Raw genomic sequence first — 144,179 nt, 5'->3', positions numbered from 1 at the left:
CACTTACAGTATTTAACTCCCTAAGCTCCCACTGTCTTTTTAATGATGCTCCTGGCACTAGTAGTATATCTCAAAACACCCTGGAGGTCCTGGACTTGAGCCTCTCTCCTACTTCCCTAAAATCATTTTAAGGACATTCCATCTCCCTCTGACTTTGTCATTGATACCAGTGTGCACTATGACAGCTGGGTCTTGCCCAGTCCAACCTAGCAATCTGTCCCCTAAAAGAGTCCCCTATTACCAGCATTTGTCAGGTCACTACCACCTGGAGTAGTCCCGGTGTGACAGCTGACTCACAGAGGTCATAGACACCAGAATCAGGCAAAACTAGTAGTCAGCAACATGCAGGCAGAGTTTGTGTGAACCCAAGAAACAGTTCAGTGGTCAGGCAGCACATGGTCAGTATGAAGATCAGGCACAGGTCAGGTCTTGTGGCAGAGGGTCAGAAACCAGGAATCAGGCCGAAGTCTTTCACGGGCAGACAAGCAGATTATAGCAGCCTATGCAGGATCTAGCAAGCTAGTGAACCTACTGATCATTAAGATGGGTAATAAAGACATATACAGAAAAGACATGTACAGATCACATACAGCATAAGATACAAAATAGTCGCTTAAACAGCACACAATTCTCGGAAAGCTCATCCCTGGCTGGAGCCCAAGATGGTGAATACAAAAGATAAAGTAGTAGCTCTCACACAAACATCTTCCCTGGAGCTTAAACTCTTGGCTATCCTCTATACATAGCCCAGTGCCCCTCCTCCACAGAATGTCCAGTTTGCAGTACTCATGTATAGTGACCTCAGCCCTTAGGAATGTTGCCTTGTGCAAGGTACAGAACCAGTCCTTAGAACAATAGGGTCCTGTATCTGCCCACTACACTACTAATAATTAAAGGGAAAGAACCACTAAAATTAAACTTTTCAACACAATGTGTGTGTATAAATATACACCCTGTACAGAATTATTAGGCAAATGAGTATTTTGACCACATCATCCTCTTTATGCATGTTGTCTTACTCCAAGCTGTATAGGCTCGAAAGCCTACTACCAATTAAGCATATTAGGTGATGTGCATCTCTGTAATGAGAAGGGGTGTGGTCTAATGACATCAACACCCTATATTAGGTGTGCATAATTATTAGGCAACTTCCTTTCCTTTGGCAAAATGGGTCAAAAGAAGGACTTGACAGGCTCAGAAAAGTCAAAAATAGTGAGATATCTTGCAGAGGGATGCAGCACTCTTAAAATTGCAAAGCTTCTGAAGCATGATCATCGAACAATCAAGCGTTTCATTCAAAATAGTCAACAGGGTCGCAAGAAGCGTGTGGAAAAACCAAGGCGCAAAATAACTGCCCATGAACTGAGAAAAGTCTAGCGTGCAGCTGCCAAGATGCCACTTGCCACCAGTTTGGCCATATTTCAGAGCTGCAACATCACTGGAGTGCCCAAAAGCACAAGGTGTGCAATACTCAGAGACATGGCCAAGGTAAGAAAGGCTGAAAGATGACCACCACTGAACAAGACACACAAGCTGAAACGTCAAGACTGGGCCAAGAAATATCTCAAGACTGATTTTTCTAAGGTTTTATGGACTGATGAAATGAGAGTGAGTCTTGATGGGCCCATGGCTGGATTGGTAAAGGGCAGAGAGCTCCAGTCCGACTCAGACGCCAGCAAGGTGGAGGTGGAGTACTGGTTTGGGCTGGTATCATCAAAGATGAGCTTGTGGGGCCTTTTCGGGTTGAGGATGGAGTCAAGCTCAACTCCCAGTCCTACTGCCAGTTTCTGGAAGACACCTTCTTCAAGCAGTGGTACAGGAAGAAGTCTGCATCCTTCAAGAAAAACATGATTTTCATGCAGGACAATGCTCCATCACACGCGTCCAAGTACTCCACAGCGTGGCTGGCAGGAAAGGGTATAAAAGAAGAAAATCTAATGACATGGCCTCCTTATTCACCTGATCTGAACCCCATTGAGAACCTGTGGTCCATCATCAAATGTGAGATTTACAAGGAAGGAAAACAGTACACCTCTCTGAACAATGTCTGGGAGGCTGTGGTTGCTGCTGCACGCAATGTTGATGGTGAACAGATCAAAACACTGACAGAATCCATGGATGGCAGGCTTTTGAGTGTCCTTGCAAAGAAAGGTGGCTATATTGGTCACTGATTTGTTTTTGTTTTGTTTTTGAATGTCAGAAATGTATATTTGTGAATGTTGAGATGTTATATTGGTTTCACTGGTAAAAATAAATAATTGAAATGGGTATATATTCGTTTTTTGTTAAGTTGCCTAATAATTATGCACAGTAATAGTCACCTGCACACACAGATATCCCCCTAAAATAGCTAAAACTAAAAACAAACTAAAAACTACTTCCAAAAATATTCAGCTTTGATATTAATGAGTTTTTTGGGTTCATTTAGAGCATGGTTCTTGTTCAATAATAAAATTAATCCTCAAAAATACAACTTGCGTAATAATTCTGCACTCCCTGTATACAGTCCTGATCAAAAGTTTAAGACCACTTGAAAAATGGCAAAAAATCATATTTTACATTGTTGGATCTTAACAAGGTTCCAAGTAGAGCTTCAACATGCAACAAGAAGAAATGAGAGTGAGACAAAACATTTTTTGAGCATTCAATTAATTGAAAATAACGATTAAACTGAAACAGCCTGTTTTTCAGCTGATCCAAATGTTAGGACCACATGCCTTTAAAAGGCCAAATCTGTGCAAAGATGTGGATTCATTGTCATTTTCTGTCAGGTAGTCACACGTTGTGATGGCAAAGGCAAAAAAACTCTCCCTTTTTGAACGTGGTCGGGTTGTTGAACTGCATAAGCAGGGTCTCTCACAGCGCGCCATCGCTGCTGAGGTGGGACGCAGTAAGACAGTCATTTGGAATTTCTTAAATGATCCTGAGGGTTATGGAACAAAAAAGTCAAGTGGAAGACCCAAATTTTTTTATCAGCACTGAGCCGGAGGATCCAATTGGCTGTCCGTCAAGACACTGGACAATCCTCGACCCAAATTAAGGCCCTTACTGGTGCTGACTGCAGCCCCATAACCATCAGACAGCATCTGAGACTGAAGGGCTTCAAAAACAAAAAACGTCTTCAAAGACCTCGTCTCCTTGAACGCCACAGAACTGCTTGTTTGGACTCGTGGAAGAAAGTTTTATTCTCTGATGAGAAAAAATGTAACCTTGATGGTCTTGATGCTTTCCAACGTTACTGGCATGACAAGCAGATCCCACCTGAGATGTTTTCTACGCGCCAAAGTGGAGGGGGCGCCATAATGGTCTGGGGTGCTTTTTCCTTCAGTGGAACAATGGAGCTTCAGGAAGTGCAGGGGTGTCAAACGGCCGCTGGCTATGTCCAGATGTTGCAGAAAGCATTCCTCATGACTGAGGGCCCTCGTCTGTGTGGTAACGACTGGGTTTTTCAACAGGACAACGCTACAGTACACAATGCCCGCAGGACAAGGGACTTCTTCCAGGAGAATAACATCACTCTTTTGGCCCATCCTGCGTGTTCCCCTGATCTAAATCCAATTGAGAACCTTTGGGGATGGATGGCAAGGGAACTTTACAAAAATGTAAAGTTCCAGACAGTAGATGGCCTTCGTGCGGCCGTCTTCACTACTTGGGGAAATGTTCCCACTCACCTCATGGAAACACTTGCATCAAGCATGCCAAAACAAATTTTGGAAGTGATAAACAATAACGGCGGAGCTACTCATTACTGAGTTCATGTTTGGAAGTTGGATTTCTGTTTTGGGGGGGGTTTCGTTTTTTTTTTGGAGGTGTGGTCCTAAACTTTTGATTAGCTGAAAAACAGCCTGTTTCAGTTTATTCGTTGTTTTCATTAAATTGAATACTCAAAAAATGTTTTGTCTCACTCCCATTTCTTCTTGTTGCATGTTGAAGCTCTACTTGGAACCTTGTTAAGATCCAGCCATGCTAAATATGATTTGTTGCCATTTTTCTAGTGGTCTTAAACTTTTGATCAGGACTGTATATATATATTAATACCGCATAGATACAGCAGAGAAAATGTGCAGATTTTCATTCTTCAAATGATGGCTAACCTGTGCCACCTGAGACTATGACTAGGGGTCCAGTTTGAGGCCTGGAACACATCATACACACAAAAGTTCTTCAAATAAACTCTAATTTTATGATACGTTGGAGTGCTGGGAAATTTTTGGACTATCTCTAGATCGGCGCACCTTACACCTTCTGTGACACTCAACTCTAATCCAGGTGAGCTACTGTAGGACAGCAGCTGGTCATTTTCCTTTCCATAATGTGCCACTTGACTGCTTTGAAAAATGATGGTGAACATTTCCATGAGTCTAATTATGATTCTCCATAAAACCTGTCACTCCACTAATGATGTTTCTTAAACAGAGGTGGTAAAATTCTGGCTCCACAAGCAGATGAGCCTGTTAGACAACAGTCTCCACCTCTGTAAGAGCGAACAAACCAAGACTAGATCTCCAGGCTTCCATGTCGTCAGGAAAAGCAATGTGCTCAGTAAATGTCAACAAAAGTTACGTGACTGATCTGAATGGCAACCAATTTACAGTAACCACAACATTTTAAATATTTCCCCAGTTTTATTGCACTGTATCAGTAGATTAAGATATTTCAGTTACCTTAAAGGGACAATAATCCGACATGTTGACAGGATTTGGCGCTAAAAGAGCACCAACTGCTGTATTTCCAGATTATTAATCTCATGGAGACGTCCAGCCAGTAGATTTTATTTTTCTGGTTAAAAAAGGGTCCCAAATTTTTTTTTATTGAAGTCATACCTCACCACTCCAGTTCTGATGCTACTCTGGTCCCAGCTGACCTCTACTTCCTGGTCCATCTCAACACACAGGAAATGACCGCTCAGCCAATCACTGACAACAATAGTGACCTGCATCAGCCAGTGATTGGCTAAGCAGTCGTTTTCCTGTGTGTCGACAGGTACCAGGCAGTAGAGACCAGCGGGGACTTAGGAAGTGTCAGAATAGAAGTGGTGGTGAGATGAGAATCATACATTTTTTTTTATGCAGTTCTGAACCTTTTTAAAGGAAATCTACAGGGCAGACAACCCCCCTTAGAGGGGTTATCCAGGTAAATTATATTGATGACCTATCCAGACGATAGGTCATCAATATCACATTGGAGGGGATCTAAGTCCCGGCAGTACAGACCCACTCCAGTCTATCAGCTATTTCGGGAAGCTGCGGCGCCTAGCCTCTTCTAATAGCTGATCAGCGGGGGTCCCAGGTGTCGGTCCCCTGCCGTTTTTATATATTGATGACCTATTCTAGTTAGGTCGTAGGTACTTTGCAGCGCTGGGGTCCTGGGTTCGATTGGGACCAAGGCCAACATCTACATAGAATTTGTATGTTCTCCCCTTGGGTTTCTGCCAGGTATTCTGGTTTCCTCACACACTCCAAAAAACTGATAGGGAATCTAGTCTGTGGGTTCCTCTGGGGACTGCGAGTGATGAGAATGTATGTGGAATATGTTGGCGCTATGTAAGTAAAATAAAAAATAAAAATCTCTCACGGTACGGTATATTATTTTTGCAGTGTATAATGACAATGGTATTGTATAGCATCATTATTTAGATAAGTATATGGAAGTGTTATTTGGCCAATGACACTGTTATACTGCTGATCAGTGTGCCTCAGGACTCAGGCTGCAGTGCACAGTATGCTCTACTGAAATCAATAGAGCGGTGCTATGCCTAGGATAAGCCAACAATTTTTGATCAGAGCATAGTCAACCCCCAGGCCTCATGCCAATCAACACGTTTCATCTTTTGCTCATCTGCACAATATGCTGTGCCTGGTATTGCAGTTTGTTCCACTCACGTGAGCAGGACACTCTATAGTATGTCAACAAGCCGCTTCTGGAACAGCGGATCATGCATCATAACAGCCCATGTTTTCATTGCATAATCTCCTGCATCCTGCCAACATGAAATTCACTGCATGTAATAAAAAGGGTTGTCCCACAAAACAATATTAAACAGTTTTCAAACCAGCACCTGGTTCTGAATATTTTTATAATTGCATGTAATGCATAGCCACTGAGTTATTGAATAAGATGTATCTGTATAGCGCCACCTGCCGTTTCTCCTTTTTCTTAGTCCTGCTCACTGAGAAGGCCGCACATGCTCAGTTTCATACTTCAGCTGGCTCCTGAGCTGTGATAGGGAGAACATGGACACGCCCCCTTATCTGCAGCAGAAAAGACACTCCCCTGAGCTGCCAGCTTGATATAAATCAGGCAGAGCAATTAATGGAGAGATATCTGGATCCCTGTGAGGTACAGGACTGGTTCTAGATTTGTTAGAAAGAGACCGTCATATGCAATATGATGTCCGATTTTCATTTTTTTACAATAATTATGGGATAAACCCTTTAACTGAGTGCTCTCACTTGTGCATTATGAACGGCTATTCATAAAATGTTATTAGGAAATTACTGGTAATGCGGTTTTCTAATGTAATCTTTAAAATTTAAGTTTGACTTTCAATGATACTGTAAAATTATCTGGAATGATCACAAATAAACCCCTGGTAGCACTGCCTAACAGATGTTCTCCTTTCTACAAAGCTTCCATATATCGCAGATGATAAATTGTGACATGCAGCCTCACAGGCAAATCACTTGCAATCTTGAAGGAATGTATTCAAGGCAAATTGAAAAGCTTTGGTCTATGGTCTGAAGTACATAATGCATGCAAGATTAACTTTGTCATTCTGTAGTTCTACAAATTATTTATCATGTCTGTAAAACCAGCAGCCTGAATGATAAAGTTACGGTGTAAAGTATACTCAATATCAAATGTAATACTTCCGTTCCCTACCTGTTCAAAGTAGTCACTTGTGCTTAGGTAGTCTTAAAGGGGTTGTCCCACGAAAAATATTCTACAGTTTTCAAACCAGCACCAGGATATGAATACTTTTGTAATTTCATGTACATAAATATTTAGTACAACTACTAAGTTATTCAATAAAATGTATCTGTATAGCGCCCCCTGCTGTTCTTTTTTTTCTTCTTTCTTTGTCCTGCTCACTGAGATGGCCGCACATGCTCAGTTTCATCCTTCAACTTCCTCCTGAGCTGTGAGAGGCAGAGAGCTCCAGAAGAAAGGCACGCCCCCTGAGAAAGGACACTCCCCTTGAGCTGCCAGCTCAATATAAATCTAGCAGAGCATTTGGAGCAGTGGATGTGGAGATCTCTGGAACCATGTGGGGTACAGGGCTGTCTCTAGCTGTGTTAAACAGAGGTTATCATGTACTATATGATGTCTAATTTAAATTTTTGACATTAATCATGGGATAACCCCTTTAAAAGAAAAAATCTTTAAAAAGATGGAGACTCAATCACATAGGTAGCAATTTATGTTAAAAAAAAAAAAAAGACAACCACCTATGATGAGTTGTCCATGATGGGCCTTTTACTTGAATGACTGGCAAGTAATACTACAGTTACCCTACAGCAGTCACTGGTGTCACCCGTCCATAACAGCTGGATGCCGGGTTTAGAGAAGCCGAAACGACAGAAATCAGCTGATCTCTTCATTGCTATCACTCTAAAAGGGGGTTGTCTTGTTGATACATGCCTTTAAAAGGGGTTGGCCAGTGATATTACATTTTTACATGGCTCATATAGGGTTTAAAATTAAAAAAAGTAGCCAACTCGCCCTCACCGATCCCCTGACGCTGCTGTTACGATGCTGCTCTGATCTCCGCTGCTCTTGGTCCTGGCTCGACACGTAGGAAATGGCCGCCTTCAGACGAGCAGGTGTCATGCAGTTCAAGCCTACCCTACCAGGCATATAGCCTGGTAGGGCTGATGACACAGACAAAAACCATACCTTTATTTCTCATGTAGTAGGTCCGGCATGGCCGAAAAAGCAACTTTTAAAAATATGCAAATGAGGAATTTGAGAACTCGGAGGCGGGCTTATGCCTTCCGAGCACTGCTTCTGCGACGCCCCCGTTCCTTGCTAATGCCGGCCTTCTGCACCTAATCACGCTCCTATGTCCTTTGATTGACAGCACTAGACCCGCCGGTCTAGCACTGATATCCCGCGCCTGGGCACTCGCATCCATGCCGGCGCGTGCGCACTGGATCTTTTCCTTTCTTCCCAGCTTGTGTGTGTGTCCAGTGCGCACGCGCCATCATAGAAGCGAATGCGCCGGTGCGGGATATCATAGCTAGACCGGCGGGTCTAGCGCTGTCAATCAAAGTACATGGGGGCATGATTAAGTGCAAAAGGCCGGCACTTGCAAGGAACGGGGGGCGTCGCAGAAGCAGTGCTCGGAAGGCATAAGCCCGCCTCCGAGTGCTCAATTTCCTCATTTGCATATTTTTAAAAGTTGCTTTTTCGGCCATGCCGGACCTACTACATGAGAAATAAAGGTATGGTTTTTGTCTGTGTCATCAGCCCTATGCCTGGTAGGGTAGGCTTGAACCGGGTGACAGAGCCTCTTAAAAATCCTTGTGAGAAATATATATATATATACTTAACAAATGACGAGGCAGCACTTCCAGCTTTAGGTGGCAGGGTGAAGACCCCAAAACTTTAATCCCAGCAACGTTTCGGCCTACTCAATGAGGCCTTTATCAAGCTACATTGAGTAGGCCGAAACGTTGCTGGGATTAAAGTTTTGGGGTCTTCACCCTGCCACCTAAAGCTGGAAGTGCTGCCTCGTCATTTGTTAAGTATATATCGTGGAGGAGGGGCCGGCCTCTGTGAGGAATTGCACCCAGTGCACAACGTCTGACTGTGCTGCTGCAATATTTGTGATTTTATATATATATATATATATATATATATATATATATATATATATATACCCTTTTTTCCTACTTTCCACCTAGACTCTGAAAGGTATGCTCGGACATTTGGCCTGGCCATCCGGGTACTGCCTGGAAGCAAAATAGCCCAAGGTTTCTCCCAGAGCTGAAAAGCAGCCTGGATTCCATCTCACGGTCTGCGGTCAGAGTCATTGAGTGGTTGGGGCTGTGCCTGCAGCTCGCTTCCTGCCTCTCTGCAGAGGGTTTAGCAGCTCTGATTCATTAGACAGATGATAAGACATTCAAGAAGCACAAAATTCAGTAGCCGGAAATAACACTGCCAGAAAAAGGAAGCAGACTCTGCAGTGCGGGCTGCAATCCGTGACTGAGCTTATGCTATGGAATGTCCTGCAGTACAAATGACTGTGAATGGTGCAAACTGTACTGTCACACTGTCATTCAGACATGTCATAAGATTTTGGGGAGGATCAACTTTGCACATTGATTAAAAATCTCCTGCTGTGTTGTGTCTACAGCTCCTACACCGACGAGTGTAGGCTCTCTCTTTAGGCTACATGCACACAACCGTGCCGTTTTTTGCGGTCCGCAAACCGCAGATCCGTAAAATTTGCAGAACGGAACGGGTGGCCATTGATATAACTGCCTATTCTTGTCCGTTTTGCGGACAAGAATAAGACATGTTATTTTTTTTTTTGCAGGGCCGCGGAACGGAGCAACGGATGCGGACAGCACACAGAGTGCTGTCCGCATCTTTTGCGGCCCCATTGAAGTGAACGGGTCCGCATCCGAGCCGCCAAAACGGCGGCTCGGATGCGGACCCAAACAACGGCCGTGTGCATGAGGCCTTAGGCCATACTTGTAATACGTTGTAATAAGGCACTCACAGACTTCTATGGGGCTCTACTGTACTTCGATAGGCCTCCAGTTCATACGTCAATATGTTTTGTTTCTTTTTTTTATATAAAAATTTAAATCAACCCCTTTCCCCATATTATTAATGAAAATAAATAATGAAAAAAAAAGATAATTTGCACTGCTATGTCCCAAAATGCCTGAACTATTAAAATATAAATGTATTTATCCCATAGTATATGAACCCTGTAACAGAAAAACAAATCAGAATGACCAATTAGAAAAATACGTTCGTGTGCAAGAGGCCTAAAGGCCTATAAAAGCAAAACCCATAAAATTATGGCTGAATTTCTTTTTTTCTTTTTCCAATTCCACCCTATTTGGAATTTTGTTCTAGCTTCCCACTACATCATATGCAATATAATACAGTGCCATTAGAAAGCAATGTCTCCCACAAAAAAGGTAGGGAGTAAAAAACGCAAATGTAAAGAAAGTTAACACACGCCACTTACTGATGTATTGTGATTGTCCATGTTGCCTCCTTTGCTGGCTTGATTCATTTTTCCATCACATTATACACTGCTCGTTTCCATGGTTACGACCACCCTGCAATCCATCACACTATAGGAAAAAGCGCTAGACTATGTGTGGTCCCATGGTCCTGGCCACCAGAGAGGTAGGCGCTTTTATCTATAGTGTGAAAGCATGACCACCACTGATAGATTGCTGGGTGGTCGTAATTATATGGAAACGAGCAGTGAATAATGTGATGGAAAAATGAATCCAGCCAGTAATGGAGGCAATATGAATAATAACAATACGTTAGTAAGTGTCTTGTATTAACTTCCTCTACATAATCAATCTATTTGCTGAAGTTAAATTAACCACTTTAAGGGGTTAAAGGGGTGGTCCAGGTACTGAACCCAGACATATCCATAATTTCACCCAGGCAGCCCCTCCGATGCTCTCTCCCTTCCCTGTGCTGGATTGCGCAGGGCAAGGGCTCTTTATTTACAATAACACACTGCCGGGTGGAGGCTTCTGCCCAGCAGTGTGTTCGGTGACGTCACCGGCTCTGATGGGCGGGCTTTAGCGCTGACCTAGCCGTTTTACAGGCTAGGGCAGCGCTAAAGCCTGCCCATCAGTGCTGGTGACGTCACCGAACACACTGCTGGGCAGAAGCCTCCACCCGGCAGCCCTATAGAGAACCCGGTTCGTCACCGTAACTCCAGAAAATGCCTTTTCCCTGCGCGATTTAGCCCAGGGTAAAGGAGAGCATCGAAGCATGAACTGTACTGATGCTCAAGTCAGGGGGTCTGCCTGGGTGAAAAAGGGGATATGTCCGGGTTCAGCTCGGAACCCGGACAACCCCTTTAATGATCACACTCTGCTAATGACTATGTTGTTAGGCCTCGTTCACATCTCTGTTTGGAGATCCAGCAGGCTGTTCCGGCCCAGAGCAGCGTGCCGCATCCTCTACTTCACCGCCGGATCCCCATTGACTGCAGTGTTGTCCGGCCAATTTCCGGCATAAATGCCGGACAGACATAAAGTAATGTATGCAATGGTTTTTATCCGGCTGAAACCCGGCATTTATGCCAGAAATGGGATGGTTCACTGCCGGACCCCATTGCAATAAATAGGAATCCAGCTGTTAAGTAGAGGATGAGGCAACGCCAGATCCGTGAAACGGAGATGTGAACGAGGACTTACCTGCACTGGCTGTAGATATGGTTTAGGCTACTTTCACACCAGCGCTTTCCCTTTCAGCTAGTGAGATCCGTCATAGGATCTCAATAGTGGGGGAAAGAAACGCTTCCGTTTTGTCCCCATTCATTGTCAATGGGGACAGAACTGAACAAAACGGAGTGCCCCAGAATGTATTCCATTCCGTTTGGTTGCGTCCCCATCGTGGACAGAATAACGCTGCAATAGACTCTGACACAATAGAAAACGGATCCGTCCCCCCTTGACTTTCAATGGTGTTCATGACGGATCCGTCATTGTTATGTTAGGCTACTTTCACACCTGCGTTAGGTGTGGATCCGTCTTGTATCTGCACAGACGGATCCGCACCGATAATGCAAACGCTTGTATCCGTTCAGAACGGATCCGTTTGCATTACCATGAATAAAAAATAAATAAAAAATAAATAATTTTTTTTTTTTTTTTTTTTGTTCATGATAATGCAAACGGATAAGTTTTGACTTACACTGAAAGTCAATGGGGGACGGATCCGTTTTCAATTGCACCATATTGTGTCAGTGAAAACGGATCTGTCCCCATTGACTTACATTGTAAGTCAGGACGGATCCGTTTGGCTCCGCATCGTCAGGCGGACATAAAAACGCTGCAAGCTGCATTTTGGTGTCCGCCTCCAGAGCGGAATGGAGGCTAAACGGAGGCAAACTGATGCATTCTGAACGGATCCTTATCCATTCAGAATGCATTGGGGCTGAACTGATCCGTTTTGGGCCGTTTGTGAGATCCCTGAAACGGATCTCACAAGCGGACCGAGAAACGCCAGTGTGAAAGTAGCCTTAAAGATAATACAACCGGATCTGTTAATAATGGATGCAGACGGTTGTATTATCAGGAAGCGTTTTTGCTGAGCCCTGCCGGATCCAGCAAAAATACCAGTGTGAAAGTAGCCTTATTTATTTTGACACTTTGGCCAAGAAGGTTGGCTGTATCTAATATCTCAGGAGGAAATGCCTCCAGCTCAGTTTCTTACAAGGAAATCTGTTACAATAGAGAGAAGTGAATTAGGGCTCTTTCACACTTGCGTTGTTCTGTTCCGGCATAGAGTTCCGTCGTCGGGGCTCTATGCCGGAAGAATCCTGATCAGGATTATCCCAATGCATTCTGAATGGAGAGAAATCCGTTCAGGATGCATCAGGATGTCTTCAGTTCCGGACCGGAACGTTTTTTGGCCGGAGAAAATACCGCAGCATGCTGCGCTTTTTGCTCCAGCCAAAAATCCTGAACACTTGCCGCAAGGCAGGATCCGGAATTAATGCCCATTAAAATGCATTAATCCGGATCCGGTCTTAAGCTAAACGTCGTTTCGGCGCATTACCGGATCCGACGTTTAGCTTTTTCTCAATGGTTAACATGGCTGCCAGGACACTAAAGTCCATTTTGCCATGGTAAAGTGTAGTGGGGAGCGGGGGAGCAGTATACTTACCGTCCGTGCGGCTCCCGGGGCGCTTCAGAGTGACGTCAGGGAGCCCCACGCGAATGGATGACGTGTCGTATGGATCACGTCATCCATGCGCATGGGGCGCCCTGACGTCATTCTGGAGCGCCCCGGGAGCCGCACGGACGGTAAGTATACTGCTCCCCACTACTACTATGGCAGCCAGGACTTTAATAGCGTCCTGGCTGCCATAGTAACACTGAACGCATTTTGAAGACGGATCCGTCTTCAAATGCTTTCAGTTCACTTGCGTTGTTACGGATCCGGCGGGCACTTCCGGCAAATGGAGTACACGACGGATCCGGACAACGCAAGTGTGAAAGAGCCCTTAAACAGGGATTCAAACGGGAAGTTAAATGTCCCGATTGGCCATAGGAGGAACACAGACAAGTCAATGAGACAGTGCCCCAAACATGGATGTGCCCTATTAATTTCTAATCTGTTGATTTGTAGCAGATTTTACTATATTACATTTTCATACTAAAAATACACAATATTGTAGACAATCCAACAATGTGAATTTAGGCATCCACATACAAAGGTAACTAGTGTCTGCTGACCCGACTGATATACAGTTCTATACATAGCGTCACTCACTCTACAAGCATGGCGGCACACCCCAGCCTAGAGCCTGTAAAAGGTCTAAAATAGTTACAGCTTTATTGTGCTTGTACTATGACTACCTTCTGTGTGAAGGAGGATTGTTGATGCAGCGTCCGTCTTAAAGAGCACCTGTCAGCAGGATCATCCCCATTAAGGCTGAGTTCACACGAGCGCGTCCGGATAAAGTCCAGATGCATTGCGGCAAACCCACGCAAGTAGGTACCCAATTGCAGTCAGTTTTGACTGCGATTGCGTTCCGTTGTTCAGTTTTTATCGCGGGAGCAATGCGTTTTGCACGCGTGTGATAAAAAACAAACTGACTGTGGTACCCAGACCCGAACTTCTTCACAGAAGTTCAGGTTTGGGTTCGGTGTTGTGTAGATGTTATTATTTTCCCTTATAACATGGTTATAAGGGGAAATAATAGCATTCTTTAAAGGGTTTCTATCACTTCATATGACATAATTAGCTGTCAGACACTAGCGATCTGCTAGTGTCTGCTCTGGCCAACCATCCTACTATAATCGCTTGTGGGGCAGCGGTTTTGCTAAAAAACTAACTTTTATAAATATGCTAATGAGCCTCTAGGTGCTATGTGGGCGTCATTAGCACCTAAAGGCTCCGTCTACCTTCATAAACAGCCGCCGCCCAGCGCGTCCCTCCAGCCCGTCCCTCCAGCCCGCCCATGTCCTGCTGAATGCGATCCTCCGTGTGACGCAGCGGACGAATTCTCGCGCATGCGCTGTGCGCGGCTGTATTCGGCCCATTTGAGATGTCTGAGGTAGCGGACGAATTCTCGCGCATGCGCCTTGCGCGGCTGTATTCGGCGCATTTGAGACGTCTGAGCTGGGAGCAGACATTCAAAGCGCATGCGCCGAATACAGCCGCGCACGGCGCATGCGCGAGAATTCGTCCGCTGCGTCACACGGAGGATCGCATTCAGCAGGACATGGGCGGGCTGGAGGGACGCGCTGGGCGGCGACTGTTTATGAAGGTAGACCGAGCCTCTAGGTGCTAATGACGCCCACATAGCACCTAGAGGCTCATTAGCATATTTATAAAAGTTAGTTTTTTAGCAAAACCGCTGCCCCACAAGCGATTATAGTAGGATGGTTGGCCAGAGCAGACACTAGCAGATCGCTAGTGTCTGACAGCTAATTATGTGATACAAAGTGATAGAAACCCTTTAATACAGAATGCTTAGTAGGTGGTCAATTGAGGGTTAAAAAATAAAAAATAATTAACTCACCTTCTCCTCTTGATCGCGTAGCTGCCGGTCTCTTCTTACTTCTTTAATCATGAGCTGCCGGCTAAAGGACCTGTGATGACGTCAGATCACATGGTCCAATCACATGGTCCATTGCACCCGCGCGGAAATCTCGCCCGTGTGAATTCAGCCTAAGGCCCCTTTCACACGAGCGAGTTTTCCGCGCGGGTGCAATGCGTGACGTGAACACATAGCACCCGCACTGAATCCTGACCCATTCATTTCAATGGGTCTGTGTACATGAGCGGTGATTTTCACGCATCAGTTCTGCGTTGCGTAAAAATCGCAGCATGTTCTATATTCTGTGTTTTTCACGCAGCCCTGGCCCCATAGAAGTGAATGGGGCTGCGTGAAAAACGCATTGCATCCGCAAGCAAGTGCGGGTGCGATGCATTTTTCACTGATGGTTGCTAAGGCCTCTTTCACACGGGCGTTGCGGGAAAAGGTGCGGGTGCATTGCGGGAACATGCGCGATTTTTCCACACGAGTGCAAAATATTGTAATGCCTTTTGCACTCGCGTGAGAAAAATCGCGCATGTTTGGTACCCAAACCCGAACTTCTTCACAGAAGTTCGGGCTTGGGATCGGTGTTCTGTAGATTGTATTATTTTTCCCTTATAACATGGTTATAATGGAAAATAATAGCATTCTTAATACAGAATGCATAGTACAATAGGGCTGGAGGGGTTAAATAAAAAAAAAAAAAAATTAAACTCACCTTAATCAACTTGCTCGCGCAGCCCGGCTTCTCTTCTGTCTTCTTTTTTGCTGTGTGCAGGAAAAGGACCTGTGGTGACGTCACTCCGGTCATCACATGGTCCGTCACATGATCCATCACCACAGGTCCTTTTCCTGCACACAGCAAAGAAGAAGACAGAAGAGAAGCCTGGCTGCGCGAGCAAGTGGATTAAGGTGAGTTTAATTATTATTATTTTTTTTAACCCCTCCAGCACTATTTTACTATGCATTCTGTATTCAGAATACTATTATTTTCCCTTATAACCATGTTATAAGGGAAAATAATAATGATCGGGTCCCCATCCCGATCGTCTCCTAGCAACCGTGCGTGAAAATCGCACCCCATCCGCACTTGCTTGCGGAGGCTTGCGATTTTCACGCAACCCCATTCATTTCTATGGGGCCTGCGTTACGCGAGAAACGCACAAAGAGGAGCATGCTGCGATTTTCACGCAACGCACAAGTGATGCGTGAAAATCGCCGCTTGTGTGCACAGTTCCATAGAAATGAATGGGTCAGGATTCAGTGCGGGTGCAATGCGTTCAACTCACGCATCGCATCCGCGCGGAATACTCGCCCGTGTGAAAGGGGCCTAAGAGATGTTGTTTGTAAACCTTCAGTTTTTTATCACGCGCGTGAAAAACGCATCAAAGCGCAGTGCACCCGCGCGGAAACAACTGAACGCAATCGCAGACAAAACTGACTGAACTTGCTTGCAAAATAGTGCGAGTTTCACTGAACGCACCCTGAACGCATCCGGCCCAAAAACATGACGCCCGTGTGAAAGAGGCCTAAGGCTCCATTCACACGTCTGCAAGTGTGGTCCGCATCCGTTCCGCAATTGTGCGGAACGGGTGCGGACCCATTCATTCTCTATGTGCTTTCCGCATCCGCATTTCTGGAGTGCGGCCCCGATCTTCCGGTCCGCAGCTCCGCAAGAAAATAGAGCATGTCCTATTCTTGTCCGCGGACATGAATAAGCATTTCTATGGGGGTGCCGGCCGGGTGTATTGCGGATCCGAAATTTGCAATGCACTACGGACGTGTGAATGGAGCCTTAGGCCTCTTTCACACGGGCGTTGCGGAAAAATGTGCGGGTGCGTTGCGGGAACACCCGCGATTTTTCCGCGCGAGTGCAAAACATTGTAATGCATTTTGCACTCGCGTGAGAAAAATCGCGCGTGTTTGGTACCCAAACCCGAACTTCTTCACAGAAGTTCGGGCTTGGGATCGGTGTTCTGTGGATTGTATTATTTTCCCTTATAACATGGTTATAAGGGAAAATAATAGCATTCTGAATACAGAATGCTAAGTAAAACAGGGCTGGAGGGGTTAAAAAAAATAAAAAATCATTTAACTCACCTTAATCCACTTGCTCGCGATGCCCGGCATCTCCGTCTGACTCTTTTACTGTATAGGACCTGTGGAGAGCATTAACTATAGTTTAAGGACCTGGGATGACGTCACTCCGGTCATCACATGGTACGTCACATGATCTTTTACCATGGTGAATCACCATAGTAAAAGATCATGTGACGTACCATGTGATGACCGGAGTGACGTCATCCCAGGTCCTTAAACTATAGTTAATGCTCTCCAAAGGTCCTATACAGTAAAAGAGTCAGACGGAGATGCCGGGCATCGCGAGCAAGTGGATTAAGGTGAGTTAAATGATTTTTTATTTTTTTTAACCCCTCCAGCCCTGTTTTACTATGCATTCTGTATTCAGAATGCTATTATTTTCCCTTATAACCATGTTATAAGGGAAAATAATAAGGTTCGGGTCTCCATCCCGATCGTCTCCTAGCAACCGTGCGTGAAAATCGCACCGCATCCGCACTTGCTTGCGGATGCTTGCGATTTTCACGCAACCCCATTCATTTCTATGGGGCCTGCGTTACGTGAAAAACGCACAAAGAGGAGCATGCTGCGATTTTCACGCAACGCAAAAGTGATGCGTGAAAATCACAGCTCGTGTGCACAGCCCCATAGAAATGAATGGGTCAGTATTCAGTGCGGGTGCAATGCGTTCACCTCCCGCATCGCATCCGCGCGGAATACTCGCTCGTGTGAAAGGGGCCTTAACCAGGCATATTGCATGATAGGGTTTATCCTGCCGATTAAACTGATACCAGTCTTGTGAAAATCGGTTGTGGCATGCCCGAGAAAAAAGATCTTATACTTCATGCCCATGAGGGTTTCAGGGCATCGAGGGGCACGGCCAGCACTTGATAAGCCAAGAGCCTATATTTGCATAAAGAATAAAATTATTTTTTCTCGGAAACGCTGCAACAGATTTTCACAAGAAAGGTATCGTTTTAATCAGCAGTATTAACCCTACCAAGCAGTATGCCTTGTTAATAAGGTTGATCCTGCTGACAGTTACTCTTGAAAGCATTGTTACATTGTGGATGCATGCGTAACTCCCAGCATTATAAGGTGTTTCCAATTTTATGAAGAACCTATTCACTTTATAAACAGAAGTTATATAATTTATATTCTTTGCTTGAAGGGCGTCTGTCAGCAGATATATGCCCAGGAGCGGACTGGGAACTTTAAGTGGCCCCAGAAAAAAACTAAAGATGGCTCCATGTTCTAGGAAAATTCATATTGACAGAAGGCTTGGACAACACAAGTAAGCAGGGGCTAGAGCGGCACAAGATACCACAGAAGAACCAAATGCCACAGTGCTGCACCTAATACTGCCACCGCCTCTATAGTATTCAACTGTATCACTGTCCTGAGGACAACCATACAGTTGAAGTATGTAAGTACTGTACCTGATGTTCCTGAGAGCATCACATCTTTATGTACCCAGCCTATGGCTGTGAGGAGGGCTCAGGCAACCCCCTGGGCATTGGCCCACCAAGAAATTTCCCTGTAGGGTCTATGGCCAGTCCGCCCCTGTTTCTGCTTATGACACTGGCTGACCTGTTCCATGCGCGCTTGGCAGCTGAAGGCATCCGTGTTGGTCCCATGTTCATATGTGCCCGCATCGCTGAGAAACATTATATTTTAATATATGCAAATGAGCCTCTAGGAGCAACGGGGGCGTTGCCTTCAGCTGCCAGTTTCATAGGTACAAATCTTCCCACAGATGCCCTTTAGACTACTCACAGCTTTCAAAATCTCTGCTTGCTGTTAGTGAACGGGAACATATTTGCACAGAGGCAAAAAAAAAAAACCTGTCCTGATCATGTCAAGTGGAAGGATCATTCCTTATAAAAGAGAAGAGGCTGCAGTGCCCTGCAGCATTCAGACATTATAACTGGTGACTGTGGAAATCTTCCTCTCTGTCCACTGGTGTCAGTATGGGCTGCTGGTGGATATGAACCCTCACCAGTACCATCAGAGACACATCTGGATCCCCACAGGAGTGCGGAGATCTGCCATTGTCACCTGCTCCCCGCAGCGCCTGCTGCTAAGCAACGGCACGGACGGCTCGGAGTCTGAATGACAGGATGAATCGTTATAATGGAAATCTTCTTATTTTGCAGGAGTTTCTCTTTAATTTCCAGGGTGGTCAGTTAGGGTAGAAAATGGTTGCGTCTCTAACTCTGTAATAGGACTTTCTGATTTGTAGTAAGCTTCCTGCGTTTGTATTTCGGAGAACTAGTCATCCTTAATCCGCATCGATAATTATTATAATGACTGCTGCTGAGACGTTGGGTGTGTAATAGTTTCCTGTTTACACTTTGATCAGGGTCCGAGGCGCGATGCAGGGACTGTGATAAATGATGAGCAGGATGAATTCCGGGGGCGTGAAAGCTGTGGAGGACCTACTGATGTCTACAGGCGCACCAGCTATTACACTACACATAAGGAGTATATATCAGAGGTACCAGTAACCAAAAAATGGCTTATCACATAGAAAAGACTGGTTCCATATGGCTGCAATACAATCGCCTTGTAAAAGGGTCATCCGGTGAAGGCGTAACCTCAGAATAGGCAATCAATGGTACTTTGGCCAAACATGAGATATCTGCCGAATGAACGCCAGCCACCAGCTCTCTCTCCCGAATGCTCCACATGCATGCGCGCTCGGCCAAATGTGCGCGTGTTCTGAATGTGGAATAAGTCCATATTCGGGGCGGCACAGCGGCTCTGTGGTTAGCACTGGTTCCTTGCCACATTGAGGTCCAAGGTTCGAATCCAACCAAGGACAACATCTGCATGGGGTTTGTATGTTCTCCCCGTGTTTGCGTGGGTTTCCTCCCACACTCCAAAAAACATACCGATAGGGAACTTAGATTGTGAGCTCTATTGGGGACAGCGTGATGCTGATGTCTGTAAAGCGCTGCCGAATATAGAGGCGCTATATAAGTGCGTCAAATAAATAAATATTTTGGGGATGGTGTTTTAAAGTTGCACTTTTACTTATGTTTGAATGTTGTACAAGGTGGTACTGGGCCTTGCGTGTATCAGCTGTCCCTGGACAACGTGGACTGGGGACTGTCGGGAAGTCACAATGGCTGCCCAGCAACTACCATGGGGATGCAAGGGTGTTGTATAACCCACACGGACTAGCCAATAAATGGGACTGGGTTGTGACATGTCGTGTGGGTGCGTGAGCCAGACTGTCCCTGCACTGCTGACATGCCTGTGGACAGGAGTCCTCTACACTATGTCAGCAGAGCAGTCCGGACTATGTATTTCACTGCAGCTTTGTGTGCTGACAGTGTGGAACCGGGGGCAGTAGGAAAATAAAATAGTGATCTGGACTCCTGCACGTATATTACTGCATTAAATACTCCAAAATCAGGCTGGGATTTGGCTGCATGCATATTAAATGGAGGAAAACTTGGGACAATAGAACAAGAAAAGGACTTGGGTATTCTGGTTACAAATAAGGCTACTTTCACATATGCGTTTTTGCTGTCCTGTTTTGAGATCCAGCATGGGATCTCAAAAGCACAGCAAAATGCATCTATTTGGATTATACGACCGTCTGCATCTGTTCAGAATGGATCCGCTTGTATTATATCGAACGTAAACATGCCGGAAACTGCACTAAAACCACTGAAAGTCAATGGGCGTTGTGTCTGAAAAAAACGGATCTGGCACCATTGGCTTACATCAGGGATGCTCAACCTGAGGCCCTGCAGCTGTTGTAAAACTACAACTCCCACGATGCCCTTCTGTAGGATGTAGCTGTAGGTTGTTAGGGAATTATGGGAGTTGTAGTTTTGCAACAGCTGGAGGGCCGCAGGTTGTTGTATGTCCGTTTGGCAGCTGAAGACATCTGTGTTGGTCCCATGTTCATATGTGCCTGAATTGCTAAGGTTAATGCCAGGTGTGATGGAAAACCCTTTGAGGTATCACCCAATGTATTAGAAATTAGAAAACTAAAAAAAAAAAAATAATGCAAGGGATTTTAGAAAAATAGCTATAGTAATTTTATTATCCCACAAACACATTAAGGGTTAACAACAAAACAAACCTCAATATTTATTACCCTGATTCTGCAGTTTACAGAAACACCCCACGTGTGATCGTATACCGCTGTTTGGGCACACGACAGGGCACAGAAGGCAAGGAGCGCCATATGGTTTTTGGAGGGCAGATTTTGCTGGAATGGTCTTTGAGCACCATGTTGCATTGAAGAGACCCTGAGGTAACCCCACAGTGAAAACTCCCAAAAAGTGACCACATTTTGTAAACTACACCACCCAAGGAATTTTTAAGGGGTGTAGCGAGCACTTCACTCAACGGGTGTTTCATATAATTTTTAATACTTGGGTGTGAAAATGAAAAATAAAAAAATTTTTTTACAAGAAAATTGTGCTTTAGGCCCAAACTTTCTTTTTCACAAAAGATAACAGGAGAATATCACCCCACAATTTGCTACCCATTTTCTCCTGAAAACAGTAAGACCCCAATTGTGGTCGTAAACTGTTATTTGAGGATATGCCAGGGCTCAGAAGGGAAGAAGCGGCATCTGGATTTTCTAACATGGAATTTTCTGTCATGGTTTTTAAGAGCGATAATTTTTTTAGTTTTTTTGTCGAATGAGCTGTGTGAGGGCTTATTTTGTGCGGGACAAGCTGTAGTTTTTATTGCCACCATTTTGGGGTACATTTGGCTTTCTGGTTGCTTTATATCTCATTTTATGGGAGGTGAAGTCACAAAAAAAGCTGTTTGGTTTAATTTTTTTTTTTTTTTTTTTTACACCGTTCACTTGATGGGGTAAATCATTTGATATTTTTATATATCCGGTCAGTACGGACACAGCGATACCAAATATGTCTATTTATTTTTAATTTAATCTGCAGGAAGCATCTTATAGAGCAGGAGAAGCTGAGCAGATTGATATATAGTTTTGTTTGATTTATACATTTATATCTTTGCTTTTTTTCAGCTCCTGTGAACAGCTATGGGTACAGGTGGAGGTGTTACCAGTGACTGTGGGCACAATGCTGTCAATCACTGATAACTCCTCCCTTCTGTACCGAGAGCGCTTGGCGGTTTCCCGGGATCTAGCTTTGTTCTCGGCGACCCGCATCTATCCGACAATGAGGGCATATCCTAGCGTTGCCTGTGATGGAAATACCCCTTTAAATCATTATATAATGATGTAAATTCTGTTGGGGGTTTGGGGTACAATAAGGAGCTTATCTGGCTTATACCGCCCAGTGATTAAAATTCAGAGCACATATACAGTAACACAAAAGACCGTCCTCCGGGTTCTTAGGTTTTGCTCACATTGTGGACGCACTCAGTCATTTCTTCGTTTCTGAATATGACAGTGAGCGCGGAATTTTATCCTGCTGAATCATCCGACCCTTCAGAACAAGCGTTGACCTCATTCCTTAAATACTTACAGTGACGACCTGTTACTAAAATGAGGCCGCTTCAAATAGATCCTCTTTGTGTTCCTGCGGCATAAAACCCCTGGGATTTCTTTACAAATGCAATGTCTTCTCCTCTGGTTTTACTGTAGCTCGGGCCTACCCTGCACGACACGCTGATCGGAAATCACCGCAAAGGACATCTAATGGAAGAACGTTTTCTAACAATGAATCCTATTGTAGACCTAGGGCCATCGCGTGTCAGTCATACATGACTATGCTAATCATGTGTGTTATTCAAATTTAACCATTTATCTTCTGGATGGCCGGTTGGCGGTCAGTTAGGGTCCCTGATCTCGCAATAGAAATACCGCTGCATGCAGAAGAATGCAGTCAAAGGTCAATGATCAACACAGAGGAACGCCATCACTATGTACGCTGCTGTCCCGATCAATAAATGCTCCATCCAGTACCAGAATTGCAGGTTCTGCCAAGAAGATCCGCTCGTCTCCTCTATAAATGGCGCTACTGTAATATTTAATGAATATATACTATAAAAAATAATATACAAGTTTGGTATTGCCACAATTGTATTGAGCCGCAGAATAAGGACGTCAGGTCATTTTCAGTGCACATCGAACACCGTGATGTCAAAATCCCCAAAACCTTGATGAAATTCTGTTGTTTTTTTTTCAATTTCACACCGCTAACAATTTTTTTTCTCGTTTTCCAATAAAAGACATGATAAGATGGCATTAAAAAAAGCATCTTGTCCCGCAAAAAATAAGCACTCGTATGGCTATGTGAAGCGAAAAATAAAAAAGTTATGGCTATTGGAACGTGGAAAGGAAAAATCCAAAATGCAAAAAATGAAAATAGGCCCGGTCTTTAAGGGGTTAAAAGAGTCCCTTGTCCCCATCCCTCTGTGGTCAGAGTGAATGGTCTGACTGAGAAAGTCAAGCAAAGGCTGTTTGCCAAGCTAATAATCCAAAGAAGGAAGTTAAAGGGCATCTGTTAGCGGATTGCTACCTATGAAACTGGCTGACATGTTCCGCGCGCTTGGTAGCTGAAGTCATCTGCGTTGTTTCCATGTTCATATGTGTCCACATTACTGAGAGAAAAAACAACTTTAATCTATGCAAATGAGCCTGTAGGAGCAACATGGGCGTTGCCATTACAACTAGAGGCTCTGCTCTCTCTGCAACTGCAGCTCCCTCTGCACTTTGATGGACAGGGCCAGGTGTGATGACGTTTTCAATCAAAGTACAGAGGGAGCCGCAGTTGCAGAGAGAGCAGAGGCTTTAGGTGTAATGGTAACGCCCCAGTTGCTCCTAGAGGCTCATTTGCATATATTAAAACGTAATTTTCTCAGCAGTGCGGGCACATATGGACATGGGACCAACACAGATGCCTTCAGCTGCCAAGCGCACATGTAACAGGTCAGCCAGTGTCATAGGTACAAATCTGCTGACAGATGCCCTTTAGAGAGCCAGGACAGGAAGTAAAATACATGGAGGGACTTCAAAAAATGATATCCAGAAAACCATTCAGCCGTTTTTTGTTAATATGTGATACATTTTTTTGGGTAATGTCCCTTTAATCTAGTCCGCTACACCCACACACAGCTTATTTATAACGTGCCCCGTCACTGTGCACAGACAGTATATAGCAGACATACATGTAAGCTGCAGCAGGCTCATTCCGTCTGTATGATAGCACTGACATTCTTTCCATAGTGAACCGCTCATATCAAGAGGCCAGAATAATGACCTGCCATCTACCTGAAAACAAATGACTGTTAGGCCTCTTGCACACGAACGTGTGCGCCCCGCGGCTATGCTGCATCCCGCAAATTGCAGGCTGCAAGGCACGAACACCCACCGTGGGGCAGCAGCAGCAGTGGACCCATTCACTTGAATGGGTCCGCGATCCGGCCGTTTCGCAGAAAGATAGGACATGTTCTGTCTTTTTGCGAAACTGAAGTACGGGACGAAACCCCACGGAAGTACTCCGTAGTGCTTCCGTAGGGTTCCGTTCCGTGCTTCCGTTCCGCACCATTCAGCATCTCCGGATTTGCGGACCCATTGAAGTGAATGGGTCCGCATCCGTGATGCGGAATGCACACGGAACGGTGCCTGTATATTGCGGATCCCCAAATGCGGTCGGCAATACGACCGCGGAGCGCATACGTTCGTGTGCAATAAGCCTTATTAGCTGGATTCTACTGGAAAAGAATGAATGACTACCTGTGAGTCACAATGGAGACGACAGCAGGACAGTCAGGCCTCTTGCACACGACCGTATGCGATCCGCAAAAAATACGGATGACGTCCATGTGCATTCTGTTTTTTGCGGAACGGAACAGCTGGCCCCTGATAGAACAGTACTAATCTTGTCCGTTATGCGGACAATAAGGCTCCATTCACACGTCCGTAATAATGGGTCCGCATCCGTTCCGCAAATTCAGGTTCAGACCCATTCATTCTCTATGGGAACAGAATTGATGCGGAGAGCACACTACGTGCTCTCCGCATCCGCATTTCGGGAGCGCGCTGCCGATCTTCTTGTCTGCGGCTCCGGAAAAAATAGAACATGTCCTATTCTTGTCCACGGACAATAATAGGCGTTTCTATGGGGAAGCCGGCTGAGTGCATTGCGGATCCGCAATGCACTACGGATGTGTGAATGGACCCTAATAGGATATGTTCTATCTTCGAACAGAACGGGAAAACAGAAAGGCATACGGAGTACCTTCCGTTTTTTTTTTTTGCGGATACATTAAAATGAATAGTCCGTATACGGAACTCAAAAAACGTAACGTAAACGGAAAAAAAAAATGTTTGTGTGCAAGAGGCCTAAGGCACGTGGAAGAATACGGAGGGGTTTACAACACCTAAAAGAAACAATCTAAACAGCGAATGTCTTGACTTCTGTAATGAAGCGTCAGTGTCGCCTGGGGACAGCGAGGCTGGAGAGCACAGCATACTGGGATGACGGTAAAATCCCTGATGAACATGACCGCATCATCTTGTTATCAGGCATCCAGTCCGGCGCTCACGTTTGGTCATGTGTCATACCATAGTTGTGGGCAAGAAGGGCACACGCATCACTGCGTTTTTGTTAAAAAGTGGCATAAGAAGGTCAATGTAATGGCAGACAGATATACTATATTACCAGTACATAAAATGACAGTTAAATTTTTTTTTTTTTAAATAGTCCCCTAAAGTGTAACTGCCGTTTCATTTTTATTTTTAGCTAATCTGTAAAGGACAGTGACCGGGAACATTTTTGCAATATACTATATTTAAGGAAAACGTTTATTTTTGGGTCGAAAACTACGGCTGAAATGTCTCTTTGCAGCTCTCTCTCAAATAAGCGTTGCTAAGGGCTATCCGCCTTCTATCGGCATAGGAGAAACGGGCTGTGCGGGAGCTGCGGGCCTCTGCCTGCCCTGCTCCCTCACAGCCTGGCGGGGACAGGAGTCTGATAGGTTTAAATTAAACATACATTCCCCCCTTATTAAATATAGACTTACAGTAAACACCAGCTTTTTGCTCACTGACCAGCATGGCTTTCCCCCTGCACTGCCGGCGTGCTGACTGATGAAGCAGCCGCCAGAAGCGATGTCTGACCGAGCGGTAAGTGCTCCTATATACTGTATAGCAGCTTAGCAACGCTTATTTGAAAGGGACATTTCAGCCCAAGTTTCCCATGCACACAAAAGTTCTGCTTACAGCGGAATAGTATCCAGCATGAGAACGCAACAAACTGGAACGGAATGCATTCTGGTGCACTCTGTTCCGGTTTGTTCAGTTTTGTCCCCATTGACAATGAATAGGGACAAAACTGAAGCTTTTTAGGCTACTTTCACACCTGCGTTCGGGTGTCCGCTCGTGAGCTCCGTTTGAAGGGGCTCACAAGCGGCCCCGAACGCATCCGTCCAGCCCTAATGCATTCTGAGTGGACGCGGATCCGCTCAGAATGCATCAGTCTGGCAGCGTTCAGCCTCCGCTCCACTCAGCAAGCGAACACCTGAACGCTGCTTGCAGCGTTCGGGTGTCCGCCTGGCCGTGCGGAGGCAAGCGGATCCGCCCAGACTTACAATGTAAGTCAATGAGGACGGATCCGTTTGAAGATGACACAATATGGCTCAATCTTCAAACGGATCCGTCCCCCATTGACTTTCAATGTAAAGTCTGGACGGATCCGCTCAGGCTACTTTCACACTTAGAATTTTTTTCAAACTATAATGCAGACGGATCCGTTCTGAACGGATCCAAACGTCTGCATTATAGGAGCGGATCCGTCTGAGCAGACATCAGACGGACCCGCTCTGAACGGCAGTGTGAAAGTAGCCTTACTCCAGTTTAGAGATCCTTATCCCCAAATTATGGAGGGAAAAAGAACCCCCATCTTTCTCAGAATGGTTGAAAGAGATGCATATCTTACACAACTACGAGAAGCTGAGATTAATTAGAGATGATAAAAAGCCCAGGTATCACCAAGTATGGGACCCTTGGACCAAACTTTTAGAAAAAAAATGCCATAACTGAACATCTTTAACTACTTAACTTCCGCGCCTGGACCCTGTAACCATAAGGTTAAATTAAGCCTGATTCCCTCCCCCTCCCTTATATACTCCATGTTAAATTGTTATCCTGTTCTCCCCCCCCCCAAGTTACGGTTCTTCTTGTGATGTAGCTGGGATGACCCGACAAGATTGCCACACGCAGTAACTTAGAAGCTGACTAAAAATCTCACAATACAGGGCAACTGTAGTGATATAGGATCACAACAAATAGCAACTATGCTATCATCTAGTTAAGGGTACTTTCACACTAGCGTTTTTCTTTTCCGGCATAGAGTTCCGTCCTAGGGGCTCAAATCCGGAAAAGAACTGATCAGTTTTATCCCCATGCATTCTGAATGGAGAGTCAGTCCTTCAGGATGCATCAGGATGTCTTCAGTTCAGTCTTTTTGACTGATCAGGCATTTCAGAAAAACGTAGCATGCAGTATTTTTACCTCCGGCCAAAAAGCCTGAACACTTTGACTGAACGCCGGATCAGGCCTTTTTCCCATTGACTTGCATTAACGCCGGATCTGGCGCTGTGTGTTCAGTCAAAACGGATCCGGCTTTTGCATGTTAAACCCGAAAAATGTGAAAAAAAAGTTAAAGTCCATAAATGGCGGATCCGTTTTTTCCAATGCATTTTTTCATTGTGATCAAAATACTGATCAGGATTCAAATGTAATCCGTTTTCACACGTTTTTCCGGATCCGGCGGGCAGTTCCGGTGTCGGAATTGAACGCCGGATTAAAACAACGCTAGTGTGAAAGTAGCCTAATAAAGACTGCGGTCCTAATTTGCTATTTGATTGATTGTCACCCCAGCACTAATAATCAGGGGTTCAATAACTTTAGGAAACTAAATACTCTCATCTCGTTACTTGATTGTCATATATTTTTATTGTAACACATGTCATGACATTAATGATATGTATACCATTCTGATTTATGTTTACGATATTGATTTAAACTATCATTTTATTGTATTACAAATTTGTTCTTTGAACCTGAAAAATTTGAATAAAAAAAAAGAATTTAAACAGTTTAGAGATCCTATGCCGGATCTCAAAACCGGAAAGGAAAATGCAGATGTGAAAGTAGCCTAAGGCTACTTTCACACCAGAGTTTTTGCTGGATCCGTCACGGATCAGCAAAAAAGCTTCCAACATGATAATACAGCCGTCTGCATCCATTATGAACGGATCCGGTTGTATTATCTCTAAAACCATTGTAAGTCAATGGGGGACAAATCAGTTTTCTTTTGTGTCAGAGAAAACGGATCTGTCTCCATTGACTTACATTGTGAGTTATGACGAATCCGTCTTGCACCGCATCCCAGGATGCACACTCAAAAACACTGCTTGCAGTCATTTGTGTGCGTCATGGGAGGCAATGAACAGAACGGACTGCATTTTGGAGCACTCTGATCCCTTTAGTTCAGTTTTGCCCCCATTGACAATGAATGGGGACAAAACTGAAGCGACCCTATGACAGATCTCATTAGCAGAAAGGGAAAACGCTGGTGTGAAAGTAGCCTTAGATAGAACTGACCATTCTGTCTTGTGTCTTCCCCAGAAAGCCTGTTTCTCCACTTCCTGTACAGAAGGAAACTACAAGCAGAGTCTGAAGGAAGATTGTCACCTGCTGCATGTCCATCCTCCAGCAGCTCTTCATCCCTCCCCCCTCCTCCTCCTCCTCCTCCTCCACACCTGCATAGAATCAAGTCACACAGGTTACACTTAGCAGAAAAATGAAAACAACCAACAAATGCACAGATCTATATTGGCTATTCTATAAGCTCCATTTTATATTAGGAAATGAAAACATAATAATTTAATCAAATGAGTGTTTTGATGTTTGGAAGTCTGAAAACAGGAGTCACATGATCAAGTGACATTATAAGGTCCTGTCGGGATGATGAGAATACAGCCTGCCAGGAGAGGGATCAGTGGGTGCCAACATTGTGGAGGAAACGCCCTCCCTCATTGACTCTCTTCCTCTTAGGACCGCAGTATTCTGGGCAAGACTGCAGCAACATGGGAAGGAATTTTGAAAGAGCCGCAGCCATTTTTAATACAGTAGAGAGAAAAGACAGAAAAAGAATGCAGACCAGCACAGGAAAAGCAGGTGAAGCAACAGTAAGGCTGCGTTCACACGGGCGAGATTTCCGCGCGGGTGCAATGCGGTAGGTGAACGCATTGCCCCCGCACTGAATCTGGACCCATTCATTTCAATGGGGCTGTTCAGATGAGCGATGATTTTCACGCATCACTTATGCGTTGCGTGAAAATCGCAGCATGCTCTATATTCTGCGTTTTTCACGCAACGCAGGCCCCATAGAAGTGAATGGGGTTGCGTGAAAATCGCATGCATCCGCAAGCAAGTGCAGGTGCGGTGCGATTTTCACGCACGGTTGCTAGGTGACTGTCTATACACTGTATTATTTTCCCTTATAACATGGTTATAAGGGAAAATAATAGCATTCTGAATACAGAATGCTTAGTAGGTGATCAATTGAGGGTTAAAAAATAAAAAAAATTAACTCACCTTGTCCTCTTGTTCGCGTAGTTCTCCCGGTCTTTAGTTCTTTAAAAAGATGAACTATGGGCTAAAGGACCTTTGGTGACGTCAGATCACATGCTCCAATCACAGGGTCCATCACCGCGGTGATGGACCATGTGATTGGAGCATGTGATCTGACGTCACCAAAGGTCCTTTAGCCCATAGTTCATCTTTTGAGAAGTAAAGAAGAGACCGGGACTTACGCGAACAAACGGAGAAGGTGAGTTAATTTTTTTAATTTTTTTTAACCCTCAACTGATCACTTACTATGCATTCTGTTTTCAGAATGCTATTATTTTCCCTTATAACCATGTTATAAGGGAAAATAATAACATCTACACAACACCTAACCCAAACCTGAACTTCTGTGAAGAAGTTCGGGTCTGGGTACCACAGTCGGATTTTTATCACGCGCGTGCAAAACACATTGCACCCGCGCGATAAAAACTGAACATCGGAACGCAATCGCAGTCAAAACTGACTGCAATTGCATTCCTACTCGCGCGGGTTTGCCGCAACACACCGGGACGCATCCGGAACTAATCCGGACACGCTCGTGTGAACCCAGCCTAAGACCTGTTTTGACATACTTCTAGAGAAATCTTCAGGTTTAGAGAAAAAAACAAAACGATGGGAGTGCTTCTTCAAGCAATAAGGCCTCTTTCACACGGGCGTTGCAGGAAAATGTGCGGGTGCGTTGCGGGAACACCCACGATTTTTCCGCGCGAGTGCAAAACATTGTAATGCGTTTTGCACTCGCGTGAGAAAAATCACGCATGTTTGGCACCCAAACCCGAACTTCTTCACAGAAGTTCGGGCTTGGGCTCGGTGTTCTGTAGATTGTATTATTTTCCCTTATGACATGGTTATAAGGGAAAATAATAGCATTCTGAATACAGAATGCATAGTACAATAGGGCTGGAGGGGTTAAAAAAATAAAAATTTAACTCACCTTAGTCCACTTGATAGCGCAGCCGGCATCTCCTTCTGTATTCTTCCTTTAGGACCTGGATAAAGGACCTTTGATGACGTCATTCCGGTCATCACATGATCCATCACCATGGTAAAAGATCATGTGACGTACCATGTGATGACCGGAGTGACGTCATCAAAGGTCCTTTACCCAGGTCCTAAAGAAAGAAGACAGAAGCGATGCCGGCTGCGCTATCAAGTGGACTAAGGTGAGTTAAATTATTTTACTTTTTTTTTTAACCCCTCCAGCGCTAGTTTACTACGCATTCTGTATTCAGAATGCTATTATTTTCCCTTATAACTATGTTATAAGGGAAAATAATAATAATGATCGGGTCTCCATCCCAATCGTCTCCTAGCAACCGTGCGTGAAAATCGCACCGCATCCGCACTTGCTTGCGGATGCTTGTGATTTTCACGCAACCCCATTCACTTCTATGGGGCCTGCGTTGCGTGAAAATCGCAGAATATAGAGCATGCTGCGATTTTCACGCAACGCACAAGTGATGCGTGAAAATCACCGCTCATGTGAACAGCCCCATAGAAATGAATGGGTCGGTATTCAGTGCGGGTGCAATGCGTTCACCTCACGCATCGCATCTGCGCGGAATACTCGCCCGTGTGAAAGGGGCCTAAATCAGCAAATCCTTTCTTATTTGGATCACCCTGATGGGGAGTCTTATAGCTGGGAATTCATGGAGAAGCTGTTTTTGTTCTGGTTGGAGAAACATAGCACTAAGGCCGAGTTCACACGAACGTGTGTGACCCGTGCCCGTGCTGCGGCCCGCAAATTGCGGGCCGCAATGCACGATCGCCGGCCGTATGTCAGCCGCATCAGATCGCGGACCCATTCACTTTAATGGGTCCGCGATCCGCCCGTTCCGCAAAAACATAGGACATGTTCTATCTTTTTGCGGAACGCAAGTACGGGACGCAACCCCACGGAAGCACTCCGTAGTGCTTCCGAGGGCTCCCGTTCCCTGCGGCCGTTCCGCTATTCCGGATTTGCGGACCCATTGAAGTGAATGGGTCCGCATCCGTGATGCGGAATGCACACGGAACTGTGGCCGTGTATTGCGGTCCGCAATACGGCCACGGATCACACACGTTCGTGTGAACTTAGCCTAAGGCCTCATGCACACGACCATTGTTTTTGTCCACATCCGAGCCGCAGTTTTTGCGGATTGGATGTGGACCCAATCAATTCAATGGGGCCGTCAACTGCGCATGCGCTGGCTCCAACGTCTAAGCCAGTGCCAGTAGTCGGCACGGGCGCAGACTACAGTGTCCACTGCGCCTGGGCTCCAACATATCGTGGGACAACCCATTGGGCTCCTGACAGAGGAAATTTACATATCAATAAGATCGTTTTTTATAAGAATCTAACACACACAGAGCACAAACAGTGGGATCATTGTAAACACTGCATGGAGACTAATGGGCACATATAAATATCGCTATATCGTTAATCCTGGTGACAGAATCCCTTTAATAATTTGATTGGAATCTGGGTGATAAGCTCAAATAGAGGATCCATAAATGTAGATAAGACCAGGTTTAAATCCCAAGGAAGAACAGAGGATATAACCATGAGCTGAAGTATACTATCTCCCTTAACCACTTACCGTCACGCTAACGCCGAAAGGCGTCATTTCTGCGGCGCTCCCAGGTCACACTAACGCCAATAGGCGTCATCTCGCGTGAGCCGAGATTTCCTGTGAACGCGCGCACACAGGCGCGCGCGCTCACAGGAACGGAAGGTAAGAGAGTTGATCTCCAGCCTGCCAGCGGCGATCGTTCGCTGGCAGGCTGGAGATGTGTTTTTTTTAACCCCTAACAGGTATATTAGACGCTGTTTTGATAACAGCGTCTAATATACCTGCTACCTGGTCCTCTGGTGGTCCCCTTTGTTTGGATCGACCACCAGAGGACACAGGTAGCTCAGTAAAGTAGCACCACTACACTACACTACACTACACCCCCCCCCCGTCACTTATTAACCCCTTATTAGCCCCTGATCACCCCATATAGACTCCCTGATCACCCCCCTGTCATTGATTACCCCCCTGTCATTGATTACCCCCCTGTAAAGCTCCATTCAGACGTCCGCATGATTTTTACGGATCCACTGATAGATGGATCGGATCCGCAAAACGCATCCGGACGTCTGAATGAAGCCTTACAGGGGCGTGATCAATGACTGTGGTGATCACCCCATATAGACTCCCTGATCACCCCCCTGTCATTGATTACCCCCCTGTCATTGATCAACCCCCTGTAAAGCTCCATTCAGATGTCCGCATGATTTTTACGGATCCACTGATAGATGGATCGGATCCGCAAAACGCATCCGGACGTCTGAATGAAGCCTTACAGGGGCATGATCAATGACTGTGGTGATCACCCCATATAGACTCCCTGATCACCCCCCTGTAAAGCTCCATTCAGATGTCCGCATGATTTTTACGGATGCACTGATAGATGGATCGGATCTGCAAAACGCATCCGGACGTCTGAATGAAGCCTTACAGGGGCATGATCAATGACTGTGGTGATCACCCCATATAGACTCCCTGATCACCCCCCTGTAAAGCTCCATTCAGATGTCCGCATGATTTTTACGGATGCACTGATAGATGGATCGGATCCGCAAAACGCATCCAGACGTCTGAATGAAGCCTTACAGGGGCATGATCAATGACTGTGGTGATCACCCCATATAGACTCCCTGATCACCCCCCTGTAAAGCTCCATTCAGATGTCCGCATGATTTTTACGGATGCACTGATAGATGGATCGGATCCGCAAAACGCATCCGGACGTCTGAATGAAGCCTTACAGGGGCGTGATCAATGACTGTGGTGATCACCCCATATAGACTCCCTGATCACCCCCCTGTCATTGATCACCCCCCTGTAAGGCTGCATTCAGATGTCCATATGATTTTTACGGATGCACTGATAGATGGATCGGATCCGCAAAACGCATCCGGACGTCTGAATGAAGCCTTACAGGGGCGTGATCAATGACTGTGGTGATCACCCCATATAGACTCCCTGATCACCCCCCTGTCATTGATTACCCCCCTGTAAAGCTCCATTCAGACGTCCGCATGATTTTTACGGATCCACTGATAGATGGATCGGATCCGCAAAACGCATCCGGACGTCTGAATGAAGCCTTACAGGGGCGTGATCAATGACTGTGGTGATCACCCCATATAGACTCCCTGATCACCCCCCTGTCATTGATTACCCCCCTGTAAAGCTCCATTCAGACGTCCGCATGATTTTTACGGATCCACTGATAGATGGATCGGATCCGCAAAACGCATCCGGACGTCTGAATGAAGCCTTACAGGGGCATGATCAATGACTGTGGTGATCACCCCATATAGACTCCCTGATCACCCCCCTGTCATTGATCACCCCCCTGTCATTGATCACCCCCCCTGTCATTGATCACCCCCCTGTCATTGATTACCCCCCTGTAAAGCTCCATTCAGATGTCCGCATGATTTTTACGGATGCACTGATAGATGGATCGGATCCGCAAAACGCATCCGGACGTCTGAATGAAGCCTTACAGGGGCGTGATCAATGACTGTGGTGATCACCCCATATAGACTCCCTGATCACCCCCCTGTCATTGATTACCCCCCTGTAAAGCTCCATTCAGATGTCCGCATGATTTTTACGGATGCACTGATAGATGGATCGGATCCGCAAAACGCATACGGACGTCTGAATGAAGCCTTACACGGGCGTGATCAATGACTGTGGTTATCACCCCATATAGACTCCCTGATCACCCCTCTGTCATTGATCACCCCCCCTGTCATTGATCACCCCCCTGTCATTGATCACCCCCCTGTAAGGCTCCATTCAGACATTTTTTTGGCCCAAGTTAGCGGAATTATTATTTTTTTTTTCTTGCAAAGTCTCATATTCCACTAACTTGTGTCAAAAAATAAAATCTCACATGAACTCACCATACCCCTCACGGAAACCAAATGCGTAAAATTTTTTAGACATTTATATTCCAGACTTCTTCTCACGCTTTAGGGCCCCTAGAATGCCAGGGCAGTATAAATACCCCACATGTGACCCCATTTCGGAAAGAAGACACCCACAGGTATTCCGTGAGGGGCATATTGAGTCCATGAAAGATTGAAATTTTTGTCCCAAGTTAGCGGAACGGGAGACTTTGTGAGAAAAAAAATAAAAATATCAATTTCCGCTAACTTGTGCCAAAAAAAAATAATTTCTATGAACTCGCCATGCCCCTCATTGAATACCTTGGGGTGTCTTCTTTCCAAAATGGGGTCACATGTGGGGTATTTATACTGCCCTGGCATTCTAGGGGCCCCAAAGCGTGAGAAGAAGTCTGGTATCCATATGTCTAAAAATGCCCTCCTAAAAGGAATTTGGGCACCTTTGCGCATCTAGGCTTCAAAAAAGTGTCACACATCTGGTATCGCCGTACTCAGGAGAAGTTGGGGAATGTGTTTTGGGGTGTCATTTTACATATACCCATGCTGGGTGAGAGAAATATCTTGGTCAAATGCCAACTTTGTATAAAAAAATGGGAAAAGTTGTCTTTTGCCAAGATATTTCTCTCACCCAGCAAGGGTATATGTAAAATGACACCCCAAAACACATTCCCCAACTTCTCCTGAATACGGCGATACCACATGTGTGACACTTTTTTGCAGCCTAGGTGGGCAAAGGGGCCCATATTCCAAAGAGCACCTTTAGGATTTCACTGGTCATTTACCTACTTACCACACATTAGGGCCCCTGGAAAATGCCAGGGCAGTATAACTACCCCACAAGTGACCCCATTTTGGAAAGAAGACACCCTAAGGTATTCCGTGAGGGGCATGGCGAGTTCCTAGAATTTTTTATTTTTTGTCCCAAGTTAGTGGAAAATGCTGATTTTTTTTTTTTTTTTTTTTTTTTTCTTACAAAGTCTCATATTCCACTAACTTGTGACAAAAAATAAAAACTTCCATGAACTCAATATGCCCATCAACGAATACCTTGGGGTCTCTTCTTTCCAAAATGGGGTCACTTGTGGGGTAGTTATACTGCCCTGGCATTCTAGGGGCCCAAATGTGTGGTAAGGAGTTTGAAATCAAATTCTGTAAAAAATGACCTGTGAAATCCGAAAGGTGCTCTTTGGAATATGGGCCCCTTTGCCCACCTAGGCTGCAAAAAAGTGTCACACATCTGGTATCCCCGTACTCAGGAGAAGGTGGGGAATGTGTTTTGGGGTGTCATTTTACATATACCCCTGCTGGGTGAGAGAAATATCTTGGCAAAAGACAACTTTTCCCATTTTTTTATACAAAGTTGGCATTTGACCAAGATATTTATCTCACCCAGCATGGGTATATGTAAAAAGACACCCCAAAACACATTCCTCAACTTCTCCTGAGTACGGCGATACCAGATGTGTGACACTTTTTTGCAGCCTAGGTGGGCAAAGAGGCCCATATTCCAAAGAGCACCTTTCGGATTTCACAGGTCATTTTTTACAGAATTTGATTTCAAACTCCTTACCACACATTCGGGCCCCTAGAATGCCAGGGCAGTATAACTACCCCACAAGTGACCCCATTTTGGAAAGAAGAGACCCCAAGGTATTCGCTGATGGGCATAGTGAGTTCATGGAAGTTTTTATTTTTTGTCACAAGTTAGTGGAATATGAGACTTTGTATGAAAAAAATAAAAAATAAAATAATCATCATTTTCCACTAACTTGTGACAAAAAATAAAAAATTCTAGGAACTTGCCATGCCCCTCACGGAATACCTTGGGGTGTCTTCTTTCCAAAATGGGGTCACTTGTGGGGTAGTTATACTGCCCTGGCATTCTAGGGGCCCGAATGTGTGGTAAGGAGTTTGAAATCAAATTCTGTAAAAAATGACCTGTGAAATCCGAAAGGTGCTCTTTGGAATATGGGCCCCTTTGCCCACCTAGGCTGCAAAAAAGTGTCACACATCTGGTATCGCCGTACTCAGGAGAAGTTGGGGAATGTGTTTTGGGGTGTCATTTTACATATACCCATGCTGGGTGAGAGAAATATCTTGGCAAAAGACAACTTTTCCCATTTTTTTTATACAAAGTTGGCATTTGACCAAGATATTTATCTCACCCAGCATGGGTATATGTAAAAAGACACCCCAAAACACATTCCTCAACTTCTCCTGAATACAGAGATACCAGATGTGTGACACTTTTTGCAGCCTAGGTGGGCAAAGGGGCCCATATTCCAAAGAGCACCTTTCGGATTTCACAGTTCATTTTTTACAGAATTTGATTTCAAACTCCTTACCACACATTTGGGCCCCTAGAATGCCAGGGCAGTATAACTACCCCACAAGTGACCCCATTTTGGAAAGAAGAGACCCCAAGGTATTTCGTGATGGGCATAGTGAGTTCATAGAAGTTTTTATTTTTTGTCACAAGTTAGTGGAATATGAGACTTTGTAAGAAAAAAAAAAAAAAAAAAAAATCATCATTTTCCGCTAACTTGTGACAAAAAAGAAAAAGTTCTATGAACTCACTATGCCCATCAGCGAATACCTTAGGGTGTGTACTTTCCGAAATGGGGTCATTTGTGGGGTGTTTGTACTGTCTGGGCATTGTAGAACCTCAGGAAACATGACAGGTGCTCAGAAAGTCAGAGCTGCTTCAAAAAGCGGAAATTCACATTTTTGTACCATAGTTTGTAAACGCTATAACTTTTACCCAAACCATTTTTTTTTTACCCAAACATTTTTTTTTTATCAAAGACATGTAGAACTATAAATTTAGAACAAAATTTCTATATGGATCTCGTTTTTTTTGCAAAATTTTACAACTGAAAGTGAAAAATGTCATTTTTTTGCAAAAAAAATCGTTAAATTTCGATTAATAACAAAAAAAGTAAAAATGTCAGCAGCAATGAAATACCACCAAATGAAAGCTCTATTAGTGAGAAGAAAAGGAGGTAAAATTCATTTGGGTGGTAAGTTGCATGACCGAGCAATAAACGGTGAAAGTAGTGTAGTGCAGAATTATAAAAAAGGGCCTGGTCTTTAGGGGGGTATAAACCTGTGGTCCTTAAGTGGTTAATGAGCCTTTTAACTAATTCTAAATCAGCCAACTTGGACTCCAGAAAGACTGAAATCTGCACCTTAACCCCTTAAGGACGCAGGGCGTATCGGTACGCCCTATTTCCCGAGTCCTTAAGGACTCAGGGCGTACCGGTACGTCCTAACTTGAAATCAGTATTCCGGCGCCCAAGGGGTTAAACGGAACGGGATTTCGGCTGAAATCCTTCAGCCGGCATCCTGTGACAACGCCAGGGGGGGTCATGTGACCCCCCCCGTGTCGGCGATCGCAGCAAACCGCAGGTCAATTCAGACCTGCGGTTTGCTGCGCTTTTTGCAGTTTCTGATGCCCGCGGTCCCTGACCGCGGGGATCAGAAACTTTTGAGTGCCTATAATCTATATTTTTCACCCCCCCCTGCACCCCTGCACGATTTTATGCCGGCGGGTGGTGCGGGGGGGGGGTGTCGCATGCGGTGGGGGCGTTGCGGGAGGCGGGCGGTGCGGCAGGCGGGATCGCGATCCCCCGCCCGCCTCCCCATGAATGATCGTTGGTGTCTAGTGGTTATTCCAGGGTGCCAGCACATTGCTGGCACCCTGGTATAAACGGCTGACATCTGTGCAGATGTCAGCCGTTTAACCCTTTCCATACCGCGGTCCGTACGGACCGCTGTATGGAAAAAGTTAACTGTCGTCGGTCAGGGAGCTCCCTCCCTCTCCATCGGGGGGCTGCTGTGCCTTTGCAGCCCCCCGATGGAGAGGGAGAGAGCCCCCAGAGAGCCCCCCTCAGCCCTGTGCTTACCCTTCCCCGTCTGCGAAGTTCTGAGCAGACGGGGAGGGTTCCCATGGCAACAGGACGCCTGCTCAGGCGTCCTGCTGTCCATGGTGCTGAACAGATCTGTGCTGAAAGCATAGATCTGTTCAGTGTAAGTAAAATACAGTACAGAACAATATATATTGTTCTGTACTGTATTATACAGACATCAGACCCACTGGATCTTCCAGAACCAAGTGGGTCTAGGTCAAAAAAAAAGTGAAAAAAAGTGAAAAAAGTTAAGATAAAAAAAAAAACATTCATCACTGAATAAAAATTAAAAAAATTAAATACACTACACATATTAGGTATCGCCGCGTCCGTAACGACCTGATCTATAAAACGGTCATGTTACTTTCCCCGCACGGTGAACGCCATAAAAATAAAAAAATAAAAACTATGAGAAAATTAAAATTTTGCCCACCTTACTTCCCAAAAAAGGTAATAAAAGTGATCAAAAAAGTCATATGTACGCCAAAATAGTACCAATCAAACCGTCATCTCATCCCGCAAAAATCATACCCTACCCAAGATAATCGCCCAAAAACTGAAAAAACTATGGCTCTCAGACTAAAGAAACACTAAAACATGATTTTTTTTGTTTCAAAAATGAAATCATTGTGTAAAACTTACATAAATAAAAATAAAGTATACATATTAGGTATCGCCGCGTCCGTATCAACCGGCTCTATAAGAATATCACATGATCTAACCCCTCAGGTGACCACCGTAAAAAATAAAAAATAAAAACGGTGTAAAAAAAGCCATTTTTTGTCATCTTACGTCACAAAAAGTGTAATAACAAGCGATCAAAAAGTCATATGCACCCCAAAATAGTGCCAATTAAACCGTCATCTCATCCCGCAAAAAATGAGACCCTACTCAAGATAATCGCCCAAAAACTGAAAAAACTATGGCTCTTAGACTATGGAGACACTAAAACTTTTTTTGGTTTTAAAAAGGAAGTTATTGTATAAAACTTATATAAATAAAAAAAATTGTATACATATTAGGTATCGCCGCGTCCGTGACAACCTGCTCTATGAAATTACCACATGATCTAACCTGTCAGATGAATGTTGTAAATAACAAAAAAAAAAAAAAGTGCCAAAAAAGCTATTTCTTGTTACCTTGCCGCACAAAAAGTGTAATATAGAGCAACCAAAAATCATATGTACCCTAAACTAGTACCAACAAAGCTGCCACCTTATTCCGTACTTTCTAAAATGGGGTCACTTTTTTGGAGTTTCTACTCTAGGGGTGCATCAGGGGGGCTTCAAATGGGACATGGTGTCAAAAAAACCAGTCCAGCAAAACCTGCCTTCCAAAAACCGTATGGCATTCCTTTCCTTCTGCGCCCTGCCGTGTGCCCGTACAGCGGTTTACGAACACATATTAGGTGTTTCTGTAAACTACAGAATCAGGGCCATAAATAATGAGTTTTGTTTGGCTGTTAACCCTTGCTTTGTTACTGGAAAAAAAATATTAAAATGGAAAATCTGCCAAAAAAGTGAAATTTTGAAATTGTATCTCTATTTTCCATTAAATCTTGTGCAACACCTAAAGGGTTAACAAAGTTTGTAAAATCAGTTTTGAATACCTTGAGGGGTGTAGTTTCTTAGATGGGGTCACTTTTATGGAGTTTCTACTCTAGGGGTGCATCAGGGGGGGCTTCAAATGGGACATGGTGTCAAAAAAACAGTCCAGCAAAATCTGGCTTCCAAAAACCAAACGGCGCACCTTTCACTCTACGCCCCGCTGTGTGGCCGTACAGTAGTTTACGGCCACATATGGGGTGTTTCTGTAAACGGCAGAGTCAGGGCAATAAAGATACAGTCTTGTTTGGCTGTTAACCCTTGCTTTGTTAGTGGAAAAAATGGGTTAAAATGGAAAATTAGGCAAAAAAATGAAATTCTCAAATTTCATCCCCATTTGCCAATAACTCTTGTGCAACACCTAAAGGGTTAACAAAGTTTGTAAAATCAGTTTTGAATACCTTGAGGGGTGTAGTTTCTTAGATGGGATCACTTTTATGGAGTTTCTACTCTAGGGGTGCATCAGGGGGCTTCAAATGGGACATGGTGTCAAAAAAACAGTCCAGCAAAATCAGCCCTCCAAAAACCAAACGGCGCACCTTTCCCTCTACGCCCTACTGTGTGCCCGTACAGTAGTTTACGGCCACATATGGGGTGTTTCTGTAAACGGCAGAGTCAGGGCAATAAAGATACAGTCTTGTTTAGCTGTTAACCCTTGCTTTGTTAGTGGAAAAAATGGGTTAAAATGGAAAATTAGGCAAAAAAATGAAATTCTCAAATTTCATCCCCATTTGCCAATAACTCTTGTGCAATACCTAAAGGGTTAACGAAGCTTGTAAAATCAGTTTTGAATACCTTGAGGGGTGTAGTTTATAGAATGGGGTCATTTTTGGGCGGTTTCTATTATGTATGCCTCGCAAAGTGACTTCAGACCTGTAGTGGTCCCTAAAAATTTGTTTTTTGTAAATTTCTGAAAAATTTCAAGATTTGCCTTTAAACTTCTAAGCCTTATAACATCCCCAAAAAATAAAATATCAATCCCAAAATGCTACAAACATGAAGTAGACATATGGGGAATGTAAAGTCATCAAAATTTTTGGGGGTATTACTATGTATTACAGAAGTAGAGAAACTGAAACTTTGAAATTTTGCAAATATTTCAAAATGTTTGGTAAATATGGTATTTTTTTATGCAAAAAAATTTACTTTTTTGACCCAATTTTAGCAGTGTCATGAAGTACAATATGTGACGAAAAAACAATCTCAGAACGGCCTGGATAAGTCAAAGCGTTTTAAAGTTATCAGCACTTAAAGTGACACTGGTCAGATTTGCAAAAAATGGCCAAGTCCTTAAGGTGAAATAGGGCTGAGTCCTTAAGGGGTTAAAGGGAACCTGTCACCGGGATTTTGTGTATAGAGCTGAGGACATGGTTGCTACATGGCCACTAGCACATCCGCAATATCCAGTCCCCATAGCTCTGTGTGCTTTTATTGTGTAGAAAAAACGATTTGATACATATGCAAATTAACATAAAAGAGTCATTTTCAAGTTCTGACTCATCTTAGGTTAATTTGCATATGTATCAAATCGTTTTATTACACAATAAAAGCACACAGAGCTATGGGGACTGGGTATTGTGGATGTGCTAGCGGCCATCTAGCAACCCATGTCCTCAGCTCTATACACAAAATCCTGGTGACAGGTTCCCTTTAACCCCTTAAGGACTCAGCCCTATTTCACCTTAAGGACTTGGCCATTTTTTGCAAATCTGACCAGTGTCACTTAAAGTGCTGATAACTTTAAAACGCTTTGACTTATCCAGGCCATTCTGAGATTGTTTTTTCGTCACATATAGTACTTCATGACACTGGTAAAATGAAGTAAAAAAAAATCATTTTTATTTATAAAAAAATACCAAATTTACCAAAAATTTGTAAAAAATTGCAAATTTCCAAGTTTCAATTTCTCTACTTCTATAATACATAGTAATACCTCCAAAAATAGTTAGTACTTTACATTCCCCATATGTCTACTTCATGTTTGGATCATTTTGGGAATGATATTTTATTTTTTGGGGATGTTGCAAGGCTTAGAAGTTAAACATTTTCAAAAACCCAATTTTTAGGGACCATTTTAGGTCTGAAGTCACTTTGCGAGGCTTACATAATAGAAACCACCCAAAAATGACCCCATTCTACAAACTACACCCCTCGAGGTATTCAAAACTGATTTTACAAACTTTGTTAACCCTTTAGGTGTTGGTTAAAAGCCAAACCATACTCGTCGCAAACTGCTGTACGGGCAAACGGCAGGGCGCAGAAGGAAAGGAATGCCATACGGTTTTTGAAAAGGCAGGTTTTGCTGCACTGGTTTTTTTGACACCATGTCCCATTTGAAGCCCCCCTGATGCACCCCTAGAGTAAAAACTGCATAAAAGTGACCCCATCTAAGAAACTACACCCCTCAAGGTATTCAAAACTGATTTTACAAACGTCATTAACCCTTTAGGTGTTCCACAAGAATTAATGGAAAATAGAGATACAATTTCAAAATTTCAAATTTTTAGCAGATTTTCCATTTTAATATTTTTTTTTCCAGTTACAAAGCAAGGGTTAACAACCAAACCAAACTCAATATTTATGGCCCTGATTCTGTAGTTTACAGAAAAACCCCATATGTGGTCGTAAACTGCTGTACGGGCACACGGCATGGCGCAGAAGGAAAGGATTGCCATACGGTTTTTGGAAGGCAGGTTTTGCTGGACTGTTTTTTTTGACACCATGTCCCATTTGAAGCCCCCCTGATGCACCCCTAGAGCAGAAACTCCAAAAAAGTGACCCCATTTTAGAAACTACGGGATAGGGTCGCAGTATTGTTGGTACTAGTTTAGGATATATATGATTTTTGGTTGCTCTATATTACACTTTTTGTGAGGCAAGGTAACAAGAAATAGCTGTTTTGGCACCGTTTTTATTTTTTGTTATTTACAACATTCATCTGACAGGTTAGATCATGTGATATTTTTATAGACCAGGTTGTCATGGACGCTGCGATACCTAATATGTATACTTTTTATTTATTTATGTAAGTTTTACACAATGATTTCATTTTTGAAGCAAAAAAAAACATGTTTTAGTGTTTCCATAGTCTGAGAGCCATAATTTTTTCAGTTTTTGGGAGATTACCTTGGGTAGGGTATGATTTTTGCGGGATGAGATGACGGTTTTATTGGCACTATTTTGGGGTGCGTGTGACTTTTTGATCGCTTGCTATTACACTTTTTGTGATGTAAGGTGACAAAAAATGGCTTTTTTTTACACCGTTTTTATTTATATTTTTTTACGGTATTCACCTGAGGGGTTAGGTCATGTGATATTTTTATAGAGTAAGTTATTACGGACGCTGCGATACCTAATATGTATACTTTTTATTTATTTATGTAAGTTTTACACAATGATTTCATTTTTGAAGCAAAAAAAAATCATGTTTTAGTGTTTCCATAGTCTGAGAGCCATAATTTTTTTTCAGTTTTTGGGCGATTACCTTGGGTAGGGTATGATTTTTGCGGGATGAGATGACGGTTTTATTGGCACTATTTTGGGGTGCGTGTGACTTTTTGATCGCTTGCTATTACACTTTTTGTGATGTAAGGTGACAAAAAATGGTTTATTTAGCAGAGTTTTTATTTTTTATGGTGTTCATCTGAGGGGTTAGGTCATGTGATATTTTTATAGAGCCGGTCGATACGGACGCGGCGATACCTAATATGTATACTTTTTATTTATTTATGTAAGTTTTACACAATAACAGCTTTTTTAAAACAAAAAAAATCATGTTTTAGTGTCTCCATATTCTGAGCCATAGTTTTTTTAATTTTTTGGGCGATTGTCTCAGGTAGGGGCTCATTTTTTGCGGGATGAGGTGACGGTTAGATTGGTACTATTTTGGTGGGCAAACGCCTTTTTGATCGATTGCTGATTTTATTTTTAACGGTGTTCATCTGAAGGGTTAGGTCATGTGATATGTTTATAGAGCCGGTCGATACGGACACAGCGATTCCTAATATGTATACTCCCCCCCCCCCCCCCCCCCTATTTTTTACCAATTTTTTTAACTTTATTTGGGAAAAATGATGTTTTTGTTTATTCTTACTTGAAACTTTTAATTTTTTGGGGGGAAAACTTTATTTTTTCAACTTTATTTTTCACTTTATTTTTTGTCCCACTTTGGGACTTGAACTTTTGGGGTCTAATCACATGACCATTCCCCCCCGGCGTTGTGACAGGATGCCCGCTGAATGATTTCAGCGGACATCCTGTTCCTATTAACCCGCACCGCAATCTAGTTTTAAAGTTATGACGTACCGGTACGTCATGGGTCCTTAAGGACTCGGGAAACATGCCGTACCGGTACGTCTTAAGTCCTTAGTTTTAGACGCCATATGTAGACCTGTAGGAATTCTAGAATGACTGCCGTATCTATAGGCATATAAGGATCCCACCTATCTTTAGCAAAATCTAAAAAAGCCTTTCCATGATCTAAGATAAATTTTAGAAGTTACTGTTCAGTCTCCAGGTTGTCAGACAGAGCTGTGTGATGTTCGGATGGCAGATCAGGCCCTGTTGTATGAGATCGGGACCTGATGGAAGTGTCCGGAATTTCCCTGCCAACAGTCTTAGGAGAAGCTGAAACCATGACCATTTTGGCCAAAAAGGAGCTATGAGAATCACCTGAGCTCCTTCTTCCATCGTCTTTGTTAATGCCATGGGAATCAGAGAAAATGGAGGAAAGGCAAACAGAATCCCCTCCGGCCAAGGTCGAGAAAAGGTATCCACAAACAGTGGTTGTTCTCTGTAGGATAGGGAACAAAACACTCCTGTCTGTTTACCCTGTCTGCAAACAGGTCTATTACAGGGTGGCTTCGTCTCTCCATTATCTGCTTGAAGATTTTGTGATTCCGGCACCATTCTCCTTCTCTTACGGGGTTTGTGCTCAGGAAGTCTGGTTTTCTTTTACTTTTAGGTGAACTGCTGAAACTGCTGAGGCAAGATTTTTTTCTGGCCAAGAGAATATTTTCGCTGACACATTTGCTATAGTACGACTCCTTGTCCCTCCTTGCTTATTTAAATATGTCATAGTCATGTCACAGATATTGTCTGAGAACACTTTTACGTGTCTTACTTTGATTTCTGGGCAGAGGGCCGTGAAGGCCTCCTAAACTGCTGAAAGTTCTCTTACATTTGATGATGCTTTAATCTTGGAGGAATCCCACTTGCCGTTAGCCATTGTTTGAGGAGAATGAGTGCCCCAACCTTTGTTGCTGGCATCTGTGTTGACCGTGACTAGATTTGACTGTCTCCACTGCACCCCTTGGGTTAGATTCTTTTTCATCAACCACCAAAACAGGGATAACTTTATCCAAGGGGGGGATTTCTTTTTTTCCAAGGATAAAAGATTTTTGTCCCATTTTTTTGTAAAAAGGTGGGTAGGCCTGAGCCCACTTCACTACTGGCATAGTAGAGGTCATGAGCCCTAACACTGCCATCATGTCTCGGATTGAGACCAGCCTGGATTTCTGAATCTTAGAGACATTTTTAACTATCTTTGCTTTTCTTCTGGAAGGCGGTTAGACTGTGAGAGTCTAGGAGAACACCTAAAAAAGGTTTCTTCTTTGGTTGGGAATCTGCTTCTCTCTCTAGGTTTATTAACCAACCTAACTCCCTCAAAGATTGATGAACTATGATTAGTTGGTCTAGTAGTGTTTTCTTTGTGTTTGCTGCTATAAGGAAATCGTCTAAATACAGAATCGGTAGAATTCCTTTTTGATGCAGACGGGCTAACACCTATGCCATTGTATGTAATGGTGCAGAACCCCAAACAACCAGACAGAGTTTAAACAATGGTGGATTTATTAAATGACGGCAGTATAGTCCAGACCCGAAATCATATGCAGGTAATCAATCCAAATAATAACTTGTGCAGGAAAACTCACATGGGACAGCCAGACCAGGCCAAAGTTCATATGCACAGAAATAGTCCGTGTAACGTAGCACCTAGGGACGAGACATTTCCAGGGTCCGATCCGAGGTCCAATACGAGACAAACTGTTCCGCATAAAAGTTTCCCACAGGCAGTCTCTAGAGATGGATTGAGGTAGGCAGAGGTCATGCACAGGTGCAGTGTCCCACTCAAGTAACCGTAGGCCCCGCAAACGTGTTTTTACCATGTATTAATGTCATGTGATATGCCTGTATTTTGTATTTTATCTCCTGTCATATTCTCCATGTCACAATGTGATTTTACATGCAAATATCCTGTACACAGGCCTAGTCAGGGTGCACTACATTTGTTTCTCCACTAGATGGAGCAGTGTCAGTGTGTATTAATAGCTTAGCTCAGACCTATGTTAGGCTGTGTGTGCAGTGCAGTGCAGTCCTGTGCCCTGTGCAGTTGTGTGCTGTGCAGAGCAGTTCAGTTCCTGGTTGAGGTGAATCCAGACCAGTGCAGATGAGCTCAGGTCAATCCAAGTGAGAGTTCAGTTGAATGCAGTTCTCTCATGAGCATCCAAGAAAGCAACAGCCATGTAGCTGAATATCTGGAGGGAGGCCCCTTCTTAGCCTCTCTACTCTGTCCCTGTATGTTCCATAGCCCAGGGTTAAGGCCTGCAAGTATTCTTCCTAGAGGTGAGCAATCCACGACTATAGATCGCTCTTCCAGGGTGACCAATGTCTGAACTATATACAGCCAAGTATTTAAGGAATTATCACGTTTATGTAAGACAAAGGATTAGCAAGATAGTCATTACCTGAGGACTTATTAAGCACCTTTGTAGTAGGTGTAGGAGACAGCATGAAGCATCTACATCTCCAGTCTAAATCCTGAGGACAGTCAGGCCAACTGTCAGAACAGCATTGGAATAGAAGTTTCAGGATTCAGAAAAGCACCTTGAATCAAGGATTAGGATCAGGCCGGAGTTGTTACCAGTGTAAGACTTTCATTATTACAAGCCTAGTCTGAGCAGAAGTTTTCTTATGTATTACAAGCAGGGTGGATAAAAATCTATGATTTTTTTTAAAAAATCTAAAAAATCATATTTTTTGATTTAAATCAGATTTTTTTTTTTATTTAAATCGGATTTTTTTTTTATATAAAATGCTTTTTGAGGAAAATATATTACCATCCAAAGGTTATTCCATCATGAAATAAAGATTAGTTTTTTTTTTTTTTTTTTAAAGCGAAGAAGGTTCTTTATTTTCAACATTTCAAATAAACCAAGTTGCGGCATTGTCAGCTTTGTAATGTTTCTATACTTCAACTGTCTAATGCTATCTGCAGAACCAAGACATGGTGTTCCTGAGCTGACACATGCATGCTTCTATATCCACTCAAGACCAAAAGATGTACCTTAGAAAACCTAGCTTAGGAAAATTAGTGTGGAAATGTTTTACAATGTTGTCTACGGTCTCTTTATTTTTTTTAAATTAATTATCTTTATTACTTGAGATATAAAAACAGATTACAGTACAAAAAAGAGTTTTTTTTTTCATTTTCCTTTCCCCTTATCCCCCCACCCCCCTCCCCATACCTGTGGTGCGTCGAAACAAAAAAGAAAAAAAAAAAAAAGGAAACAATTATACAAACTAGTCAAATCCTCCAACCGCCCCATATCTTAGTCCACTTCTCCTCAGCTTCCCTCTGTTTGTACATAATTTTCTCATAATTTTTTACCTTGTTAATTAGGTTTATCCATGTATTCATCTCTGGAATACATCGAGCAAACCAAGTCCGACTGACCAAAACTCTGGCCAACATCAGTATTCTACCTAGGAAAATCTTTTGATACTTATGGTTATTTATTTTGGAGAAATCATTAAGCACAAACACTTGTGGTTCGAGGGGAATTCGTATTTTTAATTTATAGCGGATAAAATTGTTAATACTATTCCAGTATTTTATAAGTTCTGGACAGGTCCAGATCATGTGAAGATAATCCGCACCTGAGGTATCACATTTAGGGCAATTAGAGGTGTCTCTTAGCCCACATTTATTCATCCATAAAGGGGTAACATATAATCTATGACAAATATTAAAATGTACTAGAACATGGTTAAAGTTCTGGGATAGTGACCCTAAATTCCCAAAAATGTTCTCCCACCCTTCTACTTGTATATTCGGACAATCCATCTCCCACGCTCTTTGTCCTGGTGATTGTGTATCACTAAATCGTGCCTTAAGTAATAACTTATATATATTTGAAATCTTCAATCTAGGCAGTGTCCCCCCTACCCAATCGTTCAAAAAAGATGAACTATCTATATCCAACACCGATTTATCGTCCAAACTGGATAATGCTGAACGCAGTTGAAAATATCTAAACCATGAAACATTTTCTATATTATGTGATATCTCTATAAATGACTTAATCTCTCTATCCTTTACTACCTGTGAAATATACAAGATTTTATTTTTTTGCCAGAATGTGTCAGCTGCAATATCATCTAACCTTTGTAAGTGCAGATTATGCCAAAGAGGCGTGAACGTAAGTGAGCCCTTTACCTTCAACCATGTCCTAGTAGTAGCCCACACTTTCAGGAGTAGTTTTATAGTCTCTCTATAGCCCTCATAGCTCCTCAATAGCCCAGATTCCAGAAGAGTGAATATATTACTATGAGCGTGGCCACCCACTATTTTCCCTAGAAGTGCACTATTTTCTGATTCATAGCACATCAATAACTGAGTAGCAATAAAATAACCTTTGAAGTAAGGGAGATTTAAACCCCCGCACTCCAGTGATTTATACAAATGTTCTAACTTTATTCGCACTCGTTTTCTTCCCCATATTAAATCATTGATTATTCTTTCCATAAGTTTAAAGTATTTGTCTTGTATCCAAATAGGTGTATTCCTAAGCACATAAAGAAGTTGTGGTAGAATCACCATTTTGACCAATGAAACTCGGTCAGCTCTAGACAGGGGAAGTCTCAACCAGATCCCTATTTTGGCTCTGATCCTTGTCACCATGGGAATCAGATTAAGTTGTAAAAAATTTTGAACCCTGGGTGAAATAATCAAACCCAAATACTGAAAAGAATCAACGATATCCAACTGCGTCACAAGAACCTCTTTCTGTGGTAGGGGGTCTATTGGCATCAAACTGGTCTTAGACCAGTTTATAAGAAGACCGGACACCTCACCAAATGACTTAACCATTTGAATAATTCTGGGGAGAGTTGTTTCCGTATGGTCTATAAAAAAAAGAACATCATCCGCGTATAAGGAAATACGGTCCTGCACCCCTAGCGTACCAAATCCCTTAACTTGATCATCCTGCCTAATGGCCAGCGCAAGAGGTTCAATATAAATGTCAAATAACAATGGGGATAATGGGCAGCCCTGACGGGTCCCTCTAAGATTAGTTTTTTAATTATGTAGAATAAGGCTGTACGTGGACTCCCATATTGTTGAATGGATTAGGCAGTGGCTGAGGGACAGACAACAGAGGGTTGTAGTCAATGGGGTATATTCAGACCATGGTCTTGTTACCAGTGGGGTACCTCAGGGATCTGTTCTGGGACCCATATTGTTTAATATCTTTATCAGCGAAATTGCAGAAGGCCTCGATGGTAAGGTGTGTCTTTTTGCTGATGACACAAAGATTTGTAACAGGGTTGATGTTCCCGGAGGGATACACCAAATGGAAAAGGATTTAGGAAAACTAGAGGAATGGTCAAAAATCTGGCAACTAAAATTTAATGTGGATAAGTGCAAGATAATGCACCTGGGGCATAAAAACCCAAGAGCAGAATATAAAATCAGTGATACAGTCCTAACCTCAGTATCTGAGGAAAGGGATTTAGGGGTCATTATTTCAGAAGACTTAAAGGTAGGCAGACAATGTCATAGAGCAGCAGGAAATGCTAGCAGAATGCTTGGGTGTATAGGGAGAGGCATTACCAGTAGAAAGAGGGAGGTGCTCATGCCGCTCTACAGAGCACTAGTGAGACCTCATTTGGAGTATTGTGCTCAGTACTGGAGACCATATCTCCAGAAGGATATTGATACTTTGGAGAGAGTTCAGAGAAGAGCTACTAAACTAGTACATGGATTGCAGGATAAAACTTACCAGGAAAGATTAAAGGACCTTAACATGTATAGCTTGGAAGAAAGACGAGACAGAGGGGATATGATAGAAACTTTTAAATACATAAAGGGAATCAACAAGGTAAAAGAGGAGAGAATATTTAAAAGAAGAAAAACTGCTACAAGAGGACATATTTTTAAATTAGAGGGGCAAAGGTTTAAAAGTAATATCAGGGAGTATTACTTTACTGAGAGAGTAGTGGATGCATGGAATAGCCTTCCTGCAGAAGGGGTAGCTGCAAATACAGTGAAGGAGTTTAAGCATGCATGGGATAGGCATAAGGCCATCCTTCATATAAGATAGGGCCAGGGGCTATCCATAGTACTCAGTATATTGGGCAGACTAGATGGGCCAAATGGTTCTTATCTGCCGACACATTCTATGTTTCTATATGTGTAATTTTTTTGGTAAATAAATTCCATTAATCCATTCACAATGTCATGCTCCTCCAGAGGTTTTTGTAAGATTATTGGGCAGTTTCTCTGCCTACAAGATATTATCACAGATGCTTGGTTTACTTTTGACTTTTGACTCAGCAGAGATCACATGCCTCTTCTTCACAGCAAAAATGTTATAACATGAACAGAGTTGAGAAAAATACCTTAATCCTAACTTCTACAAACCTATGAATGCAGAATCAACCTAATCAAACTAATATGAAAAGTTGTTTAAATCTTCATCTACTTGCATATTATAAGTTATACCAGCAAGAATTAGTCTTTATGTAGAAAACTATGATTTAAATCAAGCCTTACTGACTAGTGATTTAAATCAAATCCACCCTGATTACAAGAGCCTGTACTTCATTGAGGATTTGCATTTCCCTTTCCCCATATACATGGGAGATTGTGCTCAATGCCGGATTGTATCAAGAGACTGTTTAATGCCTATGGATGTATTGTAATCAAGAGTCATCATCAGTAAAGAGCCATTTGGAGTTTCACCCTGCTTGCCTCAGATCAGTTCCTCTATTAACACTATAGTAAATGGTTGTACCTCCATACAAAAGGTACTGGCGTCACGATTACAAAGGACATTGCCACTGGCACATTAATACCCGACCACCAAGGGCACCTCAAACCACCATCTGGCAAGTATCCCTTACACCAGAGCGTGCCCCAGAGAATCCTTGTGCCATTCTCCTTTTCACTTATGCGAGCCTGCCCAGGGACGACAAACCGTGAGTAACCAGAACTGTATTTACCTCGGCCCACCTATTGCTCACACCGTGACCTCACACATAATTCCCCTGCAAGGTCTGGCATACCGCATAGGTAGTCTGGAAGAACGTGAACAGCAACATACACATGGGTTGTCAAAACAACAGTGGGCACTGACCAGCCAGGGAGATCACCTCTTAAACACCTGCTAGCCAATCACAGAGTGCCATATGATTATCCTAATCCCTGAGACTGGTGCTGCCTTGGCTGATCACTTAACCCATGCCTGCCCTCTAATTTACTAGAGTTTATGTACAGGTATCTTCCCCGTCAGCGGCCGGCGTAGCGAATAAGATGCGCGTACATTTGGCCGCGTAACCCTTTGCGAACCACCTCTCAAGCGTGCACGCGGACGCTCAAGCGGCCCAGCATGGATACACGACCGTGTCGGTACGGACGCCGGAAGCGCGTCCGCCCGCAAAGGAGTTGGAACCGAAGATTCCGCAGGCACATGCGTGAACTGTCCCGCTACTCCAATGAGGTCCCCCGCAGACCGAGCCCCACGAGAATTCCTGGGGGCCCCAGGAGAGTGTCTTACATTGTATTTGTAAATATTCTAGGCGCTGTAACTAGCCTGAAAAGGGACAACCTGAAAATGAAAGTGGAAAATATTTCCGTCTATGAAGAGGGCAAACCTCAGGAATTTTTTATGTGACTTTTGAATAGGGATATAGTAGTAGGCGTCGGCGAAGTCCAGTGTTACCGTGTAACAATTGTTGACTTTATTGTCTCCATTTTGAGTTTTTTTGTATTAAACATGCCGGTTTAGGGTTTTTAAATTAATTATTGCCCTGGGTTCTTCACTAAGACTGGTGAGTAAAACCCTAGCCCCCACTCTATTTTTAGGGCAACCTTTATTGCACCTTTCTATTGGAGAAGGAACACCTGATTTTGAAGTGCCTGTTGGTGTCTAACATTTGGCGGTTTGTTTACCATGAACTTTTCTGATGGGGGAGAGGAAAATTCCAGGAGATAACCCGACTTTAAAAAGATCCAGGGCGATAAGTAACCTATGTCTTCAAAGGGAATGGAAGAATTTTTGTAAATTTTAGCTACTGCAATGTCTACTTTTGGGCATTTATCCCATATGACAGAATCCTACTCTGCAAAAGGATATTTTGTTTTAAATATCCTAGAAACCCCTGGCTTTTATTCCAGAACCTGCCATTCTTTAGTAATAAGTTTAGAAATAAAGTGTTTTTTTATAAGAACAGTCCAGGGGTTTCTTGCAAATGGCGCACTTTCTGGATCGTTGAGATCCTTCACTGCCAGGTTTTTAAGACTCCCTTGAATAAAGAAAAGGACCCACTGCCTAAGGCCTCTTGCACATGACTGTATGTATTTTGCGGTCCGCAAAAAATACAGATGACATCGGTGTGCATTCCATATTTTGCGCAACGGAACAGCTGGCCCCTAATAGAACAGTACTATCCTTGTCCGTAAAACAGACAATAATAGGACATGTTCTATATTTTTGCGGAACAGAAATACGGATATACAGAAACGGAATGCACACGGAGTAACTTCCGTTTTTTTGCGGACCCATTGAAGTGAATGGTTCCGCATACGGTCCGCAAAAAAAAAACGGAACGGACACGGAAAGAAAATAGGTTAGTGTGCAAGAGGCCTTTCTGTTTCCGTTCCGTTTTCTTGTGTTCCGCTTGCGGTTCGTATGCGGAACCATTCACTTCAATGGGTCCGCAAAAACAATGGATGGTACTTCGTATGCATTCCGTTTCCGTATTTCCGTTCAAAGATAGAACATGTCCTATTATTGCTCGCAAATCACTTTCCGTGGCTCCATTCAGGTCAATGGTTCCGCAAAAAAACAGAATGCGTACGGAATGCATCCATATGTCTTCCGTATCCGTTCCGTTTTTGCGGAACCATCTATTGAAAATTTTATGCCCAGTCCAATTTTTTTAAGTACTTACTGTTTAAACATTATTGTATGCTTCTGTTTCCGTTCAGCAAAAAACGGATCACAAACAGAAAAACGGAATGTCAAAATGGAACGCAAGCGGAAACACTACTGAAACAAAAAAACTGCTCAGTTTAAAACGGACAGCAAAATACTGAAAAAGCCATACGGTCGTGTGCAAGAGGCCTAAGGGTGATACAGAAAATAAAAAGCATGTATGCTCCAGAGTACTGGGGGCTCTAAGTGGGTCTGCTGGCTTATGCGCCGTCTCTGGCACTGGTCCTGACATCGTGAGAAGGGAAGCAGGAGGAAACCAGCAGAAAAGTCGGCACTTCTCACTGCACGCCACAGTACTTCCGGTCCACCTCTCTTGTCTAGGGGAAGCAGGTGCACCGGAAGTGACGACATAGCTCTGAGATCTTGCGCCCCACGAGCCCTCGCCTGCGTCATCCAAAGGGAGACTCACCCGGTCTTATAGCCGTCGCTGTGTGACCTAGTCCGGGGCAGCCTCCACTGGAGGACTTATGCCCAGAAAGGGAATCGCAGCCCCGCGGCACCCCTTCTCTGCCACAGCCCTCCTGAACCATCAGGGAAACTCTGATGCACTCTCCAGAGGGACAGGAAACAACTGGATCAGGTAAAGCAGAGGGGGCTTTTACGGATTGACTCCTCCTGCTGAGTGCCATTGTGGAGGCGTTTGGAAAACCCTAATAAACCATAACATTCCTTATCAATGTCAGTAAAGCCTCATGCACACGACCGTTGGGTGTTTTGCAGTTTGGAAATTGAGGATCCGCAAAACATGGATACCGGCCGTGTGCGTTGTGAGGAAAAGCTGGCCCTTAATAGAGCTGTCCTATCCTTGCGTAATGCCGACATGTTCTATTTTTATGTGGAACGACCATGTGGTCATGCAGCGTCCCACTAGCTTATGTGGGAACTGCAAAAGCAATTTGTTGTCTTCTGTAAATTTAATGCTGTATTGTGTTATCATGTAAAATCCCTTTTTACCAGGCTGTCAGGTGCACCACATACATCGCACCACTAGATGGGGTAGCACCACAGTATATATAGAGAAGTTCAGGCCTAGTTAGGGAGTTCTCTCAGTTCAGAGTTGGGAGTTGTAAAGGAGAAGAAGATGTGAGTGAGGAGCTAAGGGGGAAGGAGAGGTCCCCTCTCCTCTCAGCTCTCTCTGGAGCTCCACGGCCAAGGAGCCAGCGTAAACCTCAGTATCAAAGCCAGGAAGACAGGCAGAGGAAAGTCTACATTTTACTATTTACTCTTCAGGGGTAACAAGTGAATTTCTGATCAAGTTTATTATTGAAGTCAAGACAAAGGAAGGACAAATTATTCTAGGCTCTAGGCGCCTTTGTAATTAGGTGAAGAACTTATTAGCTTCTGGCAGCCTCACCGTTATTCTTAGGACAGATAAGGATTCTGTTGTATCACTTGTGTAGAAGATCAAGACTGGAACTACCTCAACTGAGACTGAAGCAAGACAAAGAGCTGAACATCAGTGAGTACTTAACTAACTACCCTAGCCTGACACATTACTACCAGCACAGCCTGTTAATGGGATTCTTCACATCCAACTTGCAGAGACTGTTTAATAACTGGATATAAACTGTTATCAAAAACCTGGTTATAGTATAGTTTACAGTTGGATTCAAACCTGCCTCATTCTTCTAAACTCTACACCACTACCCCTCTCAACATTTTGCACCATCAAGGTGCTGGCATCACCACAATACCTAAATCAGGGGCCCAGCCGCACAAGCACTCAGCACCCATTCACCATAAAGGGCACCTCAACCACCACCTGGCCGGTGTCCCCTGTAACCGAGTGTGCCCCGGAGAATCCAGTGCTGTTCTCCCCTTCACTGCACTGCTGGCCCAGGGAGGCGTCTGCTAAACCGCGAGTAACCGATGAACTGTATGTACATTCCGGCCCACCGCGAACCTCACGCGTTCTACCCCTGCGGACCGGCATGCTGCAGTCATACGAACACTAAATGCACACAGAGTCATTTCCGTTTTTCTTGCAGCCCCATTGAAGTTAATGGTTCCAAATACAGGGAACAAAAAAACAACCTGAACGGACACAGGAAAAAAATATGTTTGTGTGCATGAGCCCTAACACTGCTGAGGAGAAGAGATACTACAATTTCTTAGTAAAAAACAAGAAGCAGAGAAGAAATGAAACCTGAACAGGACATTTACTATTACTGTCAGAGCTGGATTTACACAGCAAGAAAAGTATGTAGCCTTTAGCTTTCTTCAACCTATCCCATAACCACACCTTTTATAAAAATATGTTCTAGATGGACTCGTATTACAGAGCAGAGTCTAGGACTACTGTCCTCAACCTCTCGCTCCACCTCAGTTTTAGGCCTCTTGCCCTCCGAGACATACGGTCCGTGAGCGGGCCATATGTCCCAGAGCGGCATTGATCGTGCGCACGGGAGTACACAGCATCATAGATTACAATGATGCTGTGCACGTCGGGCCGCCCGCAGGATCATTGTCCCGCACTAATAAGATCATATGAGTGCGGGACAATAGCCCCGCGGGCAGCCCAACGTGCACAGCATCACTGTAATCTATGATGCTGTGCGCTCCCGTGCGCACGATCAATGCCACTCCGGGACATATGGCCCGCTCACGGACCGTATGTCTCGGAGGGCATACTTTCTTGTGCAAGAGGCCTTAATTTAAAAAAAAAATAACACTTCCATGTGAATGGGGAGATGGGAAACTTCTGGAGGCTGGAAATGGAGGTAAGTAGGAGACACACCCTTCTAATACTGGAAATATCCCTATGAACCTGAGAGGGCACATATACAGTATATTGCTGTAGGGAGATGTATAAGCGTCTTCCAGACATCTCAGCAGAGCTTATTTATATGGTAATATCCAAAATACCAGATCCTGTTAGGCCCTATTCAGATGACTGGGATGTGGGCGCATCTTAGAATCAGTATTAAAGCCGCTAATCCCCAGCCGGACCGCAGGTCTAATGAGCCAAACTAAGGCTACTTTCACATCTGGCCAAACATTATGCATCAGGATGTCTTCCATTCCGTCAGCATTCCGTTTTGTGTCTGGTTATCCAAACTGAACAAACTGGATCTGTCACTAAAAACAACATAAGTCAATAGTGACGGATCTGTTTTTTTAGGATCCTAAAAAACCGGATCAGTCACCCATTGACTTACAATGTATTTAGTGACGGATCCGGTTTGTTCTGTTTCGATTTATTACAACCGCATCCCAATGGAATGGATGCATCCTGATGTGTAAATGAAAACGGAACCGTTCTGGTTTTGAGAACCTCTGACGGATATCAAAACCGGAAACAAAATTGCAGATGTCAAAGTAGCCTAACAGCATCATACTGATCTATTATGCTATTAGTTCAGATTATTAGACCAATGGTCGGACTGGTATTTATGGTTGTAAAACGGACACTTAAATGGAAAAAAAAAAAGCAGTATTGCTCACCATTATGTTAATTATATCAATGCAAAAATTTCTGCTCTCTAGTGTAATTTTTACCCTCTTAGCCTCCTTACTCACCCCTCTGCAACTCGGTCTCTTCACTTTCTAATAACCTACTTCGCCATGAGTGCATTGCAGTCAGCTCTTTCTAACCATAAGTTCACATCAGCATTTTATAATAAAGCAGGCTGTACCAGCAGAGGAGCACCCTGCCGGAGTTCACCATATCCAAATAATGGCGGCAACCACCAGATGCCCATTGACTACAATGGGATACAACATGGATCTGGCTGCTTTCCACCGTAATGACGGCTTCCAGCCAGACAAAAACTTGTACATGCAAGCTCAATGGAGGCCAAAAAGACACTGTTTTGGCCTCTGAATGGATGGATATTACACTATGAATATTCTCCCAGCGCATGCGCTCTGTTCACATTTCTGTCACTAGCTGATTGGTGGAGGACTAATAACGCGCACCCCTGCCATCGCCTGTTCATGTGTAGCTCTGATGCTGGAAGTTAGTGCCAGAACCACACAGCTCAATCAACTCTGCTGTGCTATAGCACTGAAGTCACTGGGGGCAGCACTGCCAAGTTCAGCTCAGTCCACTGCATGGTTGACCCCCACAGATCTGATACTGATGACCTATCCCGGGGATCAAAATCTCAGACAACACCATTAATTTACATATGGGAATGCAAACAGGCATACACCAAAGGTTACTTTTCTCCACTCACGCCGAGTCTAAAAAAGGGGGAGGACCGGCAGGCCCATCTCATTTACCATTTTCTACCCCTGTTTGAGGTGTATAAAATGGTCTAAATCTACGCCAACAAGGGAGTTGGCATAGATTTAGACAGGCGGTGCATATGCCGAAGTTATGTAGAGGCTGGCACCACTACATAAATTCGGCGCATCCTCCACCAGATAAAGAGGTATTAAGACCGATGTCTAAAACACCAGTTGTCAGGATCCCGGACTTAGATTCAGGATGGGATCCTACAGGGTCACACTGGACCAAAATAATCAATCTTAGCTGCCACCACTCGTCATATCAGGCTGACGAGACACCTTGCATTAAATAACACCTAAGTACTCTCTACAGCTGGTAGCATTCACAGGGTTAATAAATCAATCTACGTAATGCTACTTCTAAGGTCATGGAATCGTTAGAACACAAGAAGGCTCTTATTAAAGTAAAGTTTTAATATCAAAAAAGGACAGTGCATACAAACAATGGGGTTATCATAGAAAATATAACATAAAATACACAGACATATACATACGGCGCAAGATAACAGTTTGGAAAATAAAAGGGATAAAAACAGAACTTAACCACCTCCGGACCGCTGTACGCACAGACGCGTCCTGGAGGTGGTTGATTCATTCCTCCTGGACGCGCCGGCGCGTCCTCTCGCGAGACGCGAGATTTCCTGTGAACGCGCGCACACAGGCGCGCGCGCTCACAGGAACGGAAGGTAAGAGAGTTGATCTCCAGCCTGCCAGCGGCGATCGTTCGCTGGCAGGCTGGAGATGTGTTTTTTTTAACCCCTAACAGGTATATTAGACGCTGTTTTGATAACAGCGTCTAATATACCTGCTACCTGGTCCTCTGGTGGTCCCATTTGTTTGGATCGACCACCAGAGGACACAGGTAGCTCAGTAAAGTCCCACCAAGCACCACTACACTACACTACACCCCCCCCCCCCCGTCACTTATTAACCCCTTATTAGCCCCTGATCACCCCTAATCACCCCTGATCACCCCATATAGACTCCCTGATCACCCCCCTGTCATTGATTACCCCCCTGTCATTGATCAACCCCCTGTAAAGCTCCATTCAGATGTCCGCATGATTTTTACGGATCCACTGATAGATGGATCGGATCCGCAAAACGCATCCGGACGTCTGAATGAAGCCTTACAGGGGCGTGATCAATGACTGTGGTTATCACCCCATATAGACTCCCTGATCACCCCCCTGTCATTGATCACCCCCCTGTCATTGATTACCCCCCTGTAAAGCTCCATTCAGACGTCCGCATGATTTTTACGGATCCACTGATAGATGGATCGGATCCGCAAAACGCATCCGGACGTCTGAATGAAGCCTTACAGGGGCATGATCAATGACTGTGGTGATCACCCCATATAGACTCCCTGATCACCCCCCTGTAAAGCTCCATTCAGATGTCCGCATGATTTTTACGGATCCACTGATAGATGGATCGGATCCGCAAAACGCATCCGGACGTCTGAATGAAGCCTTACAGGGGCGTGATCAATGACTGTGGTGATCACCCCATATAGACTCCCTGATCACCCCCCTGTCATTGATCACCCCCCTGTCATTGATTACCCCCCTGTAAAGCTCCATTCAGACGTCCGCATGATTTTTACGGATCCACTGATAGATGGATCGGATCCGCAAAACGCATCCGGACGTCTGAATGAAGCCTTACAGGGGCATGATCAATGACTGTGGTTATCACCCCATATAGACTCCCTGATCACCCCCCTGTCATTGATCACCCCCCTGTAAAGCTCCATTCAGACGTCCGCATGATTTTTACGGATCCACTGATAGATGGATCGGATCCGCAAAACGCATACGGACGTCTGAATGAAGCCTTACAGGGGCATGATCAATGACTGTGGTGATCACCCCATATAGACTCCCTGATCACCCCCCTGTCATTGATTACCCCCCTGTCATTGATCACCCCCCTGTAAAGCTCCATTCAGACGTCCGCATGATTTTTACGGATCCACTGATAGATGGATCGGATCCGCAAAACGCATCCGGACGTCTGAATGAAGCCTTACACGGGCGTGATAAATGACTGTGGTTATCACCCCATATAGACTCCCTGATCACCCCCCTGTCATTGATCACCCCCCCTGTCATTGATCACCCCCCCTGTCATTGATCACCCCCCCTGTCATTGATTACCCCCCTGTCATTGATCACCCCCCTGTCATTGATCACCCCCCTGTCATTGATCAACCCCCCTGTCATTGATCACCCCCTGTAAGGCTCCATTCAGACATTTTTTTGGCCCAAGTTAGCGGAATTATTATTATTTTTTCTTACAAAGTCTCATATTCCACTAACTTGTGACAAAAAATTAAATCTCACATGAACTCACCATACCCCTCACGGAATCCAAATGCGTAAAATTTTTTAGACATTTATATTCCAGACTTCTTCTCACGCTTTAGGGCCCCTAGAATGCCAGGGCAGTATAAATACCCCACATGTGACCCCATTTCGGAAAGAAGACACCCCCAGGTATTCCGTGAGGGGCATATTGAGTCCATGAAAGATTGAAATTTTTGTCCCAAGTTAGCGGAAAGGGAGACTTTGTGAGAAAAAAATAAAAAATATCAATTTCCGCTAACTTGTGCCAAAAAAAAAAAATTTCTATGAACTCGCCATGCCCCTCATTGAATACCTTGGGGTGTCTTCTTTCCAAAATGGGGTCACATGTGGGGTATTTATACTGCCCTGGCATTCTAGGGGCCCCAAAGCGTGAGAAGAAGTCTGGTATCCAAATGTCTAAAAATGCCCTCCTAAAAGGAATTTGGGCCCCTTTGCGCATCTAGGCTGCAAAAAAGTGTCACACATCTGGTATCGCCGTACTCAGGAGAAGTTGGGGAATGTGTTTTGGGGTGTCATTTTACATATACCCATGCTGGGTGAGATAAATATCTTGGTCAAATGCCAACTTTGTATAAAAAAATGGGAAAAGTTGTCTTTTGCCAAGATATTTCTCTCACCCAGCATGGGTATATGTAAAAAGACACCCCAAAACACATTCCCCAACTTCTCCCGAGTACGGAGATACCAGATGTGTGACACTTTTTTGCAGCCTAGGTGGGCAAAGGGGCCCATATTCCAAAGAGCACCTTTCGGATTTCACTGGTCATTTACCTACTTACCACACATTAGGGCCCCTGGAAAATGCCAGGGCAGTATAACTACCCCACAAGTGACCCCATTTTGGAAAGAAGACACCCCAAGGTATTCCGTGAGGGGCATGGCGAGTTCCTAGAATTTTTTATTTTTTGTCACAAGTTAGTGGAAAATGATGATTTTTTTTTTTTTTTTTTTTTCATACAAAGTCTCATATTCCACTAACTTGTGACAAAAAATAAAAACTTCCATGAACTCACTATGCCCATCAGCGAATACCTTGGGGTCTATTCTTTCCAAAATGGGGTCACTTGTGGGGTAGGTATAATGCCCTGGTATTTTAGGGGCCCAAATGTGTGGTAAGGAGTTTGAAATCAAATTCTGTAAAAAATGACGAGTGAAATCCGAAAGGTGCTCTTTGGAATATGGGCCCCTTTGCCCACCTAGGCTGCAAAAAAGTGTCACACATCTGGTATCTCCGTACTCAGGAGAAGGTGGGGAATGTGTTTTGGGGTGTCATTTTACATATACCCATGCTGGGTGAGATAAATATCTTGGTCAAATGCCAACTTTGTATAAAAAAATGGGAAAAGTTGTCTTTTGCCAAGATATTTCTCTCACCCAGCATGGGTATATGTAAAAAGACACCCCAAAACACATTCCCCAACTTCTCCTGAGTACGGAGATACCACATGTGTGGCACTTTTTTGCAGCCTAGGTGGGCAAAGGGGCCCATATTCCAAAGAGCACCTTTTGGATTTCACTGGTCATTTACCTACTTACCACACATTAGGGCCCCTGGAAAATGCCAGGGCAGTATAACTACCCCACAAGTGACCCCATTTTGGAAAGAAGACACCCCAAGGTATTCCGTGAGGGGCATGGCGAGTTCCTAGAATTTTTTATTTTTTGTCACAAGTTAGTGGAAAATGATGATTTTTTTTATATTTTTTTTTTTTTTCATACAAAGTCTCATATTCCACTAACTTGTGACAAAAAATAAAAACTTCCATGAACTCACTATGCCCATCAGCGAATACCTTGGGGTCTCTTCTTTCCAAAATGGGGTCACTTGTGGGGTAGTTATACTGCCCTGGCATTCTAGGGGCCCAAATGTGTGGTAAGGAGTTTGAAATCAAATTCTGTAAAAAATGACGAGTGAAATCCGAAAGGTGCTCTTTGGAATATGGGCCCCTTTGCCCACCTAGGCTGCAAAAAAGTGTCACACATCTGGTATCTCCGTATTCAGGAGAAGTTGGGGAATGTGTTTTGGGGTGTCTTTTTACATATACCCATGCTGGGTGAGAGAAATATCTTGGCAAAAGACAACTTTTCCCATTTTTTTATACAAAGTTGGCATTTGACCAAGATATTTATCTCACCCAGCATGGGTATATGTAAAATGACACCCCAAAACACATTCCCCAACTTCTACTGAATACGGAGATACCAGATGTGTGACACTTTTTTGCAGCCTAGGTGGGCAAAGGGGCCCACATTCCAAAGAGCACCTTTCGGATTTCACTGGTCAGTTTTTACAGAATTTGATTTCAAACTCCTTACCACACATTTGGGCCCCTAGAATGCCAGGGCAGTATAACTACCCCACAAGTGACCCCATTTTGGAAAGAAGAGACCCCAAGGTATTTCGTGATGGGCATAGTGAGTTCATGGAAGTTTTTATTTTTTGTCACAAGTTAGTGGAATATGAGACTTTGTAAGAAAAAAAAAAAAAAAAAAAAAAATCATCATTTTCCGATAACTTGTGACAAAAAATAAAAAGTTCTATGAACTCACTATGCCCATCAGCGAATACCTTAGGGTGTGTACTTTCCGAAATGGGGTCATTTGTGGGGTGTTTGTACTGTCTGGGCATTGTAGAACCTCAGGAAACATGACAGGTGCTCAGAAAGTCAGAGCTGCTTCAAAAAGCGGAAATTCACATTTTTGTACCATAGTTTGTAAACGCTATAACTTTTACCCAAACCATTTTTTTTTTACCCAAACATTTTTTTTTTATCAAAGACATGTAGAACAATAAATTTAGAGCAAAATTTATATATGGATGTCATTTTTTTTGCAAAATTTTACAACTGAAAGTGAAAAATGTCATTTTTTTGCAAAAAAATCGTTAAATTTCGATTAATAACAAAAAAAGTAAAAATGTCAGCAGCAATGAAATACCACCAAATGAAAGCTCTATTAGTGAGAAGAAAAGGAGGTAAAATTCATTTGGGTGGTAAGTTGCATGACCGAGCAATAAACGGTGAAAGTAGTGTAGGTCAGAAGTGTAAAAAGTGGCCTGGTCTTTCAGGGTGTTTAAGCACTGGGGGCTGAGGTGGTTAAAGGGGTTGTCCGAGTTATGAAAAAAAATTATATAGCACTGGAAATCTGATGGGCAGCAATATATAACTAAGCTAAGCAAGTTTTATGCAAAAAAAAATAAATATCTATTTCCTCATTTCCCTGGTTCTTTTCTGGCCCTTTTGTTTACATGCAATAAAAACACTCTCTGCCCCTCCCCCTGCTCTGCTAAGGGAGTGGATACAAGAGCTGCCCTGAGTGACATGTCCTCCTGCTGGGAGACTCTGCAGCATGTTGTATGTGTAGGACTACAAGTCCCAGCTTTATAATAAAACTGCTAAGGGAGTGGATACAAGAGCTGCCCTGAGTGCTGGGAGAATCAACAGCAACTTGTAAGTGTAGAACTACAAGTCCCACCTGTATAATGACACTGCTAATACACACAGGATCTTTCCCCTACCTTCTTGTGCAACGCTCTCTCTAGTCTGTCAGCTCCAGTGCCCAGAATTGTCTCCTCACTGCCTGCTGCAGCTAGCCAGTTTGTGCAGCTGAAGGGGTTAAGAATCCTAGGATAGAGCAGACAGCCGGCAGTGAAGGGGGGCGTGGCCAGCACAGTGATGTCTTGTTTACAGGCTTGTAAACAACCTTTATCAGAGCAGGGAGAGAAGCTGACATCACAGGTCATGTGACCCTCAGTGAAACTGTTCTGCCAAATCTCTATACCTTGCCAAAAGTCTATTCCTGGAAGTGACGCGGCCGCACCGGAAGTGACGAGATCGTCAAGGAATCAGCTGGAGGAGGGTGTGCGCGGCGCTGCGCAAGCGCACATCCACCGGCTTAGCAAATAATTATTGCAGCGCCGCGATAGAAGTACTTCGTACACCATGCGTGCACACTTAGGGGTATAGAGATTTTGCAGCGCAAAATGTATTATCAGATCTCCCTACCCCTGAGTGCGCAGGAGCCCACAAATCATCAGTTGCAGTTCATCTTTACCGCAGAGCTGAGTGCTGGATACCGAGCTCACCACATAGTAGAGCTGAACTGCAACTGATGATTTGTGGGCGCCTGCGCACTCAGGAAGAGGGAGATCTGATGAAACATTTTGCGCTGCAAAATCTCTATACCCCTAAGTGCACACGCGCGGTATACGAAGTACTTCTATCGCGGCGCTGCAATAATTATTTGCTAAGCCGGTGGATGTGCGCTTGCGCAGCGCCGCGCACACCCTCCTCCAGCTGATTCCTTGGCGATCTTGTCACTTCCAGTGCGGCCGCGTCACTTCCAGTATAGACTTTTGGCAAGGTATAGAGATTTGGTAGAACACCGGCACTGCAGATAAAGTGAGTTCATTGGAAAGCTGTTACATTTGCCTAGTTAGGAACATAGAAAGAACAAAAAAATTACTTGGACAACCCCTTTAATACGTTACATGAGCAGAAATATTGGTCAGTCCATCAAGCTAGTGATCCCCAAACAAATGACGGTTTGGTATCCCTCATACATGTGTTAAAATAGGTTACCCCCCCCCACACACACACACACCCGTGATGTTAGAGGAGGGCAGTTTTTACGACCTCTGCTGCTGATCAGGTCTGTCTCAAAATCTTTAATAGTAAAATATATTTTCGGGGATTCTTCCTAGCAATTTCATATTACCTCTAACCACTCAGTCCAAATGTCCCACACGCGTGCGTACCAAACATGGCGGAGGTAATGGCAGGATAGATGGAGTTATCTTATTGCTCCCTGTTACTGAGCTGAGATCGATTTGATTTTGATACCTTGGAAGCATATACATGGCCTGAGTTCTCAGGAGGAAGCACATGGACCAAATATGGATTAGGCCACTTATTTCTTTGATGTATATCGTAAGATAGGGGTTTCATGTGTGACCTTGGCCCCTTTTCCTGACCCCTCTAATGCTTCTGGTCTGTGTAAAGATTGTATATGACCCGCTGTCACGCTTCGGTGTGGGAGGGAAACACCACACCGAGCATAGGAGGGAAGGGGGAAACAGGCCTGAGAACTAGGGAAGGAAGAGGGACACCTCCTAGTCAAAACCCTAACCAAAATCCTGACTGACTACCAGTATGAACAGACCCCAAAGGGAGGTGAGTTCATGCGCAGGAATACCTAGAGTCCTATCAAGCCCTATAGGACCCTGGTACTAATGGCAGGGACGAGACGACCTGTTCCTCCAAAAGGAAGGACAAACGGGAGTCTACTTCAGGCCTAATACAAACAATAGGTAAATGCAACACACAGAACACAAACAAAATGCAAAAAGAAAAAGGAAAGACTTAACTTCAAAGAGGCTATGGAAGCACCAGGAACTCAGCTGAGATCCAACCACAAACAATCCACAGGCACAGAAGCTATAAACCGCACGGCATAGTGGGAGAAGCAACTATAAATAAGGAAGGGTAAACGACCACATAAGCAACACCTGAGGCTAGGGATGTAGCCATTACCAGAAACAACACCGACACCTATTGATCCACAAGGAGAACCTGTCAGATCAAACCACGTGTTGCCAGTCTCACAGATCTCCTGCCACTGGGACGTCCTTATGTCTCGGTACGTCCATGACACCCGCACGCTAGCTTCACGTTTTATGAAAGGGCTCTTTGTGAGGTCGTTCCTTCTTACTGATTTTATGGCTACAATCTCCTGACTTGTCTTTGGGAAGGGAACATGGACAAGGTTATGTATCAAAAGTAGAAACAAAGTCCAGCTTCCAAAAAATGTGACCGCTTTTATTAAAAAAAGTGCTGTGAAAACCGATAAGTCCATATCAAACATCATTTATAAATCTCAAAATCTTTTGATGTTACAAGATACTGGTGCATATCTTGAGCTGGCCCATAACCTTACTCCCCTCTATCAGTGTTGGAACCGATAAAATTGACATCTAGATGATACAGCTTTGATGCAAAGATGTTCCTTGATATCTTGAACTGAATCAGCCTGGGTCTGCTTGATATGCAAATGAGGACCATCAAAGGGTTCTTGGGGCAGGACACTGATGAAAGAAAGATCTGCCAGGACTTTCACATCCTAGGGCAAGCCCGACCCCCTGCTGGTATTTACTGCCCACACCTGTGTCAGCAAGGACATACATGCTGGGATGGTGGCAGGGGTATATGATATAACTTTCTTCCTGTGTAATTATCTGCATTAACCTAGCTCACAAGTAGGAGCAATGGTGACCTTGGTGACCTCTGGGACAAGACAAGTCTTTCTGGACTCTACAATCAAGAATGTGATTCGCTGAGACCAGCTCGAGAGGAGTGTTCTGAGTACAGAGTAAAACCCATGGCATGTGTGACTGAGAGAGAGAATGGTGTAGCTAGCTCAAGGATCCTGACCCCTCCAATCCCCTCTCCCATTCCCTTAATTGTATTTAGAATGTAGGTATATCCCTATTTGTAAATAAATCCAACACTGAGTTAAGATACAGTTGTTCTTCAGTAATTTAAGGCACCCACAAAGCAGAGCACATTCTACAATCAGCAAGACTTTTCAGGACTTTATTTGTCAAGTGATTTTGTTTTTATTAAATGATTTGTTCATGTTTAACCGCCGCTTTTTTCTGCAACTCACAGGGGTGTCCATGGGGGCAAAATTCATGCCCTCTATGGCCAATATTTATATGGCATGGTGGGAGCATCACCATTTATTTTCATTGAGCAATCCCTGGGGGGCCTCCTTGGAGTGGTACGGTCGCTACATCGACGACCTGCTCTTTGTGTGACCACTCTTTGGAGACTTCCCTAACAAGAATGAGTGCGGTCTCAAACTTGTGATGCTTCCACCATCTCATTCCTAGGTCTTTCCCTCGTGGGTGATATCAGTTAGGCCTCTTTCACACGAGCGTGACGGATTAGGTCCGGATGCGTTCAGGGTGCGTTTAGTGAAACTCGCACCATTTTGCAAGCAAGTTCACTCAGTTTTGTCTGCGATTGCGTGCAGTTGTTTAGTTTTTTCCACACGGGTGCAATGCGGTTTGATGCGTTTTTCATGCGCGTGCTAAAAGACTGAAGGTTTAAAAACATCTCTTAGCAAACATCAGCGAAAAATGCATTGCTTCCGCACTTGCTTGCGGATGCGATGCGTTTTTTTATTGAAGCCCCATTCGCTTCTATGAGGCCAGGGCTGCGTGAAAAACACAGAATATAGAACATGCTGCGTTTTTCACGCAACACAGAACTGATGCGTGAAAAAAAAAAACGCTCATGTACACAGACCTATTCAAATGAATGGGTCAGGATTCAGTGCGGGTGCTATGCGTTCACGTCACGCATTGCACCCGCGCGGAAAACTCGCTCGCGTGAAAGGTGCCTAAATCTGCCGTGTTAACTCAAACCTTTCGCAAGGAAACCGCTGGCAACACCACGCTTCTTGGAGGATGGAGCTTTTTGAAGGAGATGGATACTGTTGTCAGTCGACTTTCCATGCGCAAATATCCCAGTTACTGGAACAAGCAAAAAAATGCGCACTTAACCCCTTAAAGGGCTTCTGTCACCCCATTAAACCGTTTTTTTTTTTTCCTTTACTAATAATCCCTACACTGCGATCTCATCATACATAAGCTAATTAATGATTTTCGTTCAGTAGAATTTGTTAAAAATCGATTTTTATAATATGTAAATTACCTTGCTACCAGCAGGTAGGGCGGCTACTTGCTGGTAGCAGCCGCATCCTCCGATGGTAATGACGCCCCCTCTGCTTGTTGATTGACAGGGCCAGGGAACGGAATCGTTCTGTGCTGGCCCTGCCTGTTTTGATTCAATATCTGGTGCCTGCGCCGCGGCCGTACCTCTCTTCAATCTGGGCAGGCGCACTGAGAGGCGGCCACTCACTCGGCCGCTCGCTCCTCAATGCGCCTGCGCCGGGTGTAGATGTGACGTCATTGGGGCAGGCGCACTGAGAGGCGGCCGCTCCATCCTCAATGCGCCTGCGCCAATGACGTCACATCTACACCCGGCGCAGGCGCATTGAGGAGCGAGCGGCCGAGTGAGTGGCCGCCTCTCAGTGCGCCTGCCCAGATTGAAGAGAGGTACGGCCGCGGCGCAGGCACCAGATATTGAATCAAAACAGGCAGGGCCAGCACAGAACGATTCCGTTCCCTGGCCCTGTCAATCAACAAGCAGAGGGGGCGTCATTACCATCGGAGGATGCGGCTGCTACCAGCAAGTAGCCGCCCTACTTGCTGGTAGCAAGGTAATTTACATATTATAAAAATCGATTTTTAACAAATTCTACTGAATGAAAATCATTAATTAGCTTATGTATGATGAGATCGCAGTGTAGGGATTATTAGTAAAGAAAAAAAAAAAACGGTTTAATGGGGTGACAGAAGCCCTTTAACCACCTCAGCCCCCAGTGCTTAAACACCCTGAAAGACCAGGCCACTTTTTACACTTCTGACCTACACTACTTTCACCGTTTATTGATCGGTCATGCAACTTACCACCCAAATGAATTTTACCTCCTTTTCTTCTCACTAATAGAGCTTTCATTTGGTGGTATTTCATTGCTGCTGACATTTTTACTTTTTTTGTTATCAATCGAAATTTAACGATTTTTTTGCAAAAAAATGACATTTTTCAGTTTCAGTTGTAAAATTTTGCAAAAAAAAACGAGATCCATATAGAAATTTTGCTCTAAATTTATAGTTCTACATGTCTTTGATAAAAAAAAAATGTTTGGGTAAAAAAAAAATGGTTTGGGTAAAAGTTATAGCGTTTACAAACTATGGTACAAAAATGTGAATTTCCGCTTTTTGAAGCAGCTCTGACTTTCTGAGCACCTGTCATGTTTCCTGAGGTTCTACAATGCCCAGACAGTACAAACACCCCACAAATGACCCCATTTCTGAAAGTAGACACCCTAAGGTATTCACTGATGGGCATAGTGAGTTCATAGAACTTTTTATTTTTTGTCACAAGTTAGCGGAAAATGATGATTTTTTATTTATTTTTTCTTACAAAGTCTCATATTCCACTAACTTGTGACAAAAAATAAAAAGTTCTATAAACTCACTATGCCCATCAGCGAATACCTTGGGGTCTCTTCTTTCCAAAATGGGGTCACTTGTGGGGTAGTTATACTGCCCTGGCATTCTAGGGGCCCAAATGTGTGGTAAGGAGTTTGAAATCAAATTCTGTAAAAAATGACCTGTGAAATCCGAAAGGTGCTCTTTGGAATATGGGCCCCTTTGCCCACCTAGGCTGCAAAAAAGTGTCACACATCTGGTATCTCCGTACTCAGGAGAAGGTGGGGAATGTGTTTTGGGGTGTCATTTTATATATACCCATGCTGGGTGAGAGAAATATCTTGGCAAAAGACAACTTTTCCCATTTTTTTATACAAAGTTGTCATTTGACCAAGATATTTATCTCACCCAGCATGGGTATATGTAAAAAGACACCCCAAAACACATTCCTCAACTTCTCCTGAGTACGGGGATACCAGATGTGTGACACTTTTTTGCAGCCTAGGTGGGCAAAGGGGCCCATATTCCAAAGAGCACCTTTCGGATTTCACAGGTCATTTTTTACAGAATTTGATTTCAAACTCCTTACCACACATTTGGGCCCCTAGAATGCCAGGGCAGTATAACTACCCCACAAGTGACCCCATTTTGGAAAGAAGAGACCCCAAGGTATTCGCTGATGGGCATAGTGAGTTCATGGAAGTTTTTATTTTTTGTCACAAGTTTGTGGAATATGAGACTTTGTATGAAAAAAAAAAAAAAAAAAAAAAAAAAAAATCATCATTTTCCACTAACTTGTGACAAAAAATAAAAAATTCTAGGAACTCGCCATGCCCCTCACGGAATACCTTGGGGTGTCTTCTTTCCAAAATGGGGTCACTTGTGGGGTAGTTATACTGCCCTGGTATTCTAGGGGCCCAAATGTGTGGTAAGGAGTTTGAAATCAAATTCAGTAAAAAATGACCAGTGAAATCCGAAAGGTGCTCTTTGGAATATGGGCCCCTTTGCCCACCTAGGCTGCAAAAAAGTGTCACACATCTGGTATCCCCGTACTCAGGAGAAGTTGAGGAATGTGTTTTGGGGTGTCTTTTTACATATACCCATGCTGGGTGAGATAAATATCTTGGTCAAATGACAACTTTGTATAAAAAAATGGGAAAAGTTGTCTTTTGCCAAGATATTTCTCTCACCCAGCATGGGTATATATAAAATGACACCCCAAAACACATTCCCCACCTTCTCCTGAGTACGGAGATACCAGATGTGTGACACTTTTTTGCAGCCTAGGTGGGCAAAGGGGCCCATATTCCAAAGAGCACCTTTCGGATTTCACAGGTCATTTTTTACAGAATTTGATTTCAAACTCCTTACCACACATTTGGGCCCCTAGAATGCCAGGGCAGTATAACTACCCCACAAGTGACCCCATTTTGGAAAGAAGACACCCCAAGGTATTCCGTGAGGGGCATGGCGAGTTCCTAGAATTTTTTATTTTTTGTCACAAGTTAGTGGAAAATGATGATTTTTTTTTTTTTTTTCATACAAAGTCTCATATTCCACAAACTTGTGACAGAAAATAAAAACTTCCATGAACTCACTATGCCCATCAGCGAATACCTTGGGGTCTCTTCTTTCCAAAATGGGGTCACTTGTGGGGTAGTTATACTGCCCTGGCATTCTAGGGGCCCAAATGTGTGGTAAGGAGTTTGAAATCAAATTCTGTAAAAAATGACCTGTGAAATCCGAAAGGTGCTCTTTGGAATATGGGCCCCTTTGCCCACCTAGGCTGCAAAAAAGTGTCACACATCTGGTATCCCCGTACTCAGGAGAAGTTGAGGAATGTGTTTTGGGGTGTCTTTTTACATATACCCATGCTGGGTGAGATAAATATCTTGGTCAAATGACAACTTTGTATAAAAAAATGGGAAAAGTTGTCTTTTGCCAAGATATTTCTCTCACCCAGCATGGGTATATATAAAATGACACCCCAAAACACATTCCCCACCTTCTCCTGAGTACGGAGATACCAGATGTGTGACACTTTTTTGCAGCCTAGGTGGGCAAAGGGGCCCATATTCCAAAGAGCACCTTTCGGATTTCACAGGTCATTTTTTACAGAATTTGATTTCAAACTCCTTACCACACATTTGGGCCCCTAGAATGCCAGGGCAGTATAACTACCCCACAAGTGACCCCATTTTGGAAAGAAGAGACCCCAAGGTATTCGCTGATGGGCATAGTGAGTTCATGGAAATTTTTTTTTTTTGTCACAAGTTAGTGGAATAGGAGACTTTGTATGAAAAAAATAAATAAATAAAAAATCATCATTTTCCACTAACTTGTGACAAAAAATAAAAAATTCTAGGAACTTGCCATGCCCCTCACGGAATACCTTGGGGTGTCTTCTTTCCAAAATGGGGTCACTTGTGGGGTAGTTATACTGCCCTGGCATTTTCCAGGGGCCCTAATGTGTGGTAAGTAGGTAAATGACCTGTGAAATCCGAAAGGTGCTCTTTGGAATGTGGGCCCCTTTGCCCACCTAGGCTGCAAAAAAGTGTCACACATCTGGTATCTCCGTACTCAGGAGAAGGTGGGGAATGTGTTTTGGGGTGTCATTTTACATATACCCATGCTGGGTGAGAGAAATATCTTGGCAAAAGACAACTTTTCCCATTTTTTTTATACAAAGTTGGCATTTGACCAAGATATTTATCTCACCCAGCATGGGTATATGTAAAATGACACCCCAAAACATATTCCCCAACTTCTGCTGAATACGGAGATACCACATGTGTGACACTTTTTTGCAGCCTAGGTGGGCAAAGGTGCCCAAATTCCTTTTAGGAGGGCATTTTTAGACATTTGGATACCAGACTTCTTCTCACGCTTTGGGGCCCCTAAAATGCCAGGGCAGTATAAATACCCCACATGTGACCCCATTTTGGAAAGAAGACACCCCAAGGTATTCAATGAGGGGCATGGCGAGTTCATTGAAAAAAAAGTTTTTTGGCACAAGTTAGCGGAAATTGATTTTTTGGATTTTGTTCTCACAAAGTCTCCCTTTCCGCTAACTTGGGACAAAAATTTCAATCTTTCATGGACTCAATATGCCCCTCAGCGAATACCTTGGGGTGTCTTCTTTCCAAAATGGTGTTATTTGTGGGGTGTTTGTACTGCCCTGGCATTTGAGGGTCTCCGCAATCATTACATGTATGCCCAGCATTAGGAGTTTCTGCTATTCTCCTTATATTGAGCATACGGGTAATGAGATTTTTTTTTTCCGTTCAGCCTCTGGGCTGAAAGAAAAAAATGAACGGCACAGATTTCTTCATTCGCATCGATCAATGTGGATGAAAAAATCTCTGCCAAAAAAAGAAAAAGGAGGGGAAAGGCGTCTGCCAGGACATAGGAGCTCCGCCCAACATCCATACCCACTTCAGCTCGTATGCCCTGGCAAACCCGATTTCTCCATTCACATCAATCGATGTGGATGAATAAATCATTGCCGGGATTTTTTTTTTTTATATATACAAAGTGTTTGCCAAAGTATATGAACACCGCCACCTCCTCAGCTCATATGCCTCGGCAAACATATCTTTTACTGCAGAGGAGAAATCTCGTCTTGCAGCGCCGCATACACCGACTTGCGTGTAATCTGACAGCAGCGCAATGCTTCTGTCCGAATGCACATCAGTGCTGCAGCTGGTCGATCGGTTGGTCCACCTGGAAGGTAAAAAAAACAAAACAAAAAAGAAAAAACCAGGCCGCAAAGCAATAACTTTATTAACTTTAGAACAGAACATATTTACTTTTTTAAACTTTTTTACTTACCGGTAATTTTTTTTTTGTTTAGTTTTTTTTTACCTTTATAGAACAAACCTCTCCTTCCCCATGGGACAATGTGCAAAGCGCAAATCGCCCAAAGATGTGGCGAAGTACGTTATGCACTTTATCCCAGGTGAAAGGAGAGGTTTGCAGCAGCTGAGAGTAAAAGGGCCCTAATAGCCCTGTGTGCCTGTCCTGTGAGATGCAATCCCTATGCTAGGTGTACCTGTGTGTGGTACTTCCGGAAACACTCTCCATAGCATAGGGCAGGGTGGTCCGGACAGTCAGGACAGAAATAGCGGGTGTCACGCCTTATTCCACTCCTGCTACAGACACGACATCTTTTTCGGGGTGACGGTTGGGTTGAGGTACCAGGAACGACACTGGGGAAATGTCGCTCGTGTAGACGGCTAACTACACTGGGGGATGGGGCCACGGAACCTCCTGGGTAAAGGAGGTTCTCGATGATCTCTTCCTGGAATTTGAGGAAAGATCGTGTTCTCCCAGCCTTACTGTAGAGAACAAAACTATTGTAGAGCGCCAATTGAATTAAATATACAGACACCTTCTTATACCAGCGTCTGGTTCTGCGGGAAACTAAATACGGAGACAACATCTGGTCATTGAAGTCCACCCCTCCCATGAGCGCATTATAGTCGTGGACACAGAGGGGCTTTTCAATGACACGGGTTGCTCGCTCAATTTGGATTGTCGTGTCTGCGTGAATGGAGGAGAGCATGTAAACGTCACGCTTGTCTCTCCATTTCACCGCGAGCAGTTCTTCGTTACACAAGGCAGCCCTCTCCCCCCTTGCAAGACGGGTGGTTACAAGCCGTTGGGGGAAGCCCACGCGACTAGTTCGCGCGGTGCCACAGGCGCAAATCCGTTCTAGAAACAAATGCCTAAAGAGGGCCACACTTGTGTAAAAATTGTCCACATAAAGATGGTACCCCTTGCCGAATAAGGGTGACACCAAGTCCCAGACTGTCTTCCCACTGCTCCCCAGGTAGTCAGGGCAACCGACCGGCTCCAGGGTCTGATCTTTTCCCTCATAGATCCGAAATTTGTGGGTATAGCCTGTGGCCCTTTCACAGAGCTTATACAATTTGACCCCATACCGGGCACGCTTGCTTGGGATGTACTGTTTGAAGCCAAGGCGCCCGGTAAAATGTATTAGGGACTCGTCTACGCAGATGTTTTGCTCGGGGGTATACAAATCTGCAAATTTCTGGTTGAAATGGTCTATGAGGGGCCGAATTTTGTGGAGCCGGTCAAAAGCTGGGTGGCCTCTGGGACGGGAGGTGGTGTTGTCGCTAAAATGCAGGAAACGGAGGATGGCCTCAAATCGTGCCCTGGACATAGCAGCAGAGAACATGGGCATGTGATGAATCGGGTGCGTTGACCAATATGACCGCAATTCATGCTTTTTTGTCAGGCCCATGTTGAGGAGAAGGCCCAAAAAAAATTTAATTTCGGAAACTTGGACTGGTTTCCACCGGAAAGGCTGGGCATAAAAGCTTCCCGGGTTGGCGGATATAAATTGTGTGGCATACTGGTTGGTCTCTGCCACGACTAAGTCCAAGAGCTCCGCAGTCAAGAACAGCTCAAAAAATCCCAGGGCCGAACCGATTTGAGCCGTCTCAACCCGAACTCCAGACTGGGCGGTGAAAGGGGGAACTACAGGTGCGGCTGAAGTTGGTGACTGCCAATCAGGGTTTGCCAGCACCTCAGGGATTCTAGGGGCTCTACGGGCCTGTCTGTGCGGTGGCTGCGATGGGGTAACTACTGCACGTGCCACCGTACCAGCTTCAACTGCCCTTCTGGTGCTCGCCACGTCACCATGTTGTACGGCAGTGCTGGTACTAGGTCCAGGGAGGGCTGCGCTGCTGGTGTATGCCTCACCACGTGATCCGGCAGCGACAGCCCCACTCTGCTGCTCTTGAAGCGGATCCTGCATAACCTGTGGTCTAGCGACACGGGGCCGGGTACGCCTGGTGCTGCCAGGGACCTCCACCTCCTCGTCCGAACTTTGGGTCAGAGAGCCACTGCTTTCCACAGGTTCATATTCTGACCCGCTAGATTCATCAGATGAGGGTTCCCACTCCTCATCCGACTGGGTCAGAATCCTGTAGGCCTCTTCAGAAGAATACCCCCTGTTTGACATTTTGGACTACTAAATTTAGGGGTATTCCCTGAGACTACCCAAGAAAAAAAGCAAGCCTGTCTTACAAAGGGGAGGCTAGCGAAGTACCGGAGGCCGCTGCGGTTGATAAAAAATATCAAAACTGATTTTTTTATCGCCGCAGTGCGTGTAAAATGAATGTGCAGTGATCAAAAAATATATATTTTTTGTCACTGCGGTGGGGCGGGCGTGGGTGAACGCACGTGTGGGCAACCGATCAGGCCTGATCGGGCAAACACTGCGTTTTGGGTGGAGGGCGAACTAAAGTGACACTAATTCTATTATAGATCTGACCGTGATCAGTTTTGATCACTTACAGATACTATAAAAGTACAAATGCTGATTAGCGATACGCTATTCAGCGAATAAAAGTGACTGCGGTTCGGTGGGGTGGGCGCTAACTGACGCTAACTACCTAACCAAGGGGCCTAAACTATCCCTAAAACCTAACAGCCAATACTAGTGAAAAAAAAAAAGTGACAGTTTACACTGATCACTTTTTTTCCTTTCACTGGTGATTGACAGGGGCGATCAAAGGGGTGATCAAAGGGTTAATTGGGGTGCAGGGGGGTGATCTGGGGCTACAGTGAAGTGTTTGGTGTACTCACAGTGATGTCTGCTTCTCTGCTGGATCCAACCGACGAAAAGGACCAGCAGAGGAGCAGAGAAGCCATATAACAGATCATATTTACTAATATGATCTGTTATATGGCTTGTGATTGGATTTTTTAAAAATCGCCAGCCTGCCAGCCAATGATCATTGCTGGCAGGCTGGTGACGAACTTGTTCTTTAACTTTTGCCGGCCCGCGATGCGCATGCGCGGGCCGGCTTGGAGCGAAATCTCGCGTCTCGCGAGATGACGCGTATATGCGTGACTGTGCGCAGCGCTGCCACCTCCGGAACGCGAATCTGCGTACAGCGGTCCGGAGGTGGTTAAGTACTCAGCCCTATTTCACCTTAAGGACTTGGCCATTTTTTGCAAATCTGACCAGTGTCACTTTAAGTGCTGATAACTTTAAAACGCTTTGACTTACCCAGGCCGTTCTGAGATTGTTTTTTTGTCACATATTGTACTTCATGACACTGCTAAAATTGGGTCAAAAAATAAAAAAATTTTACATAAAAAAATACCATATTTACCAATTTTTTTTAAAAAATTAGCAAATTTCAAAGTTTCAGTTTCTCTACTTCTGTAATACATGGTGATACCCCCAAAAATTGTGATGACTTTACATTCCCCATATGTCTACTTCATGTTTGTAGCATTTTAGGAATGATATTTTATTTTTTGGGGATGTTACAAGGCTTAAAAGTTTAGAAGCAAATCTTGAAATCTTTCAGAAATTTACAAAAACCCAATTTTTAGGGACCAGTTCAGGTCTGAAGTCACTTTGCGAGGCTTACATAATAGAAACCGCCCAAAAATTACCCCATTCTATAAACTACACCCCTCAAGGTATTCAAAACTGATTCTACAAACTTTGTTAACCCTTTAGGTGTTGCACAAGAGTTATTGGCAAATGGGGATGAAATTTGAGAATTTCATTTTTTTTCCTAATTTTCCATTTTAACCCATTTTTTCCACTAACAAAGCAAGGGTTAACAGCCAAACAAGACTGTATCTTTATTCCCCTGACTCTGCCATTTACAGAAACACCCAATATGTGGCCGTAAACTACTGTACGGGCACACAGTAGGGCGTAGAGGGAAAGGTGCGGCGTATGGTTTTTGGAAGCCAGATTTTGCTGGACTGGTTTTTTGACACCATGTCCCATTTGAAGCCCCCCTGATGCACCCCTAGAGTAGAAACTGCATAAAAGTGACCCCATCTAAGAAACTACACCCCTCAAGGTATTCAAAACTGATTTTACAAACTTTGTTAACCCTTTAGGTGTTGCACAAGATTTTATGGAAAATAGAGATACAATTTCAAAATTTCACTTTTTTGGGCAGATTTTACATTTTAATATTTTTTTTCTAATTACAAAGCAAGGGTTAACAGCCAAACAAAACTCATTATTTATGGCCCTGATTCTGTAGTTTACAGAAACACCCCATATGTGGTCGTAAACCGCTGTACGGGCACGCGGCAGGGTGCAGAAGGAAAGGAATGCCATACGGTTTTTGGAAGGCAGATTTTGCTGGACTGTTTTTTTTTGACACCATGTCCCATTTGAAGCCCCCCTGATGCACCCCCAGAGTAGAAACTCCAAAAAAGTGACCCCATTTTAGAAACTACGGGATAGGGTGGCAGTTTTGTTGGTACTAGTTTAGGGTACATATGATTTTTGGTTGCTCTATATTACACTTTTTTGTGCGGCAAGGTAACAAGAAATAGATTTTTTGGCACGTTTTTTTTTTTGTTATTTACAACATTCATCTGACAGGTTAGATCATGTGGTAATTTTATAGAGCAGGTTGTCACGGATGCGGCGATACCTAATATGTATACAATTTTGTTTATTTATGTAAGTTTTACACAATGATTTCATTTTTAAAACAAAAAAAATGTTTTAGTGTCTCCATAGTCTAAGAGCCATAGTTTTTTTTCAGTTTTTGGGCGATTATCTTAAGTAGGGTCTCATTTTTTGCGGGATGAGATGACGGTTTGATTGGCACTATTTTAGGGTGCATATGAGTTTTTGATCGCTTGCTATTACACTTTTTGTGACGTAAGATGACAGAAAAAGGCTTTTTTTTTACACCGTTTTTATTTTTATTTTTTTATGGTGGTCATCTGAGGGGGTAGGTCATGTGATATTTTTATAGAGCCGGTCGATACTTTTTTATTTATTTATTTAAGTTTTACACAATGATTTCATTTTTGAAACAAAAAAAATCATGTTTTAGTGTTTCCATAGTCTGAGAGCCATAGTTTTTTCAGTTTTTGGGCGATTATCTTGGGTAGGGTATGATTTTTGCGGGATGAGATGACGGTTTGATTGGTACTATTTTGGCGTACATGCGACTTTTTTGATCACTTTTATTACCTTTTTTGGGAACTAAGGTGGGCAAAATTTAAATTTCCTAATAGTTTTTATTTTTTTACTTTTATGGCGTTCACCGTGCGGGGAAAGTAACATGACCGTTTTATAGATCAGGTCGTTACGGACGCGGCAATACCAAACATGTGTAGGGAATTTTATTTTTTTCATTTTTAATCAGTGATAAATGTGTTTTTTGATTTTTTTTCACTTTTCTTTTTGACCCAGACCCACTTGGTTCTTGAAGATCCAGTGGGTCTGATGTCTGTATAATACAGTACAGTACAATATATAGTGTACTGTACTGTATTTTACTTACACTTTGTCTGAACAGATGTCTACCTTTAGCACAGATCTGTTCAGCATCATGGACAGCAGGATGCCTGAGACGGCGTCCTGTTGCCATGGGAACCTTCCCCGTCTGCTCAGTACTGGTCAGAACTTGGCAGACGGGGAAGGGTAAGGACAGGGCTGTCGGGGGGCTCTCTCCCTCTCCATCGGGGGGCTGCAAAGGCACTGCAGCCCCCCGATGGGAGAGGGAGGGAGCTCCCTCTTACTGTTAACTTTTTCCATACAGCGGTCCGTATGGACCGCGGTATGGAAAGGGTTAAACGGCTGACATCTGCACAGATGTCAGTCGTTTATACCAGGGTGTCAGCAATGTGCTGACACCCTGGTATAACCACTAGACGCCAACGAATTTTCAAGGGGAGGCGGGCGGGGGATCGCGATCCCGCCTCCCGCACCGCCCACAACCCCCCCCCCCCCCCCCTGCACCACCCACCGGCAAAAAATCATGCAGGGGTGCAGGGGGGGTGTAAAATCTATGTTTGAGGGACACTAAAGTAATCATTCAGCCGGCATCCTGTCACAACGCCAGGTCATGTGACCCCCCCCCTATCGGCGATCGCCGCAAACCGCAGGTCAATTCAGACCTGCGGTTTGCTGCGCTTTTTGCAGTTTCTGATCCCCGCGGTCCCTGACCGCGGGGATCAGAAACTGCAAAAAGCGCAGCAAACCGCAGGTCTGAATTGACCTGCGGTTTGCGGCGATCGCCGACACGGGGGGGTCACATGACCTGGCGTTGTGACAGGATGCCGGCTGAATGATTTCAGCCGGCATCCTGTTCCCATTAACCCCAGCGGCGCCGGAATCTGCATTTAAAGTTAGGACGTACCGGTACGCCCTGAGTCCTTAAGGACTCGGGAAATAGGGCGTACCGGTACGCCCTGCGTCCTTAAGGGGTTAAAAAATCTCGGGCGGACTTGGTCTTTCCTAAGACTGCTCAAACCAAGAATAGTGACAATTTTGATAGGAGAAAGGAATCATTCCCAGTTTTTGTTACTAAATTTAGTCTTGAATACTCACACATTGTCAGATTGTCAGAAAACATTTATCTGTTCTCAATTATGATGAACAGTGGTCAGATATCGCCCGATTGGGAATCAAATGTATTGCCCGTGGTGCGCCGACTTTAGCACAACGAGTCCGCCCCAGTTTGTTGGTGGTCAGCCTACTTGGTTAAGACACAAGCGCAGTTCTAAGTGTGGATATCGGACCTGCACTTGTTTCAGGTTTATTCAAACGGGAGTTCACATTTTTTCTATAGCGAACCGGCAATCCTATGAAATTAAAGGGGTTTTCCCGGATTGGGAAGATAGGAGTATGTGTTCAACAATGCCCTAAATGTTACATTCGTGCCTGTCCTACCTTTACCCGACATTTCTAATGTCCGGTTTTCAAATCTCCAACTCTCAGCCGGAAGTGCTGTGTTTCAAAGACTCGGTGACGTACCGGGTCCCTTTCTGCCGAGTGAAGCCTCTTCTTCCGCTTCGCAGGGATCCCGGTGACGTCACCCTCAGCCACATTAATTATTCAAAGTGCCTGGATGGGCGGAAACAAGGCGGCAACCAACCGCGCTAAGCCACGCCCCTCTGGTCCGGTGACATCACCGGGCAGGGCGCTTTATTATGAATGAAGGAGGCAGAGCACTATTCTTCTTAGCATGGTAAAAGCCTCCAGTAATACGGGCGAATGGGGCGGCAGGCTGTAGGAATAAGCAATTACTGCACGGATGTGCGGCAGGAGGCGGGAAACCACGTGATGCCACGCTGGGAACCACAGAGCAGTGCGGCAGGAAGTTAGGCTGAAATAAACATAGATGTAAACAGTGTGTGGGGGACCGTCGGAGCCATGTAGAAATGGCGAAAATACCTAAAAACGTATGGGGGGACCTTTCTTTATGGACAAGGTTATGACCCAATCCTGGAATGTAAAGGGAGAGGCTGCTACTCCTAGCAATCATTTTATCACCACACCAGTCTTAATAAATGACCCCCCTATTTCTCTGGCACTCTCATGTTAATTTGTGGAGTGCCACAGTCCACTGATACCAGTCAGGACTCAGGTTGCCACCTGACCAGTATTTCACCGGCAAGGCCGGTATTTTACTCAGCCTGCCGGTGCCGGTATATTTTGTTGTGCCGGGCCGGCAATGACAATGGCCGGTAATTTTATTATTGACGCCAGAATGGGACAGGGGAGGAGTCCTCTGCATTGTATAAGCTTGCCCCCTTTAGACAGGATGAGGATCGCTGCGCATGAAGAAGGCAGTTACTTACACGGCACAGCAGACAGACCGCAGCGGAGCGCTCCGTGCCTGAGCCCTCTGCTCTGGACATAGGGGGAGGAGGACTGTATTTTTTGTTAGGTATGTGAATGCTAAACTGATCAGTGGCTTGCTTTAGTGGCACTGGCAATTGCAGACAGTGACTCGGTGCAAAAGTGAAAATATACTGGCACAATATGGGGGGGGCACTATGGAGAAGAGGGGAAGCACTATGGGGGCCTAATATTCTGGCACAATATGGGAGGGCACTATGGAGAAGAGGGGACGCATCTACTGGGGGCTCTATATACTGGCTCTCATTATGGGGGGCTCTATGGAGAAGTGGGGGCATTTACTGGGGTCCCTATTTACTGGCACGCATTATGGGGGGCACTATGGAGAAGTGGGGGAGAAGAGCACTATGTGGGCAATATATAGGGGCATTTAATACTGGCAACCATCCCTGGGGAAGGGGGAGAGGAGCATTATGGGGGCATCTATGTGGGGCAGTCTATAGGGGCATTTTATACTGGCACATTATGGAGGACACTATGGGGACAGGGGAGGAGCACTATGGGGCATCTTCTGGAGGCACTATATAGGAGTATTTTATACTGTCACAAATTATAGGGGCACTATGGGCACCTAAGCTCAACTGGGGGCACTAAGTGTTTTTTCTAGTGGCACACAGTACGGGTCAATGGAACACATGAGGGCATTCTGGGAACATTGGCTCTATTGGGGGCACTAAGATGTTTTTTTGTCTTTTTTTTACTGACACACAACGGGGCATTTTTTGCACTGGCGCACACTATAAATAGAATTATTACTACCAGGGGTATTATGGTGGGTTTATTACAACTGGGGGACTATGGGAGCATTATTACCGTACTTCTGGGACACAATTACTGTTGGGGGCACTATTACTACTAAGTGCACTCTGGCACAGAATTATTACTATTGTTGGGATTTTTGGGAGCACTATTACTGTGGGGGCGCCCTGGCACAGCATCAGCTTAGCACAGTTGTTTTTGGGGGACAGTATGGTTACACTATTAGTGTCAGGGACACTATTTGTTGGGTGCAGTTATATTTTAAAGCATTGTGTTCCAATAATTATTGAAGGGGCACTATCTGTGTGTAGCTAGTATTTTCAGGGGGTTTATCTGTTTCTGCACTATAGTGTTGTGGGTGCATGATGCGATGTTGAGAAGGTGGGAGGTTGATGGAAAAGTAGGAAACTAAGATGTCTGTCAAACTCTGCAGAGAGAAGAGATGGCTGAAAGAAATCATCATGGTGGTCTGGTCTGAATGGAGAAGATAAAGAAAGAGAACATCTACATCTAAGAAGACATAACCGGATGTAAGAGGCATGTGTCACTGTATTAGGCTACTTTCACAACTGCGTTAGTGATTCTGCCAGGCGGTTCCAGCTGAGAGCAGCCTGCCGGAATTCACTGGATCCATCACTGCAGACTGAATGCCCGCCCCCCCCCCCATCAACTACAATGGGGTGCGGCAGAGATCCGCCGGGGGTGCTTTTTTGATGTTCGCCCTGTTGGTGAATTTCCCTGCCACGGTGCCCTCTTATTTTCTTTGAGAGCTTCGTTCTAGTGATAGGTGCGGGTCTCAGAGGTGGGCCCGCACCATCTGACATCACTGGCACATCCTAGCAATATGCCAGCCATGTTCTAGGTGAGACAACCCCTTTAAGGACAGATACTGCTTCTTTTTTTTATAATCAACTTCTGGATTTGCCTTCAAAAACTGCATCACAAAACCGGCAGATGTGAATAGACCCTCAGGATCCTAGGGAATGAGAGTAAAGATCCCCAGCAGGCAATGAGAAGGGGTGACACTGCCATGACATGCAGCCACCAGCTCACCGTCTCCTTCCCTCCTCCTCCTCACCCAGTTCCGGAATGCCTGTTATTTGCTCGGCTACAGGCTGAAACGAGCGGCCCTCCAGAGCACTGAGGCGTATCGGTTCCTGTCGGTTACCACGGCAACCACCATCCTTGGTCGAATTCTTCCCTCCATTAGCCAGCGAAGCACGGCGGCCCCGCCCCCTTGCCCTTCAGAACGTACAATTGGCAGAAAGCGACGTCAGTCAAGAGCTGCTAGCCCCGCCCACTGCCGCAGCTGGTTGGCTGCTTCCAGTCAAGGTGGGGACAGCAGCATCCCCGCCATGATGACTGCTGCTCCCGGCAGAGTGTGAGTCACCAGGGCGTGGCGCCGCCCTCCCTCTCTGTATTGTTATCGCTCCGCTCCCTCTGCGCTCAGACGGGTGGCGCACTTCTCTCCAGCCGGCATCCCAGGCAGCTCCCATTGTCCAGCCGGTCATCGCCCCGTCCCTCGCCCGCCATGGAGGACCAATCCCCGTTCGTAACATCCAGCAGTTTTGGGGACGATGCTGTGAAGACAGCCGAGGACGAGCACCGCGGAGCCGGGGAGGCCAAGCCCCGTGTGCAGCCCTGGGAGGATATGGACGACGTGCTGGATCTGACCGGGGGCGCGGGGCAGCTCTCCTATCCCTCCTTCCCCGGTAAGCGCCCCGCCGAGGAGGAGGACGACGAGGAGGAGAAGAAGAGCTACTCGGACAGCCTGGAGCCTTCACCCGAGGAAGAGGAGCCCAGCAGCATCGCCAGCGACCTGCCCCGGCCGCCCGTCATCCCCAGCGCGCCCGAGGAAGAGCAGCACAGGCCGGCCGCACCGCCCAGAACCGGCTCAGTGGGTAAGTGTGAAGGTCACCCCCCATCCTAGACTCCCACCATGGTATGACAGCGCCCCTGCCGTGTGCTGGAGGCAGGTGGTACTGCCCATAGATTACATAACTCGTTATTCTCCATTCCAGACATGAATATGAAGTTCTGGTATCTGCTCCATTGTTCTTCTGACACAGTGATTATGGGTCTGGGAGATAATTATGGGGTGCAGCTAATTATGGGGGTGCCTGATTACATGGTTCCTCCACGTGGCTCATATGTCTCCCACAGCTGTTCACGATCAGACAGCTGTGGGCAGGGACAGGTCCGCACATCTGGCCTGGTGCAGTGGAAGCCGAGCAGATGACGTTTTGTGTAGGCCGTGAGATGGGTCCATTGGATGCCCCACTCCTATGATTGTTGTCTCCATGGGCTGCCCGTAGGTGCGGGCAGTGAGTGTGCATATTAGAGATGGTGGGGGTGGGGTCTGATGTGTGCCAGCTTCTGGAAGAAACCTGATTCATGACTGAGAAGAGTGGGGGGTGTGCCCCGTGTCTGGCTCGTGACATCTGCCTCATGTATACGGCCATGTGGTTCTATGGCGGGCGTATATTTGTCATAAGTTCTCAGACTTGGAATACCCAATTATGTGGACCTGTCCTGGATATCTAGGCTCCTGGTGTGATCTGAGGGCCCCCGGATCCTGCCCATGTGATGTATGGAGGAGTGAAGCTCCAAGAAGCGAAGATGTTCTCTGCTGTTCCTGGGGACCTTGCTGGAGACCTCCACATGGTGGCCCCCAGAGCATGCCTGACTTGCAGGGTGATGGGATTTGGGATAAGCCAGAACTTCATAATCAGTGGGGGGCAATATTTTATTTATATATATATATATATATATTTTAGTGCCACATTCACCTGAATTGATCTGTGCCGCAGTTCCTCAGTGAAGCTGGAGGGGATCGACACGATCGCCCCTTCATTTTTGGGATTGGTGGAGGTCACATGGGTCGCCCCTCCTTGATTATAAAGTTATCTCCAGGTGATCTGCCATTACTTTGCAAGATGGAAATACCCCATCCAGCTTCAGAATATTCAGTTAGTATCAAATCGGTGGGGGTCCAGATCCCGCCCCCGCCACCCGTGAGACGTTTGAAGTGGACACGGCGTTCTTGCGGTGGGTGCAGGGTAATGGCAGCTCCACCTCATTCACTTAATTTAAAGGGGTTTTCCGAGATTTTAATACTGATGACCTATCATCGGGATCTGATCGGTGGGGGTCTGAACCTCTGGACCCCCGCTAATCGGCTGTTTGGGAAGCCACCCTTCTCGCTCCTTTCCCTAGGCCAAGTGATGCCATGTTCATTGGTCACGTTGTCCAAGCGCAGCTCAACCCCATAGAAGTGAATGGCGCTGAGCTGCGACCCAGAGCACAGCCGCTTTACAGTGTACGGCGCTGGGCCTGGTGAGCTCGGAGAAGGCTGTGGTGCTGTTCAAACAGCTGATTGGCGGGGGTCCCAGGTGTCGAACCCCACTGATCAGATATTGATGACCTATATCTGAAAGTGGGGTCCGATGCCCCCACCGATTAGCTGTCGTCGTGCCAGTGTCTAAATGGTGTATGGAGCTGTGGTTGGTGAGCTCGGAGAAGGCTGCAGTGCTGACAGGAGTGCCGCTGTTCTAACACAAATCCTTACTTCGTGAAAATACCTTACCCCCCGTGACTTCCGGGGGGGTGCGCCTCAACTTCCGGGCTAGGGTTAGGCCCCCCAATATGCTGCACCCACCCCCCCCCCGAATGGCTGATAGTGCTGGGAGCATGCGCAGTGTGAGGGTAAGGGGAAAAGACTGTCAGATCTCCTTACCCCTGAGGGCGCACGCGCGGTGTCCATGAGTCAGTGCTCCCTGTAATTTTAGCTTACCCGTGCCGTGGTAGTGCGCTTGCGCTGAGGCGCACACCCCCGGAAGTCACGAGGGGTAAGGTATTTTCATGAAGTAAGGATTTCTGTTAGAACACCGGTGCCTTTTTAAAACAGCTGATCGGCGGGGGTCCGACGCCCCCACCGATTAGCTGCTGCCGTGTCGGTATCTAAATTGTGTGTGGAGCTGGGGTACTGCAGCTCTGCTGCCTTTCAAGTGAATGGGAGCTGAGCCTCAGGGCGCTGGAGCAAACGCCTGATTATCGGCAGGTCATCTCCCCGTGTTATCAGGTACGTGCTGCTGATAATCATTAGAAATGAACCGGGGCGGAACGTCTGTGGCAGCGATCACTTATCCTCTATGTGATAGGCCAATGTAAACGAGCGCCCATCAACATGCTCACCCTGTCAGTCAATGTAATAGAAGCCTAATAGGCCGTCAGTAGCAGATGGGTGAGGGTCCAGCTCCTGGCACCTCTAATGATCAGCTCAGTAAAGGGCCTGTGGCGCTCGATGTCCATCTTTATTCTAGTCCTGGAACACCCCTTTAATTTGTGTTGAAATTGCCTTTGAAAGGCCTCATGACTGGTATGGTGAGATGCTGGGAGTAACGGTGCGATCACTCGTGTTCCATCTGTAGGTTTTGAGATCCTTTTGTCTTGGCCTATGACCTTGAGCAGATGACCATGGGGCATTCGCCTTGGCAGCGATATATTTTGTACACGGTGGTCACTGTGTCTGGTGCAGGACAATATTGCCCCTGTGTCTTCAGCCGGCAGCAGGACCTCACTGCAGATGGCATTGTGTGATGTGACTACAGCTGCTCCATCAGCAGACCTCGGAGGCTCGTATGGAGCAGTACAATGAGCGCTTGTCCCCGCCGGACTTCGACAGTTTAGGGCGTCACAATGTAAGATACGGTTTTCTTATTTCTCCAGTATGGCGCTGTGGACACAAGAGGCTGCTCTGCTGTATTGAGCTCTGTACCATAGCAGCGCACTGCCTGATGTATACCAGGGGTCAGCAACCTCCAGGGTAACTCTTGTGAAACTACAACCCCCAACATGCACACTTTCCCATAGAAGTGAAAGGAGCATGCTGGGAGTTCTAGTTTCACAAAAGAAGGCGTGCCGGCGGCGGCTGACCTCCGATATATGCTTGTAGAATCTCTTACTTTGCCGGTCAGCTCAGTACTCGGGTGTGATATATTAAAGGAGTATTCCAGTAGAAAAAAGTATTGGCTTACACTCACCTCACCGATTCCCTCTTCGCTGCCATCCCAGCGGTGCCCGCTTTGCCTCTGCCCGCCACTTCCTGTTCCAGTCTCGACACAACAGGAAATTGGCTTTCACCCAATCACTGACTGAGACGGCCATTGCTGCACCCAGTGATTGGATAAGCAGCGTTCCCAGCCCTTTCCTGCTCTGCCGAGACAGTAAGTAGTGCAAGGGGATCGGTGAGTGTAAGCTAGTTCTGTTTTATTTAACCATTTCATGGCCATCAGATTATTATATATATTTTTTTCCCTTTATTGCAGTACCCCTTTAAAGGGGTTCTGCACTTTGTTTTAACTGATGATCTATCCTCTGGATAGATCATCAGCTTCTGATCGGCGGGGGTCCGACACCCGGGACCCCTGCCGATCATCTGTTTGAGAAGGCAGCGCCACGGCCTTCTCACTGTTTACCACAGGGCCAGTGACGTCACGACTAGTATCAACTAGCGTGGGCAGGGTAAGTGAACAGAGCTTAGCCGCACCCAGGCCAGTGATACTAGTCGTGACGTCACTGGGCCTGCGGTAAACGGTAAGAAGGCCGCGGTGCTGCTGGATCGCGGCTGCCTTCTCAAACAGCTGATTGGCGGGGGTCCCGAGTGTCAGACCCCCGCCGATCAGATGCTGATGACCTACTCCAGAGGATAGATCGTCAGTATTAAAGTCTCGGATAACCCCTTTAAATATTGCTGGACTTTTCCTGAGGTCACCTGTAAATGAAGAGGACCTCTCAGCCCCAGAGTCCACCTGATACAGTAAGCTACTGAGCTGACAGCGCAGTTTGCTGCACGTGACCATTGATGGCTGAACTTTCCACGACTCCGCACCCTCTGGTTACTCCGGGGTGTATCTTCATCATATTCATCCCTGGGGGGAAAGCCTTGTGTCGCAGTCGCTGTAAATACTTCCTCTCCCGGTTTAGTAAAGAGGTCATTCTGCTTCATAGCTGGAGGGGAAGGAAAGTCACCAGTAAAGTGCACGAGGGCCTTCCTGATGGAGTCAACATAGCAACGAGAAATGCCGTGTTCAGAAAAATACCAGTGCTCCTGGGAACAAAGTATACAAATTAGCACTTTCCAAAAAGCAAGCTGAGCCTCTGATGCCTCCAGATATAAGGTAGCTGAATCAGTCTTTGAGACGAACGCTGGGTAGTGATTGGAAATAAACTTTTTTTTTTTTTTTTTTTTTTTTTTTTTTTTTGCTGTATGGCGATGAACGTACCTGAACAAATACCATGCAGCCACTCCGATTCTCCCAGCCGTGCCCTGCTTTCCCAGCTGCAGTGGTGATAACATGTAACCTCTGCAGCCAATCGCTGGCCTCAGCAGTGCATTAGTCACATGTTGATGTAAGGTCTCTGCTGTAGCCTGAAGAGCTGAACCCTGCCAGGAGAATCGGAGCAGCTGCGTGGGATCCGTCAGGTAAGTGATCAACTGTTCTTTACTACAGGTCAGTCCCCTGAGTTCTATGGTGTCCTTGTGAAACTGGACAACCACTTAAATCTCCTATAGAGATAACAAACAGTGGCTTTGGGTGTCATTCATATTACCCCATGCGGAGCACTGTCCTCGGGACTCTCTCAGGTTACCCCATGCGGAGCACTGTCCTCGGGACTCTCTCAGGTTACCCCATGCGGAGCACTGTCCTCAGGACTCTCTGGTTACCCCATGCGTAGCACTGTCCTCAGGATTGTCTGGTTACCCCATGCGGAGCACTGTCCTCAGGACTCTCTCAGGTTACCCCATGCGGAGCACTGTCCTCAGGACTGTCTGGTTACCCCATGTGGAGCACTGTCCTCGGGACTGTCTGGTTACCCCATGCGGAGCACTGTCCTCGGGACTGTCTGGTTACCCCATGCGGAGCACTGTCCTCGGGACTGTCTGGTTACCCCATGCGGAGCACTGTCCTCGGGACTGTCTGGTTACCCCATGCGGAGCACTGTCCTCGGGACTGTCTGGTTACCCCATGCGGAGCACTGTCCTCGGGACTGTCTGGCTACCCCATGCGGAGCACTGTCCTCGGGACTGTCTGGCTACCCCATGCGGAGCACTGTCCTCGGGACTGTCTGGCTACCACATACTGGGCATTCTCTTTAGGACTCTGGTTGTCCCACACGGAGCACTGTCATTGGGACTGCTGGCTGGTGGTTGAGGTGTTGCATGAGCTGGAATCCTCAGTAGTGACAGGCATACTTAGTGTAGTAAGAGGGGGGGCTCGGGGGCTATTTTGGAGTGGTTGACGGCTGAGCTTTTACATTCATGTTTAATCTTACACCTCTGGGCTCCTGTTTCCAGCGCACTCTCAGAGGCTTTATATGCATTAGCTGGGCCTGTGCTTATAGTAAAACATGGCCGCCCCGCAGCACCCGGTCTCTTCTTCTAGCCTTGTTTGGTTGTTGCCTGATGTGCATCTTCTGCTTTATTTACAGGCTACACATTTTTAGCGCAGTATCTTCGAGGAGAAGGTAACGTGGATATGTTCATGAGAATAGCTGATGATCCAACATATTGTAATCAAACCCTAATTTAAAGGCCATTAAATCTAAAATACAAGTTACATTTCTTATGAAAACTATATACAGCCACTCTTCAACCCAAGGCATCTGAAACGTGAGGACCATGAGCAGGCATTTCAGGACTTTATCCCCAAATCCTTTTTTTTTTTTTTTTTTTTTTTTTTTTTTTTTTTTTTCACGCAGGACCCTGGACCCTCAGTAATGGATCTTCTGCTATGTCTGAGAGGATCCTATTACAGAACTGCATTTTTGGGGGGGCGGGGGGGATCCTAGTGATTGGAGACATGGTCATCTCTTCATTGAGGTCAATAGATATTGAAGAAGAGGTGTTCTCCTCTGCAGACGTACCCTGGGAAACGGTTGGTTACTCTGATATGACAAATCGTACGGCCCTTTTACACGAGTAGATGATCGGCCGACCGAGCGTTCATACAGTGCAAAGTGTAGACAGGACCACCATCGGCCTCCAGTAGAACAAATGCCTGTTTGGCCAATCGAATCTTTTATGGAGGCATAAAAATGTTTACTGGCCGTGTAAGCCGGGCGTGTGCTCCTTACAGGATGAAACCTGAATTGGGACGAGCCGTCCCACTAACCATTTGCCCTCTTTCAGTTTGTATCGGCTAGTGCTAAAGGTCCTTTAAATGAGACCTTGTTCGGCCATAATTCTACACATACATATAACATTTACCTCCGACAACTATTTAAGAAGGTGACTTGGGAGATAAATAGATGCAAGAGTTGCCTTAGGTTACTTTCACACTCCCTTTCCATAGTGTTCAAGACGGATCCGTCTTGGCTATGTTAAAGATAATCCTAACGGATCCGTTCTGAACGGACGCAGACGGTTGTACTATCTGAACGGCTCCGTCCATGACGGATCCGCACAAAACGCGAGTGTGAAAGTAGCCTTACTCTTTAGATTGCTGCTGGCCAAAAGCTATTCCCCCCCCCCCCCTAAATATACACATGCTCACTCATTCTCAAAAGAATGAAGGGAATATGGATCCACCATGGATGACTGTCGGTTGAACTCTCATTCGGCCTACACTTATTCCTCCTGCACCCCCCATATTCACGCACATTCGGCAAAAAGATTGGACATACTGGAAACCCAGCATGCCCTATTCTTCTTTCCCACCACTGAAAGGGTGTCAGGACACCCCCATTCACATTAGATGGCTGGCCATTGGTGCTGACATTCATCTATGGGTACATTCAGATGACCATGTGATTTGCGGTTCACAAATTGCGAATCCGCCAAACACTGGTACCAGCCGTGTGCGTTACGGATTTTGCCGAACGCAAAGGGCCAGCCCTGTATAGAAATGCCTATTCTTGTGCTCTTGCCGAATGCGGACAAGAATAGGACATGCTCTCTCATCTTTTGCTGGGCTGCGAAACGGAACTACGGATGCGGATAGCACACTGTGTGCTGTCCACATCCTTTGCGGCCCCGTTGAAAAGAACTGGTCCTCACCCGTTCCACAAAATTGCGGAACAGATGCGGACCCAGAAATACGGCCATCTGAATGAGCCCCAATGTGCATTGCCATTTTAAGCCGCTGCCGAACCCTTCCGTAAAAATCCAGTTGGAGGGAGTCTGCTGCTCGTCCTGTGATGGTCGGCTTTGGCCGACGTTATCTAATGTGTATGGGCACCATCGGGATATTTTCACACCTGCAATATATACTGTTGATTTGTCGCCACAGATTTTCATGTGGCAAATCCAGGGTTTTATATTGCCAGCAAAGTGGATGGAAATTTTAAGAAATCTCATTCACTCGCTGTAGCATAAATGCACCTGCGGTGAGGAGATGGAATCTGCTACATGGTAGTTGGCGGTGGATCTTCCCCGTGGAATCTGCGACACGTGGCTGTACCACTGCACTGACTCCATAGGCTTGCTGTTTACTCTTAGGTTGGGTTTGAGCAGGGCTTACACGTGGCTTGTATTTTAGGGATTGTGGCCTTTTTTACTTTAATTCTAGATGAATCGAAAATGAATAATCTGATGGGCTGTGTGTTTGGCACAGGCGGTGTTGAAACGCGTGGGTGTTAATTACAGGCGATATAAGAGATGATGGCTTTCATGTGATTTTTTTTTTTTTTTTTTTTTTTTACCAAATCATTTTCCCACTTTATAATTTGAGTGATATAAAAAAGCAAATCTGAGATCCAGAAATTGTTCACTTAAGAAATGATTTTTTACATTTTAAAGAAATCTATTGATGGCAGATTACTATAATGTACAAATCATAGGGGTTGGCCGACCTCTCACATTGGTGGCATATTGCTAGTATGTGCCACTAATGTCAGATCGGTGCACGTCCCACTTTTCTCTAGAATGGGGGCCCCCAAAGTGAATGAGGGTGCACCATACAAGCACGGTCACCCTCCATGCTGGAAACTGCCGAGTACTCCCATAGAAGTGAATGAAGATATGGCCACGCTTGCGCTGTGCACCCTCCATTCACTTCTATGGGAGCTCGCTCGGTTCTTTTTGAAACTTCCATAGAAGTGAGGGGAGAGCACACCACCTGCATAGTTTGTTCCTTTGTGATTGCAGTTCCTAGATCCGGGGCCTGCACCTATGACATTGGCATATCCTAGTGATATGCCACCAATGTGTGAGATGGGCCAACCCCTTTAAATGATGATAGGAAATTGTGAAATGTTTCTATGTCCTGTCACATCTCTCTCTGCACTGTAATATTTCCATCAACTGCTCATCCTGAGCTAACTGATTCTTGAATGCAATTGATGAAACTCCAGGGCTGCTTGTGCCCTGCCTGCATTTCAGTAGGAGACTGCAGGGAAAAATCCCTTTGTTATGCAGATGCCATCCACTGTTCACCCCATGCTTGGACAATATCCTGCGGTACCCGTTTTTTTGCGGCGCCTTGTAATGTAGCAGGCTATGCTGTTCAACATGAACTTGTCAGATGTATATCTGCAAAAAAAAAGGGGTCAGTCAGCACATCCCAATGCAGGTGCACGCTGACATGGCTAGAAACAGAGAAAAAAGACAATGCGACAGCACTCTGCAAACCAAATAAAGTACAATAATGCCATAGTCACAAAAAATATTCAATTGCTAATGCTACGCTTATTTATAAAGTGAGATGCTTGGCAAATGGATTTTGTACAGAACCATTTGGGCCCGTCTGCCAAACGTCAAGGCGATCTCTGTAGGACGGGAACCTAACGCCAAATACTACCTGTTATGTGCCATAATGGCTGCCATAAAGTTCAGGAAGTGTTGGTTCCACATGCATGCTGGGTCCACTCTGCCTTTTACCATTTTTGGTGCCATAATGGCCTCCATTAGTTCCAGGGGATGCAGGTACCAACATGTATGCCGAGCCTACTCCATGCCTCTCCTGGTGCCAGACAGCTTCCAATGAGTGTATTGAGAGCAGGCCACAGCCTTATACTAAAACTAAATAAAATCAGCCTATGGGGCAGACAGACTAATTACTTTCAGTATAAGGGCTCATTCAGACGGCCGTATGCTGTCCGCAAAAATACTGAATGCTATCCGTTTTTTTGCGGATCCGCAAAAAAACGGATCTGCAAAAAAACGGATAGCATTCAGTATTTTTGCGGACCCATAGACTTTAATGGGGCCATGTCCTGATTTTCACGGACAAGTATAGGACATGTTTCATTTTTTTTTGCGGATCCGCAAAAAAACGGATAGCATTCAGTATTTTTGCGGACAGCATACGGCCGTCTGAATGAGCCCTAAGGCTGTGGCCTGCTCTCACTGCATTCATTGGAAGCAGTCTGGCTCCAGGAGAGGCATGGAGTAGGCTCTGCATACATGTTGGTACCTGCATCCCCTGGAACTAATGGAGGCCATTATGGCACCAAAAATGGTAAAAGGCAGAGTGGACCCAGCATGCATGTGGAACCAACCATTCCTGAACTTTATGCCGCATAACAGGTAGTATTTAGTGTTAGGTTCCCGTCTTACAGAGATCACCTTGACGTTTGGGTTTTGTACAAAATGCATTTGCCAAGCATCTCCCTTTATAAAGCGTAGCATTAGAACTTGAATATTTTTTGTGACTATGGCGTTATTGTACTTTATTTGGTTTGCAGAGTGCTGTTGCATTGTCGTGTTTTTTTTTTTTTTCTCTTGTCAGATGTATGCCGTAGGCTTACACTTTCAGCATAGAAGGGTGACTGATGCCACCTTAGGCCTATACGTTTCCCAGACCTCAAAGATATATGTGGAACTCCTCCAACCATATACTCCTGGTTGAAGGCCCAACTGTGAGATGATTTGTTTTACCCACATTGACTCCTCGTCTCTATCTAGTCAACCCGTAGCACAGTGTCTTCTACAGGCAGGGGTATTCCTAGGTTTTGGCACTGATTTAAGAACTGCATCCATTTCCGCCTTGGGCTTCCATGTTGGGGGATGTAGTGCGCTGACTTCTGACCTAGACTAAAATTCCAGGTCATCTCCATTTTACCAGCACATCCTGTGGCAGCGTTTTGTCCTGGTTCCTCAGTGAAGCCCATCTTACGACATGTACCACCTAAGGTCCACTTACCACAGGTTGAGAGCTTCAACATCTAGTCCACCTATTGATGTTCCCTCATGACATGTTGTGGTCACCAGATTGCTGGTAGTTTCTGGGATTGCTGGCTGTATAAATACTGTAGTATCGCAGATTTCAGATTGTGTTACATAGAAATATCATACAGGGTCGCACATTGCTCCTTGTGGTAGTAGATGTCAGAATTGTCCTTCATGGACTTCTCCAGATTTTGTTCCCCTGCCTCCTCAGGTTGCCCATACACACAGCAGCCCGGGGAAGTGTGGGAGCACGTCTTTCATGATTACACTGGACTCCTAAGCTAGGCATCCGGTTTAGTAAGAGTATGTAGCCTCAGAATACTACCCTTACATAGAGCAGTATATTAAGCCTCCACATCTGCTTGAACTCCTATTTCTCAGTTTCCCGTCTTGAAGAAAAGGAGAAGTGGAAATGAGGCGAGATATCATGTCCGCATGTGGTTCAGGAAACTAGGAGTTACGTTATATCTGCATATAGCTGGATAAATGACTGTACAGGACATGAACACGAGCCACTTGTACCATGCAGGTACTTTCTACAGAATGTGTTCACAGATTTAAAGGGGCTCTCTGAGATCAGAAGCACCTATTGATATGTGCAGGCGGGGTGCAAGAGTTAAAGGGAACCTGTCACCTCAAAAATGCATCTACACTTGCCAGCGTGTGGCGTGTGCTTCTCATGATTGGGAATGTACCATGTGAAATTTCTCCAAAGCCCCATTCGTACTTGGGCTACTTTTACCCTTGCGGCAGAGGATTCCGGCAGGCAGTTTCGTAGCCAGAACTGCCTGCCGGATCCGGACGCAAACGGATGCATTTGTGAGACTGATGCGGATCCGTCTCACAAATGCATTGCAATACCGGATCCATCTTTCCGGTTGTCATACGGAAAAACGGATTCAGTATTTTAATTTTTTTTCCCACAGATTTAATGGTCTGCGCATGTGTGGACGGAAAGAACGGATCCGTTTTGCCGGAACACTTGGGGCCGGATCTGGCATTAATGCATTTCAATGGAAATTAATGCCGGCAAGTGGTCAGGATTTTTGGCCGGAGGGAAAACTGCAGCATGCTGTGGTATTTTCTCCGGCCAAAAAACGTAAGAGGGACTGAACTGATGCATCCTGAACGGAATGCATTAGGATAAAACTGATCAGTTCTTTTCTGGTATAGAGCCCCTAGGACGGAACTCAATACCGGAAAACAAACACTACTGTATGTGTGACTACAAACATCCGCAATATCTGTCCCAGACCTTACCCAGGCCTTTTCTCCCCAGAGCCCTAGTACTAACTCCGGTTTATGTCTGAGTGAGCGCGTGTGAAAACAGCGGTAAATGTTCCAGAAAATCACAGTGGGCCATGCCTAAAGTTCCCACCCCTTGCCTAGGGACCTGGAACATTTCCTCTGTAGTGAGAACGCACCCAACATGGAACATCTCCAGGGTGATGGCTACATGTGTAAAAGGTCAACTCCAGTAAATCTCTGGATCTGATAATCCGGAAATGTTCAGGCATTTAGGTGTGAAAACAGCACCAGTGACTCCACTTAATCTTCAATCGTGGCTGCAGTTTCCCGTGTTCGGGCGCTGTACAGGTAAGGCCTCTTTCACAGGTCCATAATGACAACCAGGACAAGATGGTCAGTGGTTGAAGATGACCATGAAGGATCCATGTTTGGTCCTTTTGTCAAATTTTTATTTTTTTGCCCTTCATGTGTCTTCTGTATTCCACGGACACTGCCAGCATCATTTACCAATGGTCCATGAAATCCACTGACGGCATCTCTGTTGTGTCCTTGGTTTTCATAGACCCATAGACTTTGGTGTGAGGGATCCGTAATCACGGGCAAAAATAGGGCATGCTTCTGTGGTGTCACCATGGTCTGGTGCGTGAATACACACATTAAAGTCAATGGGTATGTGTGCTGTCCATGATTCTCTGATGTGTAAAAGAGGCCAAACTCCTGTTCAGAGCCATGGACAGAATTTGAAAAAACTTTCTCCTGGGAGATCACTAATCTGCTCCTGTTAATGCATGGTTTCTTCATGGAGCCACGGTCACGTCTTGGCGTGCATTCTTAGGGTTGTCCCATGTGAATAGACCTGGTTCGTTCTCTGATTGTTTTGGTGCTGAGGATCGTGTGTGCTTCATGTTGGGCTGCGTTCACACGTCAGTTTTCTGGTCCGTTATTTCCATCCGTTTATTGTGAGCCAAAGCCAATAGTGAAGCCTACTCGGAGGTAAGGTAAAATGGTTTGATTTCCACCTGTATTGTTTTTGACCCGCACCTGGTTTTGGCTGAAATAACTGAAGTGTGAACTCAGCCTTAATGATCTTCACTTCTGCTGAGCTCTTGTATTTCTCTTTCAGATGTGAACCTTTTTCCTATTCCTGCTTCATCTGCACCTCTGATGCACTCCTCCTCTTCAGGCAAGTTCTGCACTAACACTCTTGCTCTATAGCTGAAGATCTAGATCTGCTTTCTATTCACTTCTGACTAACCGCCTGCGCAGTATAACAGTTCATGCGTACTTGTCACCACAGATATTGTTGGAGAACAGGGATTTATGTTGCTGCACATAAGACTGATGAGGGCTTATTTAGGCTAAAAGCTGATGATAAACGAATTGTAATGGATGGCCCATTGACCTCAATGGGCAAGTCAAGCGTATCGGACCAGTGGAGATTCTTCTGTCTAAAAGACCTAACTTAGTGACCCTAACCTTTGCTTTGGGCCCTTTTACAGACAAGGATAGAGAGTTATCAGGAACATGTGTTTGTTCATATGGTTCACAATGTTTGGCCCTTATACAGGTGCTGCCAATCGCCTGTATCTGTAATGCAGCACCTATGATGGTTGTTTGTCAGCTGCACGTCGCCCTGCCAGCATTGAATCTGAGGGTTTGACTGCTGCATGTAAATTTATCTCTACTGCAGCTGAACAAACAGCCAATCAGAGGAGGCAGAGCTGCAGTGGGCGGGTAGGGAGCAGTAGCCTGAACCAATGCTGAGACAGGAGGTGTGTCTCTAACTACTTCAACCTCCCTGTAGGGGCCAACGCTAAACAGTAGTCACAGATCACAGCTCTACCCTAATTAAGCGGTGCTAAAAAGTAGCCAAAGATCAAGATCCAATGAAAATAAACGGCAGGTAATCAGTCTCTTTAGGTACTGATTTGCATATCGCTTTTCAACTCCTGACTGGACCATTGTTTTAACAGGATTATCCCCAAATGTAAATAAAATAAAATAAAAATTATAGATAGATATTTTATATATATATCTGTAGTAATGCCCACCAGTAAACTAAATGTAAAAAATGCTGCTCTCCAGTGCAGTTTTCATTTTATTTATTTTTTTCTATTTTTTACATATCTGGAGGACTTATCTCTTCTCTTTCTGTGGGTGGGCAGCAGTTCATTTAATGTGGCATTCAAGCACCTGCATCTCCCAAGGAGTGCCTTGCAATCAGCTCTTACTAACTTCCTCCCCTGCATAGAAAATAGTTACATGTTTACAGGCCTTGTGTAGTTCTTTTCTACCATTGTAGTTTGGTAGCACCTTGTGGTTCATAGTATTTCATTACTGATCTCACTAATGAAGATCCTGGTAAGATTACAATTCCCCTCTATGATGTACATGTTCCCTAATAGAGCATATGGACTGAGGTCATCTTCTTGACAACCCCTTTATTGATGTTCCCCTATCAAGCATTATTTATTTATTTTTTGTCATGTAGCCATGGAAAATATATTTAATCCTGTTTTCCAGGAGACTGATATACTGTAGACGGGTGTAGGTCTTTACCATGTTAGGACAGCCCAAGAAAGAGGCGTTTAGGACAAATTCATAACGTACCTGTGGTGACTGGTACCTTTTGTAATGAAATAATCTTTGTCTTTTCTCTTGAGTCATTTTGTCTGTTGCATTATCTATGAAGTAATTTGCTTCTGTCTGCTACTGACATCTTTCCCTCTCTGTTCATCGTCACAGATATTGTGATGGAGTTGCAGCAACCTTCTAGTACTGTGCCTGCTGGCCAACTGGAGCTTTCTTCTTTGCTGCCTGAGACTGCTTCTTCCCTCCATTCTTTGTCTCCTCTCTCTGCTGATTCTTCTAAAGAGCAGCTTGTTGTGTTTCCTGCTGACTCCATTACACTGGAAGCTTTTAAAGACCCCGTTGGTGGTGATCATGCAAAGTCAAGGACCATAGATGATTTTTCTATCGCTGAGAAGTTGGGTAGTGGCATGGAATGCAATTTTCCTGAAGTAACAGACCACAAAGACTCCTCTTCCAGTGTGCAACAAAAATTGGAAGACTTGTTCTTTTCCGAGAGAGGTCATGCTATTGAGCACCCTACTTCTTTTTCCGAATCTGCTTCTGGAGACCACACAAAAGTGTATTCACAGTCTGCTAAAGAGATGTTTTCAGGAATGCTTAGATCTGTTGGACCACCTAATGAAGAGTTTTCAGATCTCAAAGAAGGTTTTGATGACCAGTATGTTGATTTCAAGCCTTTTGCAAGCACAGGGGTCCATGAATTTGAACCAAAAGTTGTTTCTGTAGACCTTAAAAGCCAGATTACTAAGTTGAATTTCGAAACCACTGTAAAGTTGGAGGAAAAATATGATGAAGAAAGGGATGTAGATGTTTCTGATGACATATCTCCAGCCTCACCTGAGGCAACCTCTGATTATGAAATGTTGGCTCCTTTGCAGAACACCAATCCTTTTGCTTTTAGTGGCAGCAATCTGGTTTCTGACAACATAACTGATGAAAAAAAAATGGAAGAACTTAAATCTCACGTTACTACTGCACGTCTAGGTTCAAACGTTGCAACGGTTAACCCATTCCTTGTTGACCAAGAAGACTATGTTATGACTGACACTATACATGGGAGTGTTGCAAACAAACCAGAGCTCACTCCAGATATTGTGCAAGAAGCATATGAAAGTGAAGTCCATGACACTGGTGTACCAAACTTTGGCTATGAACCAAAAATTGATTTGGTTCAAAGTGCTGCTAAAGCTTCACAGGAGAGTATCAGTCCTTCAGTACAGAATGTGGCACTGTTTGAGGATACAGATTCAGTCTCTTCACCAGTTTTGCCTGACATTGTTATGGAAGCTCCAGTGACATCTGCCCCAGTTGGTCTCAGTGCTTTGGTCCCTCAGCCTGATATTTCCCCAGTTGAGCACATAATCCCTGTGAGTGAAGAGAAGTTAAAGTTCGAGTCTGAGAAGCCACCGTCTTATGAAGAAGCGATCAATAAGGCAAGCTCAAAGGAACAAGAACAAGTTCCTGTCCACGTGGAAACTGTAAAGGAAGAGCCTGAAACATCGTACATATCCATAGCATGTGACCTCATAAAGGAAAGTTTTCCAGAGCAGGTGCTAACAGAATTCTCAAAGTCGTCATTAAAGAGTGCATTTGACTCTCAGTTTTCTTCACACCTTGAAGAAAGTTCTCCAGAATCTGAACATAGTGATCCTTCTTACCTGCTCTGGGAACCTGAAGTGGTTTCAAAGAAGGCTTCTAAGACTGTGTTAGGTTCTGAACAACATGTTACCACAGAAAAGGAACCGTTAAGTGATATCAAGTGGAAGGAGCCTTCACCAGGCAAATCATACCTTGAGTCTTACGTCTTTGACAAGGTGTCTGATGTTGTAGCAGAAGAACCCGTTGCCCAGATGTCCAAACCGGATAAGCTTTTACAGATGGAAGAGTTTGGAAAAGCTGAATACTCCACAGACTTTGAAATTCCATCTACTGTTCCAGCTATAAAAGATATTTCCACCCCTCCTAGAGATAAACAAGAAGACTTTAAGGCACCTAAATGGCTGCAAGACCCGATCCCGAAAGAACAACCTAAGATGAAGGAAGACATGTCTGTGAAGGACAAAACCAAAGAAAGTTCTGATAAGGTGGTTGATTTGAACAAAGTTGGCCCCGAAGAACCTGTTTCAAAGCCTTGGACACCTGCTAAAGAAGTCACTATCAGCACTCCAGCCAGTAAGGAAAAGCGAGAGGGTTCTCCAGCTACTGTTCCTTTGGCTTTTTGCAATTTCCAGAATTCAGGTAATGACTTGCATTTACTGCCCCTCTCTGTGTCCTCTCTCTTCTAGCCATGTGCATGTGTTTTTAGGGTTCCTCTTTTATTCTTCTCTAACCGACTTTGTGCTTGTTTGAATGCCTCTACTGATCTGTTAAGCCTTGTCATTGTCCAGGGTCACTTGGGTTTTTGTTCTGCTATTTTCATGCAGGTCTCCAGAGAAAACAGTTGTCTCTGTTGGAGAATGTTTCTCTTAAGGCTACCTCTATAAACAGGGACTGTGTGTCTCGTTGTTGTGGCGGTCTGTATAATTGAAGTCATGTGCTTCTATATTCAGTCTGTGTCCAACAACAACATAAGAAAAATAACTTTTCGCCACTTGCCACACAATTTCAGTTTTTTTTTCATGCAGGGGTCTACAGATTTTAGGCCTCTTTCACACTTGCGTTGTCCGCATCCGGCGTGTACTCCACTTGCCGGAATTACACGCCGGATCCGGAAAAACGCAAGTGTACTGAAAGCATTTGAAGATGGATCCGTCTTCAAAATGCTTTCAGTGTTACTATGGCAGCCAGGACGCTATTAAAGTCCTGGTTGCCATAGTAGGAGCGGGGAGCGGTATACTTACAGTCCGTGCGGCTCCCGGGGCGCTCCAGAATGACGTCAGAGCGCCCCATGCGCATGGATGACGTGCCATGCGATCACTTGATCCATGCGCTTGGGGCGCCCTGACGTCACTCTGGAGCGCCCCGGGAGCCACACGGACGGTAAGTATGCTGCTCCCCCGCTCCCCGCTACACTTTACCATGTCTGCCAGGACTTTAGCGTCCCGGCAGCCATGGTAACCATTCAGAAAAAGCTAAACGTCGGATCCGGCAATGCGCCGAAACGACATTTAGCTTAAGGCCGGATCTGGATCAATGCCTTTCAATGGGCATTAATTCCGGATCCAGCCTTGCGGCAAATCTTCAGGATTTTTGGCCGGAGCAAAAAGCGCAGCATGCTGCGGTATTTTCTCCGGCCAAAAAACGTTCCGTTCCGGAACTGAAGACATCCTGATGCATCCTGAACGGATTTCACTCCATTCAGAATGCATTAGGATAAAACTGATCAGGATTCTTCCGGCATAGAGCCCCGACGACGGAACTCTATGCCGGAAGAAAAGAACGCAAGTGTGAAAGAGCCCTTAGATTGTCCCCTCTGCAGAGGATCACTTTCTTAAAAGAACATGCATCTACAAATGACTGACCAAGGTAATGGAAGAAATATGTCTTCCACCCTAGTGTAACGGTCCTGTGGAGAGTTTGTAAAGAACACGAGATAATTTCCTCTTCATCCTTTTTGAATTGACCGTTTAGAGGCCGGGGATTGATGATATCAATCAGGAGTCAGTTTATAAAATGTATGTTAGGCCTGTCTGAAAAGATGCTTTTAGGATAAACTTGGGCTACTATCACACTCGCGTTGTGTGGATCCGTCATGGACGGATCCGTTCAGGTAATACAACCGTCTGCATCCGTTCAGAACGGATCCGTTTGTATTAGCTTTAACATAGCCAAGACGTTTTCTATTGTGTCAGTGAAAACGGATCCGTCCCTATTCACTTGCATTGTGTGCCGGGATGGATAAGTTTGGCTCAGTTTCATCAGATGGTCACCAAAACGCTGCATGCAGCGTTTTGGTGTCCGTCTCCTAAGCGGAATGGAGGCGAACTGATGCATTCTGAGCGGATCCTTTTCCATTCAGAATGCAAACTGATCCGTTTTGGACCGCTTGTGAGAGCCCTGAATGGATCTCCCAAACGGAAAGCCAAGACGCCAGTGTGAAAGTAGCCTTAAATATGTAGATGCAGGAATTGAATCTGATTGTTGATGGTAGTGCATTCCAGAGAACCGATGCAGCACAAGAAAAAACCTTCGAGGTGGGGAACTGAGGTTTGAATTTTGGTGGATACTAGCATTAGATCTTTGGTAGGGTGGAAGAAGGAGTTAGATGAGAGCTTTGTGGGTAAAAGGGAAGCGTTTAAGGTTATGTCCATGTGTTGCTGAAGTGTTTTGGTTAAAGTGTTGTACAGTAAAGAGTTTTGGGCCATTTTCATCCACACACTGTAGAAATAAATATGCAGCAGAAATTGACCTGTGTGCTTCAGACTTTAAATCTGCTGATTTGCATTGGGATTTCACTCTTTGCAACACGGACTCAAATCGACAGCATTTCCACAACAATTTCTGCAGCAGATTTCAAGGAGATTTTCTTGAAGGGAATGGGCGACCAGGGCGGTGACTGGCCCTGCGCAGGGTATCATTGTAGCACATTTATCATTCAGCAGATTTTGCCAGAAATTGCAGAAGTTGTTAAAAACAGCACTGATTGTACAAAAAAAAGGCCAGAAAATTGAGCAAAGTCATGTTGTAAACATACGTTTACACTCGGTTGAAAAGGTACAAATTGGTGATGCTAAGGTAGCCTGCTGATGGTAATAAGAAATGTAATAAGGCATATTTCTGTCCACCTAAAGGAACCATCCGATAGTAAAAAAAAAAAAAAATTCAGAATGCCCATACAGTGAATGCTGTGGCAACGTAAACTCGTATCACGCTTTCATTTCACCTATTAAGAAAGCCCCGGCTGCCCACCCCGCAGCACTGTGGCCTTCCTGTCCATGGGAAGCGAGATGATGGCCGTCACATGCTTTACTTGCACGTTTTCTTAGCTGTCCGCGATTACTTCCTGTTCTGAGCAGGCATTGGACCAGTCCAACTGCTGTCGATTTATACGCGGTTTCTGTACTGACTCTCACTGGGTCCCCGCTGGTTTCTGTACTGACGCTCCTATCTTGACACAGAAAATGTCTGGAGAAGCACGTTCAACTAATCATTGGCGGAGATGGCCAGTGATTGGCTGGGTGGGCGTTTCTTGTGTGACAGACAGGACCAGCGAAGGATTGGTGAGGCGAGTAGCATTTCTTTAACGGGGTTCTCTGTTTTTTTTTTTTTTTTTTTTTTTTTGATGACCTAAAATGATCATGGGGGGGGGCCTGACACACATGACCCCTGCTGATAAGCTGTTTAAGGTGGTTCACAGCTTGGCCTAGGCCGTGTGACGTCGCGTTCGTCCCCCGTTGAAGTGAATCAGGGCTGAGCTGCGATACGAGCACAGTCACTGTACGATGGACGACGCTTGGTGATCTGTGTGGAGGCCGCAGTGATCACCGTGGCTTCCTCAAACAGCTGATCGGGGGTGTCATCAGTTAAAAAAAGTAAAAATTGGAAAACCCCTTTTAATGTTTTTGGTTTATTTTTTGTGAGCCCTTTGTATTTAATTTTGTCCACTGGGCTGCCATTCTAACCACCATAATCTAAGCAAACCGTACATTGATCAAAGGAACATCAAGCAAAACTATTACACAGACCTGAGGGGGGGGGGGGGGGGGGGGGGGTGGGGGGGTGTGACTTGCGGCTTCTTTGTTCCTGTACTGCCCCCTTCTGGCTCTGCATGAAGCATAACACAGGCTATCCATGCTTACTGGAGTGTTAGGAGACTTTCACACTTGCGTTGTTGTTTTCCAGTATTGAGATACGGCAGAGGATCTCCATACGGGGAAAAAAAAAAACATTTCTGTTTAGTCTTCATGCATTCTGAATGGAAAAATATCCATTCAGGGTGTCTTCCGTTCTGTCAGCATGGGGGCAAATGACACACTTTAATACTAACTTATTGCTAATAAATAATTGACACCAACAAATATAGTGGAGGAAATGGCCGCTGAGCTTTATTAAGGGTCACTTAAAATATTTTACAACCATAAATAAATAAATTAATTAATTTTAAAATACCATCATAACCAATACCAAAAGACCAATAATAAATTAACCATATAAAGACCAAGATCCACTCAGCATGAGCTGAGCGACACTACCCCTCTAATAAAGCCCAGCGACAGGTGAAGTGCGAAAAAATAAAGGGAAGGGTGGGTGGGACGCTGGTCAGCTCTTCAGGCAAATCTGAGCCAGCTCCGCCGAACCTGTAAATATAAAGGGGAACAGATTCCTGCCACTAAACAAACAACAAATCAGAGGGCTGGAAATCTCCCCCAGCAACGGGCAGCAACCAATCAGCTGCGCTCTCCACTTGTAAAGTTAGAATCTTCTAGACCGCAGGTAAGACAATTTCTGAGGTAAATTCACCTGTAATAGAAAAAAGGGCGGGAAAAGACAAACGGGGGAAAGAACATGGATCCTACAGAACCCTAATTAAATACCTATGGTGTCATTGCCCCCATGCTTCCCCCCCCCCAAGCTAAACGCTCTGGTGGGGTTAATTCATTCCGTTTTGTGAGTGGACACACAACCGCTGCAAGCTGAGGTTTTGTGTCCGGTCATAAAAACGGAAAACTGGTTTTTGAATATTTTTTTTTTTCTATTTCCCCCCTCCCTTCATATTAGATGCATCAGCTCCACATGTCCTGGTGAGATTTGAGTTTGCAAATTTTAGTGTATTGATACAGCGCCACCTGCTGTTCACTGGTTTATACTACACATTTTAACATGTTGCAAAAGGTTGATTTGTTAAAGATATGTGTACACACACACTTACGCACGCACACACACACACACACACACACACACACACACACACACACACACACACACACACACACACACACACACACACACACACACACACACACACACACTTACTCACACACACACACACACACTTACTCTCACACTTACACACACACACTTACTCTCACACTTACACACACACACATACTTACACACTTACACACACACACACACTTACACACACACTTACACTCACTCACTCACACTTTATTTATTCTGGTCAGTCATGTAAGGCCTCTTTCATACTTGTGTTGTCCGGATCCATCGTGCACTCCATTTGCCGGAAGTGCCCGCCGGATCCGTAACACCGCAAGTGAACTGAAAGCATTTGAAGACTAATCGGGTTCAGTGTTACTATGGCACCCAGGACGCTATTAAAGTCCTGGTTGCCATAGTAGGAGCGGGGGAGCGGTATACTTACCGTCCGTGCGGCTCCCGGGGCGCTCCAGAATGACGTCAGAGCGCCCCATGTGCATGGATGACGTGATTCATGCGATCACGTCATCCATGCGCGTGGGGCGCCCTGACGTCACTCTGAAGCGCCCCGGGAGCCGCATGGATGGTAAGTATACTGCTCCCCCGCTCCCCACTACACTTTACCATGGCAAACAGGACTTTAGCGTCCTGGAAGCCATGGTAACCATTCAGAAAAAGCTAAACGTCTGATCCGGTAATGCACCGAAACGACGTTTAGCTTAAGGCCGGATCCGGATTGATGCCTTTCAATGGGCATTAATTCCGGATCCGGCCTTGCGGCAAGTGTTCAGGATTTTTGGCCGGAGCAAAAAGCGCAGCATGCTGCGGTATTTTCTCCGGCCAAAAAACGTTCCGGTCCGGAACTGAAGACATCCTGATGCATCCTGAACGGATTTCTCTCCATTCAGAATGCATTAGGATAAAACTGATCAGGATTCTTCCGGCATAGAGCCCCGACGACGGAACTCTATGCCGGAAGAAAAGAACGCAAGTGTGAAAGAGCCCTAAGGTATGGATCCCACTGTCCATTACTAATGCTTTATGCATAGACTATGTAAATCTGACCCTCCCAAGAAAATTAATCTTGAATGTTTATACATACCCCAAAAGACCTGTAAGGCCTATAGCTCATATGGTGGCTCAGTGTCACTATATTCTTTACTGCAGACCATGTGCATTTTTTTTTTTTTTTTTTTTTTTTTTTTTTTATCCCCCCCCCCCTTTTGCTTTCTCTTATGGTTGTCCTAGAAATCTGCTTATTTTGTCTTGGCCACTAAACCTTTCTCCTGAAGTGATCTGACTGGTTCCTACCTGTGACCACCATGGATGTCGGTCTGTTCCAGTCATTATTCCCCGGGCCTAGATTAACATCCCTGTCAAGCTCTGGAAGAAGTCTGTGAATTTCTGCAGCAAAAAAAAATAAAAAAAATTGACATTTTTCTGCAGCAAATCTGACCATACAGGTCTTTTTATTGGCTGAGACTTCCTAAAACGGCTGACACGTGTTTGTGGGAAACTCCAACAGATGAAGCTGTGGTAGACAAGGATTGGGAGAAATTAGTATTTTTTGCCTTGGGTGATCAGCCGCCCCCTGATGTGTCTGGCGGTGGCTTTCTCCGCTCTCCCCATAGGAGACGGACACGTATGTACATCGGGGGAGTCAGGAGTTTGGCCGACAGCTGGTGAATGTGTAGGGGCAGCTTTAGGTTGAACATGGCGGAAGTGATCATCTCCCCGTCTTCTCACTGAGGGCATGTGATAGAAACAATGCGACTCTGCCCATGGATTCTGCTGTAAGGCTCCGCTTTGCATCACATGTTGCACGCCCATGGAGCAGTCAGGTGACCCTTGAGCAGTGGAGCAGAGGGTAATCCGTCTGCCCGCCAGTCCACAGTTCATGTCTGCGACGGCTCGGCTCTAGGGGTATGCTGCTGGTTTGATTCTCTCCAGGACGGAGTTTATTCTCGATCAGAGATGGCAAGTGAGCTGAGCAATTGGAAGCAAAAAGGTACTTTTATTTTTTAATTTTTTTTTGTTTTTTTTTCCCCCCTCCCGTTTTACATTATTAAGGACACAGGAAATCTCGTCCAGCTGTTGCTTTACGGTCGTCTCTTGGAAAAGATTTAGCCTAAGAGGTGATAATCGGCTTCTGCCTGTGAGTAGTTGCATTCACTTGCGAGCCACCAGGTTCGTTCCGGTAGCGTGGTCACCGTGCAGTGGACGGTAGATTTCTCTAGCGTTGTTTTTCGGTTACTTTCATCCACACCCTTTCCAGAATAGAACCAGGTTTACTGTCTTGTCCTGACGTGAAGCAAGAAATCATCCCGTGTAATGTGTTCCCTGCTGGCACTAATCTGCCCCCCGCGCTTGGCAAGGATGCCTTCCGTCGTGTGGTCGTTCAGCACAGATCTTCAGCAGATAGCCACGCAAAGCTAAGAAGAGTCTATGGATTAACCCTTAAATGTTTGTCTGGCACTGCTGAGAAGCCTGCAGAGTAGTCCGCTGTTAAGCATGACTACAGTGGGAAGGGTCAGAAAGTAAAACCTTTTTAAAGTAATGTGCCTTTATTTATGAAGACCACCTACGATTTAAATGGAGTAAATCTGCAGTGCAAAGGTCGTTTCCTTCCAGTATTTCCCCCGTCTCCTCCTATTACTTCTAATCTTATCAGGTCAGCGTGAGCTGATCACAAACGCTTAGTCGCTTAGCAATCCTCACAAGCCATAGGCGTGGTGTGGGGCTGCTGATGGTCCCCAGGTTCAGGAGTGGATTGGGAAGTTAAAGTGGCCCTGGAGAAATCTAAATATGGCCCCATGTTGCAGGGGTGTCCAAATTGACAGAAGGCAGGCTAACAGGGACAGCAGTACCCAAGTTTAACAGCAAATATTGCTCCAGTAGGAGATGGTACCACAGTGCCGCACAGTACCTCCCCAGAAGCTGTCCGTCTGTGGTGGCCATCAACAGCTGCCATGTTCTGTCCTCCTCCAATTGTCTCCAAGATATGGAGCAGGGGGCTTAGGAGGTGAGATGTGGGCCACAGCACCAAGCCAGCTGTACCTTCAGCATGCTGCCTGGATTTTCCCTATTAAATGGGTTGTCGGGGTTCAGAGCTGAACCCGGACATACCCATAATTTCACCCAGGCAGCCCCCCTGATGTTGGGCTCTTTTATTTACAATAACACACTGCCGGGTGGAGGCTTCCGCCCAGCATTGTGTTCGGTGACGTCACCGGCTCTGATGGGCGGGCTTTAGCGCTGTCCTAGGCGTTTTACAGGCTAGGGCAGCTCTAAAGCACGCCTATCTGCCCCATGGAGAGCCCTGTACGTCACCGGAACTCCAGAAAATGCCTTTTGCCTTGCGCAGGGCAAAGGAGAGCATCGGAGCATGAACTGCTCCGATGCTCAAGTCAGGGGGTTGCCTGGGTGAAAATGGGGATATGTCCGGGTTCAGCTCTAAACCCGGACAACCCCTTTAATGACCCCCATAGTGCCCCAAGAAGTGGCCAAGGAAAGAAGGAAAATAAATAAAATTACCAGAGTCCCGTTCCAAGTCACCGTCTGGCTTCTTCCAGGCCATTTGTATACTGCCTCATTAGCAGGGCAGAATGCCATGGGCTCCCGTGCCATCTGCAGTAATCAGTTGCATTGGCTTCGTGAGGACAGCCATACAGTTGAATTCAGGAGGGCACCTGCAGCCAGTGGCCAAGAGGAGGGCTCAGGCGGTCCCCAGCCATTGATCCACCAGGAAATTTCCCTGTAGGGTCTATGTCCGCCCCTGCTCAAAAAAATAAAATAGAATAGAAGTGGGTTTTTGGGCACGCAGAAGTGCGTTCTTCCCAAATGGACTGGTAATAGTGTGTCAGTGTACGATATGTACTGTTCCGGTTCAGCAGCCCACCATTGCCAGCTGCTTCCTCGAGAATGTGGTGACTTGTTACTGGAATGACAAGTCACCATGTCCAGGGGGAGGTGGAGTTGGCAGGAGAGAGTCCATATGGTGTGTGTGTGTGTGTGTGTATGTATATATATATATAATAAATAAATTTATATTCTCATATCTCACTGGTGACGATTATCTCAAGGTTTCTTTTGAAATAACGGACTGGGTTCCAAGCATGCATGTTCACGGAGGGGCTGATGGCTGTATGCACATCTCCTGCTGCCCATGATATATAATCTGCAGCGTGCTGCTTGTAGGTTAGATGGAAGATTTTGCTGGACTCCGCAGGCTGGTAATGGCGTATGTTGTGAGTGGGTATTAAAATGTGACCGTGATTGAGGACCCAATGTGTATCAGATAACCTGCCATATGCCCTGTTGAGGGGCGCCATGTAGAGGGCACATGGTGGGATCTTTCAATTCTGGATTTCCTGACTTTCTCCGCAGATTCTAGGCGGCCGCTCTTGCTTCGGGATTTCTGAATGTGCAGCTTTTGATCCCAGTAACATTTGGTAGTTTTGTTCATTCATGTCGAGTTTTCATTATTTTCTGTGAGACGGTTGTGTATACTGTCTGGACATGATGCAATTTTGTACTTTATTTGGTTTGCAGTGAGCTGTTGCATTGCATGTTTTGTTTAACAGTCTTGTTCTCAGCCATAGCAACGTGCCCCTGCGCTTTGGGATGTGCTGACTAACCCCCTTTTTCTCTACAGTTCGTGCTGGAGGTGTGGCTGCCTCCCCAGTCGTGCACTCCTTCCAGCATGTCTGTCCCACAGGTTGATTTTAATTAGTGTTAGTATATAGCTTGGCCTGCTCCCCCTCACTCACTGAAGCCATTTGGCACCAGGAGAGAGAGAGTGTGTGGACTCTCATTGCAGTCCTTGGTGACCTTTTGGCGCCAGGGGTGGTGTGGAGAGGGCCCGGCATGCATGCTGGTAACTGCTTTCTGTGGATATAATGGAGGCCATTTTGGCACCAAAAATGACAGAAATTCAGGGGGATCCAGCATGCATGTGGAACCTGCACTTTCTGAATTATGATAGCAGGCATGGCACATAACAGGTAAAATTTTGTGTTAGGAACCAGTCTAACTAGAGATCGCCTTGACGTGCGGCAGACGGGCTCAAATAATTTTGTACAAAACGATTTGCCAAGTATCTCTAACTTATTAGTATAGCATTTGCAATTATGATGCAATTTTGTACTTTATTTGGTTTGCAGTGACCTGTTGCATTGCTTGTCTTTTTCTCCGCCATAGAAACGTGCCCCTGCGCTTTGGGATGTGCTGACCGACCCCCTTTTTCTTTGCAGTGTATACTGTCTATGGTGTGTGTGGTAGATGGGTGTCCAGGGGATTCCTGCCATATTATGATGGCTGGTGGTAAAGCTTTGTATTTACCGCTGGATGGCACAGAGGTATGTTGGCACTAATGTGTGCCCAGTGGGGATGAATTGTGGAGGCTTCTGGGAGGGAGCCCCCATCACACCTCTGAACACAGGCTCTACCTGTCCACTGCCATCACAGCCCCATATAGGAGATGTCGGAGATGGGGACAGCATGGTGCTAATGTCTGTAAAGTGCTGCACAATATAGCATAAAATTAATAAATAGCCGAGCTAATGACCCAAAAGTGGGCCCCACACGTGCGACCAGCTGTACTGAGAGATGAGGGTCCTAGATGTGAGGCGTTAATACACTGCCCATATAAATATTGACTGTCAGGGGCACAATACACTAGGCTCCATCACAAACTTTTTTTACTTTGTTTACACTACTTCACACTGACTAACCTGTTAAAGGGGGTTTTCAGGTTATTTTGGTTGTGTGGATACCTAAATGTGGTTTTCTTGCTTTTACGTAAAGTATACTCTGTAAAATGTATTTTAAGAAAAATCATTGCTTGTTTAATATTTTCTATGTTTTTATATTTTTTTTGTAATCTCATTAAGGAATTACTGTTTTACAGATTTTATACTTACATTTTTAATAAACATATATTAGCATACTCCTTCACATGATGCTCTGTGTCTACGGCACAAGCTGCGGTTAAGGCAACACATCCTAACAGCATTAGGATTACTGACCTTACAGTCCTGGGGTCTTTTCTCGGTCCAGAGGACTGACTGCAGAGCGCTTCCCCAGCCTCCGATCACTGAGACCCAATCACAAGGGTTAACGGTTGGGATTGGAGCTACCTCTGATCCTGGCTGCAGAGCAGAAGGCTTCTCCAAGAACTGGAGCTGTTGGTTCTTGTAGAGCGGGAGTCTCACAGAAGGGGGAAGTTCCCTCTAAACAGTGATGACAGTGAGTGGTCATTATGGTCTCATGCCTACAAGTGTGTGTGTTCCGCGCCTGTACTGGGGAAGACAACCCAGCGGATCCTCAATATACGCGCGCCAACCGCGCACTCCGTATCACGGATGTGGACCTATTGACTTGAATGGGTCCTCAAGATGCGGAGTGGAGGAACGGAAGCAGTCCGCATCGCAAAAAAGTAGAACATGTCCTGTTTTTTATTTATTTATTTTTGCGGTGCGGACAGTGTCTTGCGGATCCTGCACCCATTTAAGTCAAAGGCACACGAATGATGCCCGCGCAGCACTGGGCACACATGCTCATGTGCATGAGCCTTAAGGGGTTAAATTTTGGGAAACTATTTAAATTTTACCATTTAAAAAAGGACCTGGCAGCAGTGTCAACCCTTTTAATCAGACATGGTGCCTGGTGGGGTTGAGCCTGCTGATTTTTAAATTGCTACCTAGATGGCGAAAGTCCTTGGCCCACATCCGGGGGGGGGGGGGGGGGGCGGACTTCTTAATTCCATATGCACATTAGACCCCCAGGGTGCACCTCGGCGTCCCTGCTTTCCTGCGTTTGCCACACCCCCTCCCCACCCTTCATGTGCTAATATACATGTTGGGGCAATGGATTTTTGCCATCCAGGTATCGTTTTAATAAGCAGGATCAACTGTTAGCAGACAGTATGCCTGGTTTTAATAGGTTTGATCCTGGTGACCCTTGTTTGTATGGCCTATTAGGGGACCCCTCTATGAGCCAGAACAAAGAGCTCCTCTGCAGGGTCTTCTCCTGTTCTGGTAGACATGCATTTCATTAGTGACCATCATGTAATGGCAAATTTCCATTGCAGCACCCACTGCTAGGGAAACGCCTGGATGGCCGTGCCTTCTCCCAGGAGCCGGACCCCGGGCAATTAACTTATCCTGGCTCCCACATTCTACGAACGCCGCTGGCAGCGCTTTTGTGTCCGGCATGGGAACGTAACGAAACAGAACAGAATGCATTCTGGTGTGCTCCATCCCCTTCAGTTCAGTTTTGTCCCCATTAACAATAAATGGGGACAAAACTGAAGCGTTTTCCTCCACTATTGAGCCTCTATGACGAATTTCTAAAGCGCAAATGGAAAACGCTGGTGTGAAAGTAGCCTAAGATGGGTGGTGGAGTGCCCCTGGTGGCAAGGTTGGAGCTGGGCGAAGATTAGCACATTTAAAGGGTCTCATATTGCCGCTATAAATGCAGCATTACTTACTGATCAGATTTTACTTTGTTTTACGCGTCCTTCCAGAATCCCATGCACTGCGCCACAGCTTCGGGCACTGCTATATGGAAGGGACCTTTAGCGGTGCCATGCTTCACTACATAGCAGTTGATAAAATTGGGGCACGCAGGACTGCGGCCATCCATGTAAAAATCCTGGACAACCTCTTTAAGCTGACCATACACATTGGGTAAAGCTCTGCAGAACCAGCCCACCATTCTGTGTGTATGGGGGGCCCGATGCAGAAGTTGGGGGAAGTAAAGATGGAGCTGTTGGATTTCAGCATGCCCAGTCCCTTTAGTCTTCAGGAGAAAGGCAGCAGGCAGAGGGGTTTGGTAGTGACTTTCAGTGTAGGATGTACGCCTTGCTGAGCTGGCATGTCTCCTCTCAAACAGTGGGGGCGTATCACTACCCGCACCTATATCTGGAACAGAGCCCCGCAAAGTGTTGGTGGTAGCGGAGCAGAGTCCTCCAGACAAGTGCTGTGCCCATAGAAGGGAATAGGAGCGCACCTTTCTATGGGCCCAACAGAAATTCCGGCGCTGCCATAGAAAATGAATGGAGGGCGGCCGCACCCTCCACCACTTTCGGGGCTCTGTTCTGAATACAGGTGCGGAGCACCTATCGGACAATGGCAACGTATCCTAGCGATATGCCCCCATTGTCTGAGATGAGAATAACCCTTTAAAGGGGTTGTCTGACCTGTTTAAAAAAACGTATACCCAGCAGCAGAGCGTTAAAAGGAAAAAAACCTCTTTAGGCTGCCTGCAGACAATGCGGATTACGTGTTTTTACACACAAAAACCCACGGCACAAGGGCTCATGCACACGACTGTTGGCTGTGTTGCAGTCCACAAAACACTGATAACGGCCGTGTGTTCCGCGTTTTGTTGAATGGAACGTCCGGCCCCTAATAAAATAGTCCTATCCTTGTCCGTAATGCAGACAAGAATAAGACCTGTTCTATAATTTTGTGGACGAGACGGACGTGCGGATGCAGATGGCACACGGAGTGCTGCCCGCATCTTCTGCGGCCTCATTGAAGTTAATGGGGTCAACATACGGGCCCAAATGACGGTCGTGTGCATGAGTCCTTAGATAAATGTTAGTGGATCCCAACACTTTTTGGCAGAATCAGTCTGTGTACGGAGACAGACCACGCCAGTCCTTTGTTCTGCAGAGATCAGCGGCTGCCGAAGTGTCTGACAGCTACTTATCTCCTTATCTGTTACATATGCCTGTAAGGTAAGGGGGAGCTATGGGCGGCTGCTGTATAGTTGGATACACCCTGGGGGTGAATATAGGAGCATAATGAATAGATGTATATCTTTACTACTGGACGGAATAGTAAGGTTTGTATAAGTGACTTTTTTTAACCCATTAAACACCTTTTTATTTCGAGAGCGCGACCCATTTGGCTCTTTCTTCTGCTTTTTGTGTCCCAGGAAGTTTTTGGAGAAGACCTTGCTGCAGAGCAGGTTTTTTTTGTCTAGCCCCCCTCCCCCTCCCTGAGGATGAGCAGCCCCTTAGTCCGGGGTCTGGGGGGTGTGTTCTGCCCACGGCTGAGTCACCGCAGGCAGTGTTCACTGTGACCTCCTGAACGACGCAGCAGCAGGAAGTGCTCCGAGGCCGTTAGTCAGCTGTGGAAGGTCCCACCGCATGCAAGCAGCTCCAAGATGGACTCCAAGGCCGGTCAGTGCTCTCCCCGGGCTCACGTGTATGCATGAAGCCCTTGTGCCCTCCAAGCCCGTCTTATCTGCACGCAGTGCTGCTGATCTGGGCTTCCCAGGTGGCTTCTCCTCCCCGCAGCGTGGCTCTGGCAGGATTTTACCTCCATTCCAGCTTTTTAATATTTTATTGTTTGGATGTGGTAGAAGCTGGGTGGCTTTCTGGCCGGTTCCTGACACTTGTAGAGGGTGGACGGTGTGTGCCCGCTGTGGGAGCTTTACATGGCAGGCTGCTATATTTAGTGCTAGCAGATGCCACTTCTCTTACCTCCCCCCGTACCAAATGTCGCCAGCTGCAGCCGCTTTATCTCGCGTCTTGTGTTGATCCTTTATTACTCCTAAGAATTGCGCATTTGAAGCACTTTTAAGGGGTTACTGACGTCACATAGGAGGATGGCGCGCTTACGTAGCGTCTCGTTCTAACCCTGTTTGATGCAGATGGAGGCAGAGCACATGCAGTCTGTCTGGCCTGTGGATCCCCTAATACTTGATGCTGTGTTTATGGTGTTGAGGGGTCCGTAGGAGGCATGTGCCATGCTTGGGAGCTTTAGATCATGGGTGTTATTGCTGGGGTTAATGACCGCCCTTTTCCCTGCATCGTTATTGGTGCCAGCCCCAAGACTGGACATGGCCCCGATATTTTATGTTGGTTAGGCCTCATGCACACGACCGTTGATTGGGTCCGCATCCGAGCTCCGTTTTTGGCGGCTTGGATGCGGACCCATTCACTTCAATGGGGCCGCAAAAGATGCGGACAGCACTCCGTGTGCTGTCCGCATCCGTGGCCCCGTTAAAAAAAATATAACCTATCCTATTCTTGTCCGCGCTTTGCGGACAAGAATAGGCATTTATATTGCCGGCGCCCGTTCCGTTCCGCAAATTGCGGCAGGCAACACGGACGGCTTCCGTTTTTTTCGCGGATCCGTGTGCATGAGGTCTTATGGGCACAGTAATGGCAGCTGATGAAGGACACTTATGTGCAAGTGGAAAATTGTCCTCTCCTTCTATGTTGGGCGCTGCAGGATTAAAGATTACCGGAGTCAGCATGGTGTCGTATTCACACTGCTATGTGTTCTCTTGAGGACATTCATTGCCTGCTGCCCCATAGACCTGGTTGCTGCTCAGACTCATTAACATTTGCTCCCTGCTACTCCAGAAAGCTCTGGCCGTATCTCATCTAGTGTCCAGGCCGGAGGCCGTATCTCATCTAGTGTCCAGGCCGGAGGCCGTATCTCATCTAGTGTCCAGGCCGGGGGCCGTATCTCATCTAGTGTCCAGGCCGGGGGCCGTATCTCATCTAGTGTCCAGGCCGGGGGCCGTATCTCATCTAGTGTCCAGGCCGGGGGCCGTATCTCATCTAGTGTCCAGGCCGGGGGCCGTATCTCATCTAGTGTCCAGGCCGGGGGCCGTATCTCATCTAGTGTCCAGGCCGGGGGCCGTATCTCATCTAGTGTCCAGGCCGGGGGCCGTATCTCATCTAGTGTCCAGGCCGGGGGCCGTATCTCATCTAGTGTCCAGGCCGGGGGCCGTATCTCATCTAGTGTCCAGGCCGGGGGCCGTATCTCATCTAGTGTCCAGGCCGGGGGCCGTATCTCTGGGTCCTAGAGCCTCCTTCCCATTGTACAGTTCTCCCCAATAAACTTATCCTTTCACTCTAAGGGCTCATGCACACGACATATCTGTTTTGCTGTCCGTAAATCATGGATCCGCGAAACACGAATCCCGGCCGTGTGCATGCTGCCATTTTCTTTTTCATGTCAATAGGAATGTCCTATCCTTGTCTGCAAAATGGACAAGAATAGGACACGTTCTATCTTTTTTGCAGGGCCGCAGAGTGGACGTATGGGTGTGCTGTGGCACCTTTGGCGGCCCCATTGAAATGAATTGGTCTGCATCCGATTTGCAAAAAGAGTGGATTGGATACGGGCCAAACATAGTCATGTGAATGAGCCCTAATTCCTTTTTTTTTTTTTTTTGTCTGAGTGTATGTATGCCCATACAATTTGTGGACACTTTTTTTTGCAGAATGGATCCTATAGTGACAGGAAAGTCCAGTTTCAAAGATGGCTGCTTACTGCTGGTCAGCGGCTGAGAAGAGCTTTTAGTAGATGTAGTACCGTTAGGTTCTGTGCACAGGACAGACTTTCCCGGTGGCAGGTTCTCAATGCGGATGCCATCATTCCTGACTACTGATGACCCCGCTGTCTACTGGCTCCCGGACTTCTTGGGTCCCATGGGTCCTCTGTATTGGGGGGCACCCTGGCACATAGCGGAGAGCTGCACTTGCTGTGGCTTTTTGGCGTTTCCTTCGTGTTTGGCATCTTCCCTGTGTGCGTTATTGAGCAATTGAGTCTTTGCCATGTTTATCTTACTGTGAACTAAACCATATTTAGAAGCAAGTGAAACCCATTGTCTGACACTCCGTAATCCAGACGGGGATTCTACACACATGGATTTAGATGCTCTTTCCGTTTAACCCTCCTTGTGAGGAGGTCGCTGCCTTCTGACTGTTGTAATGCTGCAAGGGGTTGTAAAAAAAAAACAGTGCCTCACCTGTGCACAGGTTGTATGTGGTATTGCAACTTAGTCACCTTCAGTTTACTGGAACAGTGTTGCAGTACCAGAAGCAACCCATGACCAGGAGTGGTGCTGTTTTTGTAAGTTTGTGTCCCCCCTTTAATATTGTTCCTTATTTTTGACTTGTACTATCTCTTTCCTAAGGCCCCATTCATAAGAGCGTATTTTTTGCATCCGATCCACAACCATTCATTTCAGTGGGGCCACAAAAGATGGCGTGCTGTCCATTCTGCGGCCCCGCAGGAAAAAAAAACAGCAACCTGTCCTATTCTCCATTTTGTGGTCAAGAATGGGCATAGTGCGGAAGGGCAATACGGCATGCACATGGTCGTGTCCGTGTTTTGTGGACCCTCTGTTTACAGAATGGGCATGGTTGTGTGAATAGGGCCTTAAGCGGTGAGCACCATAGAAAAGAACAGTTTTCCACTATTTCCATTGGAATTAACCATGTTTTACTCTTCTCTTTAGCTGTTGACCTCCTGTACTGGCGGGACATTAAGAAGTCGGGGGCTGTGTTTGGGGTCCTCCTGTTCCTGCTGCTGTCTCTGACCGTCTTTAGCATTGTCAGTGTGGTCGCATATATCGCCTTGGGCCTGCTGTCTGTCTCCATCAGCTTTAGAATATACAAAGGGGTTTTGCAAGCCATTCAGAAATCCGAAGAAGGTCATCCATTCAAGTAAGTGGTCTATTCACATTCTGCTGCTTTTGTCTTCTGTTGTAATGGTCTGGTGTATTGGACAAAACTGTACTAAATCATGTGCAGCGTTATTAGGTTGGCTTATAACGGGGACCTGTCGGTACTCCTGACATGTCTGTTTTAGAAAATACATGAATTTCCCCCATGAAATACCATTTCCTCTATTATTCTGCCTAGAAATGTGTGAATATATTCATCTTGGACGATTGTCACTTTTCATCACTGATTGGATGCAGTCAGTCTGTGTAATGGCACATCTCTCACTGGTAACACCCAGTTGGCACTTTATTCCTAAAGTTCTAGGGGGAATAACAGAGGAATAAACACATTTAGGTAGGTCAATCAGGATAGGCAAGTAGGGCTATATATACAGGGAGTGCAGAATTATTAGGCAAGTTGTATTTTTGAGGATTAATTTTATTATTGAACAACCATGTTCTCAATGAACCCAAAAAAACTCATTAATATCAAAGCTGAATATTTTTGGAAGTAGTTTTTAGTTTGTTTTTAGTTTTAGCTATTTTAGGGGGATATCTGTGTGTGCAGGTGACTATTACTGTGCATAATTATTAGGCAACTTAACAAAAAACAAATATATACCCATTTCAATTATTTATTTTTACCAGTGAAACCAATATAACATCTCAACATTCACAAATATACATTTCTGACATTCAAAAACAAAACAAAAACAAATCAGTGACCAATATAGCCACCTTTCTTTGCAAGGACACTCAAAAGCCTGCCATCCATGGATTCTGTCAGTGTTTTGATCTGTTCACCATCAACATTGCGTGCAGCAGCAACCACAGCCTCCCAGACACTGTTCAGAGAGGTGTACTGTTTTCCCTCCTTGTAAATCTCACATTTGATGATGGACCACAGGTTCTCAATGGGGTTCAGATCAGGTGAACAAGGAGGCCATGTCATTAGATTTTCTTCTTTTATACCCTTTCTTGCCAGCCACGCTGTGGAGTACTTGGACGCGTGTGATGGAGCATTGTCCTGCATGAAAATCATGTTTTTCTTGAAGGATGCAGACTTCTTCCTGTACCACTGCTTGAAGAAGGTGTCTTCCAGAAACTGGCAGTAGGACTGGGAGTTGAGCTTGACTCCATCCTCAACCCGAAAAGGCCCCACAAGCTCATCTTTGATGATACCAGCCCAAACCAGTACTCCACCTCCACCTTGCTGGCGTCTGAGTCGGACTGGAGCTCTCTATCCTTTACCAATCCAGCCACGGGCCCATCCATCTGGCCCATCAAGACTCACTCTCATTTCATCAGTCCATAAAACCTTAGAAAAATCAGTCTTGAGATATTTCTTGGTCCAGTCTTGACGTTTCAGCTTGTGTGTCTTGTTCAGTGGTGGTCGTCTTTCAGCCTTTCTTACCTTGGCCATGTCTCTGAGTATTGCACACCTTGTGCTTTTGGGCACTCCAGTGATGTTGCAGTTTTGAAATATGGCCAAACTGGTGGCAAGTGGCATCTTGGCAGCTGCACGCTTGACTTTTCTCAGTTCATGGGCAGTTATTTTGCGCCTTGGTTTTTCCACACGCTTCTTGCGACCCTGTTGACCATTTTGAATGAAACGCTTGATTGTTCGATGATCACGCCTCAGAAGCTTTGCAATTTTAAGAGTGCTGCATCCCTCTGCAAGATATCTCACTATTTTTGACTTTTCTGAGCCTGTCAAGTCCTTCTTTTGACCCATTTTGCCAAAGGAAAGGAAGTTGCCTAATAATTATGCACACCTAATATAGGGTGTTGATGTCATTAGACCACACCCCTTTTCATTAGAGATGCACATCACCTAATATGCTTAATTGGTAGTAGGCTTTCGAGCCTATACAGCTTGGAGTAAGACAACATGCATAAAGAGGATGATGTGGTCAAAATACTCATTTGCCTAATAATTCTGCACTCCCTGTATAAACAGACATACAAATGATGGTTATGTAGGAGCTCAATTGGTCATGGGTGTAGGACCGTATAGAGCTTCAACAGGACCATCAAAGAGGGGATGAATGCCCACACCTTGCACAACACCATAAGGCACTAAGCTAGTGGTCCCAAATGGGAAAACATGACAGTGTGGGCATCCATAGTGGACTGGCAGGTGACTAGAGCCGAGATAGAGAATAAAAGGCGATGGTGGCATAGTGTGTACACTTACCCTAATGAGACCCTACTTGGCCTAGTACAACCAGGCCAAGTAGGGTGTACTAGGCCAAGTAGGGTCTCATTAGGGTGAGTGTACACACTATGCCAACATCGCCTTTTATTCTACCCGGCAATATTACAGCAAACAAAAACAGTAGCAGCACACCACTAAATGTGCTAAGACTGAGCGAACAGGTGAATATGTGAACAGGGTCAAATGCATGACGCCATAATTTACTGCAAAGCAGTGAAGAAGCTCTTAGCGCGTATTATTGATCAAAAATATGTCAAGCCCACCTACCAGACGACAAGGTAGCTTCTTATCAGGTGGGACCTACTCTAACATGGAGGGTCCAGCTCCATTGTTACTCTGATTAAAAACACCAAGGGGTGGGGGGTGGGCGGGGAGTGCTAAGTTCCAGACAGTTTTAGGAAACGATTCTCCAGAATAGTTTTTTTTTTTTTTTCTTGGGGAAAAGAAGTACTTTCAACAGACATGTCTGATCCTCTTTAAAGGGATTTTCCAACACGTATTGATGCCCTATCTTCAGGATAGGTCGTCAGTATCCGATTGGCAGGGTCTATGTCCATGTAGTGACTGGTCCTCGTTACAGCTGCGCACCTTCTTTTCTAGTGAATGGCAGTAAACAGGAACAGCCACTACATAGTGCACTGTGTAGTTCCAGAGCTTGTAGTAATCACTGGGGGTCCTGGCGATGATTGATGACCTACCCTAAGGATTAGGGTTGTTGCAGGTATCGAAATATTGATACCCAATCAATACTTTTGTCCCGGTAGTGATACAATACTGGGATTTGACATTTATTTACTAGTCTGCCCTACTGCGCAGCCTAGCATCACAGAACATGAGCGCACTGCGCCACCAATGATGGTTAACCTTTTAATAAAGGAGGCAGGTGACGGCACCCTGCCTATGACAGGGAGCTGCGATCAGTGGCAGTTAACCCCTCAGGTGCGGCACTTGAGGGGTTAACTGCTGCCAGCACCCGCCTCCTGTATTAAAGGTTAATTATCAGTATTAAAATCATTGGTGGCAGTGGCCGCAGGGTCCCCTCCCCTTCTCATTGGTGGTGCAGTGGCAGCTTCTAATCGGAGCCCCAGCAGTGTAATCCTGGGGCTCCGATCGGTTACCATGGCAGCCATGACGCTACTGAAGCCCTGGCTGCCATGGTTAGCTCCTGCTGCTGTGTGTACTATGCACAGGGCAGTAGGGAGAGCGTGCGGTCCTATTCACCCTGATAGAGCTCCATTAGGGTGAATAGGTCAAGGGATGAAAAGATCCCAGGTTCTAGTCCCTAAGGGCGCTAAGTTATTTAAAATAATAATAATAATAAAACACAAAAATATTAAGTATAAATCACCCCCTTTCCCAATTTTACATATAAAATATATAAACCATAAATAAATGAACATATTACATATTGCCACGTCCAAAAAGTCCAAACTATTAAAATATTTAAAAAAAATCTCCTATGCAGTGAACGCCGGAACAGAAAAAAAGTATAAATAAATTCGCGATTCGCCTTTTTTTTTTTTTTTTTAATGCGGAATGCACGTGTTTTTTTTTTTTTTTTTTTTTTTTTTTTCACGTGGTATCGAGTATCGCAATACTTTTTTTATGGTATCGAATCAAAAAATTGGTATCGCAACAACCCTACTAAAGGATAGATCACCAATAAATAGTCCTGGAAAACATCCTTAAATGGCATCTGTCAGCAGATTTGTACCTATGACACTGGCTGATCTGTTACATGTGCGCTTGGCAGCTGCAGGCATCTGTGTTGGTCTTATGTTCATGTGTCCATACTGCTGAGGAAATGATGCTTTAATGTATGCAAATGAGCCTCTAGGAGCAATGGGGGAGTTACCATTACACCCAGAGGCTCTGCTCTCTCTGCAACTGCTGCAATCTCTGCAATTTTAATTGAGTTTAGAAGTCTGGGTCAGGCTTATACGTCCCAGATAAAACAATGCAGTGGCCCGAGAGGGGCATTACACGGCTTTTTGGGTCTTGCACCAAGTATACCGCAGTGTGTGCACTTTCTAGGTTCTTGAATAAATCTGCGGTACAATTCTCATGTTCTGTTCAGCCACAGGAATAGAATACCAAAACCTCGGGATCCGGCATATGTCGCTAGACACTGCTGGTGCCCAACGGAATCCATTCACCCTATTGGGGTCTGTCAGCAATCTGATGTGAGCACCGACATTTTGCCAGATAGAATTTTGCCCCCCGCCCTCCTCTGTCCATGAAAGAGGCTCCTGCCGGAACCTCTGCTACAGATGTAACTCTATCTGTGTCAACCGGACTGGAGGGCTATCGCTGTATCAGTAATGGACCTTTATATTTCACATGTTTGGCATGGTTTTCCCTTGTGCTATAAAAGGGTCCTTATCTTTTAGATAAGCCACTGGTCAATGACGGACTAACCTTGGGTAACGTAGATCAGTGTTTAACCTAAAAATATCTAAAATAGAAAGAAAAGAACATTCTGTAATGTGAACGTTACATCGTCAGACACAGACAAGAATGCAAATTACAGGGAGCTGAGGGCCCGAGGAGACATGGATCGGGCTGTATTACACCAACAGATGTGGTAGAAGATTGTTGGGAGTGAAGCGTTCCTTCCCGGCAATCAGCTGCTCATCGGTGAAGGAGACTGCTGCTATTACATGCAGCGATGTCCTCTAGAGTATGGGGAGGAACGATCACTACTGCCATTGCTTATCCCATACTGAACCATTGTTTGCCAGCAGTAGATCGTGATTAGACGGCACAATCTGCCGCCAGCAAACTATTTTTCAGCATGCTTAAAAATTGTCATTGCCAGATCAACCAGCGTTTGTTCAATTATCGGGTAATCTCTGGCAGTATTACACTGCCAGATCACCGCTAACTATTGTTTCCATGAATGCTTGTCAGCGATGATCTGCCCGACAATTGCCTGGTGTAATAATGTCTGCTACCATGTTCTACCTTTGGTGGTTACTTATACCACCGGTTGCTCCTACCACCCATACTGTGTCCACCTCCCTGCGGTGGCCATAGACTGAGGACCTGCTAAAGGTTTCATAAATGTGCTGAGTGTGTGATGTAGTGTTAGGGCCCATTTTAAAAAAATTGCCAGATGTTGGGGGCATTGGATTTCATTGTGGCTTATCTTTTTATTCTCGGAGATGAGGAGCCGGCTGAGCTGACTGGCAGCAGCCTATTCCCTTAAACCTGCATGCTCAGCCGTTGTGCTAGATGATCCTTCAGGCCATAGAGCCAGACCTGCCACAAAATTATGGTGTAGGTTCTGGAAAACCACAGCAATTTTGTGAAACCACAGAGACTTTTTTTTTTTTGCACTTTTCATGCAAACATTTGCCACAAAACCATCAGTGTAGGGAAAAAAAGCTATATTAATAATTCTTCCTACAATGGCCATGAATAATCCACAACTCCAGGAACTGGATCTATGGACTGAAGGATCATCTAGCACAACACTTCAGCTGAGCATGCAAGTCTTTTCTGTCCTCCAGTCATGGTGACAATGTTGTGGTCTGACCATTGCGCAGTTAGGCCTGTTTCACACTTGCGTTGTGACGTTCCGGTTTTGAGATCCGACCGAGGATCTCAAAACCGGGCCAAAACCGTTCAGTTTTGTCCCCGTTCATTGTCAATAGAGACAAAACTGATCCGGATGCCTTCCGTTCCGTTTTATTGCCTTTTTTTTTTTTTGACCGGACACAAAACCACTGCACTGTGTCTGCGAAACTGAACAAACTGGATAAGACAGCAAAATCAATGTTGGTCAGTGGTGCCGGACCAAAAATGTGTCCATCACCCATTGACTTACAATGATTGAAGCGGTTGGTTCCTTTTCGATGTAACAACCGCATCCTAACAGAACAGATGCATCCAGATGTGTTAACATCAAACAGAACAGTTTCAGTCTGGTTTAGAGATCTCGAAACCGGAACGCAAGTGTGAAACAAGCCTTAGAAGGGAAACGTTTTGGTTACAAGGACACAAGACAAATGGGTTTTTCTCGGGAGGTTGCAGTACGGAGACCTCGCACCAGACCTCCGCTGCCGTTGGCTATTAATATTCTGTAAGGATGCAGAAGTCCACTGCTCGGGTTACATTAGACGTCATATGACATACCCCGGACCTCTGATAGATTAATGTACAGAAGGAATGACCACCGCAGCTGGTGATCTTTCACTTCCAGCCATGCATTACATATATTTAGGCCACAGGGTAGTTTCCCCACTTGGATCATTTTTCTAGGAGTGGATGGTGAAATATCAGGAGCACTGCTCAACTTTTCTCTCCTTTTTGAGTCCTGTGAGTAAGAAATATTCAATTTTTTGCCAAATGACTCAGCTTTATGCAGCCAATAATGAATTACTGTTGATTCTGTTTTTTGCTGTGGCGAAGTTAGTAAGGGCCAATGTTAGATAGCAGACGGTTTCACCATAATTGCACCACGTATAGAGCCATTGCAGGTCCATGCATTGTGGCACTAACGACTGGCTGGTAGAGACAGAGATAGTATTACTGTACACGAATATAATTCTAGAATTCATTAACTGCCCCCTAAAGTGCAGACTGATGCTTACATAGGCAGAGCAGTGAGACAGAACTGCCAATAAACCCTTTCAGAATCCGCAAAAATCTGGGTGACAACACTACTGGGTATATCCAAGTGAGCTGAGGACCAGAACCACATCTGTCTGGAACAAGGTGGGAAACGGTGGTGGCACATGTGTGCCGCTCTCACTTCACCTCTATGGGAGTTACAGAAACAACCGAGTGCGGAGGGTCAATGTTCAAGGAGGGAGGAGTGCCCCTTTTAAATACTAAAAATCTTTTGCAAAGTTCCTTAATCAATCCTGAGTCACGCTCGCATGCACAGAAGGTGAAACCCCCCCTCCCCCTTGGGTCCGCACGATAAGATAAGACACTCCGTCTTTCTAATCGCAGACAACCCCTTGAAGTCTATCACGAGTGCTGTGCTCTCATCCATTACAGTCTGATCAAAGATGTCATTTCGGCTTTCTGCACAGAAGCTGACACTGCAAGCTGTCCCCTGCTTTTTTAGGTGCCCCCATTGCGTCTCCCGTGAATTCCTCTTATGCAGACATGCTCCACATACCGCAGTGTAGGGTAAGCCCTGCATGATTCTTCAAGGTCACCAGAACAGGAATGCCTTGACTACTTGACCCATCGTCGTCCCTTGTACCCAAAATATCATCCTCCCATTAGCTGAGTGTGTCCCTTCCCACAGCTCTGGGTTGGCACTTCAGGCCTGTGCCAGTAACGTGTAGCTGTAGTTCATACCCCGCTCTAGAGTTACTTCTCTCGGGTTTCTCTTCTCTAGAACCAGTCTGTGTAGTCAGTGTGGGCACAGGGGCCACGAGCTCTGTTGTCCTGACCGATATCCGTGCTTTCTGCACAGAGTGTGAGTCCCATGGAGCGTTCTCATTTTACAGAGGGCAGTTATTTTCGGTAACCTATCTCACAGCGCCAGCTGGCTGTGTGTGTTATCGTTTGATAGCTTCACGCTGGGGTTTGCAGATCGATGAGTGGAGCAGGGTTTATGTTCCTCTGATAAAAGCTCCGTTTTTAGGGGCCTGTGAGCATTAGGGCGCCTTCACGCGCAAAATTTCAGTGACTGAATACCAGTTCCATTATATCTGGGGCTTGCAGAAATCCATGTGCTTGCCACAAAAACTACCCCTTTCTGGTGAATGGAGCGGATTTTCCGTCGCAGACATTTCTGCATCAGAGGACCAATTTACACGTCCATATATATCCATTTTGCGGTGCGCGAATTGCAGATCCACAAAACATGGACACCAGTCATATGTGTTCTGCATTTTGCGGATCAGCACAACTCGCCATTTGTTAAGCCTCATGCACGGTCGTGCCCACAAACAGCGGGTCCTCAATATACAGGCCCCAGCAGCGTGCACACCGAATCACGGATGCGGACCCAGTCAAGTGAATCCGGTAGGTGTGGTGCGGAATAGAGGCACAAAATCCCATCGAAGCACTACAAAGTGCTTCCGTAGGGTTCCTCTCCGTGCCTCCGCACCGCAGACAAATTTATTTATTTATTTTTTGCAGCGTGGACGGATCTGTCTGCGGCAGCCGCACGAATATAGCCATGTGCATGAGGCCTTAGAAATGCGAACTGGACGAGAATAGGACATGTTCTTTGTATTTGCGGGGTGCGGCATGGACTTGCAAATGCGGACAGCACACAGTGTTCTGTCCGCATATTGGCTGTCCCATTAAAATGAATGGGTCTGCATCCAATCCGCAGACCAAATGCAGACCAAAATATGGTTGTGTGAATGCCCCCCAAATCTACCTTGTTTGAAGGCCCCCTTAGATAAAACATTTAGGGTAAAGATAAACTATATAATTTTTTGGGCTTCTGTCAGCTGCTGGTTCAGCTAAGATTGGCAGGTTTCGCAGACTATCCCCAAATGTGTCCAGGCACCTCCTGATACCTTTCTAGCCTTCACCAGGAGATTCTTCACCCAGTGCATAGGAATATCCTGGTAGATTACTCATAGGGGGATATTTATCAAAACGGGTACTGATATCCCCTGTGCTGCTGGAGGATGCTTGTAATTTATTACGAGGTGCAGGCCTCCATAATTTTCAGGGCATTCTCCTGCAGTCCGTGCGCCTAAACAGAAATCTACGACCGCTCACAGCTTGGTTGCAAAATGTGATGTGTAGGTGCATGTGTATAGACGCCTTTTAAGTGTAGGTCTTAATTGGGCTCTCCACTTCCTGGTGACATCTTGACACAGCAGGAAATGGCTGGGATGGCCACTCAGCCAATCACTGGCTGCAACGATGACTCCTCAACCAGTGGTTGGCTGAGCAGCCGTTTCCTGCTGTGCAGAGCAGCAGGTATCCTGACACCGTCCGAATGATGGCAGAGATAAGTTATACGTTTTGATTTGTTTTTGGATAATTTTTTTCCCCCCACCTCGTGGCGAAAATCCCTTTTTAACCTGGCCGAACTCCCCATACTTGTGTTCTAGGCCAGGTGTGCATGGGGTTCTGGATGGGTAGTAAGATGCTGGTAGATGCCCCTGGAGGCGCCTTAAAATCTAACAGCCCTGATTCATGTTTTGGGATCTAGACCTACATATTAGCTGGGGGTATTGTTCATCCCATAATTATCTGATGTGTATGGCTATGGAAGAACTGGAGCTTGAGTGTCTACGCACCCTTTAGTCTCCTGGTTGGTTCATGCACAGTAATTATAGGTTACGGCCAGGGGCAGACTGGCCATAGACCTTACAGGGAAATTTCCCGGTGGGCCGATGCCCAGGGGGCTGTCTGGGCCCTCCTCTTGGCTGGCCAGTGGAAGTTTTTGGGGATGTATTTTTTGATGGATTGTTGTATTGGGCTCTATTGGGGTGGTATAATGTGCCGCGATATGGTATTGTTGGCCCTGTCTTCCAGACCGGACTACAAAACGAAGTCACTTTTAGTTAGGGCTCTTTCACACCTGCGTTCTTTTCTTCCGGCATAGAGTTCCGTCGTCGGGGCTCTATGCCGGAAGAATCCTGATCAGGATTATCCCCATGCATTCTGAATGGAGAGAAATCCGTTCAGGATGCATCAGGATGTCTTTAGTTTAGGACCGGAACGTTTTTTGGCCGGAGAAAATACCGCAGCATGCTGCGCTTTTTGCTCCGGCCAAAAATCCTGAACACTTGCCGCAAGGCCGGATCCGGAATTAATGCCCATTGAAAGGCATTAATCCGGATCCGCCCTTAAACTAAACGTCGTTTCGGCGCATTACCGGATCCGATGTTTAGCTTTTTTTGAATGGTTACCATGGCTGCCAAGACGCTAAAGACCTGTTTGCCATGGTAAAGTGTAGTGGGGAGCAGGGGAGCAGTATACATACCGTCCGTGCGGCTCCCGGGGCGCTTCAGAGTGACGTCAGGGCGCCCCACGCGCATGGATGACGTGATCGCATGAATCACGTCATCCATGCGCATGGGGCTCCCTGACGTCATTCTGGAGCGTCCCGGGAGCCGCACGGACGGTAAGTATACTGCTCCTCCGCTCCCCACTACTACTATGGCAGCCAGGACTTTAATAGCGTCCTGGCTGCCATAGTAACACTGAAAGCATTTTGAAGACGGATTCGTCTTCAAATGCTTTCAGTTCACTTGCGGTGTTACGGATCCGGCGGGCACTTCCGTCAAATGGAGTACACGACGGATCCGGACAACGCAAGTGTGAAAGAGGCCTTATGCTTATAACAAGCAAAAAACTCCACCCAGTGGGCACCCGGTCTGTCAGCAAGAAAAGGGGGGATAGAAAAGAAGCCCATTACCTCAAATACATTGCAGCAATGCTGTATGGAGTAGCGTAGCAGACCGTGCTGTTCCATACAGAGGCATTCACTAAAAAATATACTGCGCAGGATAAGATTGTATATTTTTGTCATTTATGGGTGAAGTGCATATAACAATGCCATAGGTCAGGACGGCACATAACTTGGATAGAAAGCTCTGACGTTATATGCAGAGAACTTCCAGCACTTTTCATAGGTGTCTTTGCATTTTCTCTCCCCTAGTAGTCATGCACACAAACGTATCCATTTTGCAGCCTGCAAATTGCAGATCCTCAAAATACAGATTGTCTGTGTTAGGGGTGCACCGAAATTTCGGCAGCCGAAAATATCGGCCGAAAATGCACCTAATCCACTTCGGCCGATATTGTTACATATCGGCCGAAAATATGGGGTGTGGGATTTGTCACCCACCATCTGCGGGCGGGCGGTTTACTTTGTCACTGCATCTTTATTTTACCTTACAATCGTGAGGCTCCAGTAACTAACAACTCTGCAGGCAGAGCGGAGGCCGGCGTAACGTCACTTACTCACGTGACGCGCCTGCTCCGCCTCCTTCATTCATAAAGTGGGCGGAGCAGGTGCGTCACGTGAGTAAGTGACGTTACGCCGCCCTCCGCTCTGCCTGCAGAGTTGTTAGTTACTGGAGCCTCACGATTGTAAGGTAAAATAAAGATGCTGTGAGCAGCAGGGCCGGGGCTGTTATGGGTAGGGGGGATCGGTCTATGGAACTGCTATGGGGAGGGGGGATCTGTGCACTGCTATGGGGAGGGGGGGATCTGTGCACTGCTATGGGGAGGGGGGATCTGTGCACTGCTATGGGGAGGGGGGATCTGTGCACTGTTATGGGGAAAGGGATCTGTGCACTGTTATGGGGAAAGGGATCTGTGCACTGTTATGCCCATAACAGTGCACAGATCCCCCTCTCCATAACAGCGCCACCCACAGATCCCCCTCTCCATAACAGCGCCACCCACAGATCCCCCTCTCCATAACAGCGCCACCCACAGATCCCCCTCTCCATAACAGCGCCACCCACAGATCCCCCTCTCCATAACAGCGCCACCCACAGATCCCCCTCTCCATAACAGCGCCACCCACAGATCCCCCTCTCCATAACAGCGCCACCCACAGATCCCCCTCTCCATAACAGCGCCACCCACAGATCCCCCTCTCCATAACGGCGCCACCCACAGATCCCCCTCTCCATAACGGCGCCACCCACAGATCCCCCTCTCCATAACGGCGCCACCCACAGATCCCCCTCTCCATAACGGCGCCACCCACAGATCCCCCTCTCCATAACGGCGCCACCCACAGATCCCCCTCTCCATAACGGCGCCACCCACAGATCCCCCTCTCCATAACAGCGCCACCCACAGATCCCCCTCTCCATAACAGAGCCACCCACAGATCCCCCTCTCCATAACAGCGCCACCCACAGATCCCCCTCTCCATAACAGCGCCACCCACAGATGAATTTCATTCATGAAAAAGAATTATTAATAAAATCATTAAAAAAAAAGTATTTTAAAAGTATTTGGGCAAAAAGGCAGTTTCGGTTTCGGTTTCGGTTTTCGGTCAAGGGCATCCTGAATTTTCGGTTTCGGTTTCGGACCAGAATTTTCATTTCGGTGCACCCCTAGTCTGTGTGCATGAAGCCTTAGAAAAGCAGTAAATATCCGTTATTGCACGCTGATATTTTTCTTTCTCTTGCCGCCTAGTAATTTGAAGAACCAGGAAGGCTGATCTATTTTTCCCAGAGATCACTGGGAGTGTTCATGGTGCCGGATATAACCTCCTGTGTACTGACCCGGTTCTCTCTCCGTTTTCCTAGAGCCTATTTAGATTCCAACGTCGCAGTGTCTGAGGACCTTGTTCAGAAGTATTGCAATGTTGCCCTGTCACACATTAACTGCACGATCAAGGAGCTGCGGCGCCTCTTCCTGGTGGAGGATTTGGTGGACTCTCTGAAGGTATTGTATCATGCACAGACAAGTGGGTTTGAGTTCAGTTTCTCACGTCCTAAAGGAACGATCCAAGCTCGGAGCAGTGCAGCATTAGGGTACTTTCACACTAGCGGTTTTAAGCACCGAGTTCCGTCAAAAGGGCTCTATACCGGAAAAGAACTAATCAGGTGTATCCCCATGCATTCTGAATGGAGAGTAATCCGTTCAGGATGCAGAAGGATCAGGCAAAAGATAAAACCATGCTATGGTTTTATCTCCGGCGAAAAATAAAATAAAATGAAGACTTGCCTGAATGCTGGATCCGGCATTTTTTCCCATAGGAATGTATTGGTGCCAGATCCGTCCTTCCGAGACTGAAAAAAAGGTGAAAAAAATAAATGCCGGATGACACCGGAAAGACTGATCTGGCATTTAAATGCATTTTTCTGACTGATCAGGCATTTTTAAAATTGATTAGGATCCTGATCAGTCTTACAAATGCCATCAGTTAGCATACGTTTTGCCGGATCCAGCAGGCAGTTCGCAAGTGTGAAGCTGCAGGCTGCCATCTATAGACGGTAGCAAGCTGCATTGAGCACACTGCCTTATGTATTGCTAGCATATGCTGCAGCGCTGTACAGAGATGATCATTACTCACTTTAGTCTCTGCTTCCTAAGGGGCTCTCTGAATTTTTATCTATAATTTCTTATTTGCTAAAATGTAGCAGGCAATCTGCCGCCTGTGTTGTACAGTATAGCAGAGCTGGGTTTGCGTATCTGGACTATGAATGGGACTGGAGCGTTAATGTCATGGAGGAATTTAGAGAATAGAAAGGACATTTCAGTAGTGACTGGAGCAGCCTTGATGCGGACGTCTGCCGCGGCCTGTAACTTGAGGACATGTTGGCATGTGGGCAGTCTCCAGACTGCAGTGCCTATTCCTAGCAGCGCCCATGTAACCCTATGCAGCCGTGGTCTGTGCATGTCTCTGGAAGTGACTGCAGACTGTCCAGCATGTTCAATCATGTTCTCAAGTTTTACTTAAAGGTCACTCAACTTTTTTGCCTTATCAGCAGCAGCAGTTTCACAGAAGATGCTTTGTGACCTATGTGACAATAAGCCTCTTATCGTTGGCAGCCTCAGGGCTTTGCATTTCTTTATGCAGAAGCGATGTGTGTTTTATTTCTGTTGCACAATGCTAACCTTATTCCGCTCTTCAGTTTGCAGTGCTGATGTGGGTGTTCACCTATATTGGTGCCTTGTTCAACGGACTGACCTTACTGATCCTGGGTGAGTACAGCGGGTTGATGATGCAGAAGTCCCTTTAGAAACCTCAGCATATGTAATGTTTTATAGGGGGTGTTTTGATCCAGAAAGTGTTTAAAGGCATATTTTTCTTTTAAATTAAACCTTACTTTTTTACGGAGAAGCCTGGATCCCAGTAGTGGGATCCCCACCTCTAAGACCTTTATAGCTTTATTAACGTCTGGATGGGAAAAAGGGATGCAAATAACAAGCTCTGCCACTAATGCCACCAGATGTAAGGCAGCTATCCTATAAGTCAGTGTTTGACCTTTTTAAACAGGCCTGACTTGGATAATAATTAAGCCAGCATCTCATCTGCAGACAGCTGTTTCGGGGTGATTGCCTCTTATCAGAGCAGAGAGCACTGGGTGAGAGGCCTAGGTCAGGATTTGTAGGATGTTATCTCTCCTTATACTACATCTCCATAAGGGTAGTTTGCTTGAGACCAATTTTAGGACATTATACCACCAGATGATACGACACACAAACCACACCATTTTTTACTGGACAGAACTTGTCACCATGGAGACCTATGTCTGGCTCCGTAAGGTTTCCTTCACACGCTGTGAGTTTTGTGGCAGAAATTCCTGCAACTGAAAATCCCTTCTATTCACCTGAATGGGGCTTGCAGAAATCCATGGAAATTATTTTCATTCACGGAAATTTCTGCAACAAAATCCGCCGTGTGAAGGCCCCCTAAAACCTCCGTATTACAGACGCTTAAATACATCCGCTATACGCCTGTCTGGGGGGAGCACTTACAGATCCAGCACACAGATCTGTACAGTAAAGTTTATGACCAGTGCCACACACACTTTAATCACCAGATTGGGTTCAGAGGTCCACTTTAATCCTGTGTCCTTTATTACATTACAGTTCAGTTAACCCTTTGTAGGTGGGCCTCCTGTAATAAATAAATAGCCCAGTTTCAAATGAAATGTGATGTGGCAATGTGCAATTGACCACCTTCACTCCTCATAATCTTTTACACAGTGACTAATGCTACGATACAGCAGTCCTGAGGAAATGCAGTGAAGATCCCACGCTCCTTGTCCTGCAGGGCGTCCTCCTGTCTGTGCGCGCTGGCGGCCGCTACGGACTGGTGTGTGCTGGGTCATGGTGCACAGACGGGAGCGGCCGTTCCAGGAGTCATTGAACCTGCTCAGACAGTCAGCACAGTTCACCAGACGCTGAGCTGCGGCCATTAATACGCTTTTCTTCTTTTTCAGCACTGATTTCTTTGTTCAGTATTCCAGTTATTTATGAAAGACATCAGGTAAGTGGATTCTGTGCCCTGCATGTTTGCGTGTGATCAGAATAGATGGCCTGATGGTTTCCCTGCACTGAACTAATGATACTTTTCACTTTATTACAGACTCAGATTGATCACTACCTATCGCTCATAAACAAGAATGTTAAAAATACAACAGACTTGTAAGTACCCTTATTTTTACACAGATACCTGGGAATATGAGTGGAAATCCTCAATATTGTACATGTTGTCCTGTCACAGTATACGGATACCATCCTCTTCTGCGGTACCTCACACATCACTAGCGGATGTATATAAAAAAATATAAAAAAAGGAAGGGTAGCAAGCGACTTGCGTTGAAATCCAGCGTGCCTTCCTTCCGCTTCACACATCAGATCCTTAGGCTAGAATTGATGGAGTCAGATGATTGTCAACTTTTGTCTTTGGCCAGCTGTCGGGTTTCTTGACGCACTGCTTGTAAGAGTTCATGCATATGCATTTGTAGGCCGATGCCTGTTTTGCAGCCCGCAAACAGCAGGTCCGCAATTTATATACTTGCAATATATGGGCTTGTGCACCACATCACACATGCAGACTCATTCACTTGAATGGGTGTGCAATCCGGAAGGTGCAGTGTGGAACAAAGGCATGGAACCCTACGGAGTGCTTCCGTGTTTTTCTGTCCATGCCTTCGCACTGCAAAAATATAGAACATGTTCTATTTTTTTTTGCAGTGCAGACGTATCATAGACCCATTCAAGTTGAAAAAGGGCTTTATCCGTCTTCGCCAGCCCACTGATGGTGCCCGTGCATGGGGGACCACCATTTGCACGAAACGGGCCGCACATGTTCGTGTACATGAGCCCTAATGTAGGGTTAAGTGAACCAGCTGTTTCAGAAGGCATGGGTGTTCGCAGTAGCGCCGTGGTCTTCATGTGCACCAAGCACATGTACAGTACAGACCAAAAGTTTGGACACACCTTCTCATTCAAAGAGTTTTCTTTATTTTCATGACTATGAAGGCATCAAAACTATGAATTAACACATGTGGAATTATATACATAACAAACAAGTGTGAAACAACTGAAAATATGTCATATTCTAGGTTCTTCAAAGTAGCCACCTTTTGCTTTGATTACTGCTTTGCACACTCTTGGCATTCTCTTGATGAGCTTCAAGAGGTAGTCCCCTGAAATGGTCTTCCAACAGTCTTGAAGGAGTTCCCAGAGATGCTTGGCACTTGTTGGCCCTTTTGCCTTCACTCTGCGGTCCAGCTCACCCCAAACCATCTCGATTGGGTTCAGGTCCGGTGACTGTGGAGGCCAGTTCATCTGGCGCAGCACCCCATCACTCTCCTTCATGGTCAAATAGCCCTTACTTTCAAAGTTTTCCCAATTTTTCGACTGACCTTCATTTCTTAAAGTAATGATGGCCACTCGTTTTTCTTTACTTAGCTGCTTTTTTCTTGCCATAATACAAATTCTAACAGTCTATTCAGTAGGACAATCAGCTGTGTATCCACCTGACTTCTCCTCAACGCCACTGATGGTCCCAACCCCATTTATAAGGCAAGAAATCCCACTTATTAAACCTGACAGGGCACACCTGTGAAGTGAAAACCATTTCAGGGGACTACCTCTTGAAGCTCATCAAGAGAATGCCAAGAGTGTGCAAAGCAGTAATCAAAGCAAAAGGTGGCTACTTTGAAGAACCTAGAATATGACATATTTTCAGTTGTTTCACACTTGTTTGTTATGTATATAATTCCACATGTGTTAATTCATAGTTTTGATGCCTTCATAGTCATGAAAATAAAGAAAACTCTTTGAATGAGAAGGTGTGTCCAAACTTTTGGTCTGTACTGTACATTTTATAGCGGCTGTGCTTGGTATCTGTGCTCAGACCCATTCACTTGAATGGTGCTGAGCTGTACCGAGGCCTTATGTCTGATGAACCTGATGTCACTGGTCTAGGGTAAGCTGCGAGAATGCCGCAGCACTTACAGGAGCATTAGTGCCTTCTCATACACTTGATTGGCAGGGATCCCAGGTGTCGGACCCCCACCAATCCGATACTGAGGACCTTTCCTGAGTATAGGTCATCAGTTAGTGCCGGTAAACCTCTTTGAGTCACGAAGCAACAAACTGTAATTTATTGATTGACTGAAATGCTTGGTCTTTCTCGGCGTAGGAGTCCAGTAGGCTGTCCTGCCCTGTGATTGACCATGTATGCATGTTCATATAGGGAAGGCTTCCGGTCATGGCGTGACAACGCCCACTCCTAGGCATAGAACGAGTAGGGTATACTGAATCTTTTCCCATAGAACCATTCACTCTGAAAGGTACTGATGCAATAAAGGCAAAAAGTGAAGAAAAAGGCCTCAAAGGATTTCTTTATTCTAACCCGTCTGAGGTTAGAGTAAAATTACTTAATGTGCATCTTTTAGGGGATAGGTGGCAATACGAGTGTTTTGTCACAGATTTCTTGTTTCCTCACACCTTAAATGGTCAGAGGACGGTTGGGCACGCCAGGGTAAACATTGGGTTGTATGGCAGCTATTATAATGAATGGATAAGCCTATAATGCATGGACAGGCTCGATTCGTCACGTCTTTTCCATTCTAACTAATAGAAGACACCCCACGCTTCACCGCTCGCCATGATATCCACAGTATTAATAGGGCATGAGAAAGTGATTCTTGTTCTGTGGCAGGGATCGGCAACCTCCGGCACTTCAGCTATTGATAGACTACAATTCCCAACATGCATGCTTGCTTATCTGTTCTCAGAACTCCCATAGAAGTGAAGGAAGCATGCTGGGAGTTGTAGTTTCACAACAGCCGGAGTGCCAAAGGTTGCTGGTCTCTGTTCTAAGGCAACACCAAATTGCCGTACAGCAGCGTCATAGCAGCATCACCTCGGAGCCATTTTATGTACCGTAAAGAATTACTTTTCATGATCTGAAAAGAGCAGAACATTGATGCAGAAACCGTGTCCATGGTGCTGCCATTTGCAGAAAGCAGACGTCATTTATTGCAGCCTGTATTACGTGCACGAGTCATGATGATGTCATCACCATACTAATTTCCGTATTCTTGCTTTTCTATAGGATCGTTTCTAAAGTCCCAGGACTGAAACGCAAAGCCGAATAATCGCTACTAAACAAATCAAGATTGCCGCAGATACCAATAGGAGCCTCAGAATTTGAGCGCTGTGTATTTGGATTACACGGGGTGGGTCAGGGAAGACCAGCCTTGACATTGCAGTGCAATTTCCCAATTTCCTCTTCGTTTTTTTTTTCTTCCCCCCCCCCCCCCCCCCCATAATTTTTTTTTTCTTTTTTTTCGCATCGCAGTGTTTAAGGAAGAAACAATTGTTTTACTGCCATGTGTTTCACTCTGAGTATTGTAAGCTGCTATGTAAGGGTTTGAAACTATTTTTCTGTTTCTCCTGTGGGAAGCACCGTCTAATACAGAACTCTATTTGTTTTCTAGCATGCTGTATATTGTGCTTCAGACGTAGACATACCGAGCTTTCATGGGCTTCTTGTTAACAAGTTCTTGCACTGTGTACGAACAGCAAGTCGAGATTTGCTTCAGTGTAGACTGGGCGCCCGGTGCCTAGCGCTCTGCATTTTAAGCCCTCCCGTGCACTGAACCCGCTACAAAGCGAAACCCCCTTGTGATCATACCTAGAGAAATAACACTGCTTCTGTTCGGTATGATGGTAGCTCCATCTCGTGATTTTATGGTTTTATCAATTGCCAATATCTATAGTGTTTTCAGAGAACATAGTCAGTCGCTTCCACAATGCTTTCCATTATTATTATTTTTTATTTTTAGGAAAAAAACAAAAAAACAAACCGACATTCTAACATGTAGCTCCGTAGCGCGCGCGCGCGCGCACACACTCTTAAAGGAAACCCTTCCCCCTAGAAACACTAGTGTCTGTTTAATGAGCAACTAAGTCATGTACACCGGAACTTCCACGTTTCAATGCTCAGTAGTTGAGTTTTTTTTTTTTTTTGCGCAAACATATTTACAGTGACTTGAACTTTTTGTGGACCGAGTGCTAAACTCTGCAAATCTGGGGGGAAAGTCAAACCCGTTGCAACACAACGTGTAGTGTTTCACAGCTCCAGGAATGTGCTGAAGCAAGTCTACGGAATGCATTGTGATACTGTATGTCAAACCAGAGAAAACCAAGTATCAATAAAGCTTGTAGACCTTAACTTGTTTAAACTTGACACAGGGTTATGGAGTGGTTTTTATCATGTATGTGGTGGCATTGGTCATCTGTCCCTGTTGGGAGAAAAAAGCAGGGGACCAGAGCGAACCGGTCACATTGAACAGTGTGTCAGATCTGCTGGCAGCAGGAGCTGAGCAGATTGCTAGATATTGTGGGAAATGATTCAGCACAACTCGGAATTTGATTGAAATGCTTGCTCTTTCTATGCTCAGGAGTCCAGTGGGCGGTCTACGGCTATCTCTGTATGAAGGCTCATATAGGGCTGCCAGTTATGGACTCCTACGCATAGAAAGAGTAGGGATGTCAGACAAACAGATTAGAGAGCTATTTGCAAATATTTAAAAAAAATAAAAACATCCTGCAGCACTGAATTGTTGGGACATGACTTCCTTTCCATGACATACAACCTACACAAGAGTTTCCTGCGTTACACACAAGATGTCATCCCTCTTGTACTCCTTCCTTTACAATCCATTGTATTTGCCTTTATGTTGTCAGAATCAATCCTATTAAAGTTTAGATTTCTCTGCCACCTCACATCTCGAGAAAGACATTAAATGGGGTCTTAAAATGTATCCATATACAATTACTTTGGAAAAGCAGCATTACAGTAATGTGTGTGGTTTCACCGAAGGTCAACTGTGTGACAGATTCTGGAAAGAGCGACGGGGCCACTTCTAGAGCGGAAACCTGATGTGATTCCAAGAAGAAAGGGACATTTGCAACAAACAATCAGTCTTTACCAGCATAATGTCTGCCGATGCCCGTCCTTTAAAAAATAAACACCCAACGAACTCCTCGTGTAAGGTGATGTGTACCAAAGTACAGGTGTATATTTGGACTTAGGCTACTTTCACACCTGCGTTCAGGTGTCCGCTCGTGAGCTCCGTTTGAAGGGGCTCACGAGCGGCCCTGAACGCAGCCGTCCGGCCCTAATGCATTCTCAGTGGAGGCAGATCCACTGAGAATGCATCCGCCTGCCAGCGCTCAGCCTCCGCTCAGTGAGCGGACACCTGAACGCTGCTTGCAGCGTTCGGGTGTCCGCCTGGCCGTGCGGATCCGTCCAGACTTATAATGGAATTCAATGGGGACGGATCCGCTTGAAGATGACACCATATGGCTCAATCTTCAAGCGGATCTGTTCCCCATTGACTTTCAATGTAAAGTCTGAACGTATCCGTTCAGGCTACTTTCAGACTTAGAAAATTTTCTAAGTTATAATGCAGACGGATCCTTTCTGAAAGGATGCAAACGTCTGCATTATATCTGCAAACATCAGACGGACCCGCTCCGAACGCTAGTGTGAAAGTAGCCTTAGCTGGGTTTGTAGTGGTCAGTGCCATGCGGAACTGCTTGGGTAGATGTGGTATAAAACGTCTATCTGCCACACGGGGTACAATGTGTCCCTAAACCAAATCTTCCTGTGTAGGTCAAAAGTCTACATAGTTGTTGGAGTTCAAAAGGTCTTTGATTATCTTGTGTCAGTGGCGCCTGTCAAAGGATGGAATATATGCGTCAGCAATGAACAGTCACTTCTTGAATTTGATGTCTTTGAAAGCAGGAAATATGAACAAGCTGTAAAGTTCTGAGCAACTTTGACAAAATCCAAATTTGAAGAGCTAGGGTCAGAGCATCTCCAAAATGGCAGGTCTCATGGAGCGTTCCCAGTATATATTGGTTAGTACCTACCAAAAGTGGTTAAGGAATGCTAGATTTACACTGAGAGGTTTATCGGGAACAAATGATCCTACAAATGATCCTACAAATGCTCGTTCCCAATGATAATCCTGTGTAAAGTTGCTGCAGATAACCTGATGAACTAGCAAAAAGCCACATTCATCAGGTGAAACGATCCTCTGTGTGTGCACCTCAATCATCATTTATGGGCAGCAGATTGTACAAGTGCAAGAGTCTGGATAAGTGATATCAGTAGACCTTGCTCGTCCTCAAACAGTGGAGGTGATTGCTGCATGTAAATGCAGCTCTTTATCTCCACTGAAGAGCAGGGGAACGTCCTTACTGAGAAGTATATGCTTGCTCTATGCTCCGTGGCATTGTGAAGGAGCCTAGATCACTTTATAATCAGATGTTATTGAAGCCCTTGCTCGCAGAGGCCAATTTTTTTTCCTCCCTTTCTGTAAGAAAGTTGGTGTGCTTCTCAGAACTAAATGGAAGAACTATGATAGAAAGTTATTTTTTAAATTATGGCTGCTGCTATTTAACAAAAAAAATAAAAAGTAAGTACCTTTCTAGTTGGTGAGACAGCACCTAGGGTTGATGCACCGATGGCTACGAGGTGACTCATCTTTCTCCTTTGAAGAACTGGGTTGTCTGTGGGGGCATGTGGGGGAAAAAGCTGACTTCTAGGCTGGGTAGTTAGATCTTTAAAACTGGATCAGTCAACTTTAGGTTAAAGGCCTCAGGATATGCCATTAATAATAAAATCCTGGTCAGACTTTTTAAGGTTGACGACACATTGGCTGATGCTGTCAATTTTCAGCCACCATAGGCCTGCTGCCTTATCAAACTGCCTGAAGGACCATTTGTTAAAGGGAGTCTTTCACCTAATCTGAGCGTTTTAGACCGCTCAGATCAGGTTATAGACTCTTTGACCCTCATTACAATCGTACCTTTCTCTTCTGTGTCCCTCGTCCAGATCATGAAAATTTTTTTTTTTTTTAAATGTATGCAAATGAGCTTCGGAAGGTGACCAGGGGTGGCGTTACTGAGTGATGTGCCCAGAAAAACACACCTCTTTCAGCCCTTCTGTCCTATTATTGCCTCCAGCCGGCGGCCGTCACGAGCAGCAAGAGAAGTAGTCAGGCTGGGAACTGGCCTGCTCTGCCCGTTATGGGCAGAGGAACAGTATTTCATATTGTGCATGCGCCGGTCAACTAAAGACAGCCGGCCGGCGCATGCGCAATATGAATAGCTGTTCCTCTGCCCATAATGGGCAGAGCAGTGCGCAGGTCCGGGCCAGTTCCCAGCCTTTGTTCTCAGGTACGATTGTAATGAGGGTCAAAGAGTCTATAACCTGATCTGAGCAGTCTAAAACGCTCAGATTGGGTGAAAGACTCCCTTTAAAATCATGGAGAGAGCATCACGGTTCTAAGAGCAAAGTTTGTGCTACCCTTTTAATTGTGACATTTGGTCTACCCTAAAGGCCCTTTTACATGGCCCAATATAGAAAGCGTTTGTCAGGAAGGTAGCGTTTCTTCCTTACAGTCACTTGCTTGTCGGTGAAGAAGACGGCTGCAATTACATGCAGTGATCCCCTCCACACTATGGGGAGGAGTGACACTAATGCCATCAATCGTCCCCATACAGAATCGTTGTTTGCCGTCGGCAGAGGCTGTTTAGACGACATGATCTGCTGCTGGAAAATGGTGACTGCACCAACAATCGCTAATCTGCCTGAACATCGTGCAGTGTAAAGGCCCCTTAAATGATATTCTTGACAAGGCCTCAGACAAAAAGGGCTTCCAGGTTTCTAAAAAAAAAAAAAATCTATGCCCTTTTGCAAGTTCCATGATCCAAACCAAATCCTAGGTGAAACTCGGATGTATTGAGATGAATCTGGATAAACCGTGCTAGAATCCAGAGTTTCAGACCCTTAGGCCTATTTCACACTGGTGTCAATGGTTCTGGCAGGCTGTTCCGTAACTATAATGGGGAGCAGCAGAGATCCAGCTGCAGCACAGCAAATATGCCGAGAGGTGGCCGGACAAATACTGCTGCAGGCGTGATTTTCTAATATCCTCCTTAGTCCAGTGCACCAACCTTTATTTCCTTTGTACCACTTCCTCAGACTTGAGCCTCATTCACACGTCAGTGTTTGGTCAGTAATTAGCATCAGTGATTATGAACAAAAACCAGGATTGGAGCCTCCACAGACAAAAGGTATAAGGGAAAGATCTGCATCTGTTCTGTGTTTAGAGCCGCATCTGGTTTTGGCTTAAAAATCAGTGATTGAAATCACTAACCAAACACTGACTGTGTGAATGAGACATTACGGTAGGTTTCTAGCTTCAATGTATATTTATACTCAGAGTGATAGATCATTTTCTACCACTTTTCTTTCAGGGACATAAGATCCTGTTAAATTGTGATGGCTCCGATTTCTTTGGACAGTCTTTCATCTGTTGTCCCTTACAAGGATATCCCTAATTTGGTGGACCAAGGAGTAAAACAAATTATTTGGGAGTATCTTGAAAGAAGAACCCTTTTATCTTAACAATTGTTGCCAGTTCATCGAGGTGGGAGCACATTCCCATTCAAGCCGGTGGCAGTGTCTTAGAGCCAAAAAAAATCAGCCTGCTTCAAATTTCAATTACATCCGCTCAGCATTAAATGCTGTAAATCCCTTGAAGGGAAGACCTGAACATCTACTCCTACAACACAATTGCAGTATGATATGTCAGTCACCGGTGGGAAGGTTGGGTTGGACTTGATCAGCCAGCCTGCTTGGCTTAGTAGTGAGTAGCTTTCAGAGGGCAGAATTTCATGTTGCCATATAAGTAAAAACAAAATGGTAGCGGACTATCTGAGCTAAACCTGGGTGAGGCAGAGGGAATGGTGTCTAAACAAAGTTTTTCTAACTTTGGTAGGTGGGGTCAGCTCTAGGTGGACTTTTTGCCACAAGAAGGTTGATAGATTTTTCTTTGATCCCTCACAATCATCCTACTGCAGTAGACACACTAACTTCAGACTGGAGTCAGGAGTGCCACAGTACTCCAATAACAAGAAAGGACATCAATAATCCTTGGTTTGCCTGGTTGCAGACCCTCAGTAGACCCACTTTGGGACCTTCCCTAGAGGAATGCCCTTCATTCTCTAGATCCTCTTCCTGATCTGTTCCAACTCCATCTTTCAGCCTGGATTTTGGATGAAGATCCTGCCTAGAAGAGCTTCAGATGGTGTAGACCTTGCTAACTACCAAGAAGAAATCTACCTCTGAGACCAACCTTAATATTTTAGTACCTTTTCTTAGATTCCTTAGCGATTAACACATTTTCAGCTAATGCAACTATTCTTGATAATTAGGTTAATGTTTATAACCGTTTTTTGTAGGTTTATATAAAATTGTATACCACGTATATACTTAAATTACAATTTTAAAAATATAATAGACTAAAGATGAACGAATTGCAGGGGCTCATTGGCCATAGACCTTACAGGAAAATTTCCTGGGGGGGCCACCTAAGTCCTCCTCTCCTCCGCTGGCCAGGTACATAATGAGCTCTCTGTGGTAATTAATACTGTGAGAATCAGGTACTCATGTATCCAGCCAGTAACCACACATGCCCTCCTGAATTCAGCTGCAGTGACCCACATCTCACCTCTAAGCCCACTGCACTATGTCTAAATCAGGGATAACTGTAGAAAGACAGAAAATGGTATTGATGGCTATTGATGACCACCACAGATTTTTGGGCAGAGGGATAGCTTTTGGGGCAGTGTATTGTGCTGTTCTGTGGTATATGGTTTTGCTGGGATGGTATATTGTGCTATGGTATTGCTGACCCCATCTACTCATCTACTTTTGTTGCCTCCCTACAACATGGGACCACTTTTAGATTTTTTTTTCCAGGGCCACTTTAAGTTTCCAGTCCGCCCCTGACGAATTAATTTGTATGAATTGATTCATTCATTTTGATGAGTTCTTTACTTGCGAGGGGATGTCCCCACTGCTGATGAAGTTTGATTGAGAGAGCCTTCCGGCTGGAGGGGGCAGGAACAGTATTTAAAAAGCTCATGGTGGCCGGTGGTTGTGCCAGTGTCTGACTCACTGAGATTCTGATACTGCTGGTACTCCTGCTTCCCTATAATGTTATATATATATATATATATATATATATATATATATATATATATACACACTGCTCAAAAAAATAAAGGGAACACAAAAATAACACATCCTAGATCTGAATAAATTAAATATTCTCTGAAATACTTTGTTCTTTACATAGTTGAATGTGCTGACAACAAAATCACACAAAAATAAAAAAATGGAAATCAAGTTTTTTTTAACCCATGGAGGTCTGGATTTGGAGTCACACTCCAAATTAAAGTGGAAAAACACACTACAGGCTGATCCAACTTTGATGTAATGTCCTTAACACAAGTCAAAATGAGGCTCAGTAGTGTGTGTGGCCTCCACGTGCCTGTATGACCTCCCTACAATGCCTGTGCATGCTCCTGATGAGGTGGCGGACGGTCTCCTGAGGGATCTCCTCCCAGACCTGGACTAAAGCATCTGCCAACTCCTGGACAGTCTGTGGTGCAACGTGATGGTGGATAGAGCGAGACATGATGTCCCAGATGTGCTCAATTGGATTCAGGTCTGGGGAACGGGCGGGCCAGTCCATAGCATCAATGCCTTCGTCTTGCAGGAACTGCTGACACACTCCAGCCACATGAGGTCTAGCATTGTCTTGCATTAGGAGGAACCCAGGGCCAACCGCACCAGCATATGGTCTCATAAGGGGTCTGAGGATCTCATCTCGGTACCTAATGGCAGTCAGGATACCTCTGGTGAGCACATGGAGGGCTGTGCGGCCCTCCAAAGAAATGCCACCCCACACCATTACTGACCCAATGCCAAACCGGTCATGCTGGAGGATGTTGCAGGCAGAACGTTCTCCACGGCGTCTCCAAACTCTGTCACGTCTATCACATGTGCTCAGTGTGAACCTGCTTTCATCTGTGAAGAGCACAGGGCGCCAGTGGCGAATTTGCCAATCTTGGTGTTCTATGACAAATGCCAAACGTCCTGCACGGTGTTGGGCTGTAAGCACAACCCCCACCTGTGGACGTCGGGCCCTCATATCACCCTCATGGAGTCTGTTTCTGACCGTTTGAGCAGACACATGCACATTTGTGGCCTGCTGGAGGTCATTTTTCAGGGCTCTGGCAGTGCTCCTCCTTGCACAAAGGCGGAGGCAGCGGTCCTGCTGCTGGGTTGTTGCCCTCCTACGGCCTCCTCCACGTCTCCTGATGTACTGGCCTGTCTCCTGGTAGCGCCTCCATGCTCTGGACACTACGCTGACAGACACAGCAAACCTTCTTGCCACAGCTCGCATTGATGTGCCATCCTGGATAAGCTGCACTACCTGAGCCACTTGTGTGGGTTGTAGACTCCGTCTCCTGCTACCACTAGAGTGAAAGCACCGCCAGCATTCAAAAGTGACCAAAACATCAGCCAGGGTGCATAGGAACTGAGAAGTGGTCTGTGGTCACCACCTGCAGAACCACTCCTTTATTGGGGGTGTCTTGCTAATTGCCTATAATTTCCACCTGTTGTCTATCCCATTTGCACAACAGCATGTGAAATTGATTGTCACTCAGTGTTGCTTCCTAAGTGGACAGTTTGATTTCACAGAAGTGTGATTGACTTGGAGTTACATTGTGTTGTTTAAGTGTTCCCTTTATTTTTTTGAGCAGTGTATATATATATATATATTAGTGACACAATGAGGGGTTTTGTCTGGGAAGGCAGGTATTTTCCTCTCAACATGGGCGGCTGGGATGGTTTCCAGCCAGGTGAGGTCAAATACCGGACCGGAGTTTAAGTGCCGGTCCGGGTTTTGGCAGCACCTGGCTGTCCCTAAATAGGCAGCTGGTCTCAGCAGCTGAGTCTCTGTGTTGGGATCTGAGGTTTTGTGATGGACTGGAGGGCTGAGACCCATGTGCAGGGGGAACTGGCCCCCTAAAGCCTGCCGTGGACTACTGGAGCCAGAACTGCCAATAAGGTGACTTGTGCAATATGAACTTTCCATTTGTGTGTGAATTAACACCAAAGACTGCAAAGTGACGTGTTGTTTTGTGCAACTGCTGCAAGTGCGAATAAACACTGAAGTTTGAGTTAAGAACTTGTATTTTGCCTCTGTACTGCGTTCGCTTACCCTATCTACCAGAGCGAAACCCCACAATTGGTGGAGGATGCGGGCAAGCGCAGTGATGCTGGCGTGAAGGCCAAAGTATTTTAGTTTTTTTCCGGGCACGGTTGTATGTCTTACATCAAACCAGTGAGATTACAAACTGTGTCCCTCGACAAAATGGAAGCTGCCGTGAAAGCCCTCGTGGAGGCTTGCCTGCAGCAGCGGGAGGCAAATAAGCAGCAGGAAGAAACCAACCAGCTGCTGTTACAACATGTGATGGCTTTACAGGCGGCAGGAGCATCCCAGAACGTCCACAATGCCCGTAAAGCGGTCCATGTGGCAATCCCCAAGGTGATCCCCTCGGATGACATCGAAACCTAT

At 45.4% G+C, this 144,179-nt stretch overlaps 1 protein-coding gene across 6 annotated transcripts; it reads left to right on the top strand.

The window, feature by feature from the left end:
* The first annotated feature begins 82,634 nt into the window (after positions 1–82,634).
* On the top strand, positions 82,635–135,916 carry RTN4 (reticulon 4). Of its 6 annotated transcripts, XM_040429748.1 has the most exons (9): positions 82,635–83,175; positions 95,815–95,874; positions 97,437–99,521; positions 116,370–116,577; positions 129,003–129,141; positions 130,335–130,404; positions 131,649–131,695; positions 131,795–131,853; positions 134,780–135,916. In XM_040429748.1, the coding sequence occupies exons 1-9, from the start codon at positions 82,806–82,808 to the stop codon at positions 134,820–134,822; spliced, it is 3,081 nt and encodes a 1,026-aa protein (XP_040285682.1). In that variant the 5' UTR covers positions 82,635–82,805; the 3' UTR covers positions 134,823–135,916. The 6 variants fall into 6 exon arrangements, with proteins under 6 accessions (XP_040285682.1, XP_040285683.1, XP_040285684.1 ...); XM_040429749.1 differs by lacking the exon at positions 97,437–99,521 and having other exon boundaries at positions 82,654–83,175; XM_040429750.1 differs by lacking the exons at positions 95,815–95,874; positions 97,437–99,521 and adding an exon at positions 88,766–88,801 and having other exon boundaries at positions 82,654–83,175.
* The last annotated feature ends 8,263 nt before the right edge of the window (positions 135,917–144,179 follow it).

Source organism: Bufo bufo, chromosome 4 (genome assembly GCF_905171765.1).
Source record: "Bufo bufo chromosome 4, aBufBuf1.1, whole genome shotgun sequence".
NCBI lineage: Eukaryota > Metazoa > Chordata > Amphibia > Anura > Bufonidae > Bufo > Bufo bufo.
The sequence above is the reverse complement of the archived record's forward strand: the minus strand, read 5'-3'. Positions and strand labels throughout refer to the sequence as shown.

Coding starts and splice junctions, on each gene's coding strand:
- RTN4 (XM_040429748.1), top strand. CDS start 82,806: ATGGAGGACCAATCCCCGTTCGTAACATCCAGCAGTTTTGGGGACGAT. Junction 99,522..116,369: donor TTGCAATTTCCAGAATTCAG/GTAATGACTTGC, acceptor TCTTCTCTTTAG/CTGTTGACCTCCTGTACTGG. Junction 131,696..131,794: donor TTATTTATGAAAGACATCAG/GTAAGTGGATTC, acceptor ACTTTATTACAG/ACTCAGATTGATCACTACCT.